This window comes from Capricornis sumatraensis, chromosome 9 (genome assembly GCF_032405125.1).
Source record: "Capricornis sumatraensis isolate serow.1 chromosome 9, serow.2, whole genome shotgun sequence".
Taxonomy (NCBI): domain Eukaryota; kingdom Metazoa; phylum Chordata; class Mammalia; order Artiodactyla; family Bovidae; genus Capricornis; species Capricornis sumatraensis.
Window position 1 is genome coordinate 31,608,964 of NC_091077.1, and position 144,179 is coordinate 31,753,142.

Sequence of the window (144,179 nt, forward strand, 5' to 3'; positions counted from 1 at the left end):
AGTTACTAAATTATTTATCTTATCTGGGTATACTCTTTCAGGGTTATTTCCCCAATTTACATCTTCTTTAACTGGGTGAGGAAAAAATGTATGCAAAATGCTCTAGTCTTTTGGAACTGATAACCTCGTTGGGAGAAGAGGGCAGTGAACTCTTGGAAGGTTTTGCTTGTAGTTATATTAGTTTAGTTCGTATTCTGTGAAAATCATAATGTTTCTCTTTGTAAAATCACAGCTCAGCATACAGGGCAGATGTCAGAGATTATGATCACAGGGTGCTGCTAAGATTTCCCCAGAGAGTGAAAAACCAAGGGACATCTGATTTCCTACCAAGTCGACCAAGATATTCCTGGGAATGGCACAGTTGTCACCAGTAAGTGGATGGGACTCTTGGGTACTTTTGAGTTGCTTTTTCACTTTACAGGTGATTCTTTTTATGTTTTTTAAGAGTTAACTTTTTGCTGTAGTAGGGTATAGCTGATTAACAATGTTGTGACAGTTTCAGGTAAATAGCGAAGGGACTCAGCCATACATATACATATATCTATTCTCCCCCCAAAACCCCTCCTATCCAGGCTGCCACATACTATTGAGCAGAGTTCCATGTGCTATACAATAGGTCCTTGCTGGTCATCCATTTTAAATATAGCAGTGTGTACATGACCATCCCAAACTCCCTAACTATCCCTTCTTCTCCTGGCAACTGTAAGTTCATTTTCTAAATTACAGGTGATTCTTGATATGATAAATTCTTACACAAAGGAAGAAAATTGCTGTTATTTATACTTAGAATTTCTCTATATAATTTGACATAATCAAGGAAATTCATCTTTAGGATAATACATCAGTTACTATATATTGTTATCTTTTAAACTGGAAACTCTTTTAAGCCCAGCTTATTAAAACTGTCGATAAGATTACATCAGTTAGCTTCACTAGAATTTTGTCCCAGTGTACTATAGGTAGGGCTTTCCTGGTGGTCAGTGGTAAAGAATCTACCTCCAATGCAGGAGACTTGGGCTCAATCCCTGAGTTGTTAAGATTCCCTGGAGAAAGAAATGGCAACCCACTCCAGTATTCTTGCTTGGGAAATCCCATGGACAGAGGAGCCTGGTGGGTTGCAGTCCTTGGGGTCGCAAAGAGTTGGACTTGTCTTAGCAACTACACCACCACCACCAATTCTACAGTATGACTTGGTAACTTGCTTAGGTGTTCATTGCCAGGAAATCCTGTTTTATGGTCTTAAAATTTCTACAGTTTGAGCCATTACTTTTTGTTCTCTTCTTATGTGAGAAAATGAACAGTTCAGCACCTTCACTTAAATGAAATGAAAAAAAAAAAGTGAGCAACTACTTTGCTGCTGAAGTAGATTTATGAATAAAAGTTTATACTAGTTAAATAAGAATGGTGGATAAAACATGCTTTTATTTCTCCTTTGCATTTTAGTATGGATTAAATGTGTGAGAATACAATTTTTAAAAATTTCACAGAAACCTCCCAAGAGAAAACTGCTCTTCTCTTTTGGAATGAAACATCAGTAGTAGCAGCCAAAGGAGATATACTAGAGAACATATGACAAGTTTCACTTAAACAAAGATAATTTACTATCTCTATTTAATCTTCTAAGATAAAACAGGGTGAAATAAAAAAGCAGAATACTCAAAATAAGTCTTTTTTCCCACATACCAAAGCTAAAGCCTTACCATTTTGATAAATTTTTGTCCTGGAAAAAAAAATCTAGCATGGATCGAGCTTTAAGAAGCTCAACTTGATCCCAATTTTGATGCAAAAACAAATGTGGGAAGCAGTGTGTGTGGGGGGGTCATCTAGAATCCTCACTGCTGTCTCTGTATGTTACTGACTGCTGTTTCTGTGTCATATGGGACATCAGACATTACCACAGCATGGATGAATTCAGCCACTATGACCTGCTTGATGCCAGCACCCAGAGGAGAGTGGCTGAGGGCCACAAGGCGAGCTTCTGTCTTGAGGACACGTCGTGTGACTACGGCTACCACAGGCGGTTTGCGTGCACTGCCCACACACAGGTAGGACGGCGACCTGGAATCAGGAGCCCATATGCTTCAGAGAGAAAGCAGCCACCTGTTTGCTTTCCTCCTGCCATCTTTGTGAAAAACTGTTTTACTCAGGGGGTCATCTAGTCCAAACGGTCAATTATTGGGAAAAGGAAAGTGACGGCTTGATGATCCAAATTACTTTTAAAAAGTATTCCATCAACACAGAAGGTCACGGTGTATACTTGCTATGTTCCACAATGAAGAGCAATAGTCTATTATCTGAAAAGATCGGAAGAGTTTCCCATTTTTGCACTCATCCTGTATTCTTTAACTCAACTGGTAAGTAACTATAGAAGAGAGATGTTTTGTCACCTGCAAAACTCTCTCTCCATCTGAGCTAAAAATAGAATGGTGGTTGGGGTTAGCAAAAGGACAGAAATAAGTTTCTTAAAAAGCACTTTAAAAAATGTCTCTTTTAATCATGCAGAGAAGAGCAGAACGACAGTTTCTTTCTCCATGCATATATATTTAAACCTACGGTATAATTGATGTCAGATGTCCTTTGGATGGATTTTTAAAAATAGTGCTGTCCTAAGCAGTTTGTATGTCTTATAATGGGAAAATGTGTGTCAGTTAAAAGCCGTGCCAGTATTTCCATAAGAAACCCTAATTTGTAAAAGGACATTATAATTTTACTCCAGCGGAAATCTTGGCAGGGAGTAGTGAATATACGTAACTCAGGGCACAGAGGATCAGCAGCTGGCATCTTGGGAAGCAAATTCCAGGGCTGTGGCAGGAAGCTTTCTGGTGACCTAAATATTATCATTCCTTCTTTCTCTGGGCTTTAAACATCATAGCAATTGGAAGGCGAAAGGTTCAGTTCCTCTCACCCTGGGGCAGCGCTTACTCTAAGAAAAAGATGTAACCTCACATTACACGTATGTTTGTGTAAAGATTCCCTTTTCACCCAGTGATCCCTAAGTCCCACAGCACCTGCCAGTGCAGGGTACCTTGAGATTACTCTCTTCACTTAGAAGAGGCACTCTGAACAGCTCAATGCTCAAATATTTGAATCTAAGACTATAGGCAGCATGTGACTCCCCCAACTCCTTGGCTGGTGACCCTACTTCATTTTATGTGGTAGCTTTCTTATTAATTATCCTCCATTCTATATCCTATTTAACCACTATTCACTAGATCTTACACTGCAAATGACTAATGTATTTGTGTTTTTCACTACACTGGTTGTCTCTTGAACATGGGCTTCCTTTAAAGGGAAAAATTTTCTTCACAAAGCCCCAGTGTTGACTTAGTTATATTATGGCCCTTTAAAATGCATCCAAATATAAAACTAGATATAACTTCTTTATATTTATACTCTCATATAAATTCTTGGACTTCCCTTCCCTCAGCTGGGTAAAGAATCCACATGCAATGTGAGAGATCTGGGTTCGATCTGTAAGTTGAGAAGATCCCCTGCAGAAGGGAAAGGCTACCCATTTCAGTATTCTGGCCTGGAGAATTCCATGGACTGTATAATCCATGGGGTTGCAAAGAATTTGCGTATTAAATCTATATGAAGCTAGAAATTACATTAACCTCATTCATTTATGTAATAGCTCAGTTCAGTTCAGTCGCTCAGCCGTGTCCGACTCTTTGAGACCCCATGAATTGCAGCACACCAGGCCTCCCTGTCCATCACCAATTCCCGGAGTTCACTCAAACTCACAGCCATCGAGTTGGTGATGCCATCCAGCCATCTCATCCTCTGTCGTCCCCTTCTCCTCCTGCCCCCAATCCTTCCCAGCATCAGAGTCTTTTCCAATGAGTCAACTCTTCGCATGAAGTAGCCAAAGTACTGGAGTTTCAGTTTTAGCATCATTCCTTCCAAAGAACACCCAGGACTGATCTCCTTTAGAATGGACTGGTTGGATCTCTTTGCAATAGTTATGTTTGGCTAAAACCAAATAGTTAATTTATATAGTCTTGGCTGTGGTTCTACATTTTTTAAGTTTTTAAAGTTTGAATACAGGAAATGCCTGTTTGCTTACTGCCCTGAAAACCCCCCTTTTTTTGTTTGCCAGTTCAAATAATCAAAACTTATACTTAAATTCTGCCATGTGAGTAAGGTAGAGTGCCAATGTCAGCATTCTTTAAAGTGCTCTTGTTCACTTGAAGGTAAGATAAGCATTATTTAAACCAGTCTTAAATAGGTATCTAATTTGGTGAATCCCTTACAGGGCCATGAAGGTGGTACTAGTAGGAGAAGTAGCAACGATAATAGGTAACACTGAGTATATACTCTGTGCCAGTATAAGAATTATGTGCTGGAAATCAGAAACTGAAAATTCTTCACAATATATTGACTACGCAGCATAAGGTTAATGAATGATTACAGGTTGGCACGGACCCGCGTGGGAAAACAGTTCTCATTGCAGTGGCACAGGTCCTTTCTGAGTCTGGCCTGTCTGTACTGTTGTGTACTGTATGAGAATACAGAGCCCCTCCGTTCTTCCCAAATCGAGGCCCAGGCAAACCAGCACTGGTCCAGCATGCTCCAGACGATTCTGCCCTCTCTGGTGGCCAAGGTGATCTTAAGCACCAAACAATATTGAGTTTAAATGACTGCAGCCTATTCTTTTAAATTTACTTTGACTAGTATTAGAATGAAAATACAACAGTGAAAATTTCTGATAAAAAACCAGTGGAATCAAGAATATACCTATGGATTCCAATTTGAGCAAATTTCTCCAGACTAACTTGCTGGAGGGCAAGAACCATATCTTAGTGGTGTTTTTCTCCTCTCAGCCACTAGAAGGCACTCATTTACTACTGAAGTGAGTATCTGAGCAAGTAGAGTTGACGTGGCATTCATCCCTTTAACACAACAACAAAATATTCATTGATGATGTGAGAAAGATTACAGCGTGGTGGTTACAAACAGGGACCTTGGACCCCAAATGCCTAAACTCAAAGCCAGCTCAGCCACTTACCAGCTATTTATTCTTGGATGAGCTATCTGACCTTATACAGCCTTAGTTTCTTCATTCATAAAATGCGTTAATACTACCTTCTCCCTTGTGTAGTTGTGAAAATTAAATTTATATATATATATATAAAACATGCTTAAAATTGCTCCTGGCACATAATACATACTTCGTAAGTGTTAACTATTCAAAAATGCAATAAGACTCCATCCTTAGGGAGCTTACAATCTCTAGTAGATTCATTCTTAATATAGAGAATAGAAGGATAAACAGCATAAAATGTATACACAAATTGAGTATCATGGGCTTTCAGAGTATAGCAAGGTAATTTCCAAGAACAGAAATTGGAGAGAGTTCCACTGATAGGACGACATTTGAGCTAAATTGATTATTATGTGGCCTTTATTCCTGAACTGGTAATATTCAAGGATTTTGGTGGAGGCCTATTTTGTCACTTAAGATTGTATTTATCACTAGTGATTTATTACACTTTTAAGCAAGATGTACTACTACTTATATTAGTCCTGTATTTTTTTTAGCTGGAGGTGCTATAAGGCTGAGTAATATATACTTCTCAAAGGAGATGCAATATAAGTATAGTTTTATGTCAAACTCTTGTAAGTACTAAATTAAAATTTAATTTGCAAATAATAAGCATATTCTTTAGCACACTCTAACCATATACCATCCTTTTAATTGTTGAATTTTATTTGTTTCAGGGCTTGAGTCCTGGCTGCTATGATACCTATAATGCAGACATAGACTGCCAATGGATTGATATCACTGATGTCAAACCTGGAAACTATATTCTCAAGGTAGAGAACTTTGAATATATACCCATAATGTATTTCAATTGCAACTCAGTGGGCTTATTCTCTGGAGTCAAATGTTAAATATTCATGGTCCTGCAAGCAATTATACTTCTTCTAGAACTACTTCTAAACTAACCTAGATATATTTTAAAAATTCTTATTTGAAAGAACTTTATGGAAAAAGATCCAGCCTCCTTCAAAAACTCCAGACTTGACCACATGCCTAACTTACACCCTCTTCCTTGCCTGATTTAGTTGAATTATGCTGCCTCTATTTTAGCCTCCATCCTGGAAAGAGGAAAAAAATTAACCAGTAAACACTGCTGATGAAATCTGAAACACGGATGATGTTTGTTTTGCCTAGGTCAGTGTGAATCCCAGCTATTTGGTGCCTGAGTCAGACTATTCCAATAATGTCGTCCGCTGTGAAATTCGCTACACAGGACATCACGCATATGCCTCGGGCTGCACAATTTCACCGTGAGTCCCATTTGCCTAGCTAAGTAATTCTCTTGATGATAAGTTTTAATTCATTGACAGGCATTCTACACATACATCTGTTTTCACTACTACTGCAGCTTCCTGGTAAAATAGGTCAAAGGTAGAAAATGATAGAGAGTCTGCACTATCATATAATTGGAGCTGATCCTTTTTTGATAATGCTAGAAAACAGAGTCACAGATTTGATCCCTGGAAGATCCCCTGGAGAAGGGAATGGCAACCCATTCCAGTATTCTTGACTGGGAGATCCAATGGACAGAGGAGCCTGGTGAGCTATATAGGCCACAGGATTACAAAAGAGATGTATACAACTTAGGGACTAAACAAAAACAACAAGAGAATGGAGGAGGAGATATGCTCAGGTTTTTAATCACCATGAAACTTAGCTTTTAAGACAAGACACAGAACACATGTATTTACCCACAAAGCCTGTGTGGCAGCTGAATCTGTAAAATATACAGTGTGGGTGACCTTGTGGGGGCCCAAAGAGTTGGGTTTCTGGCCTCTTCCTCATAGTCCATGAAGGAGCCCTGAAAAAATTCCTAGAATTCTTCAAAATACATTTTGAAAGTCACTGCCTTAGAGTACACAACTGAAGAGGTCAGACCAGCTGCTCTGTAGAAATCAAGATTCCACATATTTGAGTTCTATAAACACAAGTAATAAGGAAATACCTTGCAAAAGAAGGGCTGTGAGGAGATGCCTTCATAATTTTTCTAGTCCTAAAGCCCTTCTTTGGATGACATTTTAGAAGGAATCCCAGCAGTTATCATAGACATGGTGCTTTGATGAGAGTAATGGAAGAAAGTTGGGCAGTTTTGCCTTCTTGTGTCTCTGTCCCACCCTGACCTGTGGCACTGCCTGTCCTAGTGATGCTGGGTTATAGATTCTAACTCATATGCCACCTGGGAGGGATACCTTCCCAACAATAAAATACCATTAGAGTGATAATGAACACAAGCCAGGTTTGCTGTGATGTGAGAGAGGCACTAGTTAGTAGAAAGGTGTCTAACAGAACCACATTGGAAACTTAATAGAAATTTTTCCCCGTTACACAAACCAGGGCAATGATTACTGCACACGAACCTGTAGTTTGTGGGCTTTCCAAACTCCACATGAAGCTATCTGGTTGTGCATATTTTGTCGACTACTCGGGGGCTAATAGCCAGGGGAATGGTGGAGCTTAAAGCAGCCCATGCTGTGCACTGTGGACTGGGCTACATTCACCTTGGAGAGGAGCCTTTTCCTTATTTCCATAAAGGAGCAAAGCCTGTGTTTTTTACGTGTGATCATAGCATTAGAGACATATGTAGTCTATGAGAAACAAAGGTGTAGGACTAAAAGAAGATTATCAAATAAATTCTTATTCTGAACATGCCTGAAATACAGAAAACCTGGCTGGGTTTATGGCCCACACTGTGTGGAACTGATCACAGTATAACTGAAAATCCCCAGAAAAGGAATATAACAATGTAAAATTATTAATTTCTCTTAATTTTTATAATTCCATAATTTATTCACTCATTATTTATTTACTGGCACTTTTTTGATACAATGCTTAAATTCCATGGGAGGAGGGGTGTGCTAAAATAAAATGCATTAGAAACAGGAGGACCTCTGCAATGATAAGCTAAGTGACCCTCAGGTACAACTGCTGACCTCCTATGAGGAAAAAGTCAGAGAGGTGATTCTGTTGCTGTATAGAAAGTGACTTTCTTGTTTATCATCAGCAGAAGCCATTGGGTTGAATACTGATAGACATTTAGAGCAAATAAAAACTGTTACTCTGTTCCAGCAGAGTTTCTTTCCCTTTTTTCATTTTAGCCAGTTGTCATTGACTATGAATTGTAAGAGTGGTTGATGAAAAACTTTAATGACCAATACGGATCAGATGAAAATATGCAAGTTAAAGGACACATAGGTAGTGATTTGTAATTAAATAACAATCTCATACATATCTATGAGTGGAAAATAATGGGAGAAGTACAAAAACCTCGACTTAAACCCCCACCTTTAGGAGAATGATGCTCGCCTCTTATATTTTGACTCTCAGTTCCACCTCCCTTGATAGGGATCAGAGTTCAGAGGAAGGAGAAATTTTCTCTGGCTGTGGCTTTAGGACAGCACTTGAATTGGGCCTTGAGGGCTGAGGAGGACTGCACTGGAGAGAGTTAAGGAGGGCCATGCTAGGAGGAGTCAACATCACCCGCAACTACATGGCAAGAAGAAATTGCAGGGCATGTTTGGAAAAGCAAGTTAGCCTGGCTAAGGCATAAATTTCAAGGGCAAGAAGAATGGAAAGGTTGGGACGAGATCAAAGTGAGCACTGAAGAGCAAGCTGAAAAGTCTCAGCTTCATCCTGGTGACCATGGGGAGTCTCTGAGGTTTCCTGAGCAAGGTGTGTATCTTGCCTAAAGCCACATGGTCGCTCAGTGACTCTGTAAGCAGCAGTGTGTGTGTGATTCCCTTGGTAATGTTATTGTAATTAAAAAAAACACAAAACTCTTAAAGACATATCTTTTAGTTCACTGGTTGTTTTTCATGCTAATCAAATATCTGAGTGTGTTCTGTGTGTTTGTGTTTGTCACTTCAGTCGTGTCCGACTGTTTGTGACCCTCTGGACTATAGCCCGCCAGGCTCCCCTGTCCATGGGATTTCCCAGGCAAAAATACTGGAGTAGGTTGCCATTTCCTTCTCCAGGGGATCTTCCTGAACTAGAAATTGAACCTGGGTCTCCTGCATTGCAGGAAGATTCTTTACCATCTGAGCCACTAGGTATTGGTGTGTAAAAACACCCAGTAAGAAAGTGTGTGCCTTGGGTGTATCCCCTCTCTCTCATTTTCCTTACTGTAAACCCAATGAATGATCCAGGTGACTCTGGCCCAGTTCAGTTCTAAGATACCATCATTAAGTTATTTTTTCACAGAAACTACTTGGGAATAAATTCACAGAAATTATTTGGAAACAGATGGTTTATAATCTGGACTAAGTGATTCTTATTTCATGTACATAGGGATCGGTGATCACAGTATAAATACAGTATTTGATTTACTGGCTTTGACCCAGTCTTGGCCTATTAGTGTTAACATTCTATATTCAGAACTTTGCTGGGAAACAACCAATGCAGGACAGTATGAAGGTCATGAACCTGCTTCTTGGTGGGCCTGCCACACTAGCTGCATAGAGTGAACTCACTTGGCCAGGACTGGTGGTCCTGTAAGCCCTGCTTTATTCTTACATGTTTCAGAGGGTGTTTCTTTTAACTCTAAACATCAAGTTTGTAGGTATCAGGCATAAATTTTCTCCTATTGACACAGTCACCATCTTCAAATCATGTATTAAATAATGTATTAATGGATAATTTCAGAAGGTGACTGTTGCATAGGTGGAGGGAAATTGTCATATATATATATAATTTTTTTTAAAGGTGACTTTAAACTTGTCTACTATACTCATTCAGAGTATTATCAGGTTAATAACTTGTTTTATTTTGTTTCCTTAATCTAGGTATTAGAAAGCAAGCCAAAACTCCCAAAGGATATATCAGTGCCTGGTGTTCTGAAGTGGAAAAAAATAGATTAACTTCAGTAGGATTTATGTATTTTGAAAGAAAGAACAGAAAACAACAAAAGAATTTTTGTTTGGACTGTTTTATAACAAAGCACATAACTGGATTTTGAACATTTCAATCGGCATTATTTGGGAAACTTTTTATTATTATTCACATTACTTTGTGAATTAACACAGTGTTTCAGTTCTGTAATTGCACACTTGGCTCTTTCAGAGAAATCCAAATTTCTTATGCTTCTTCTGAAATTATAGTGCAAAAGGAAAAGAAAATTCAATGAGTGAGTCAAAATTATTTTAAACTGAGACTTTTCTAAAGTTCTAAAACTTTAGTGAACCTTAATAATAACTGGCTTATATATGTCCTAGCATAGATCACTTTAGAAATGAAGCTCCTACTGTTTAAATAGATATGGACACATTTGGTACTGAGGGAGGAACAAATAGGTTACCATTGGTGTCAAGATGTTACTATATAGCAGAGAAATGGCAATATATGTATTCAGATAGTTACATCCCTATATAAAATTTGTTTACATTTTAAAAATTAGTAGATAAACTCCTTTCTTTCTGTCAAGTGTACAAGTTCATTCTGACTTAAGTCAGCTTTTGTTTTGGAACGAATTAAGTAATTGAGCTGCCCAACTTGTGTCTGACATTTGTTGATGCACCCCTCTATTCTTTAATTTTACTATGGGCAGAGACCTTTTCAGTGGTATTCTTAAAATTACTGTTCTGGGGATCTGCTAGACATAGGACAACTGTATCAGTGGGAAGTCATTCTGATGATAGATGCGATACATTCAAAGATAGTATGCATTTTAGTATCTTTAACTATTAGCCAAAAAAATTCCTTGCTGACATAAAAGTCATACGAAAAAGTCCCCCAGGCCACAGCTGTCTCTAAAATACTTAGAAATATAGGTGAGAAACAGGATTTTCAACTTTTCTACACTTTTTTAAATGATCAGCTTTAAAAAGAGTAAGACTAACATTTTTAAAATTATCCAGAATAGATGACATAATGTATATGAATACACAAACATTCTAGGTCATCCAGGAATCAGTCATACGTGTTTTTTGTGTGTGTATCTGAAATATAATACAAACTAGCAAAGCACATAGCATTACATGCTTGAGACATTGGTGAATAAGGGGGACAAAAAAAAGAACAGCTTTCTGCAAAACCAAGGAGTGTGTTGCATAATGAGACAGCTGTGATTTTATTTTAAACTGTGAAACCATGTGCCACATCAGAATTTGGAGAATTTCTTTTTTTCCTAGATTCAAAAGATGTAGAAAGAGATCAAATTACACTTTTAAAGTTAGTGGTGCTGAAGCAGAAGTTTTCCTCTCTTAACCAGTATTAAAATCCCAAGCAAGGTATTTCCAGTGCCAAGACACTTTAGGTAGAATTTTAAAATGAGTGGCATCCCTATATTGTGTCATACAGTTGTAAAGTTAGCACCAACTACCAACCATTCTTCACTCACCGAGTGCTTTGCACTGTAAGAAGGGCTAGAGGTGGGCAGTCGTCAGGGGAGATAGAGCGGGCTGCAGGAGCCTCATCTGCCAGGCACACACTTACCATGAGACAATACAGACAGCTTGATAGAGACCCAGAATTTCCATTGAGCTAGTATCTGAGCTATGGAATAGCTTCTTTGATGTACCTCTTTGCCTTCGATCGCTTTTAGTTTTAAGATTGTAGAACGATCCTTTAAAATTATAATCTTTTCTAATAGAGATATTTTAATATACTTGCTTTTTTGAAAAACAAAAACTACTGTCAGTATAATACTGAGCCAGACTGGCATCTACAGATTTACGACCTATTATTTCATCAAGATTCTTACCCCTATACTAAAAGCTAGCTAATATCATGGCCTTTGGATACATATGAGATGTGTTTACTATCATTCCACTGGCCTACCATCTGCCTGTAAATCCATCATTTTAGGGCCTAAAATATGCTAGGGACTAACATGCTAGGCATTAGGATATGAAAAAGGCTGTCCCTAACCTCATTAAGTATTCAAAATGTCATTATTACTCATTAGGTTCAGCTATCTCATTTTTAACATCATAAGTACATGTCTAAAAAATTTCTATTTAAAGCACTATTGTTTTTCATGACCATATTTTATTAAAAAATAAGTTTAAAATGAATACATATATACATGTATGTGTTACTAATAATTAAAACTATCTTTTCCAATCCCTGAAATCTCTGCCTTTTAAATATAACACGTACTATTTCATTGATTTGGGGAAAAATTCAATTAAAAGGTTAAAGAGTCTCACTTATTCCTTAAATATTCCTCCCCACCCCTAATCACTCCTAAACACTCTCAAATAACTCACAAATATTGATTTAACGCTCAGTATTTTTGAACCTCAAAGAATCTCTTCTCTGAATAACCACCAAAACTCACAGATAATGATTAGTTGGTAAAATGTATCCATTAATAAAAAACATAATCCAGCCTTACCAAACTCTAAATTAAAAAATCTTTTAAATAGGAAATAGAAATGAAACAAAGAATTTTGAATACTGAAAAGAGACTGGTTTTAAAACACAGACTGTGAAAAAATAGGAAGATAACTTATTGAGTCTTCCACATGCCAAATTAGTGGCCTCATAATTATTCAGACCACAGTTTGTATTAAAGATGACTTGCCTTCTAAGGCTAGGATTCAGTCTCACATAACTTTCCTATTTCCAGGAAATCTTTATATTTTTACATAATGACATTCACAATTGCTAATTATTGGATATTATTTTTAATAATAAAGAACAAATGTTTTCTTTTTTCTCCTTGACCTCATAGGAGATCATCACATTCATAATCTTCTCAATATTCAGACTGTAGAGGAAATGCAGTTCATTAAAATCATGGTACTAAGAATTTCTCTTTACCAAATTATGTTAAAATACTGAACTTCTGATCAGAAGACATTTTGTTTAAAAAATAACTTGTTTTGATACTAACAGTATAACTAATAAGTAAAACTACCCTTTTCTATATATCACAATCAATAGCCACACTTCATTCCCAGCTACCGAAAGTCTTGGGCCACTTCTGAATGCTTAAAGCATGTCATTTATCCTTCTAATCAAAATGGTGCTGAATTATTTCAACTTGAATGTAAAATGTGTTGTCTTAGCTCACAGGATATAAACATTTAATATATAACTGCTTGCTATGAACTACGTAACATGTGATTTGGTATTGTAATGTTTTTAATGAAGTTTTAGTTTCTTCCAAATTTTTCAGGAATACTAGTTGTAAAACATTTTTAACTTTTTTTTGAAGAGCTCTTATTTTAAATGCCCAGACACTGGCTTTATAATCTTCTTTAGACTCTCACATTCTTTTATTATATGCCTATACTATGATTGCAAGATTATGTAAAAATGCCTTGAATAAATGATTTCAAGTGTCTAGAGTGGTCATTTGTTGTTACATATAAATAAATGATATGAATTTCACTTAGATTAAGATCTTAAAGCCATGTGTATGGTTGGTGATTTTGCTTAATTGCCTTTTATATTAACAAACTGTTTATCAAGCTCACACGACTTGAAACTTGTCTATAATGGATAAAAATCTAGCTGATATTTTAAAAAGAAACTATCATACCGGAACAGATTCTAACTTTTGTCATCATTACCAACCACTTCCAAGGATGCGGAACAGGCACAGAAAGAATAACTCTGTTTTGATTTGCCTCTGTTTTGATTTGCATTTCTTAAAAATACTCATGAGCATATGTGCACCCAGGGGACACATCTGGCTCAAGATACAAATTATTTATATGAAGAGAAACATTGCTATCACAGTAATCCTTCTTTAAATGTGTACCAGATTAACTTGAAGCTAGTAGCCTAAGAAGACAAACAGGCCCCAAACTGTAAGCAAGTGTTTTGGGAGAACAATACTTAATCCACAAACAATTTACCTTTAAGGAGCTCTTGCAGGTAAACTAGACGTAGGCTTGTGGCTGGCAGTTTTCATTTTTGACAGTAGTAGGACGTAGCGACACTGGAAGCCACCGATTTCCTGCTTTCCTCACCTGCTCAAGGAAAGGTGTTAGTGTAAAAGATGATTACTTTGGTGTCACCCAGTGTTCGCTGTTTCAGGCACTGTTCATTATTATTAGTTCATTAATCAAACATACATTCTAAGTAGTCACAGTCCCTCTAGAGTGGGTACAATTCAATGGCAGAAAAAGTGGGGAATGAAAACCTCAGAAAAAAACACAGCAAAATATTAGTGTTCTGGAAGAACTGCAGCTGTAATGAGAGGGTTGGGTGAGAGTAACAGTAATCAGCTGTACCCCCTCTCTCTTGCAGTATTATCTTAGTGTTTTCACCATTCTTTTTAAATCCATTATATAGAAAAATTTACACGTGGTTGATGCTGGGGTGAGGCAAGAGTGGTGCAACTCATCCCTGACGTTTCTGCACCTGAGTCCAAGAGCATCAGCAACTGGGTTAAATTTGCTTTGCGGATGAGAGATCTGAGGGGACGAAGTAAGAGGAATGGGATGGAAAACACATACATGGTGCAACTTCTTCACTAATTTAGGCAACTAGTTCTCCAGAAAGTGACCTACAATGTCAAGATTTTCTCCAAGGCTCAGGCTGACCAGAGATGACTTTTCGTCCACAGGGAGTTATCCTGTTACTCTTTCAGAGTTTGAGAAGACTTATCAGGAGCTAAGCATACAAAGCCTTATTTTCCACCCCTTGCTCCAATTTTCTAAAAGGAATACTTCTGAGTATTAGAAACTACAGGATTAGAGTCTACAGGATTCCACAATTTAGCAACAGGTGGTCCTCTGTGTTTTTTTTCTCTTTTGATGATCAAGAGGCCAATAAGAGTTTTAACCTCAAACAGTAGTCTCATTTGAATGTGCTTAGAAAAACAACTTAGGGTTAAGAGTTTGCCTTATCAGAATATTCTAGATTTTCATTCAATACTTCCATTATGAAGTTATTTAAAGTTGGTTGTCATCAATAAATAATGTTCCTTTCACTGCAGTAAAATTAAGGTAACAGTTCCTTAATAGCATCAAATACCTAGTTAGCAGTCAAATCTCACCAATTGTCTTAAAATTTTTTTTTAAAGTTGATTTGTTTGATTCAGGATCAAACAAGGACACACTGACTTAGTTATTATGTGTTTTCAGTTCAGTTCAGTCGCTCATTTGTGTCCAACTCTTTGTGACCCCATGAATCGCAACACGCCAGGCCTCCCTGTCCATCACCAACTCCCGGAGTTCACTCAGACTCAGGTCCATCGAGTCAGTGATGCCATTCAGCCATCTCATCCTCTGTCGTCCCCTTTTCCTCCTGCCCCCAATCCCTCCCAGCATCAGAGTCTTTTCCAATGAGTCAACTCTTTGCATGATGTGGCCAAAGTACTGGAGTTTCAGCTTTAGCATCAGTCCTTCCAAAGAACACCCAGGACTGATCTCCTTCAGAATGGACTGGTTGGATTTCCTTGCAGTCCAAGGGACTCTCAAGAGTCTTCTCCAACACCACAGTTCAAAAGCATCAATTCTTCAGCGCTCAGCTTTCTAGTCAACCATAGCCTTGACTAGATGGACCTTTGTTGGCAAAGTAATCTCTGCTTTTCAATATGCTATCTAGGTTGGTCATAACTTTCCTTCCAAGGAGTAAGTGTCTTTTAATTTCACAGCTGCAGTCACCATCTGCAGTGATTTTGGAGCCCCCCAAAATAAAGTCTGACACTGTTTCCACTGTTTCCCCATCTATTTCCCATGAAGTGATGGGACCGGACGCCATGATCTTTGTTTTCTGAATGTCGAGCTTTAAGCCAACTTTTTTACTCTCCTCTTTCACTTTCATCAAGAGGCTTTTTAGTTTCTCTTCACTTTCTGCCATAAGGGTGGTGTCATCTGCGTATCTGAGGTTATTGATATTTCTCCCAGCAATCTTGATTCCAGCTTGTGCTTCTTCCAGCCCAGCATTTCTGATGATGTACTCTGCATATAAGTTAAATTTCTTTAAAATCTATATATTTCCCTTTTATCATTTTTTGTCTTACTATTAAAGTGTGTGAATTTTTTTTTTTTTTATAGAACACCTACTATCTTGTAGAATTTTCCACATTCTAGATTTTGAAGAGTGGATCCTGGTGGTGTCATTTAATATTAATACATTCTTCTGTTCCTTGTATTTCCAATAAAACATCAAATCTGGAGGCTTGACCAGATGTAGGTTAGGTTTGATTTGGGGGAGCAACAAGACATGATAGATGGTGGTGCATCCTTCATAACTCTATCATACAAGGAAGCCCAGGATGTCTCTACCATCTATCTTTTTGTGACGTTAAAATAAAAATGATTAGTGGGCTCAGCATTGTCAGTCTGATACATCCACTACAGAAATCCCCAACAGATTCTTACCTACTCATTTTAGCAGTCACTGATGATCATTCTAGATTCATTATCAAATTTCCATATTAGGTAATTTTCTAAAAAAAAACTGCTGAGTATTCCATAATGTTATACATGCTTTTAAATTTGAACTGAACTGTTTATTTCATTACTGCACTTTACTAAATTAAATAACATTTAATATGAAATTTAATAACTGATCTTTATTTCCCCTCCTTTTAGTAATTTGAGATAGTTCTGGAACCTTATAAAAGACATTCAAGGTGCTGTGCTCTTTCACAAGAAAAGCCAAAACGTTGTTTTTGGAGCTGTTTTTCCCGTGTGTGTGTATTTTTTTCTCCCATTATTGTTAAAGATAATTTTAACCTTAAACAAATGATCTGTTGATTTGAAATATCATGGGAAAACTTTGACCTAGAACATTTTCAAAGAGGTTAGTTACTGGAAATACAAAAAAGCTAAGGATACTTGGCAAAGTGGTTATATTACATGCTTCAAATCTCTACACAAGTACATAGCTTTCTCCATCCTCAGATTTTTCAATTTCCAATTGAGTTTCTCAATTTCCTGTAAATTAAATATTAAGAACCTTAAATGACATTCAAGGCCTTCCTTTAGCCTTAATTCTCCACTTCATCAGTTTCATATCTACCACTTTTCTGCATTCTCTTCTCTAGCCAAACTATACAACTGACTATTCCCCTTACTCCTCCTGTCTCTCCAGGAGTCAAGTACTTCCCTGGGGTACACATGGGGAGTTTACTTCTCTCCTAAGGTGTTTCGTTTCTTTTTAGTAACAAATTCACATATATTCATGCTCTCTTACTAGACTTGTAGAGGACAGCTACTCTTTCTTGGCTAACACCATGTCTTTCTACTATTTAAGAGATATTAGCGCCTTGATTTCCTTTTGGGGGAATACTTTGCCCACATTGCATTGCTAACCATGATGTCCTACACGAAGCAGGACACAGCTCCAGATCCCATGTTCAGTGAATTAAAGGACACCTTCTCCCTAAAATGTTGTCAGCAAAGTGACTAAAAGATTGACAATGTTTATAAATGATTAACTGGAAGTCAGATGAGTTTCTCAAGAACTAATAGTTATTATTTACTGAGAGCCTGTGAAGGAACCCTATATGTATGCAATCCGTGCAGTATTTATTTTGTTGTTTTCAGGGTTTTTCTCACCTTTTCTTTCTCACTTAGCCTCAGTTGGTCATTTCTTTACTCCCAGTTCATACTTAGGAACAAACATTCAAAAAAACCTCACTCCTAAAGTGCCTGATGAGTTCTTCTAGCCATACTTGTAGGGTTGTTTTCTCTGGCCTCAAACAAAACAGGAACTGGGAGAAAGAGAAAAGTAGAATAGGAATTCAAACTGATAAGGAAGATGGTTAGAAAGAGGAAGGACAAGCATTTTCAGAGTTTTGGGAAGCAGCATGAGAGGTTTTCTGATTTTTTACCTATAGGTAACTTGTCATTCAGGCTTCCCCAGTGGCTCAGGTGGTAAAGAATATGCCTGCCAATGCAGGAGACCCAGGTTCAATCATTGTGCTGGGAAAATTCCCTGGAGAGGGGAATGGAAACCTACTCCAGTATTCTTGTCTGGAGAATCCCATGGGCAGAGGGCTACAGTCCATAGGGTTGCAAAGAGCTGGATACACCTGAGTGACTAAGCACACACGCAACCTCTCATTCAACAGTCCTGGACACTTGTGGGTCCTCCTGGAGAAAGGGGTGAGGGAATTTGGATACCTTACATGAAGATGAGGATAAAAAACAAACAAGAGACATCCTTACTGTAACCACAGTAAAATTGGAACAAAATGAATGGGAAATACACTGTAAATGAGGCAGAGGTAGAACCGATGTTAATTTTATTTCTTCCTTTCCATTTCTAACTGCACTAGCTTCAACTTTTAAAACAATGTTAAGTGAAAATGTATTAATAGTATAATGAGAGCCATCCTTGTTATGCTGCTAACTGCCAATATTTCTCCACTAAATGCAACACTGATTATTAGTGTCAGTCAGTCAGTCAGTTCAGTTGCTCAGTTGTGTCCAACTCTTTGCAACCCTATGAATTGCAGCACACCAGGCCTCCCTGTCCATCACCAACTCCTGGAGTTCACTCAGACTCACGTCCATCAAGTCGGTGACACCATCCAGCCATCTCATCCTCTGTTGTCCCCTTCTCCTCCTGCCCCCAATCCCTCCCAGCATCAGAGTCTTTTCCAGTCAACTCTTCACACGAGGTGGCCAAAGTATTGGAGTTTCAGCTTTAGCATCAGTCCTTCCAAAGAACACCCAGGGCTGATCTCCTTCAGAATGGACTGGTTGGATCTCCTTGCAGTCCAAGGGACTCTCAAGTCTTCTCCAACACCACAGTTCAAAAGCATCAATTCTTCAGCACTCAGCTTTCTTCACAGTCCAACTCTCACATCCACACATGACCAATGGAAAATCCATAGCCTTGACTAAATGGACCATTGTTGGCAAAGTAATGTCTCTGCTTTGCAATATTCTATCTAGGTTGGTCATAACTTTCCTTCCAAGGAGTAAGCGTCTTTTCATTTCATGGCTGCAGTCACCATCTGCAGTGATTTTGGAGCCCCCCACAATAAAGTCTGACACTTTGTACTGTTTCCGCATCTATTCCCCATGAAGTGATGGGACCAGACACCATGATCTTTGTTTTCTGAATGTTGAGCTTTAAGCCAGCTTTGAATTTCACTCTCCTCTTTCACTTTCATCAAGAGGCTTTTTAGTTTCTCTTCACTTTCTGCCATAAGGTTGGTGTCATCTGCATATTTGAGGTTATTGATATTTCTCCTGGCATCTTGATTCCAGCTTGTGCTTCTTCCAGTCCAGCGTTTCTCATGATGTACTCTGCATAGAAGTTAAATAAGCAGGGTGACAATATACAGCCTTGACGTACTCCTTTTCCTATTTGGAACCAGTCTGTTGTTCCATGTCCAGTTCTAACTGTTGCTTCCTGACCTGCATACAGGTTTCTCAAGAGGCAGGTCAGGTGGTCTGGTATTCCCATCTCTTGAAGAATCTTCCAGTTTATTGTAATCCACACAGTCAAAGGCTTTGGCATAGTCAATAAAGCAGAAATAGATGTTTTTCTGGAACTCTCTTGCTTTTTCCATGACCCAGCAGATGTTGGCAATTTGATCTCTAGTTCCTCTGCCTTTTCTAAAACCAGCTTGAACATCTGGAAGTTCATAGTTCATGTATTGCTGAAGCCTGGCTTGGAGAATTTTGAACATTACTTTACTAGCGTGTGAGATGAGTGCAATTGTGCGGTAGTTTGAGCAACTTTGGCATTGCCTTTCTTTGAGATTGGAATGAAAACTGATCTTTTCCAGTCCTGTGGCCACTGCTGAGTTTTCCAAATTTGCTGGCATATTGAGTGCAGCACTTTCACAGCATCATCTTTCAGGATTTGAAATAGCTCAACTGGAATTCCATCACCTCCACTAGCTTTGTTTGTAGTGATGCTTTCTAAGGCCCACTTGACTTCACATTCCAGGATGTCTGGCTCTGGGTGAGTCATCACACCATCATGATTATCTTGGTCGTGAAGATCTTTTTTGTATAGTTTTCCTGTGTATTCTTGCCACCTCTTCTTAATATCTTCTGCTTCTGTTAGGTCCAGACCATTTCTGTCCTTTATCGAGCCCATCTTTGCATGAAATGTTCCCTTGGTATCTCTCATTTTCTTGGAGAGAGCTCTAGTTTTTCCCATTCTGTTGTTTTCCTCTATTTCTTTGCATTGATTGCTGAGGAAGGCTTTCTTATCTCTCCTTGCTATTTTTTGGAACTCTGCATTCAGATGCTTATATCTTTCCTTTTTGCCTTTGCTTTTTGCTTCTCTTCTTTTCACACACATTTGTGAGGCCTCCCCAGACAGCCATTTTGCTTTTTTGCATTTCTTTTCCATGGGGATGGTCTTGATCCCTGTCTCCTGTACAGTGTCATGAACCTCCATCCATAGTTCATCAGGCATGCTATCAGATCTAGTCCCTTAAATCTATTTCTCACTTCCACTGTATAATCTAATCATAAGGGATTGGATTTAGGTTATACCTGAATGGCCTAGTGGTTTTCCCTACTTTCTTCAATTTACGTCTGAATTTGGTAATAAGGAGTTCATGATCTGAGCCACAGTCAGCTCCTGGTCTCATTTTGCTGACTGTATATAGCTTCTCCATCTTTGGCTGCAAAGAATATAATCAATCTGATTTTGGTGTTGACCATCTGGTGATGTCCATGTGTAGAGTCTTCTCTTGTGTTGCTGGAAGAGGGTATTTGCTATGACCAGTGCGTTCTCTTGGCAAAACTCTATTAGACTTTGCCCTGCTTCATTCCGTACTCCAAGGCCAAATTTGCCTGTTATTCCAGGTGTTTCTTGACTTCCTACTTTTGCATTCCAGTCCCCTATAATGAAAAGGACATCTCTTTGGGGGTGTTAGTTCTAAAAGGTCTTGTAGGTCTTCATAGAACCGTTCAACTTCAGCTTCTTCAGTGTTCCCAAGTAAGATGTTAGGTGTTGTGAGAGGGCATTAGAGGGCAGACACACTCAAACCATAATCACGGAAAACTAGCCAATCTGATCACACGGACCACAGCCTTGTCTAACTCAATGAAACTAAGCCATGCCATGTGGGGCTACCCAGGATGCGAGGGTCATGCTGGAGAGGTCTGACAGAATGTGGTCCACTGGAGAAGGGAATGGCAAACCACTTCAGTTTTCTTGCCTTGAGAACCCCATGAACAGTATGAAAAGGCAAAATGATAGGATACTGAAAGAGGAACTCCCTGGGTTAGTAGGTGCCCAATATGCTACTGGAGATCAGTGGAGAAATAACTCCAGAAAGAATGAAGGGATAAAGCCAAAGCAAAAACAATACCCAGTTGTGGATGTGACTGGTGATAGAAGCAAGGTCTGATGTTGTAAAGAGCAATACTGCATAGGAACCTGGAATGCCAGGTTCATGAATTAAGGTAAATTGGAAGTGGTCAAACCGGAGATGGCAAGAGTCAATTTCGACATTCTAGGAATCAGTGAACTAAAATGGACTGGAATGGGTGAATTTAACTCAGATGACTATTTTATCTACTACTGTGGGCAGGAATCCCTTAGAAGAAATGGAGTATCCATCATGGTCAACAAGAGAGTCTGAAATGCAGTACATGGATTATTAGTGTAAGACACCCATTTTCATGCTGACAATTAAACTTCTATTTTTTGATTTTTAAGTGCTTTGTTTAGAAAAGGACAGATTAAAGAAAAGAAAGAGAAAAGCAGAGTAGGAATTCAAACCAATAAAGATGATGATTAGAAAGAGCAAGGACAAGAACTTTCAGATTGTATACATAGCACATACAGACCTTAAAAAATTGATAGGGCTTATAAATTTCTCCTTTATCACAGGTGGTATCTACGATTTAAAAACGAATCAGAACTAGTTCACACTTATTTCAGATGAGCTAAATTGGTTATTGCTGGTGTATGTGATTCTGTCCATAAGAGAGCTAAGCTAAACAAATAATATTCATATCATGTTTAGTTTAAAAATAAACATAAATAACACTTCACCATTCACTGATCCTCTAAGTTTTGGCTGTCTTTACTGAAAAACATCCTTTTAATTATATCCTGAAAACAGCATGGAGAATGACTTTCTTTCACAACCAGTTTTCCCTTGAGGGAAAACACATATTCAAAGTACAAACAACATTCCAGTTTCCAACTTAAGGCTATTTAATTTCTGCACAATGATGTCATATTTAAGACTACTCAGCTTGCTCCTGTTCTTATCATTTCTTCTGTAGTTCTACATTTTAGGCCCATCCATGGAAAGAGACCCATCATTTTATATAACTACAGAACAATGAGAACACATTTGAAATACAAATACCTTCCAGGTTACAAAAAATTTCTAAAAGGAATCAAAATTAACATCCCCAAACAATTTTTTGAAATAAAAGCTACAAGCTGATTTTAAAATCTGTTGCTAGAGAAAAGATATAAGTCTTGCTAAGAAAATTCTGAGGAAAAAAAAAAAAACTTATTAAGTAAAAACAGCTACTTGAAGTCACTCAGTCGTGTCCGACTCCTTGGGACCCCATGGACTGTAGCCTACCAGGCTCTTCCATTTATGGCATTTTCCAGGCAAGAGTACTGGAGTGGGTTGCCATTTCTTTCTCCAGAGGATCTTCCCGACCCAGGGATCGAACCCAGGTCTCCCACATTGTAGGCAGACGCTTTACCATCTGAGCCACCAGGAAAGTCAATAAATTACAAAGCTATAATAATTTAAAATGCAGTATTTGGTCAGAGACAGATAAGCAGCAAAGGGAGTGAGTCTATGAACAATGGAGTGAATATTAATATACAGTGACATTTCAAATCAGTATAGGACAGACAACCCAACTATTCAAAAAAGGCATTAGAACAATATGCATTTTGGAAAAACTAGAGTAAGATACCAACCACGCATGTTTTACAATAATTCTTAGCTGCAGTAACAGCTAACACTCTAAATCTCAGTGACATAACCAAATATTTACTTATCTCTTGCTCATGTGAAGTTCAATCGGTGGCTGGATAGGGTTAATAGGGATCTGTTCCATGCAACCAAGCAGGGACCCTGGCTGATATTAATAGAAATTTCACCATCTTGTAAATCTATCTTGTAAGGCTGCCCAAGATGTTTAACATCTAGCTGGAAAACAGAGAAATGTGGAGATTGCCTGTAAAGTTCTGTGGGGCAGGTGAAAATCATGTACCTACATTCTTCTGGCCAGCTTTTGCCAACTTCAAGGAGGCTGGGAAGTGTAATTTACACAGGTATCTAACTAAAAGAAGAAATAGATTAAATGAACACTTCTTAGGCAGTTTCTAACATAGTATGTCCTTCTGGTTACCAGGTGCCCTACCTCATAAAGCACACTCGCTCCTTCCCCAAGAGAGAAAACTCAAAATTCCGTTCAGTTATCGCAGTCAGCTCAAAGGCCAAGATCTCCGAATGATGTGTGGTTCTTTCCACCAGTTCTGGATATGGCCACTTGAGGTTCCAGTGACACTTGCACTAACAACAGTTACAGAAATTCTCTATTGCCACCAGACCCAATTTACCACAATAAAGCATGGACAGGAAGTTTGTGATATAAATTGCCATCTGGTAAAAGGAATATGGGAGACACACAGAAGGCACTGGTTATATCCTTCTGGCAGGCATTTTGAGATCCTTCTTTCCAGTAGTGGGCCACTTTCCTGATAGCAGCTTTTCTATCTAGAAGGAACTACTTATATGGTGTTCTTCATAGCTTTGAATCTACCTTTCTGGATATTGTTTGGTCCATTATTACATTTGAAATAAATGATGGGGATATTGATTTTCCTGGGAGCCTTTAGTTTTTGCAACTCACCTCTTCTCTAAGCAAGTTTGGGATCCCCCAAGCACTCATAACGACAGAAAATTCAAAGGTTACGGAAATCCAGACTTCCAATTTTGTTGGCATTACAAAAAAGCAAACTACTATTTTTGAAGGAGAGGTATCTATTCACTTACATATGCTAATAGTATCCTTCAAAGTTCTTTCCTAAATATAATTCTCAAGCCTGCCTTATTTTTTTCCATTTGCCAACATGGCTTAAATCTATCATGCTTAGGAGGAAATGCCACATCTTTACTTAGGTCTCTGTAGACCCACAAGTCTCAGTGGACATTTGTCCATTATCTCTTATTATTTGGGACTAGAAGTCATGGCTTTTTCATTTTTTTTTTTTTCTGCTTTCGAACTAACAGATTTTTCCTACATCCCATTTTTTTCCCCCCTATCACCCTGTTAAGTCCAGAGTAACAATCAACACTCAATACCAGCATTCCATTCTCCAGCCTCTCTCCTTAGTACTATGAGGTCAATAAACACGTCATCTACCTTTTAAGCAATTGCAAATGACCATTTAAAAAAAAGTTTTATCACTGTATGCACAAATCTCCTGTTTTATAGCCTTGGATATTAGTTTCCATCTTGACTGTATGGTGGACCAATGCTAAGTATATTTTGGATTTTTGTCAGAGGAACATTTTTTTCTAGCAACAATTTCTGTATCAGAGTAACACTTGTACTATAAAAAAAATTCTCACTGGTTTTACACAAAGGTGTTTGACAGAGACTAACTTAAATCAATTTGGCTTAAGTGGAGGGAAAGGTGGTAAGTATGATTTCCACAGTTATTGTGGCTCCCACATTGATGGTTATTTCTTCATCTTAAAAACAGGGTCCTCTACTGTCCCCCCAAGACTTGACACCTGAGGGTCAAAAGAAGGGTAGAAGACAGATGATGATTTCATGGGGCAGACCTAGAAGTAGTTTATATAATTTTCACTCATATTCCACTAATTAATTCTTGTCACATGTCCCCAACCTAACTTCAGGAGAGGCTGAGAAACACAAATTCACTGTAACTGGTTTGATTATTTAGCAGTTTGCCCATCAGGGTAAATTCCAGAAATATTAAGGTTGAAAGGTAAACAAAAACCCATGAAAGTACTAGAGGAAAATGTAGGATAATTATTTAGAGATGTCAAGAACCCTAAAGGGTATGGGAATTCCATGGGCCTACACTGGGCACTCAGGAGAAAGATCGGGGACAGAGCAAAAACTGTTCTTGATGGTGCAGGCCTGAAAGAGGAGAGATTACTGCTGGAGCAAGGACACAAATACCTACAAGGATCCTTCTTCCTTACTGAGAAAAAAAGCCTTAAGCCACAATAAGGTCATCAAACATCGTTAACCAGAACACAGGTACAAAGACTTGCTGTGGCTTGGGGAAGGGTAAAAGGAAAAATACGAAAAACAAGAAACAACTCTATCCCTGGGAAGGGTCAAGGCTTCACCCAGATCTCCTAACTTGGGAAGGAACAAGAAACTCCACCACAGATACAATGACTGTTTAACTGTCACAAGCAAAAGGAGCAGGATCACTGAGAAAGCCACACACCCAAGATCCAGTCATGTTTAACTATAAAAACCACAGAAAAAAAAATTTATAGTATGAAAACTACAGAAAAACACTGAAGCATCGAGCTCAAATAGTTTTTTCCCTGAGTTCTTTTTGAGGAATCTACTAGAAAACGAACTTTATCCAACAAAAGATGACTGAGAAAACTTCAGCAATTTAGCTTTAACATACTTAATTGCAAATCTAAGCCTAAAACAAAGGTGGGGATAAGAGTACAATAATATGTTATATAATAATGTTCTATGTTATGTGTTGTATCTCCTAATGAAGTAAAAATAACAAAACTAAAAACTGGAAGAGAATGCAGATGGAAGGAGGAAAGTAGAATAAACCCATTAGCTGTGGTTTAGGCAACAAGTGAAACTTAAGGGATGTCACTGAAAATGGATAATACAGATTGTGAATTAAAAAAAAAAATACAGGACTAAAGGCATTAAATAAAGGTAGAAGCACAAAGATAACTACCAAAATGGAAATACTGGCTTTTCTAAATATAGCATACATTATGGAGAGGAACAAAATGAATATAATTATTGACTGAGAGGATGAGATGGTTGGACGGCATCAATGACTCAATGGACTTGAAAGTGAGCAAACTCCAGGGACACAGTGAAGGACAGGGAAGTCTAGAGTGCTGCAGTTCACGGGGTTGCAGAGTTGGACACGACTGAACAAAAATAGCATAAGATAATCTGAAAGAGTTGAAAGCAATCATATTCATCTTATTAACAACTGTGAAAGGGTTTAATTTGATTATACGGAAAGATTTTCAAGCTGGCTCATAAAGGCTCAACTCTTTTCAAGAGACATCTCTGAAACAGAATGATTCAGAAAGACTAAAAATCAAAGGATAGTCAAAGGTGTTTCAGACAAATGGAAACACAAAGAAAACATGGACAGCAAAATTGATATCAAAGTAGAAAGAAAGTAGCAGAGTAAGATTTTCTATGCTCCCAAATGTATATATAAAAATTAAAATAGTAAATAAAGAGGGACAAGTACATCTGAATACATCAAATAAGTGATAGACAAATGATGGAAACATGAATGACAAAAATTGAGACAACTGACAATGTATGGGGCTATTTTTTAAAAAACTACATACACATTTACCTTCTAATGTAACACTATTACTTCTAGGAACTTACTCCAAAGACACACCTGCAACAATATGAAAATACACATTGTTGGTTCATATTTTATTTGAAACATCATTTGTAGTTGTAAAATATGAAAAATAACCAAAGGCTCATATATGGTGGTGGTGGTGGTGGTGTAGTTGCTAAGTCGTGTCCAACTCTTGCGACCCCATGGACTGCAGCCTGCCAGACTCCTCTGTCAATGGGATTCTCCAGGCAAGAACACTGGAGTGGGTTGCTATTTCCTTCTCCAAGGCTCATAGATAAGTGAGTGAATAAATAGATCTACTCAATGATGTGTGATGCTATTTCTATTCTGTAATGGCTTAAACAAAAGTAAACATCAAATAGTTCTAAAGTCTGACATGCATCTCAGTGGGCTAAAATCAGACTGCCAGCAGGTCTGTGTTCCTCTTTAGAGGCACTCAGGTAGGATCCTTTCCATGGCTCATTCAGGTTGTTAGCAGAATTCAGTTTTCTGAAGTAGTAGGCCTGAGATTCCCATTTTCTTCCTGGATGTCAACGGAAGGCTTCTAGGAGACACTAGCTTTCCTCAGGCCGTGATTCTTTCTGTCTTCAGAGCAAGCAACAGTGGATACAGCCCCTCTCACACACCTGGCCATGTTCCAGGTGCTGTGTACTACATTCTCGATACTTTTTTGTACCTAGCAGTTTGAACCTCTTAATCCCCTTCACCTATCTTGCCCCTCCCACACCTCTCTCCCCTTGGTAACCACTAGCTTTTTCTCTGTATCTGTGTCCATTTCTATTCTGTGATAGTCATTAGTTTTATTTTAAAGAAGGAAGACCTCTATGGACAGATCTGTAGTGATTTCCAGAATATGTTGGGTTGGCCTTTGGTTTTTAACTAAAAATAAGACACATTTTTCATTTTCACCAAGAACTTGATTGAACAACACATTCACTATGCTGTTCCACTACTGTCTGGCATTTTTCAGGCAACTTTGTCATTCATCATCCCAAAACTTTCTCTCTTTTTGAGCAAACAACTGTTCCAGGTGTCTTTTCAGTCTTCTAGGAAACTGAAGCTTTTTGCATGAAGAGAATTTTGTAAAGACTGAAATAACTGGACATGTGAAGGTGCAATGTCTGGTGAAAATGGTAGATGAATCTGAACTTTCCAGCTGGGCTTTAACAGTTTTTATCTGGTCATCAAAGAAATATGCAGTCTTATGGTAAGCTGATTATGCATTTTCTGTTGACTAATTCCAGACACTATTCACTGAGTGCTTTCAGTTGGTCCAACTGGGAGCAATACTTGTTGGAAATAATCATTTGACTTTCCAGAAGATGCTCATAAGAGGACTCCCTTCCAATCACACCATATACACAACATCACCTTCTTTGTATAAAGTTTGGCCTTTGGTGTGGTTGGTGGTTCATTCTGCTTGCCCCAGGATCCCTTCTGTTCTACAATATTATACAGTATTCACTTTTAATCGCTTATCACAATTTGTTTTAAAAACAAAACATTTTCATTACTTTGAAGTAGGGAATTGCATGCAGAAATATAGTCAAGAAGGTTTTTTCACTTATGTGGAACCCAAACGTCAAAGAGATTAACTTGGCCAAGTTGGTGCAAATTACTTTCAACACTTGAGTTGGATATTCTGGGTATGTTGGCTATCTCCTGTGTGGTAAAATATTGATTATTCTCAATTAATGTCTATTTGATCGCTATCACTTCAACTGGTCTACCTGAAGACCATGGAGGATTGTTCAGTGAAAAATGTCCAGCATGAAACTTTGTCAACCATTTTTGACATGTTTGATCAGTCATAGAACCTTCTTCATACGCTGCATAAATCTTTTTCGCATATTAGTTGTTTTTACCTTTCTTGAAATAATAAAGCATAATATGCCAAAAAATATTGCTTTCCCCGCATCTTCAATATTAAAATGGCTATACAAAAATTCACCAATTTTGATAAGTTTTTAATGCATGCTGATATGACAGCTGTCACAATAGAATCTAACAAAATTGTTCTGAACAATGTTAAAGACAACTAAGCACTAACTAGAGCCATCTTATGGAAAAAAAACCAATGAACTTTTGGACCAACCCAACATTTTTAAATGAAGAAAGCAAGGATTATAAAAGCATTCAGAAAATGTTAATTTTTATGTAAGAAAGGGGAAATAAAAAAAATACATATTTGTTAATCTGCAAATAAAAACACAGGAAGAATACACTAAGGACAAATGAGGCTGATTATCTACATGGGGAGCGAGGGGTTGGGGTGAAAAGGAAATAAACAATTTGAAGAGTGGAGCTGCCACTTCTCTGAGTATATTGTTTTATGGAGCTTTAACATACAGAACAATATTAACATTTCACATACATTAAGAAAAAGGTAAATATAATTACCAAGGATATAGAAAATAATCCTTAAAATAAAATAACAATCAGAAGTATTCAAACTAAAATGCATTTCAGATGAAGTACTATATGGAAGGAAGAAGACTGGGGGAAAAAAATACACTAACCTAGGTAAAATTTTATTATTATTTTAAAAAATGAGATATAATTCACATACAGTAATATGCATCCTTATAAAGCACACAATTCAGTGGATTTTTGTATATTCACAAAGTTGTGGAACCAACACTACAATATCCAATTTCAGAACACATCCAGTCCTTGAAGAAATGTCACATCCATTAACAGGCACTCCCTATTCCTCTCCCCCTCAGCCCTTCTCAGCCACTAATCTACTTTTGATCTCAATAGATTTACCTATTCTAGACATTTCAAATAAACAGAATAGAACTCTAATTCATCCATGTCACAATATGTATCAATACTTCATTCTTTTTTAATGGCTCAATAATATGCCACTGCATGTATATACCATTTATCCAGTCATCAGGGGATGGATATTTGGGTTGTTTCCTCTTTTTCTCTATTATGAATAATGCTCTCATGAACATGTGCATTCAATTTTTTCCCCTTTAAATATGTTTTCAATTTTCTTGGGGGTACACAACTATGATTGGAAATGTGGGGTCATATTAGACTCTTATTATGCCTATATTAACATGCTTGATAGTATCCCCATGGGTCTTCAAGAGTCTATTAACTTTCATTATTTATTTTCCCTCTGTTCCTCTAACTGGATAATCTCAACTGATCAACTGTGAGCTTCAGTCAACCCTTCCTAACTGCTCATATGTACTGTTGAACCCTTCTGTTGACATTTGTTTAAATAATGTAGTTTTCAATTCATAAACTTTTTTCTTTCTTCTTTGTAATTTCTATCTCATTACTGATATTCTACTTGATAAGAATAGTTCTCAAACTTTCTCTTAGACTTTTAGATATTGTTTCCTTTTGTTCTTTGAACATACTTAAAATAGCCTATTTGAAGTTTTCCGCAAATAAATTCAAAGTTTGGGTCTATTTGGGACAGTTTCTATAGATCGTTTTTTCTTCTTGTATATGAGCCATACGTTGTGCATGTGTTACAACATTCTGTTGAAAACTAGACATTTTAAATAATAATATATGTTGCAACTCTAGAAATCAGATATTCTCTTCTCCTTAGGGTTTGTTGTTGCTATTTTTTGTTGCTGTTTGTCTACTGACTTTTCTTAACTATTTTTGTGAAATCTGTATTCTTCGTTGTATATGGCCACTAAAGTCTCTACTTCATTTGCTTACTGGTATGCTAATAACTGGACAAAGATTCCCTTAATGCCTGGAATTGATACTTCACTAACTTTGTTGAGAGCCCGTATGTGTGTTGGGGTACACCTTCAACACTTGGCCAGGAAGTTGACAATTCCACACTAGTCATCACTTCCCGCTTATGTAGAGCTCCCAAAGTCAACCAGAAGTGAGGGTTTAGGGCCTTCTCAACACTTTCCTGAACGTGCACATAATCCTGTCATTCACATGGCTTTCTTAATTCCAGGAAATATGTCAAAACTTATCAAAGTTCCTAAGGACAGTGAATTTTCCAGACTTCCTTTTAAGCTGTTTGATTAACTTCTGTCTTCACCAACTTATTCACTGCCTTGGGAAATTGTGATGTTAAACAATTGCCTCTAACTGATTTCAAAAACTGATCTCAGGAAAAAGGCTTTTCACATTGGGCAAGCTCTTAGCCAAGTCAGATAAAGACAGAATTGCCATGGGGTCTTCCAATGTACTACATTACTGGTCAAATAAAGATAATTCTTAGGGAATGTGTCTTTGAAAAAGTTCCAACCTTTTTCTGGCTCCTCTAGTATCTGTCAGGCTGCAGGTTTTCATCATGATTGTGGGCTGCTGATTTTCAAGACACCATGGACTTGGGGAGTGGGGGATGAGAACAGAGCAAGTTAAAATGTCACAAAGATGCTCTATCAAGTTTCAGCCATTTTTAATAAATAACAACCCTTAGTAAGCTTTTGGTTAATTCTGCAGTTCTGAAAACATCAATTCTGACACTATGGACAGCATTCTCCATTGCTTTTAAAGGAGAAAGGTAATTCTTAGATGTCCTTAGTCAGCCATTTTTGCTAACAATATCCCAGATAACTTGCAAACTTAGTTTCGAAACCATATGCCCTCAGGGTAAAGAAAAAAGAACCTCAAACATAAATTAGTTTCGTTAATAAACTTGTGTTTTGCAGAGGTATCAACCAGCAATTTTGAAATGAACTTCTGTGTACTCTGGGGCTGAGAAAATAAATATATTGTGGAAACTAAGAAACCACCTTCCTCACTACTACAGAAAGGACTTACATGCCAAAAAAAAAACACAGGAAACAACTTGAAGGGGCTTCCACTAACCAAAGTAAGGATACGCCAAGCATCGATATAAAGAACTTCTATTTCCTACCATTACAAAATAACAGGAATTAGATTTCTTTTTCTATATTAAACTAGAAAACTGGACAAAACAGATTTGAAACAAAGGTTTCAGGCAATGGACAAAGAGCAGTACAGGATATTAATACCTGAGAGAAAACACAAATGAGTGCTACAAGTGCACAGCTCACTGATTGAAGAGTTTCCAAATTATACTACAATAGGAAGGGACATCAAAATAGCCCAATAGCTTTACTTAGGAGACAGTTCAAAGTTTAGGTAGGTTTATGTGACTAGAATTTGTGAGGCAAAAAAAAAAAGGAAAGAGATGCACAGAGAGGAGTAAGTGCTCTGGAGGTCTATACAATGATTCCTTGAAATCAATCATATCAGACTGATCTGCATAAAGTATATAAAGAATCTAATAGGGCCAGGGGAAAAAAGTCACTAAATAAGAATTAGTGGAAACATCCTAACACAGGTCCAGGTACAGTCTGCTTTCACCAGACACAACTTAGAAAAATCTCCTAACAGACAAATAATTAGGCAGAATTCTTAGAATAGTAATACCTCAGCAGTGGCACCAAATGAGCCCTAGACCAAGATTTCATAACCTTGGTATTGTTGGAATTCTGGGTGTGATAATTATTTCTTGCATATATAACAGAATATTTAGCAGCATCCCAGGCCTATATCCATTAGATGCAACATCATTTCCAGATGTGACACTCAAAATATCTCCAGACAATGCCAAATATACCTTGTTGGTACAAACTGCCCCAAAAGAATCACTGCAGACAAGATCATTAAAACAGCTATTAATGTTCCAGGAAGGAGAGAAAAACATAAACATGATACAAAGAAAAACAGAAATTTTAGTAAAATCAGTAACAATGCACTACAGGGTTAAATGTAGAAGCAAAATGTATATAAACAATAGTACAAAAGCTTGGGGAGAAATGTGACATTTACTACAGTAAGGTGTTTGGTCCGTAAGTAAAGTGGTATAAATACTACTTGAGATGTATACTATAATAAATCTTATAATCCAATAATCGATAAAATGAATAAAAAATAGCCAATTAATAAAAAAATAATAGAAAAGGAGAAAAGAGAAGTACCCATGAGATAATACTGAAATACATTTAAAAGCTCAATTAACAGGAGAAAATGTAAGATTCTCCCTTATTCTAAAAAGCCATCTAATAAGTGTAGAAAAACAGTGAAATTAAAAAAAAATCATAATTTAAACTACTATAGCATTAATTATTTCAGGTAAGAATTATGAATGAACGTTAAAACTAGTGCATGAAAGTTTCAAGACAGTTTCACACAGTCTCAAGGTATCTCCCCACAAGATAATTATTCATGACAAAGAGAAAATAGTAATCCTGCAGTGGAAAAACCGTATAAATACCACTTAAAACAAACAAGCAGAGTTAACATCACCAGTAAAGGCCCAGCCATATCAACATCATCACCTAACCTCAGATATGATGCAACAGGACAAATGCAACATTCTTTCTGTAACATTCCTGCCAAAAGTGCATAACTTGAATATGAAAATGTGAATATTAGACAAGTCCAAATAAAAGGATACTGCAAAATAACTGATCTGCACTTTTGAAAAAGGTCAATGTCATGAAATCCTAAGACAGACTGAAGTACTGTTTCCAACCAAAGAGAGATAACTGAATGTAAGGTGACAACTGGATGTAACGCTTGATGCTGGATTTTTCCGTTGCTGTAAAAAGACACTGGGACAATTGGCAAAATCCTAATTTTTGATAACTGAAGTGTGGTAATACAAAAGAACAGAGAATGACTTTGTTTTTAGAGAGAGGCTATAAACAGGGTAGAGAGAAAGAAGAAATGATAAAAAGATGAGAGGAAGAGAGCAGATGGAGAGGGAGACAGGGATAAAATGAGGAAAAGAGAGATGAAGCGATAAAGATTATAAAAAAGGAAGGAGAGAGAGGAGAAAAGGAAGGAAAAAAGGAGGAGAGAAGGGAAAATGAGAATCAAAGATAAAGTAGATACAGAAAAATGTTAATATTCGGGGAATTTGGGTGACGGATGCTGTGTAGTAAAGAACCTGGCCTTGCCAAAGAGAGAAACTGCCTTTGCTTTCAGCTTCATGAGGCACTCTATATCATACCTGATAGGAGTGTCGTTGTTTAGAGCAGGGGTTGGCTGCACTAAAAAAGACCTCATTTAGGATGAGTCTTCGGGTCATATGATATTATCAATGCATCTGAAACCATCACATGGGCAATCAACTGACCATGTCTATATATTAAAGATATAATAAAAATTCTGGACACTAAAACTCCAGTGAGCTTTTCAGATTGGCAACACTGCGCATACTGATGCAAGGATGGTAATGCAACTGGAGGACAATAGAAACTTTGCTTTTAGAAGCCTCACAGACTTTGCCCTATGCATCTCTTCCCTTGGCTGGTTATAATCTGTACTCTTTACTTGTAATCAACTATCTGTTGTTGTTCAGTCGCTGAACTGTATAATGAACTGTAACTAGGAATATAACAGGTTTCAGTGAGTTCTGCAAGCAAATTTTTGAATCTGTCAGTATTTGGGGAGCCCTCCCCTGCAATCTCCAAACCTGCAGCTGGTGTCAGGAGTAGTCTTGTGTGGCCTCTTTCTTCTAACTTTGTAGTCAAACCCTAACTCCTTGAAGTTAGGGTGAGAAGTGCTGGGTTGACAAATAGTGCTCTCAACCTCACGGCTTGGCTAAATCTGGGTAGGGATAGAAACATTATTTTTCAACTTTCTTGGAGTAGTTTTTCATAATTAAACTTTCAATTCAAATTAATTTCAATTTGACATAATTTTGTATGTAACTGTAAACAAACTTAAAAAACAAATTTCGCATTTAACACAGCAAAAATAATTTTCTTTCCGTATAACCTCTTGAATTCTACTGCTTTAGTTATCTAAACTCTTATGCTTTTGAAAAAGATAAAAATGACTTTCCAGAGTTCCTGAATTTCTACCACCAGAAAGCTTTTTATCATCATTAATAGGATCAATGCATAGAAAAAATAGAATTTAGTTAGCATTACTCAGTTAACCAAGAACTTTAATTTCTCCCAGTAGCAAGAAGTGAAACATTTGAAGGGATTTTTAAAATTCTGTTTCCCTTTTAAATAACAGTACTATGAAATACTAAGCAGTCCCTTCTTCAGTGAGTTATAACCTCTGCTTAGCTATCAGTGAAAATGCTTCTGTAATCATATCTCCTTCAGAATTTGCTCTTGTAAATTCCAAACCTATGATTCCTCAAAAACTGTTTCTATAAAGAACACAGGTCTAGTATGTTATATATTTATGATTTGACAGAAATTTTATATGCAGTAAAACCAATTTTTGGTTGGTTGCAACATTTGAACATGAATGCTGCCCAAATGACTAAACATAAAATCCAAAAATTTCCCTGGAAACTATTATAAACAGTCAAAAACTAAAAAATTACAAATAATTAAAACTATAATAAAAACTAATATTTACTTATATACCTTATTATCTGTATACCCATAATAAAAGTTATCATCTTAGTTTTGCTAACAGGAGTAACTTCCAGTAAAAATAGTCTGTTTTAAATAGCTACACTTTCCTCATATTTTTGCATTATTATTTCAAATATCACTCAACATTTATTTTCAAAGTAAAGAAACACAGAGCTGACATAGTGAAATATACTTCATGAAAAAACCAAATGAGAAAATCTGAGATTGCTATCATCTCCAAATTCTTTTATAGAGGGACAACAGTCTAGACATATTCAAAATTAAGTATGTACTTATCTACAGAAGCTTAAACGTAACACGAACACACTTAAAAAAATAAAGACAAAACCAATTCATTTCTATAACCCATTCAGAGACTTACTTAAATATATATTTTAATAATGAGCTAGTTTAAAAAATAAGAAGAAAATCAAATTTAGACAGAGAAGTTGACAAAAATATAGTACTGATCAATCATCAAAGGTAATTTTTTTCCCCTGAAACACAGCAATTTTGGATTGCTGTTCTTTTCGCCGCCGGCTTGCTTCCCATGAAGGATGAAGAGGCAGCTGTGATTTCTGTTTTGTATTTTCAAATCCTCTTTGTGCTTTCTTATTAAACTGACTCTTGATCTGAGGTTCAATGTGCTGAAAATCTGCAGGAGAAAACAAAATTAATGAAAACTAAGTCTATACATAAATAGCATATGAGACAAAAACATTCTATCTTCTCAAACCAGTGTTTAAGGAAGAAATTTAGTTTTACTTAGGTAGAATACCCCAAACTGTTAAAAAATCTGAGCCCTACTGGGAACTTTGAAGTTGAAAAACACATATGGCCAGTGAATTTTGGGACACACGCTTTCTGTTGTCAATAGATGTTTGTTGCATGCCTCCTAGTATATGCTGTTCTGTCTTTTACACTGACATTAAAAAAGGAAACACAGTCCAGACAACACATAAGGAAACAAAATTTTAAAAGGAGAGTAATTTGTATTTTTAAAGGAATATGATTCATTGGCATATGATATCTGTGTGTGGAGCAATGCAGCCAGAAAACTCACATGTTTTAACTAAAATATTGAATTCAACAGTGTTGATGGGTGAGCTATTTAAAGGGCTATTAATTGATTCCACTCCCTTCTGTTACAAAAAATGTGTGACTGCAATATCTACTCAAATTTAAGACATTGTTCTTTCTGACCATAAAGTTATCCACCAAATACGAGGGCGGCAATTTGTAATCTAGCTCACCTCTTTCATTATGAGAAACTTCTATTATCTTATTTTCAACAAAGTACTGGGAGACATAAAGGCCTGGAAGGACTGAATCAATGCACATTTATAGGATCAGAAAGACAAGGCAAAAAATTTAATACCAATTTATTAATAGTCCTAGGGGTGCATAATTTCTCCACTGCTAGTTAGCCATCATTGTCAAGAAGCCTTTTAAAGATCTTAAAAAGCAAATGTCATAATGTTATTGAAACAAGTGTACAATTGGGATAACATTTCCAAAGATCACTGCACACAGATTCAAAACATCCCATATCTTGTACAAATCACACGTGCTCTAGAAATCTGTTATAATACTCCAAGAGTGCCTCTAGTGATAGAGTAAAGAATTAAAATGTTAAATGAAACCATTTCATGTAACCTAAAATTTGAATAAGATAGTATTTCTAAACTGATATGTATTTTAATAACTATGTAAAGCATACTTGCATGTGAAAATAAATGGATAAATTAAATATCATAAATTTATAAGCTAAGTAAAAACCACACGTTCTACTTGGGTCTTCTTATTAGGAAGATGTGGGAATTTTTAAATTTGCAGCTATTCTGTATTTGTGAATATAAGGCCACGTATTTACCAATGACTTTATACAGTCATTAAAATAACATAAAAATGTGGCATGGATTTTACAGTTCTGTAGTAGGTGGTAAGGAAACGATATCTAAGCCTACAAGTGAGTATCCTATGTATTACAAGTGAGTATCCTATGTGTTAGGAAAAGGTAAAACTGTTGCTAGTTAAAACTTGGGAAACAAGCTACATGCTTACGGAATTGCAGCACAAGGGAAGTGTCTGGAAAGAATAAAAAGATTAGTGTACTGATGGCTCTTTGGCAAAGTACTAAAAAGAAAAAGAGAAGAGTTCAGGAAAAAACTGGCCAATTCACAGGCAGATACAAAAGGAAAAAGAGGGTACAGATTATTGGGCATTTAAGGTTTAGAAAAGCCTTTGGACTCTGAACTGTGAGAGATAAGATTGAGAAAGATTTTAAATAGTAAAGACCTACAGAGATGTAGCCCTGGAGCAGAGATAAGAGTAAAGGTATGGCTCTCTCATAAATGCAAGGAAGAGAAGCAGAGGGCAAAGGAGAAAAGGAAAGATATACCCATTTGAATGCAGAGTTCCGAAGAATAGCACGGAGAGATATGAAAACCTTCCTTAGTGACCCATGCAAAGAAATAGAGGAAAATAACAGAATGGAAAAGGCTAGAGATCTCTTCAAGAAAATTAGAGATACCAAGGGAACATTTCATGCAAACATGAACACAACAAAATAGAGAAACAGTATGGACCTAACAGAAGCAGAAGATATTAAGAAGAGGTGGAAAGAATACACAGAATAACTGTACAAAAAGGATCTTCATGACCCAGATAACCACAATGGTGTGATCATTCACCAAGAGCCAGACATCCTGGAATGCAAAGTCAAGTGGGCCTTAGGAAACATCACTACGAACAAAGCTAGTGGAGGTGGTGGAATTCCAACTGAGCTATTTCAAATCCTAAAAGATGATGCTGTGAAAGTGCTGCACTCAATATGCCAGCAAATTTAGAAAACTCAGCAGTGGCCACAGGACTGGAAAAGGTCAGTTTTCATTCTGATCCCAAAGAAAGGCAATGCCAAAGAATGCTCAAATTACTGCACAACTGCACTTATCTCACACGCTAGCAAAATAATGCTCAAAATTCTCCAAGCCAGATTTCAACAATATGTGAACCATGAACTTCCAGATGTTCAAGCTGGTTTTAGAAAAGGCAGAGGAACCAGAGATCAAACTGCCAACATCCATCAGATCATGAAAAAACCAATGAATTCCAGAAAAACATCTGCTTTATTGACTACACTAAAGCCTGACTGTGTGGATCACAACAAACTGTGGAAAATTCTTCAAGAGATGGGAATACCAGATCACCTTGCCTGCCTCCTGAGAAATCTGTATGCAGGTCAAGAAGTAACAGTTAGAATTGGACATGGAACAACAGACTGATTACAAATCGCGAAAAGAGTACGTCAAGGCTGTATATTGTCACCCTGCTATTTCAACTCATATGCAGAGTACATCATGTGAAATGCTAGGCTGGATGAAGCACAAGCTGGAATCAAGATTGCTGGGAGAAATATCAATAACCTCAGATATGCAGATGACACCACCCTTTTGGCAGAAAGTGAAGAACTAAAGAGCCTCTTGATGAAAGTGAAAAAGGAGAGTGAAAAAGTCAGCTTAAAGCTCAACATTCAGAAAACTAAGATCATGGCATCTGGTCCCATCACTTCATGGCAAATAGATGGGGAAACAATGGATACAGTGAGAGACTTTATTTTGGGGGGTTCCAAAATCACTGCAGATGGTGACTGCAGCCATGAAATTAAAAGACACTTGCAAAAGCGTCTGCCTACAATGTGGGAGACCTGGGTTCGATCCCTGTGTCAGAAAGATCCCCTGGAGAAGGAAATGGCAACCCACTCCAGTACTCTTGCCTGGAGAATCCCATGGGTGGAGGAACCTGGTGGGCTACAGTCCATGTGGTCGCAAAGAGTCAGACACGACTGAGTGACTTCACTTCACTTCACTTCCTCCTTGGAAGAAAAGCTATGACCAACCCAGAGAGCATATTAAAAAGCAGACATTACCCTGCCAATAAAGGTCCATCTATTCAAAGCGATGGTTCTTCCAGTTGTCACGGATGCTTGTGAGAGTTGGACTATAAAGAAAGCTGAGTGCTGAAGAATTAACGCTTTTGAACTGTGGTGTTGGCAAAGACTCTTGAGAGTCCCTTGGACTGCAAGGAGATTCAGTCCATCCTAAAGGAAATCAGTCTTGAATATTCATTGGAAGGACTGTTGCCGAAGGTGAAACTCCAATACTTTGGCCACCTGATGCAAAGAACTGACTCATTAGAAAAGACCCTGATGCTGGGAAAGACTGAAGGTGGGAGAAGGGGATGACAGAGGATGAGATGGTTGGATGGCATCACCAACTCAATGGACATGAGTTTGAGTAAACTCCGGGAAACTGCTGATGGACAGGGAGGCCTGGGGTGCTGCAGTCCATGGGGCCGCAAAGAGTCAGACTTGACTGAGTGAGTGAACTGAACTGAAATCAGACTCAATATTACTGATACATTGTGTCTGTATCTTTCCTACTGGCAGAATAGAGAGAGTTAAAAAACCACATAAAATTAAAAAACAAAAAACTATACTGATAATTACAAGACGCTCTATTTTCATTTCTGTGGGCACAGAACTTATTCAGACTACCAAGCAACCAGGCTTCTCTGGTGGCTCAGTGGTTAAGAATCAGGAGACACAGGTTCAATCCCTGGCTCGGGAAGATCCCTTGGAGAAGGAAACGGCAACCCACTCCAGTATTCTTGCCTGGGAAATCCTATGGACAGAGGAGCCTGGCAGGCTACAGTCCACGGGGTCACAAAAGACTCAGACACAAAGGTCTCAGATACGACTTCATGACTAAATAACAAGTCAGCAACCAGAGTTTTTCTTCTTTCCTCTTCGGAAAGGAACTGCTCAAACTGTATGTGAAAGTCAGGTAGTTATTAGTACATACCCAGAGTTTTGCTTCTTGGAACCTGTTCTCTGTGATTTCTAAAAGAAGAAAAACACCATTAGGATATTTAATATTGAAATAAATCCTCTGACTTTAAGAAGACAACATAAGAATGTTGATAAAACTCACTTTAAAAACTATCATGCTCCTTTACCTCCCCCACTAGAAACAATTAAAAAATTATGAAAACCCCATGTTCTAGCTACATCAAAGGTCTGTTAGATCCCAATATCACTATGGGCTTCCTAGGTGGCACTAGTAAAGGTGGTGAAGAATCCACCTGCCAATGCAGGAGACGCAAGAGAAATGGGTGTGATCCTTGGGTGGGGAAGATCCTCTGGAGTAGGGATTAGCAGTCCCTTTTAGTATTCTTGCCTGGAGAATCCCATGGACAGGGGACGCTGTTGGGCTACAGTCTGTGGGGTTGCAGAGTCAGACACGACTGAGCGACTGAGCAGAGTATCACTATAGAAGTATGTAGGAATCTTCCTCTCAACATCCTTATCATGACTTCTGGCTATAAAATATCCTGTCTTGGTTACCTTGGATGCTTGAGAACTATCTAGACAAAGAAGTTCAAAAATCTTCTTATTGGAGCAATGAATCACATGTAACAAAAATTAAGTTAACAATTTTGGGGAAAAGAAAGGGAGAGTGGTATGTAATTTTCAAGTGAGGAAAAAAAATAAATCTTTTGAAGGCAGAGTTGGGAGCTACAAGGACTAATTTAATAATTTTCACGGCTTCAAAGATGGCTTATCTATCTTTTCCATACTCTTACTTTCTGGGAAAATTTCAACATCACTTTGTTCTGTTTTATTAAAAATTATGCCTAACCTATTTATTATAGAAAAAGTTGTTTACTGAAGAAGATAGCTAACCACGATTTTTATTCTAAAATGTAAAGATATCACCTAACATTAGAATTACAAATGAAATTAAACCTATTGATTTACAACAAAACAGCTGGAAAAAGCAGTGATTACAGAAAGGATAAGGATGACCACCAAGTATAAGCACCACCAAATAGAAAGCAGTCTGGAGACATTTGGTGTTAGGGCAAACAAGCAGCCTTATATACTGAAACAGGAAAATGTATAAAACAATTGTTTTACAATAATGCTCTAGGTCAACAAGAGAAAAAACAAAACAAAACAAAATTCACCACAGTCTTCTCAGAAAGTTCTGTTCACAAAGTGAAATACATGAGACATTTTCAAAAGTTTTCACCAAAAGTTAACTCAAAAGTTTCAAAACTTTGATAGTGAAGGAATACACTTAAATTAGCTAGACATTATATTAGATAATTTATTTATCTATATTATCTCATTTTCTGATGAGGCTGGAAGAATTTGGCATTATCATAACGTATATTTGTAAATATTACTCCAATATAAAGTTGGAGAGGGCCAAGTCTAAAGACAAATTGTGTTCAAACTAGAATTATGTATGAGAGACAGCCATCTCAATGTCAGGATGTGTAGATATTTCATACCTTTCACAAATTAAGAATTAATAATTATTTCAGAATGAAAAAATATTCTTACCTTTCAAGGCTCTTAGATCCAGATAAAGACTGGAAAAACACTGATTCAAACCTCCTTGCCTCTGTACGTGGCTTGTTTTTATCATTTTGTAAATTTTGATGGGTTTCAAGTTTTTCTTCTTCAAGCAACAATTTTTGGGGGGGGTTTTGTTCCTTATCTGAAAAACGACAACTACTTTCCTTCTTTCGTGCCCGTTTGACTTTCCCAATGAAGAAGTCATCACCACTATCACTATCCTCAGACATGGAAGACTGTTTGTAAAACCTTTCTTCTGTGCTATCATCAAAATATTCCTTCTGTTCTTCATATAATTCTTCTCCATCACTGTCAACATCAAGTGAGCTACTAGACTCTTTCATTTTTTTGGTTTTACTTAATGCTTTCATTTCGGGGTCAGAAGGTATCTTCTGGGATGCTGAGGGAGTTGCAGAATCTTTTTCGGAAGGCTTTGATAGAGAATTTGGGACGTCCATTGCTTTGGGTCCATGATCCATCTTGGCTATTTTTTCTTTTGAATTATTTATTGGTTTCTTTGCCAATATTTTGGCTTCCTTCTCTTTTTGTTCATGGATAATAGTTCCTTCATGCTGTAACTTACTGGCATCATCATTTGAACACAAAGTGTCCTTGGAATGATTTTCTTCTGAAGCACTGTTTGATGACTTAACTTCAACATTTTGTCTCGCATCTTTAAAGGATTTGACAGCAGCTGCAAGAGAAACAGCACATGACTTGTTTCAGCACTGAAACAAATAATAAAAAAAATCACTGTTTTAGTACCGTATTTCTTAAATTATTTGGAAATACTTAACAGAATGATTGGAATTTAAATTACATATATACATTAGGTGCAAATTCACAAAGAATTCTATTAACTTTTAGAAAACCAGAACATTTATGAAATGCTCAGAGGTATCCATTTTAAATCTCTAAAATTAAATTTATTCTTTCATGTATGATATTAAGAACAGTAAAAACTTCACTGAATATAAATGAATAAAATGGCAATTTTAATTTCTATAGCAATAATGTATTAATACATTGCAGGACATTATAAATTGTGCTTTCAGGCATAAAAATAATTATCTTCTAATCTGTGTCAGAAGAATTTAGTTCTTTCATTATATTTTATAATATACAAACATAAATAAAATTATGTGACTAAATGGCAAGGTAAGTAATAATATGAATTACATCAATATATAGAAAGGGCTTCCGTGGTGGCTCAGATGGTAAAAAAAATTTGCTTGCAATGTGGAAGACATGGGTTTGATCCCTGGGTTGGGAAGATCCTCTGGAGGAGGGCATGGCAACCTACTTCAGGATTCCTGCCTTGAGAATCTCCATGGATAGAGGAACCTGGCAGGCTACAGTCCATGGGGTCGGAGAGTTGGACACAACTGAGTGACTAAACATAGCAAAATATTTAGAAAGTCAGTTGTATTTAATATTACCATGAGTATTATCTATTTTAAGAATTTATAAAATTTAGGAATTTAGAAAAAATGCAGAATGTTTTAGATATAAAAAATTTTCAGGTAGTTTCCTACATTGGGAAGCATTTGAAAGGACATTTATAATGTAAAAGATCTTCAAAAGTTAAACAAATTCATAAAAGTAAATAAATGAATGGCCATTTATTCAAATTATTTACTGAAAATGGCTTAAGTCATTTAATTCATACCTTTTAGCACATCAATTTTTTTCTTCAGAAGAGGGTGCACTGCTAGTCTAGCAACTGCTCTTTCAGCAGCAGTCGAATCAGGCTGCAAATTGAGATAATAAACACATGGGAATAAAAACTAACACTACCAAGAAGTGAATAAAATGCAACTCATTATAATTTTTGAAAGTTAAGAGTTAGGGAACAGAAATTTGTTAATATTCTAACTAGGTAACTTACCTGTATAATGCATTCTAAAGATAACATGTTGAAAAAAATACTACTGTTCTTGACAGTTAAAATTATGTAATCAATTAACAAATATTCTTTGAGTAATTAATATTGTTCCAGAATTGTGGTAGGCATCACATGTGATATATTAAAAACCGTAATACAGATCCTGCAGTCAAAGAGTTTGAAAATCTAGTATAGAATACTAAACTAACGTGAAAGAATCAAGTACCATATTAGTACTCAGCTGGGTGATACAATCCATGACTAATATAACGCCTGAAGTTCCATTTACCAGAGACCTAAAGTTATCAAATACTATATATTTTTATGTTGAATGACTAATACCACTATTTCATTCTCAGAACCTTTCACCAGCGCCTGGCTTATAGACAACACTTTGTAGATGTTTGATGATGACCGAATGGGATTATATACATATAATGATATATATGTGTGTGTGTGTGTGTGTGTGTATACACACACACACAAACATACAGACACACACATACATAGTATTTATTCACTGAGAAAATTCATAGTTCAGACTACTTTAAATAAATATCATCTGTGGTTGAAACTTCCAAATTTCTACCTCAAGCTCTAACTTGATCTCTGGACTCATATATCCAACTACCTACTTGACATGTTAAAAGAAAATTCTGTGATTTTCTCCTGAAACTTTAAACCTTTTTCCATCTTATTAGATATAAGTTTAATTTTTCTGGTGGTTAAGGGCTAGAACTCATGACTTTTCCATTATGTTTCTCCTTTCTTCACAGCTCACGATAAATCCTTCAGCAAATGCTGTGATTTCGTCTGCAAAATCTATCCAGAACCAGTCACTAATCACCATTTCTGCTTACTTCCTTTGACCAAATCACTAACACCTCTCAGCTGGACCAACGCAATAAGCCCATAACTGGTCATTCTCCATTGGCTTTTGTTCTTCCACAGACTATTTTCCATATAGCAGTCACAGTGAAGTTTAAATGTAACCAGATCATGCTACTCCCTTATGGGTTCTTTTGAAAGCTTAACTGCCTTCTGATGCTTAAGCTATCCCTTTGCAAGTTCTTCTCTACTTGGCTGATCATTTCATTGTATTTAGGTCTCTGCTCAAATGTTATCCGAATTAACACAACACTTTTCATCACCATCTACTTCACATCACAAGAGGCAGGGACTTTGTCTTCCACATTCCTGTGGACCTAATGCCTAAAACAATAACTGATAATAGCTGGTATTCAATAAACACTCCCTGAAGCATGTAAAAATTCCACTAGTGTGTGAAAGCATAGCTATAAATTTTAAAGATCTTTATATTTACCCTCATTGTTAATAGCCCAATAAGGCTATTTTCCTCCCAGTAATAAACACAGATGAGTACCTAAGGAAAAGCAAGATAATAGCTTGAAACCTATTCTGTTTGGAGAATTTATCTAGGTAAAAATTACTCAGAAAACAACTTTAGACCTGGTGCAAATCCTGTGCTAGGGATCACTTGTTGCCTAATTACCTTTTTTATCTTGGGTCAAATGATATTACCCTCAAATTTTATACCTAACAAGAAACTGAAAATGTGATCCTAGTTGGAAATAGGAACAAGGGCATTGCAGATATAATTAAGAGGACAGCATACTGGTTTAGGATGGGCCTTAAATCTATTATGACCGGTGTCCTTATAAAAACACTTGGATACAGAGACACAGGAGACAGAAAGGGAATAACACTGAAGTAAAGGTGGGATGTAGCCTCCCACAAGCCAAACTGGAAGAAGCTACTGGCTCCACTAAATGAGGAAGGAAACAAAAAGAGCGAGGAAGGCATGGGTATGAGAAATAGGAAATCCAAATGCCCAGGATGGTGACAGGAAATTTAGATTTATATTCAGAATACCTAGTGTTATTAAATATCTTGAGACGATTTCAAAAACCAATGAGGAATTTGGTTTTACATAGAGTACACAATCAACAAAATAAACATAAAAATTACAAACTATAAGTAGAAATATTATACAGAAAACCAAAAGTAATAAACATTCACTAAATGACTCATAGCCAAAATAACAATCACTAAATAAATGTTCACCTCATCTAAATCTGACCCAAGCATATTAGGAAGACAGAAGAGATAAAGAGGGTACATATATGACCCAGAGGCTGAAGGAGGAAAGAGATCTAAATCCTTGTAAACCAGAGCAGGAAGTCAATAGCTAGTGCTTAAAATGTATTAATATAAACATATTGATGTGGGGGTATAAGAATCAACTGTAACTGAAGGTGGGGGATGACCAACAGAGAACTGCCATTTCTCTCTCTCTCTCTCTCTCACATACACACACACACACACACACACACACACACACACACATCTGTAGAAGTATTTGATTTTCAAAATCAGTGGCAGGCAAACTAACTCATGTGTCAGTTTCTCACCTGCTATCTGCTTTTAAAAATAAAGTTTTACTGGAACATAAAACCAAATTCATTCATCTATGGCTGCATTATGTCACCACTGTATTGTTCAATAGCTGTGACAAAGATTGTAAGTCATAGAAAGCCTAAAATATTTACAATATGGTCCTTTATGGAACGAGTTAATGTTGCTCTATATTACATGCAAGAAGAATCTTCAGTGGGGATCAACCAAAAACTGATGAAAACAGAAAAAAAAAATTTTTTTTTTAAAGCAAGCTCATGATGTCTAAAACTTGAATTTAAAACAGAAACACTGCCCTGACAGTTCTGCTGCCAAATTGAGGCAATGGGTTATAGCCCTAAATGCAGTAAATGTGCTTCCTGAACTGTGATATAGCAAGATATTCTGGCTTAGTAGAAACAATTTGGTGCACAATGCAGAGGCACTATTCTTAATCCTCAGGACTAATTCTATGTAAAAATACTTATATGTGAAAACAATGACAATGACAACAAACAAACAACTAGTCCTGACAAAGGTTATACACACCACAAGGATCTTTCTTTACGTTACAAGGGAAAAGAATACATTCCAACGGCATCTGTTTTTTCTTTAACTGTTTCTTTCAGTATATTTTCCCTGCTGCTGCTGCTAAGTCGCTTCAGTCGTGTCCGATCTGTGAGACCCAACAGACGGCAGCCCACCAGGCTCCCTTGTCCCTGGGATTCTCCAGGCAAGAACACTGGAGTGGGTTGCCATTTCCTGAAAAGTGAAAGTGAAGTCGCTCAGTCGTGTCGGACTCTTCACATCCATGGTATTTTCCAGGCAGGAGTACTGGAATGGGGTGCAAATTGCATTTTCCCTGGGTAGCTACTAAAAATTCAATTCACTTCAAAGAAAATTCCTGATGATATATGAACAACTGTATCTGTAAAGCAGAAAAACTAGAAAGTAACTATTTTTATCATGTAAATTAATTTCACATGTTTTAGATAAGAAGTTCTGGGAATCCAAAATAGATTTTGACTAATGTATTCATGTATAATTGTTCAAAGCTATATTTATTACTGTTACCAAATCTCTGTTTTGACAACTTGCAAAGAGTTTTAATGACCTGAGTGTTTTTCTTTCCAGAGCTAGCTGCATCTTTCCAGTTAGTCAGAAAAAGTTGAAAAGAACAGTGGTAATACGTGCATATCAAGTGTAGATACTAAGTAACACTACCTTGACAAGAATCACTTTATCTTTGAATTTACTTAGCAATGCTACTTCTGTGCTCTGGAAGATCTCTCAGAGTAATCTAACTTAGTGATCCAATTTCAGTAAATTTTATTAAAAAAAAAAAAGGGGGCCCTAGAATATGATTTAAAATTGTACAATTACATATGACTTCTAATAAATGAAGAGTTATTCTTATTAGTTACACATCATTCTGTTTAACTGTATTTCTATGCTGCAACCTTTGCAGTGGACTTATTTGGGACGAATACCAGGTTAATAAGAAGTGAGATTGAGTAAAAAGAGTCATTGTATTCCATAATCCTAGGGTTGGCATTCATACTAGTTGTTACAATTGGAGTTGTACAGTATCTTGCTTATGCACCCAAATGTAAGCAGTGAATTCAAACAAAAACATTAAGGCTTGAGCTGACAAGCTATAAAACTAATAAGTAGTTACTATAAAACTATAAAACTAATAAGTCTATAAAACTAATAAGGTCTATAAAACTAATAAGTAGTTACTAATCAGGTATGATTATGTAACAATAAGTAGAATTATGTATATCACAGCTTTAGGTTTTGTGATTATATGCAATTTGTGTTTTTAAAGAAAACAGTTAATGATATCAGCAAATAAAATTTTTATTATTCTTCTGAAGTACACTGTTGATGAGTAATTACTTAAAAATAAAGATATATAATGAATTCTCATTCTTTGTGCTTCCTAGTTTGACAGCTAGTGTGTGATGACAAGCCCTGGTGGCTCAGATGGTAAAGAATGCAATGTGGGAGACCCAGGTTCGATCCCTGGGTCAGGAAGATCCCCTGAAGAAGGGAATGGCAACCCACTCCAGTGTTCTTGCCTGCAGAATTTCATGGACAGAGGAAGCTGGCTTGTTGAGGCAGTGTCCATACTATAGCAGTGTCCAGTACTATGAAGCAGTGTCCATGTCCTTAACAGTAGCTAGGATAAACACTACTCCATTGGTAGGAATACAATTCTGCTTAAAAAAACATAAGGAGATGAATGGGTTTCTCTAATGGTTTCTCTAATGCCAATCCTTTTCAAACTCTTTCAGAAAAAAATAAATGAAGGGAGAACATTATTAAAGTACCAAAATTCAGCAACGACCACCCTGATCAGTCAGCAGTCATTAATTTCAAGGTAAGACCCTCCACCAGCAAAAAGAATAAACTTGCTGCAGACTCAGATGATGGCTAGTACTTTTCAGCAATGAAGTATTTTTAAATAAAGGTATGCACATTTTTTTAGACATAATGCTATTATACACTTCATAGTCTACAGTAGTGCAAACATGACTTTTACATGCACTGGGAAACCAAAAATTTGTGTATTGTTTTATTGTGGTTATTTGCTTTACTGAGGTGGTCTGAAATTGAACACCCAGTATCCCCAATGTATGCCAGCAGTTCTTAAAATGTTTGATTTGGATAAAGTCTTAGTTAAAAATATCAAATTTTATATATTACAGCAAACATTTAAATAAATTTATAAAATTCTCTAAGTAAAAAATTGTCAAATTTAACACTTTAAACCTTTCTTTAACTTTATTCTTAAGAAAGCAATTAGAAATCATTCATTTAATTTTTCAAGTTCAAATTTTAACAAGAGATTAAAGAAGTAAACAGAATAGAGATCACAGATTTTATCAACAATTAAATTAACAGTATTGACTTGATTTCAAGACCACTTGGCCAGTTAGGAACAAGTGAGAACTCAGTCAGGTTTCTAAATTCAAACTGGTATTCTCAACAAGCTTTCTTCTCAACTATTTCACATAACTTTCCTTCATTTTGTGACTCAATTCCAAGCCACCCTCAAATCTTTTTGTAAAGAAATTAAATATAAACATAAAAACAAAAAGAGGCTTATTAATCAAGTGGGCTAAGTTCATACCTTTGGCAGTGTTTGGGGTATGTGCTGCAATAAGAGATATCTACATTTTCCTTAAGGCACTGAGGTTAAGTGTAGGAACTCACAAGAATACGTACAACAGTCCCTGAAATAAGGGACTTCCAATTCTTTATCTAACTTCCTTACTTCTTTCCCATCCCTTTTCCTTCCTCACTTAAGCTTCTCCCTCTTTAAATTTACAGAATATATATAAATATATACAGCTAACAAAACACATACACTAGAGCAAAGTAATGCTCAAAATTCTCCAAGCCAGGCTTCAACTGTATGTGAACCGTGAACTCCAGATGTTCAAGCTAGATGTAGAAAAGGCAGAGGAACCAGAGATCAAATTGCCAACATCTACTGGATCATTGAAAAAGCAAAAGAATTCCAGAAAAACATCTACTTCTGCTTTGTTGACTATGATAAAGCCTTTGGCTGTATCAGTTCAATTCAGTTCAGTTCAGTCACTCAGTCGTGTCTGACTCTTTGCGACCCCATGAATTGCAGTACGCCAGGCCTCCCTGTCCATCACCAACTCCCGGAGTTCACTCAGACTCACGTCCATCGAGTCAGTGATGCCATCCAGCCATCTCATCCTCGGTCGTCCCCTTCTCCTGCCCCCAATCCCTCCCAGCATCAGAGTCTTTTCCAGTGAGTCAACTCTTCGCATGAGGTGGCCAAAGTATTGGAGTTTCAGCTTTAGCATCATTCCTTCCAAAGAAATCCCAGGGCTGATCTCCTTTAGAATGGACTGGTTGGATCTCCTTACAGTCTAAGGACTCTCGAGAGTCTTCTTCAACACCATAGTTCAAAAGCATCAAGTCTTCAGCGCTCAGCTTTCTTTACAGTCCAACTCTCACATCCATACAGACCACTGGAAAAACCATAGCCTTGACTAGATGGACCTTTGTTGGCAAAGTAATGTCTCTGCTTTTCAATATGCTATCTAGGTTGGTCATAACTTTTCTTCCAAGGAGTAAGTGTCTTTTAATTATAGACCACAACAAACTGTGGAAAATTCTTCAAGAGATGGGAATACCAGACTACCTTACCCCTGCCTCCTGAGAAATCTGTATGCAGGTTAAGAAGCAACAGTTAGAACTGGAGATGGAACAACAGACTGGTTCCAAACTGGGAAAGGAGTATGACAAAGCTGAAAATTGTCACCCTGCTTATTTAACTTACATGATGAGTACATCATGCAAAATGCCAGGCTGGATAAAGGACAAGCTGGAATCAAGACTGCTTGGAGAAATATCAATAACCTCTGATATACAGATGATACCACCCTTATAGCAGAAAGTGAAGAGGAACTAAAGAGCCTCTTGATGAAAGTGAAAGAGGAGAGTGAAAAAGCTGGCTTAAAACTCAATATTCAAAAAAGTAAAATCAGGGCATCCGGTCCCATCACTTCATAGCAAGTAGATGGGTAAACAATGAAAATTGTGACAGACTTTATTTTCTTGGGCTCCACAATCACTGCAGATGGTGACTGCAGCCATGAAATTAAAAGATGCTTGCTCCTTGAAAGAAAAGCTATGACCAACCTAGACAGCACATTAAAAAGCAGAGACATTAGTTTGCTAACAAAGGTCCATCTAATCAAAGCTATGGTTTTTCCAGTCATCATGTATGGATGTGAGAGTTGGACTATAAAGAAAACTAAGCACCAAAGAATTGATGCTTTTGAACTATGGTGTTGGCAAAGATTCGAGAGTCCCATGGACTGCAAAAGAGAACCAACCAGTCCATCCTAAAGGAAATCAGTCCTGAATATTCATCGGAAGGTCTGATGTTGAAGCTGAAACTCCAATAGGGAGGCCACCTGATGCTGGGAAAGACTGAAGGCGGGAGGAGAAGGGGACGACAGAGGATGAGATGTTTGGATGGCATCACCGACTTGAGGGACAAGAGTTTGAGCAAGCTCTGGGTGCTGCTGATGGACAGGGAGGCCTAGTGTGCTGCAGTCCATGGGGTCTCAAAGAGTCAGATGTGACTCAACTGAATGACTGATATATAAGTATGCTTTATTATGTGAAGGTGAAATCTTACACATAAGGATACAAATATCATCTCTTGAGGCTCAGAATCCATCACTAATTTAAAAGTTTACAACAAATGCACAAACAACTAATCCAAAGCAGAACGTGATAAACTTCAGAAGAGAGACTGAAAATGTTGTGGAGGTTTATACAAGAATTAAAATATAGTCAAACATCTTAAATTTAAATAAAAATATTTTGAAGCTTAAAAGCTTCACTCTCTATTAACAAATAGAGATTTGTTAATCTCTCTTCCACACCTGCAAGAAACAGTCATCACAATATTGGGAGATATGCAGGAAACCACAACTTTCCTTATTTGAAGTTGACATAGTGTTTGCCTTGGAGCATTCTCAGGAAACTGTGGTTTTCACACAACTCCAGTTTCTTCCATTTCAAATAAATTAAATAAAAAAGGGAAAACACCTCATCTTTGAATGGAAAAATTTTATTTTGGCATATGGGTATTTCTGTGAACACAAAACATTTGGTGCTCAATTTTGAAAAGAATTTTGAGAATGTACATGTAAATATAAACGAGAGTCTAAAAGTGGAACAGCTCTCTTACATGCAATGTTCATTCCTTTGAAATGTTGTTGCCTTAGAGAAGAACTAACACCTATCTCTGCTCAAACTGTTCTAAAAAATTGCAGAGGGAGGAAAACTCCCAAACTCAGTCTACGAGGCATCACCATCCTGATAAACCAGACAATGATATCACAGAAAAGGAAAATTACAGGCTGATATCACTGATGAACATAGATGCAAAAATCCTCAACAAAGTTCTAACGGACAGAATCCAACAACACATTGAAAGGAACAAACACCATTATCAAGTGGGGTTTACCCAAGGGATGCAAGGATTCTTCAATATATGCAAATAAATCAAAGTGATACACCATATTAACAAACTGAAAAATAAAAACCATATAATCATCTCAATAGATGCAGGGAAAGCTTCTGACAAAATTCAGCACCCATTTATAATAATAATAATAAAAAAAACCTCTCCAGAAAATTTGCAGGAGGAATTTTTACCTCAACATAATAAAGGCCATACACAAGAAACCCACAGCAAACATTATTCTCAACAGTGAAAAACTAAAAGCTTTTCCTCTAAGATCAGGAACACTTACCACTATTATTCAGTATAGCTTTGGAAGTCCTGCTGCTGCTGTTAAGTCGCTTCAGTCGTGTCTGACTGTGTGAGACCCCACAGACGGCAGCCCACCAAGCTCCCCTGTCCCTGGTATTCTCCAGACAAGAACACTGGAGTGGGTTGCCATTTCCTTCTCCAATGAAAGTGAAAAGTGAAAGTGAAGACACTCAGTCATATCTGACTCTTAGAGACCCCATGGACTGCAGCCTACCAGCCTCCTCTGTCCATGGGATTTTCCAGGCAAGAGTACTGGAGTGGGTTGCCATTAGCCACAGCAATTAAAGAAGAAAAAGGAATCCAGACTGGAAAACAAGTAAAACTCTCACTGTTTGCAGATGACATGATGCTACACATAGAAAACCCTAAAAATACTGCAAAATAACTACTAGAGCTAATCAATGAATTTAGTAAAGTCATAGCATATAAAATCAATACACAGAAATCCCTCGCATTTCTATACACTAACAATGAAAAATCAGAAAGAGAAATTAAGGAAACAATCTCATTCACCTTTCCAACAAAAAGAATAAAATATCTAGGAATAAAATTACCTAAGGAAACAAAAGACCTACATGCAGAAAATTATAAGACACTGATAAAGGAAACCAATAACTACACAAACAGATGGAGAAATCTGCCATATTCTTGGATTGGAAGAATCAATATTGTCAAAATGACTGTACTACCCAAAGCAATCTACAAATCAATGCAATTCCTACCAAATTATCAATGGCATTTTTCACAGAACTACAACTAAACATTTCACAATTTATATGGAAACACAAAAGACGACAAATAGCCAAAGCAATCATGAGAAAGAAAAACCAAGCTGAGGTATCAACTTCCCTGACTTCAGACTATACTACAAAGTTACAGTCCTCCAAGACAGTATGGTACTGGCACAAAAACAGAAATATACACCAATGAAATAAGACAGAAATCCCAGGGATAAACTCATGTATACATGAGCACCTTATTTTTGACAAAGGAGGCAAAAATATACAATGGAAAAAAGAAAACCTCTTCAAAAAGTGGTGCTGGGAAAACTGGTCAGATACATGTAAAAGAATAAAATTAGAACACTTCCTAACAACACACACAAAAATAAACTCAAAATGGATTAAATACTTAAATGTTAAGACTAGAAACTATAACGCTCTTAGAGGAAAACACAGGCAGTACTCTCTGACATAAATCACAGCAATATTTTCTCTGACCCACCTCCTTGATTAATGGAAATAAAACAAAAATAAACAAATGGGACCTAATAAAACTTCAAAGCTTTTGCACAGCAAAGAAAGCCATAAACAAGATGAGAAGACAACTCTCAGAATGGGAGAAAATAACTGCAAATGAAGCAATGTCAAAGGATTAGTCTCCAAAATATATAAGCAGCTCATACAGCTCAATATCAGAAAAACTAACAACCCAATCAAAAATGGGCAGAAGACCTAAACAGACATGTCTCCACAAACAAAATATAGAGGTGGCTAATAAACACATGAAAAGATGCTCTACATCACTTATTATTAGTGAAATGCAAATCAAAACTACAATGAGGCATCACCTCACACCAGTCAGATTGGTCATCACCAAAAAATCTACAATCAATGCTGGAGATGGTGTGGAGAAAAGGGAATCCTTCTGCATTATGGGAAACAGTATGGACATTCCTTAAAAGAACTATAAATAAATCTACCATATGTCCCAGCAATACCACTACTGGGCATATACCCTGAGAAAAACACAATTCTAAAAGACACATGTACCCCAATGTTCACTGCAACAATATTTATAATAGCTAGGACATGGAGAAGGAAATGGCAACCCACTCCAGTGTTCTTGCCTGGAGAATCCCAGGGACGGGGGAGCCTGGTGGGCTGCCGTCTATGGGGTTGCAGAGAGTCAGACACGACTGAAGCGACTTAGCAGCAGCAGCAGCAGGACACGGAAGCAAACCAGACATCCATCGACAGATGAATGGATAAAGAAGATGTGGTACCATAAATACAATGAAACATTCCTCAGCCATAAAGGGAACAAATTTGAGTCAGTTGTAGTGAGGAGGTGGATGAACTTAGAGCCTCTTATACGGAGTAAAGTAAGCCAGAAAGAGAAAAACAGGAATCATATATTAACACTCACACATGGAATCTAGAAAAATGGTACTGAAAAACCTAGTACAGAATAGACTTGTGTCCACACTTGTTGTCTTGTATATGTATTGATACTATCATGTGTATCATCTATCGTGTGTAAAACAGTTAATGGGAAATTGTTATAAATACAGGGAGCTCAGCCTGGTGGTCTGTGATGACCTAGAGGGATGGGTTGGAGTGAGTGGAGGGAGGCTCAAGGGGGAGGGTATATATATACACAATGATGTGTTGGTTTCTGCCAGAAGCAGCATGAATAGATTGTAATGTACTGCTTATGGCAGAAACCGAAACATCATAGTAAAACAGTCTTCCATCAGTTAAAAATAGAAATCAAATTGACTAAAGGAACTCATACAGGTAGAAAGCTAGTAGCAGTACTTTTAACATTAACTCGACTTCAATTCTAGGTTTTACCTAAAGATAGAAGTCATAGAGGATCCTGCTGTGATGTATGTCAGAGTGTTTTGCCTATGTTCTCCTCTAGGAGTTTTATAGTTTCTGGTCTTACATTTAGATCTTTAATCCATTCTGAGTTTATTTTTGTGTATGGTGTTAGAAAGTGATCTAGTTTCATTCTTTTACAAGTGGTTGACCAGTGTTCCCAGCACCACTTATTAAAGAGATTGTCTTTAATCCATTGTATATTCTTGCCTCCTCTGTGAAAGATAAGGGGTCCATATGTGTGTGAATTTATCTCTGGGCTTTCTATTTTGTTCCAATGATCTATATTTCTGTTTTTGTGCCAGTACCTTACTGTCTTGATGACTGTGGCTTTGTAGTAGAGCCTGAGGTCAGGCAGGTTGATTCCTCCAGTTCCATTCTTCCTTCTCAAGATTGCTTTGGCTATTCAAGGTTTTTTGTATTTCCATACAAATTGTGAAATTATTTGTTCTAGCTCTGTGAAAAATACCATTGGTAGCTTGATAGACATTGCATTGAATCTGTAGACTGCTTTGGGTAGTATAATCATTTTCACTATATTGATTCTTCTGATCCATGAACATGGTATATTTCTCCATCTATTAGTGTCCTCTTTGATTTCTTTCATCAGTGTTTTATAGTTTTCTATATATAGGTCTTTAGTTTCTTTAGGTAGATATATTCCTTAGTATTTTATTCTTTTTGTTGCAATGGTGAATGGAATTGTTTTCTTAATTTCTCTATTTTCTCATTATTAGTGTATAGGAATGCAAGGGATTTCCATGTGTTGATTTTATATCCTGCAATTTTACTATATTCATTGATTAGCTCTAGTAATTTTCTGGTGGAGTCTTTAGGGTTTTCTATGTAGAAGATCATGTCATATGCAAACAGTGAGAGTTTTACTTCTTCTTTTCCAATTTGGATTCTTTTTATTTCTTTTTCTGCTCTGATTGCTGTGGCCCAAACTTCCAAAACTATGTTGAACAGTAATGGTGAAAGTGGGCAACTCTGTCTTGTTCCTGACTTTAGGGGAAATGCTTTCCATTTTTCACCATTGAGGATAATGTTTGCTGTGGGTTTGTCATATATAGCTTTTATTATGTTGAGGTATGTTCTTTCTATTCCTGCTTTCTGGAGTTTTTATCATAAATGGATGTTGAATTTTGTCAAAGGCTTTCTCTGCATCTATTGAGATAATCATATGGCTTTTATTCTTCAGTTTGTTAATGTAGTGTATTACACTGATTGATTTGTGGGTATTGAAGAATCCTTGCATCCCTGGGATAAAGCCCACTTGGTCATGGTGTATGATCTTTTCAATGTGTTGTTGGATTCTGATTGCCAGAATTTTGTTAAGGATTTTTGCATCTATGTTCATCAGTGATATTGGCCTGTAGGTTTTTTTTTTTTTTTGGTGGCATCTTTGTCTGGTTTTGGTATTAGGGTGATGGTGGCTTCATAGAATGAGTTTGGAAGTTTACCTTTCTCTGCAATTTTCTGGAAGAGTTTGAGTAGGATAGGTGTTAGCTCTTCTTGAAATTTTTGGTAGAATTCAGCTGTGAAGCCATCTGGATCTGGGCTTTTGTTTGCTGGAAGATTTCTGATTACAGTTTCAATTTCTGTGCTTGTGATGGGTCTGTTAAGATTTTCTATTTCTTCCTGGTTCAGTTTTGGAAAGTTGTACTTTTCTAAGAATTTGTCCACTTCTTCCACATTGTCCATTTTATTGTCATATAATTGCTGATAGTAGTCTCTTATGATCCTTTATATTTCTGTGTTATCTGTTGTGATCTCTCCATTTTCATTTCTAATTTTATTGATTTGATGGGACCTAATTAAACTTAAAAGCTTCTGCACAACCAAGGAAACTATAAGCAAGGTGAAAAGACAGCCTTCAGAATGGAAGAAAATAATAGCAAATGAAGCAACTGACAAACAACTAATCTCAAAAATATATAAGCAACTCCTGCAGCTCAATTCCAGAAAAATAAACAACCCAATCAAAAAATAGGCTAAGGAACTAAATAAACATTTCTCCAAAGAAGACATACAGGTGGCTAACAAAACATGAAAAGATGCTCAACATCACTCATTATCAGAGAAATGCAAATCAAAACCACAATGAGGTACCATTTCACGCCAGTCAGAATGGCTGCGATCCAAAAGTCTGCAAGCAGTAAATGCTGGAGAGGGTGTGGAGAAAAGGGAACCCTCTTACACTGTTGGTGGGAATGCAAACTAGTACAGCCACTATGGAGAAGAGTGTGGAGATTCCTTAAGTAACTGGAAATAGAACAATCGCACTACTGGGCATACACACCGAGGAAACCAGAATTGAAAGAGACACGTGTACCCCAATGTTCATCACAGCACTGTTTATAATAGCCAGGACATGGAAACAACCTAGATGTCCATCAGCAGATGAATGGATAAAAAAGCTGTGGTATATATACACAATGGAGTATTACGCAGCCAGTAAAAAAGAATACATTTGAATCAGTTCTAATCAGGTGGATGAAACTGGAGCCGATTATACAGAGTGAAGTAAGCCAGAAAGAAAAAACACCAATACAGTATACTAATGCATATATATGGAATTTAAAAAGATGGTAACGATAACCCTGTATGCGAGACAGCAAAACAGACACAGATGTATAGAACAGTCTTTGGGACTCTGTGGGAGAGGAAAAGGGTGGGATGATTTGGGAGAATGGCATTGAAACATGTATAATATCATATATGAAACGAATCACCAGTCCAGGTTCGATGCATGATATTGGATGCTTGGGGCTGGTGCACTGAGACGACCCAGAGGGATGGTACGGGGAGGGAGGAGGGTGGGGGGTTCAGGATGGGGAACACATGTATACCTGTTGCAGATTCATGTTGATGTATGGCAAAACCAATACAATATTGTAAAGTAATTAACCTCCAATTAAAATAAATAAATTTATATTAAAAAAACAACATTCAAAAAACTAAAAAAAAAGAAAGATAGAAGTCAACACATTCATATTTGTATTTATTAAAAACATTTAGAAATATAAAAAGAAACAGTCCTTTTAGTTGAATCAGAAGAATTGTGACAAGTAAAGGGCTTAGAGTCCACATTTAGAAGAACAGGAGATTTTTCTGTATTCATTAAACTCTTAAAATCCCATGATTCCAAAATGCTTTTATATAGAGAGACTTATTATATCCTTTTGTCCTAAAATTTCATTTTTCAGGCAGAGACTTTGGTTAGATCTAAACCTTGGATCTAACATTTCCTACTGATTGACCACAGGTATATTTTGACCCTTCTGGGCCCACTGTCTCATCTGTTAAATGAGATTATTATCATCTTAATGAGAAAGCTAATGTATATAAAGTATCTAACAAGTCAGCTACTAGTAGATGTTAGCAAGTATTAATTTGCTTCCTCTTATCCTTTAAAATAACTATGTTCTATTCCTTTCCTTTTTTCCATAGTGCCTGGCCAACTGTTCTGCCTATAACAGACATTTGGATTTGAGAAGTCCTTGAAATTCTGGCAATAACTGTCTGGAAATGTCACAGTTCTAGTGCCCAAACTCTATAGTTTTAAAACTCTCATACAAATATTAACTGGCTACTTAATCTTTCTAACCATTTCTGAATTTGGAAAATGAAGATACTACTAGTATTACTACACACACGTACACACATGCATGTATACACATGAATGTTTACACTTGAAATTAATGCTGTAAGATCAACTGAGATACTAGTGTATATGGAAGAACTAAGCAAGCTCTAAGGAGTTACACAAATCAGCTTGTTCTGCTCTATTCTGATGGTCAGACAGCTTCAAATGTATAAGCTCTATGTAATAGCCTTATACTACCTCTTTGGTCATCTTTAATTAACTTCCCTTCCTGTGGCAAACAAATCAGTCTTCTCTCCATGACACTCAGCTAACTTATTAACATATTTGATACAGAAGAACATTAATTCAATGGGAAGAATATCATAAATGAAATAAAACAGTAACAAAATAGCTGAAATCAAATAGCTCAGGAGGAATCTGAAACCATTCTTAAGCAAGGCAATTATCCCTTGGCTCTAAATCCTCAAGTGTTCCATCAAGACCTATAAAACAGAACCGTCTTCCTTTGTTCTTCTCTACCTCCCTTTCCTTCCTTTCATTTGGAGGAAGGTACTGAAAGGGCAGAAATGTAATGAAATTTTTTTTTTTTGCTTGACAACATTCCAGTTTGATCCAAACTTTCTATGTGTTTATGATACATCTCGTAACTATAAATCTAGTGATATGCAAATGAATTTACTATTCAGAAAATATAAATGATAAGCGAATACAGACCCATTTTTTTAGGATGACATTTCACACACTGGAAGGTTAAACAAAAGGTTGTAAATGAAATAAGATGCACTAAAGAAACCTGATTTTACAAACACTACACATACATTAACTAACAGTAACCTTCCAAGTGAAAATAATCAGATTGAAAAGTTCAAAGAAAAAAAGACAAAGATATATTATTTTGGATATTTTCAAGTTCCAATAAAAAAATACTGTCAAGCTTCAGAGCTGGAATTTAAATGGAAACATAATATTAGGCAACAAAAATAAATTGGTTTTTATTCCCATCATAGATTAAATATTACTGAGATACTCTTAGGGTGCAGCAACAAGAAAATGAGAAATATTCTGGTAAAAACCTTAAATTATTATTTTTTTAAACTCTTAAGAGAAAACAAATACATTCTACCATATTTTTATACAATTACCACTATTCTATTTAACATGTCATTATTTTTGTCAGAAACATATACACCAAATAAAAAAGTATTATAGAACTAAATTTTTTTCCTCTCTATAAATGAATGCTATGAAGTAAGAATATTTACTGTAGAATCAGGTAGAATCAAAATAAAGAAGCTGTAAAATCATGCTCCTGACATTTTGGTGTTGCTTTCCTGACAAGGACCCATAACAACAAAAACAAATGTTCCCTTTCCTCAAACATACAACAAGCTTTCATTTTCTGGCCTTCTTACGATAAAATGTTTTAAAATTCTAATCTCTAATATCAATTAATTGCAGAGAAATGAGTACTAGTGTACATAAATGTAGAGTTAAGAGTATTTTTTTTTCTTAAAGCTGTAATAGGAAAACTGTCATTTATAGTTGTAGATTCCAACACATCTCTCCTAGTAATCAATAAAACAAGCAGGCAGAAAGTCAGTAAAGCTGTAAATCATCTGTACAACACCATCAATCAGCTTGACTTAAATGACATTTACAGGACACTGATCTCAATATAATAATATTGTTTTCAAGTGCACATGAAATATCCACCAAGATAAGCCATACTCTGAACAAATAACATAAATACTAAAGTTAAAAGAATAACAATCATGAAAAGTATGCTCATGGATCATAAAGAAAACAAAAAAAGGTACTTCAAACCCTCTAACTGTTCAGAAATTAAACAATATCCATCTAATTAAACCATAGGTTAAAGGTGAAGTTTTAAGGGAAATTTAAAACATTTTAAAATCAAAGAAAATAAAATACAATATATCACATTTATAAGATGTAGCTAAAGCAGTGCTTAGAGGGAATTTTATTGCATTAAATGTTTATATTCGAAGAAAAAAAAAGAAATGTCTACATTTAAGCTTCTAAATTAAGAAACCAGAGGAAAGAGCAAGAACACACAAATACAAGTGGAAGAAATAATACAGATTATAGCAAACGTGAATAAAAGTGAAAACAGAAAATCAATCATTACAAAAGTCAGTTAATTCAAAACTGTTCCCTGGTGGAACTGTTACGTAGGCTTCAGCAGAATGGGCAGAAATGAAAAAGAGGGAAAAGCAAGAAGCAAGTGTAGCAAACGCAAGGGGTAGAAGATCTGTGTAAAAGTCCATGTAAGTAACTGTGAACCTAACAGTGGTGTACTCTTACTTAGCTCACTTCTTACTTCCTGAGCTTTGATTTCCTTACTTATAAAAAGGGGGTAGAAATAATTTCCATAGGACAAATGTAGACATTAACTCTTTATAAAAACTAGTATTTGGAAAAAATAAAAAATAAAAAATCTTTGTTCTAAATAATAAGATTAACAGACTAATTGCAATCTAGCACACAAATGCCACATTACCTTCAACATACTTTTTAAGGTCTCTGGAGGTGTGATATAAGAATAAAGTAAAATTCATTAGTTATCATAAAAATTTTTTGGTAGCAACAGTAGAGCTCAAATAGGGAAAATCATCATACACTAATATTAACTGGTTTATTCAAGGAAAAAAAGTTAAAAGAAAAAATGAGGTCAAGAATATAAATATGGAACTATTCCCCAAAGAAATTTAACTTACTGCAAAATTACCTTTTTGCAGATTTTTTCAAAGTTGATATCTTCACCAAGAGCAGATTTAGTTACTACATCAGGTTTCAACTCCTGTAAAAGAGTAAACTAATTTTAGTTATGAGCCTAACTTTAAACTGTCATTATATTATGAGCTGAATTTCTTCCTGTGTTTTGCTTTCAAGGACTGTTATTTAAAGAAATGATTACTTATTTTAATGATATTTCAGGACACTGGAAATTCTATCAATTTATAAAGAAAAGCCCATATTTACAGAGAAATACTTAATTTTAATCCTTGATATAAAAAATCTAAACCACAAATATTTTTCTACTCTGGAAAGGATTAATCTTTCATTTTAGAAAACTAAGAAACACAGAAAAACAAAGAAAAGTAAATAAAATTACTGGCAGTGTTTACATAATTATAATTTTATTATATATCCTTCTACAAGCTTCTTTCAGAGTTTAAGTTTGACATGCATTGCACTAAGGAATCGTCAGTACCAAAATCAGACTGATTCTATTCTGTCCAATCGAAGATGGAGAAGCTCTATACTGTCAGGAAAAACAAGACCTGGAGCTAACTGTGGCTAACATCATCAGCTCCTTATTGTAAAATTCAGGCTCAAATTGAAGAAAGCAGGGAAAACCACAAGCTTATTCAGGTATGACTTAAATTGCTTACGCTTATACAGTGGAGGTAATGTATAGATTCAAGGGACTAGATCTGGTAGACAGAGTGTATGAAGAACTACGGACGGAGGTTCATAACATTGAACAGGAGGTGATGGCCAAAATCATCCCCAAGAAAAAAGAAATTCAAGAAGTCAAAGTGGTTGCCTGAGATAACCACTGAGAGATAAGAGAACTGAAAGGCAAAGGAGAAAAGATATACCCAACTGAATGCAGAGTTCCAGAGAACAGCAAGGAGATGTAAGAAAGCCTTCTTAAGTGACCAATGCATGACAACGCTGACTCAATGCACATTTTCAGCAAACGCCTGGAGATAGTGAAGAACAAGGAAGCCTGGTGTTCTGCAGTTCATGGGTCGCAAAGAGTTGGACACGACTTAGTCAATGAACATCAACAATAGCATAATTCAGTGTTTTGGGTCAATTCATTTTTAACTTAATTTTAAATATAACCATATCTCCTATGACATCATACAAAATTTTTAAATGGTGCTTAAGTAACACTGTATAAATAGAAATGCTATGCCATAACTAGAATTTTGGTTCAGAACTATCCTAATTAGACACTGAGGAATTTAATAAATCAAGCAGTTAATCTGGTAATAAAATATAAATTATGAAGTTATTCTTTCTTCCCTATAGTTTTATTCAGAAAAGATCAGGAACTGCCTTTCAGAAAAGACTCCTTGATATGTTATTCCAAATGGAGAGCAGCACCTCAAATGTTAGTATTCCTTTAGAAGATAAGATGAAACCTAACTGACAGCCTTTTTCAATTCTTCTAAGTCAGCTATGCAGTCTACTTGTGAAATTCATGGTAAACTGCCAAGACTTTTGAATTGTTGCTCCAAATTCTAAATCTGTATCCATTCTGACTCAGTATATCTAATATACTTTTAAAGGAAGAAGTCTTAAGAAACCATTTTCATTATTCTTGGTTTGGATTTAGCAGTTGTAATGATAGATTATAATCTAGCCACAAAACTCAATTTACTCATATTGTAAGAATAAATTATCCTTCAAATTGATTATGAAAGCCTGTTGCTATAGCAAAATTCACTAGGGCCTAACAGATCAGTAATATAAGCTACAGGGAATAGTATAATCTTTTTTTTTTTTTTTATACAAGATCTGAAGTAATCCATAGTTTTCAAAGAAAGCCTTGGATGATGGGAATTTTTTACTGCAGTAAATGGGATGGGAAGTTGTGGCTGTAGTACCTCACCTGACAATTCAGCTACTTTCTTCATTATAAATGCATGGCTTCCCATAAGAGTTTGAAAAGCATGTAAGATTGCAAGCTTTGTACATAAAACTCCAAAAAGCCCTCATTTAGGTAAAAAGTAGAGAACTCTAAAAGACAAGTGGTATTTAGAGGCTTGGTCATGAAAGAGTTTCAACAATTTCAGCTTTCAGGCTAGCTATTCAGAAATTGACGTATAATCTAACCAGCATCTTGGGAACACTTCCACTTCAAGTACATGGGAAGAAGCTAGCTTGAACATGGTTAGGCAGTAAGCCATCTGGTCAAAAGGTCCGAGGAACAACATAAAAAATTTGGGGAATAATTTATGCTTATGTTAATCTTGTCTTTCATTTCATTTTCTTGATGGGAAAATGGAATGAAGAGCCTAGAGTATAAGTTTTTCAAGGGTGAGAATGGTTTCTTACTCATCTTTGAGTATCTGATCCTAGTACAATGACACATTTATTCAACAGAAGTGGACCAGGGCGAAGAAATTTAAAATGCTTATTCCTCAGTGAGAGGTCAGTAAAGTCTCTTATCAACAGAAAAGTCAAATTCAGAATTTCCAAAGAATTTTTTGATGCCAATGTGGGCTTTTTCTTTAGAAAAGCAAAGAAAAGACAAATACTAGAAAAAACTACAAGGACCCACTAGAGTATTTGTTTCAAAGTAGAACATTACTGCTCAAAAGTATTCTATACTACCTTAATTCTTAGGTATAGCAGGAAAAGGCTAAATACTACTTAAGAACTCACTGAAACATATAGATACATTGTGAATGGCCAGAAAACCACACTAGCTAATAAGCCAGGTAGGTGCCATAAAAGAAAAGACTTCATACCAACTCAAAAATTAAGATTCATTTCTAGACCCAGGAAAAGACACTTTTACACAACAGCTCTGTTCCTATTCCAAAAACATTATACATACTCAGTGTAGAAAGGCTGTATGATCCCCTCATGCACTGGACTTAAACATAGTGTTAGTCACTCAATCGTGTCCAACTCTTTGCAACCCATGAACTGTAGTCCACCAGGCTCCTCTGTCCATAGAATTCTCCAGGCAAGAAGACTGTGCCATTCCCTTTTCCAGGAGATCTTTCTGACATAGGGATCAAACTCGGGTCTCATGCATTGCAGGCGGATTCGTCAATGTCTGAGCCACCAGGGAAGCCCTCAACATGGTTAAGAAAATACTAGTAAAAATGTGAGAGAAAAGACATCATTTCAGTGCTTATATGATAATTTTGCACTATGCCATTTATAGTATTTGGGGTTAATGATAAGTAAAATGACTAAGATAGGAACACTTAGCTTTCTTTTATATAAAACTATTTCTAGTATCTTTTTTCAGATAAAAGTATTTTTCTTAAATTTTAGAGCTTTCTCTATTTTAAGTTGAATTTAACCATTTCAAAAAATTCTGCAACTTTAAATGCAGAACAAGATGCATTATTACAGATGGTAATTTGCAAATTTTATACTGAAGTCATACATTATGGACTCTGGGGGAAAAAAAAATGCCTAGGTATATTTCAACTTATGAAAAGAAAATGTTGAACACTTTTAAATCAAATAAATTTTAAATATGACCTAAGCACATTAAAAGGGAAAATGAATGACAATATTAAAATGCAAAACTATTCTCAATTAGAAAACCATGGAGAAAACAATGGGAAAATGAAGATATCAGAACTATGTAAAAGGTGTTAAATACTGAATACTTCACTAAACAAGTTTAAAATGAGTGAGAGACTAACATTATACTAGACAAGTAAAACTTGAGCATTTTACACAACTGTACAAAAATGCTGCAAAAATTTTTCACTAAAAAAAGATGTCTAAATTTATCGTTAAGTGCTTGAGAAATTAAAAATATCAATAATTTGCTAATCAAATGCTAAATGAACTTAAGCTTCTGAAACTGGGCCTAAGTAATTTTTCCTCCATACATTCCCTTAATGTTCACTTCCTTAATTTCCATCTTCTGACTTGTAAGCTTATTCATTAGTGAGTAGGGTTTGTTTTGACTTGTATAAGACACACATTTTTTTGCTTTTCAACATTCAATTCAGCTTTGTTTTCTAGCATCAGCATAACTTGTTTCTTTTATTTCAAGTTTCAAATAGCTATGATTATCTAAGCCTTCTTAAAGATGAAATAAAGCATTAACTACTTTACAACATATGAGTTACTACTGTTTATAAAACATCAGAATTATAAGGGACTTCAGCTATCACATAATTCTCCACCTGTGCAGGAAAGGGTTAAGTCAGCAGGCCTGGGCTGCTCCCACTGCACATTCCTGAGAAGGCCTAACTTCTTCAGGACTGGCCTTTGGCCAGTTCCTAGGAATTAAGTTCTGAGCCCTTGGGCCACAGGCTTACCAAGTTGATCAGGTAGTTTACCCTAGTAATGTGATTTATGATGACTATGTCTTCACTCTGGGGAGTTGGAGTCTGCATAGTAGGGAGGAGTCATGCAGGTGATTCATGTCTATGTGACTGGCTCCCAATAAAACTCCTGACACCAAGGCTCAAGTGAGCTTCCCTGGTAGGCAACACTTTGCAAGTGTTGTCATACATTTCTGCTAGGAGTGTGTCCATGCAACCACACTATACTGGCTGAGGGCATCTACAGGGTTATGCCTGATTTTTTCTAGACTTCCCTCATGGGCCTCTTCCTTTTGCTGATTTTAATCTGTATCCTTGAGTATAAATAAACTGTTATTCTGAGTATAAAAGTTGTTTTGTTTGTTTTTCCTGAGTCCTGTGAATCCTTCCAGTGAATCATTCAACCTTGGGGACCCTCAACCATTCAATTTTAAAAAGAGAAAATGAGAAGCCAATAAAGTTTAAGAAACTCATTAATTTAAACTAACATTGCTCAAGTTTCCCACATTAAAGACAGCCATTCACTAATAACCAGACCCAGCAGAATATTTCAGTTCCTTATTCCACAGTGCCAGATGCTACGGCTTTGCTTATACTCAAAAGAGCAAACTCAGTGGGAATTAGCTAATCTCAAATTTTGATTATTTGGCTATCTCCTTGTCTTTTTTTCTCTCCAAAGGCTTTCGTTTGAACAAATGAATATACCAACTCATAACTAAACATAAAACTAGTGTAACGTTGTCTCTGGCTGAGTGGGGAAAGTATGTTTGCAACCAAACTATTCTGTATCAGGTTGTGGAGACGGACACTAAGACAAAAAATAACTTGAAGGCATTAATCAAGCTGATGCTTTTAATTCCAAGAGACTCTCATTAAGGTTGGGCTTCTAATGTAATAAAATATAAAACATGTTTGTACTTTCCAAAATATGATTAAAACTGGAACATGATATCTTAGATTATGAGAGGTTAATCTCTAATACCAGGGACGTACAAGGTGCCAAGAAAAGTCTGGATTCTTGGACATATTTTTTGTCTATTTGGAAATGAAGCAATAAATGCATTTCTCTGAAATAAAGAATCTGAAATAACTCGTGAGAGAGCTATTGACATCCAAATTCATGCTTTTCCACAGATGGGAATGTCATTATGGTTACCCTTCAGTGACAACAAAAACCCTATTTCCTAAATACTGTTCTACTGTCTCCTAAATACAGCACCAGATGGAACTTCAATAAGGTTATACTCTGTCATCATATCGCCAAGGGATTTTTCCAAATAAAACACCTCTGTCTTTGTCCTTTACCTATTCTTGTGTTATCTATGGCATTTAATGGCATCTCCAGCCTCTGCTACTCAGGTTAGACAGCTCAGAGTCATCTGATACTGCGGGTCTCCTCGTCATGCCTCTGCTATGCTCCCCATCCCCCTTTCCACTACTCTGCTGTGGTGTCTGTTGAATTTAGTTCCCTCCTTTGGATTACCATTATTTTACCCACAGAATCAGAACTTCATTATGGATTGTGTGGGTTATAATAACGTAACTGAGTTTCCTGCCTCCACAACCAGTAATTCCAAGGACCATTATGTCACTGTCTTGAATACAGAAAGAAGCCCGAAACCTTTATTCTGGTGTTGAAATCCTTTCATTATCTGGTCTCGGTGCCTCTTTCTAACACTATAATACTCTTTTTCCATAAGTCTTATATGCATTCATTCAGCTTTACACAGAATTCCCTGAATAAGTTTCCTATTCTCCCACCCCAGTATCTTTGCTGTGTGCTTTAAAATTTTTTATTGCAAAATGCCTTTCTCTAACCAGTCACCTAGCTTTCTCACTCTCTCTCTCCCCAATCAAGATCTATTTATGTTTCAACTCTTTGTTTCTGAGTGTCACTGAAATGAAGCAAGGCTTCTTAGAGACATGGCTGATTAGAATCTAAGGCAGAAAAAAGTATAATCCATGCAACATTTTGTTACGCCAGGAAAGAAAATTGGGTTCTCTCAAAAACTCATAAAGGCAGCTTAGAAAGGATACTACTGGTCAAATTTGGGTGTCAGAAGAATAATGACAGCAAAGAATTATAACCACACTGACCATATAATTAGTTGTTTAAACCAGTACCCATTTGAGAGTGAAATGAGGCTCTATTAAAAATAATGCTGGGACAAGTGATGATTACCACAACACCAGGGAAATCTAGTCATATAGCCACCCTAATCATAATACTTGCCAATTTTTGCTATCTCCAAATGCTCTTTTTCTCCTAAAGCCACTTCAAGCAGACTTTTAACACAAATATCCCCATCAATCTCTTTTGTTTTCACTAATCTCCACACTGCTAAATCTAATGAGCAGACCTCAGCACTCCTCTTACTTGAGGAGCATCAGGTATATTTTAAGTGCCTAGAAAAGGGCATGTCATTTGGTAAGTGTTCAGAAATACTTGTTAACAGAATAGATACTAAAGTTATTTTTACCTATTAGGCATTATAAATTGTTAAACTAAGTATCTGTTATCTCAGTATTGGGTATAATATATACCAGATCTGCTAGTAAACACTGCTCTTGCTCAGGAGCTGAATGAACTACAAGAGAGTATACTTATAACTATGTCTTTCATTCACATTTGTTATTTTTTAATTTTCTAAGTTAAAAACAAAAAACCCCATGAATCTTTATCCATGACTACACTGAGATGTGAATCTACATCATTATCACAGATAACATAACTTCATTTAGGCAAACTAGTAAAATACTCTAAAAACTTTGTAACTCTTGATCCTACAAGTACTTCCTTTATAAATTCAAATAATAAAGCACAATAATGCCATATAAATTCAAGTCTCCATTCTCTAACCTGTGAAGTTACAGTCAGTCACTTTTTAAGAGTCAGTTTCATATTACAGGCAGTTTTTCTTGAGTCCTCAAAGCAGTACTAAGTGGTGCTCCTCCAATACATCTACCAGTAGATGTACTGTATTCTAGTGTATTGTATTCAATACACTGTACTGAAACTGTTTACATGTCCATGTCTCTCATCAGACTACAAGCTTCTCAAGGGCAAATGCCTTACTGATTTCTATACACCTGTAAATTAGCACACTATTTGGCATACAAAGTACAGACCTAGTACATTTTTGTTGAGCTGAAGTAAAGTACTTTGGCCATCTGGATGGTTCTGAAGTCATTATAAAAATGTGCAAACTCTTCAGGCAAAGTACAGTTCTAACCATACTAGGTAAAACTTTCATTTTTTGATCCTACAGTACAAAGTCAAAGAATAAGAATGATTTCTGCACTAGTCTAAAGTTATAAGGCAACATGGACAATGATGATGGACTGTGTGGTATGCTACGTCTCCAAAAGACCTCTGGTTCAGGAACTCTCTGTCACTGAATAGTTTTGGCCTACCTTTAAAAAAACGGTATTGAAGACAATGGCTATCTCAAATAATATTTTATCCATGCAAATTATATGGAGTAAAAGACTACAGACATTCAAAATCTTGAAAAATTAAATGTTCCTAGTATAGTACTAGGAACATTGATGTGGCATATTTTATTTAATCCCTACAGTAAATAGTTCAGACAGGAATTATTTCAAATTTTAAGGTGAAGAAACAGACTCAAGGACACAAATTAGTTAATGGTACAAAAACAGTATCAATCCAACCTGTTAAAAATTTCAAGAAATAATGCAAATGGCTTTATTCTTCTTCACTGTTAGAATTACACCTTTCCGCATTTTAAAAGTTACCAACTTACTGTTGATTTTAGTTCAACTTTTGAAATTAAAATTCTTAAATCCAAAATTCTTCAATAATAAAATCTCAAACATTAGCATTAGACGGAAAATAAGAAAAAGAAACAAAACGTTACCAAACAACTTTGATAGCGATCTATCTTCATTTTGATTAGAAAAATTTAATGGTGCTTTGCTATATCTCTTCAAATATCTGTTTATAATAGATGTGCACATTAATATCTGAAACATGTTACTATTGTGCAGAGTATCAGGCGCTGTTTAAAAATACAAATAACCAGAAAGAGTAGTTTTTAAAATAACATGCAAATGACCTGACATAACACAAGGGAAGATGTACTATAATATAGACTGTTAAAAACTATCACTTAAGAACTATACATATGAAGATGAAGTAGCAGGGCAATTTCTCCTCAGTGTTGTAGCTCTCAATGGTGGGAAAATAAAAAGATACTCAAATTACTGGGGACCTTTCTCAAATTGGCCAAACCTCCCATCCATTATGATATGCATCCCAGGCATGAATCTTTGTGCATTTATCCCCTACCTCCCCCAGTAAAACCACTGTTATAGAAGATGGTGAAGGCTGTGAAAATGATTCACTCTAGTTTTGTAAAGAGCAGGTAACAGGTGGTGAATTCTGCCTTGTTATCAAATAAAGCCCATGAAACTTAAAAACAGGACAATGTACAAAGTATGTGGAGGAGATACAATGCTGACTGTAATATGCAGACAAAAATGATCAGGAAGAGAGAGACCACCTGATAAAAACCTTTTAATACCCACAAGGAATTAGATCTGATCTGGTAGACAACAGGAAAAGCTAACTTAGGTTGCTTATTATGAGAATGATATAACAAAACAAAGTAGGTTTACTATTAGAAAATTTTACCAATTTCAGGTTTTTGCTGGCAGCCAGTTCAAAGCATTACTAAAGATCAACAAATAGTACAGTACTCGCCCCTTATCTGTGGCTTTGGTTTCTGCGGTTTCAGTTACCCACAGTAAATGGCAGTTCAAAAATAAAAAATTCCAGAAATAAACAATTCATAAATTTTAAATCATGAGCCATCACTCTGAGTAGGGTGATGAAATCTTGTGCCATTTTGATCTGTCCTGCCTGGTACATCAATCATCCGTTTGTCCAGGTTTCATGCTCATTAGTCATTCAGAAGCCATTTCCTATCAGACTGACTGCTGAGGTATCACAGAGCCTTGGAGCAGTGGCACTGGCAATTTGGATATGCCAAAGAGAAGCAGTAAAGTGCTTTCTTTAAGTGAAAACGTGCAAGTTCTTGATAATAATAATAATAAATCCTGTATTGAGGTTGGTAAGATCCACAGTAAGAACAAATTTTCCATCCATGAAATTATGATGGAAAAAAAAAAGAAATTCAAGCTAGTTTTGCTGCTGAGCCTCAAACTGCAAAAATCATGGATAAGTACCTAGTTAAAATGGAAAAGGCACTAAATTTGTGGATGGACAACAGGAACACAAAACACATTTCTAGTGATGGCTGTGGGCTGCACCAGAAAGCACTGAGCCTACAGGAAGACTTACTGCAACAGGTGACACTCGCTTTACTCCAAGTAAGGGACGATTACACAGATTCAGTAACAGGTTTGGATTGAAATATGTAAAAATTACTGGAAAGCTGCATTTGCCAATCAAGAAGCCTCTGCCACATTTTTGGCAGAGTTGATAAAGGAGAGAGATCAACATTCACATAACTTTTATTACAGTCTACTTTAAAATTGTGCCATTTTATTATTAGTTACTATTAATCTCTTACTGTGCCTAATCTGTAAACTAAACTTTACTGCAGGTATTTACATTTAGGAAAACACACAATATTTATAGGATTGGTTTGAAACTGTAAGTCACTCAGTCATGTCCAACTCTTTGCAACACCATGGACTGCAGCCCGCCAGGCTCCTCTGTCCACAAAATTTTCCAAGCAAGATTACTGGAGTGGATAGCTGTTCCCATCTCCAGGGGATCTCCCCAACACAGGGATCAAATCTGGGTCTCCTGCATTGCAGGCAGATTCTTTACCATACTAGCCAACAGGGAAGTCCATAGGATTGGATACCATCTGCCATTTTAGGCATCTACTGAGGGTCTTGGGATGTGAGCAGATAAAGGACTATTATACTGCCAACTTGACTTTCATTCATGTTTAAAGTTGAAGTTTTGTATTTTAAAAACAGAATTCATCTTTCAACTATAAATTATTTTCATCAAGATATGAAAATAATTAGACATGAAAATAATTATATATGAAAAATAATTACAATTTCAGTGTGCTAAAAACAACTTGTACAATTTGACAGTCCAAACATTTGCACTTCACTTAAAAATAGTAACTAAGCATAAACATCATCAAATAATTTAGTCAAATGAAACTCTAAAACCACCTTATCTCTCACAATAGAAACACGTTTTAGAAAACAGAATAGGACACTTTTATCCTCCTTTCCCCTGATCTAAACTGTTCTTGGCATATAAAATGACTCACTTCTGTCACATTCAAAGAGGCAGGCAGAGAAAATGAGATCAGTAATTATATCCTTAAAAAATTGCAAATAGAGCTACCTTATGACCCAGCAATCCCACTGCTGGGCATACACACCGAGGAAACCAGAATTGAAAGAGACACATGTACCCCAATGTTCATTGCAGCACTGTTTATAATAGCCAGGACATGGAAACAACCTAGATGTCCATCAGCAGATGAATGGATAAGAAAGCTGTGGTACATATACACAATGGAGTATTACTCAGCCGTTAAAAAGAATTCATTTGAATCAGTTCTGATGAGATGGATGAAACTGGAGCCGATTATACAGAGTGAAGTAAGCCAGAAAGAAAAACACCAATACAGTATACTAACACATATATATGGAATTTAGAAAGATGGCAATGACGACCCTGTATGCAAGACAGGAAAAAAGACACAGATGTGTATAACGGACTTTCGGACTCAGAGGGAGAGGGAGAGGGTGGGATGATTTGGGAGAATGGCATTCTAACATGTATACTACCATGTAAGAACTGAATCGCCAGTCTATGTCTGACGCAGGATACAGCATGCTTGGGGCTGGTGCATGGGGATGACCCACAGAGATGTTATGGGGAGGGAGGTGGGAGGGGGGTTCATGTTTGGGAATGCATGTAAGAATTAAAGATTTTAAAATTTAAAATAAATAAATAAATAAATAAAATTAAAAAAAAAAAAAAAGAGTAATTATATCAACCCAGAGACTCTACACAGACCAATTCTGCATTCTAAAATAAGTCAGAGTGAACAGATTTTTTCATTCTAGAGATTATTTTCTAACAAAATGGCTGGCTTTGGGGATAAAAGTTGACCATTTCTGAGTGGAATCCAAACATTTGTTTAAATGGGCATTATTTCGTGGCAAATTTATAGGGAGTAAACAAAATACTTAAACACCGTATTTAGAATAACATGTTGAGAATAAGAACAATTAGATAAGGTGAGATAATATATAGGTATTATTTTTTATTATTTAGTATGTATGTCAAAAAGAGGACAAAATTATACATTGGTATGAATATATTAAATGTACTTTACTCCTGAATTTTTTAAATCTACATACCTTTGCAACTTTAGATTTCTTAACCCAACAACAAAGAGTTAGGGAAACAAAGAAACAAACAAAACCTCAAATTTAATGAACAATTATATAAGCTCATAGCAAATATTCCCCACGGTGTAGCACCTAGAAAATGCATCAAAACGTGGGAAATTGTTACGGAAATTGTAGGTGCCTGAGGCAGTCTTTCCCTGTAATTTTAGAATTATGACTAAGATATAGGGATGTTCTAAAAGGGTTATAGGCATGTGTTAAGAAAGAGAGCAATCTTTAACTGAAAGCATAAGGAACAATCTTTCAAAGTCTCTAGAAAGTCACATTATTTGTTATTATAAGTTTGAATTCCTTCAAAGTATTTTCTCTAGAACCTTCAAATTTGAAGTAAACTTTTCCAAGGGCATATACGATAACAAAATACATACTCATTTCTTAATTATATTTCCAAGTGTTAATAGCTTAAGGAACCTGTATCAATAGGATGTTACATTCAAGTATGTTTTTAAAGTGACAGTGAAAGTTGCTCAGTCATGTCTGACTCTTTGCAACCCCATGGACTATGGACTACTACTACAGTCCATGGAATTCTCCAGGCCAGAATACTGGAGTGGGTAGCCTTTCCCTTCTCCAGGGTATCTTTGCAACCCAGGGATTGAACCCAGGTCTTCCGCATTGCAAGCCGATTCTTCACCAGATGAGTCACAAGGGAAATATAGTGCCAAACCGAGTAAGGAATAAAACTTTTTTGAAATATAATCACTGTTATCAGTACATAATCCCAAGGGAATTGATTATTTTGGTATTTAGCATCCAGGCATTATTTCTAAATATTAAATTTACACACAAAAGCCTTTATGGATAACAAGATATTCTGTATCTTTAGGAAGTCCCAACTATTCTAATTGTACCAAATTAAAAATGAATACTATTTTTCAACTCAAAGGAGCAATGATGATACAGTATTTCACCAGTATTTTTACTTTTCTATTAAAAACACAATGCAAATGCACATTTATCATACCTTTATCAATCTTGATAAAAAAAACTGTGTACTTAATTCTTAAGTTAAGAGAGGTTAGGTTAGTAGAGTGTTAAGAACACAGGTTACTGATATAGATAGATATAGACTGAAAAACCCTGGGCAAAGCAATTAACACTTAAATTCCCAGTTTTTATCTCATTAAAATGGGGTTAAACAGGAACCTTTATGAGTTTATAAGAAGATTACAAATAATACACGTAGATTGTAGCAAAAAATGTGACATAGAGCAAGTGCTAAATAATTAATAACTAAAATTATTAAGCTATTTATGAGCAGTATCCTTATATCTGAAATTGAGCTTTGCAGTGCTATAAATAATATGTAAATCTTGGATGTGAAGTTGTTACATGAAACACTATCCTTGCTGTCTAATTGGGATTCAATTAACTACTATCAAGGAAATCACATCAATTTGAAAAATCAGTAATTTTTAAATTAAATTTTCCCAAGAAACATTCCTCAACTAATTACTAGCTAAAAGCAATCTTTTGCTCTTCCATAATTTTCAAAGACCCTGTCATAACCTGGAGGTACGTGCAGATCTGTATGCTTTGTTCTTATGCTCTATTTACCTAGTCTACCTTTTTGAAAACAGAATCATATTTATTCTTCAGGTTCCAACTCAGTGCCACCCATTCTGTAAGATCTTCCCTAAGTCCTAAAAGTAATGAAATAAATTGATCCTTTCTCTAGGTTCTTACAACTCTTTGACTGTAACAGGGTATGGCATATGTTATAGAGATTAACATGCTTTTTCCCCAGAGAACAATGTGCTCCCTGACAGCAGAAATCTATTAATCTACATATATAATAGGCTCTAATTTAAAATACATTTAACCAACCTGAGTATATAATATGGAATTTATAACAGCTGTACTGTAAATTCCTAATTGTTTTTTTTCTTTATACTTTCTTCTTTTCTGGTTGCAAATTTCATGGGTCTTAAAGATATATGATCATTAATAAACTAGGATGCTATCTCAGATTGTGATTAACAGAAGAAAACTATAATTATTGATTCACTACAACCAAAATTCATAAGTTCTACTATATTTTAATATACCGAGTTTCAACGAAAATCAAGAATTTTAAAAAGTTGAGAATTTCTCTCTCAACCTCACTCATATATAAAATTAAAATGCCTTGTAAAGAGTTTAGTTTTTATAGAAGGGGAAAATAAAAGAACTATACATTTTCAATGCAAATTGCTAAAAAAACACACATTTTTAATTGAATTAGTCACTACTCAGGATTCTTTTTATTTCTGGGAAGACTACATAGTTTACTTAGTGGCAGGTAGAGAAAAAAATAAAATTCTTCACAGGCAAGAAAAACAAAGTTTCTCTTGTCACAAAATACTAATTGAACAGCAAACCATTAACACGAGGTATTCTAACATGGAAAAAAAATACAGAGAGAGCTTCCATTACAATAGAAATCTAGCAACATAAAATATATGTTTAAAGTAAAGAATTTAAATGTTTAAAAATAATCTGTCTCCATTTAACCCAAAATTCAGGTGATATCCCAGATGAATAGAAAGAAAACCTCATTAAAAGAAAAGTTATTTACTATCCTTATTGCTACTTTTCTCTGGGGCCCTTTGTCTCCCACTGGGTATTTCCAACAAAATATGCTGCACTATTTGCTCCTTTTCTCAATCACTGCATTATTCCATACTGGAATTAGGACAGTAGTATTGGTTGTCCAAATTTTTAAAAATTAATAGTTGAAAGGGGCTTTGGGTACTTTCACAGTTAGTTGGAACGTCATGCCAAGGTTGTAAGTTCAAATTTCCAAAATTACAAAACTTAAAAAATCAAATCAAAACAAAACAGAAAAAACAACAATATACATTCTGGGGAAAAAAACCTCATATGATACTCCTTCCTTCCTACCCCTAAATCCTGTTTACACACTAAGAAGCCTTTGAACTAGGCTTAACTGGACTGAAGCAATTCCAAAGTCAGTCTTTCATTTTAAAACTAAGTGTATATAATGACTCAGAAAGTGGTAATAGTACTTCATCAATTTTACCAACAAGGACCTGTACCTTTTCGTTTTCAAATAAAAGCAAGGAGTTTAAAAAGCAGCGAATGGATACCATTTTTATTTGCTATAACTGCTCTTATTTAAAACACAAAAATACTTTAAAGCCATCATAGACTTGACATAACATCTTTAATATCAAAGCAGCTTATAATGAAAACCATGACTCCTACATATTAAAAAATGCAACACTGCTAAGGATTTCAGGAATATGAACTATTCAAAATACTGGCTTAAAGCTGCAGGATCCACATGCCAAGAAAGCAAACTGGAATTCCAATGTGATGATCTGTTACTAAATGATGTTGTATGAGTGTGAGGAGAGCAGTATATACTGGTCCCTTGCCCTTTTAAAATACCACTATGACTTCCTGTTTATCATTTCGAATGTCACAAGCTGAGTGCAGAAGGATATTAAATCAGGGCATCCTGCTCTGCCTTCAGAAGCAATAAAAGTTCTCCCTTAAAAAAAACAAAACTGAATTAGAAGTTAAACGGTCTTAAGAGCGCTAGTTAAGCTGGCTATAAAATGAAAAGCCTATTCAGTCTTTGGTTTCTGATAATTAACATTAAAACTAACAAACAAAAACATACTAAGTTGACAATTTTTATTGAGGATCTTTAAAGTTACCTAAAGGTTTAAAAAATTATTTATTACTTGATGTCTACAATGCATTAGAGAAAAGTAATCTAAATAAAAAGTACAGATTTATAAGAGACTTACAGGTCATAGTGCTGAACCTGTAACTATAGAAGACCATAACGTGGGTTATGCTTGAGTATGGAAACCAAACAAGAAACAGGAACATTATGGACCAGTGTTTCATACTGGGACCAGTGTTTGCAGCTTCTAGGATTCAGACATAAAGGAAGAAAATATGAATGTGGAAACATTTCAAACTTTTGAGATTTTAATATCATTTTACGAAAAGAAATAAGACAGGGAAGGGGAAGAATAGAAGGCATGCTTAGGATGACATGAGCAAGAACAAAACCCCTTCTGGTTCTATCAGCACAATTCTGCAAGGTATTCTAGACTCTAGAATTGAGACAACTTGAAAAATTCATTAATGATTATGATCTAATAGGTGAGTTTACACTTTACAAATAATATTGCCAATTTTGAAAACAAGAACAAAAGTTATCAATATAAACACTTAGTTCATCACTCCATTCTCTTGGAACAGTTTCTTCACTTGGTTTCCTAGATTCCATACTCTCTTGGCTCTCTTTCTCCTTCACTATCTACACTTTCTCAGTCTATTTATTCTCTCTCTCTAAAATCTAAACTTATCATGTAAGAATCGAATCGCCAGTCTATGTCCGACGCAGGATACAACATGCTTGGGGCTGGTGCACGGTGATGACCCAGAGAGATGTTATGGGGAGGGAGGTGGGAGGGGGCTTCATGTTTGGGAACGCATGTACACCCGTGGTGGATTCATGTCAATGTATGGCAAAACCAATACAGTATTGTAAAGTAAAATAAAGTAAAAAAAAAAAAAAAATCTAAACTTACAGGGTTGTGGGGTGCTCAGTCTTCTTTAGCAATTTACAATTACTTTGAACTTTGGCTACTTTCATTTCTGGGAATGACAGACCAAGGTACTAGCAGATAACATGATTAACCTTTCCTTCAAAACACAAAATAAGGCAAAAATGAAAACTGGGCACACTACAAAAGCCTTCTCTGAAGGTAAAGCAGGGTAAATGAAAGAAGGCAGATCCTGATGCAGTGTCAAAGAGCACTAGGAATACACATGGAAAGCTGTACAAATAAGTCACCGTCTCTTCAGAATGTAACCTAAAACTAACTGCATTTTTCATGGTTCAGGAGCAGTGGCCAAGGACCACATGGAACAGTGAAGCCTGGGTACATTACCCGCTGAGAGAGTAGGGGAAACCCAGAAGTGACAGAACCATACAAGGGGTTCTGAAACTTGAACAACTCAACAAAGAAACAGAATCAGTTCATCTCACCAAAAGGCAAAAGATCTGAACTGAAGCTAAAGGTGCTATCCAAGAAACACTGTTTGAAATTCAAGTGAAAGTGAAAGTCGCTCAGTCATGTCCACTCTGTGACCCCATCGGTTATACAGTTCATGGAATTCTCCAGGCCAGAATACTGGCAAGGGTAGTCTTTCCCTTCTCCAGGGGATCTTTGCAACCCAGGGATCGAACCCAGGTCTCTTGCATGGCAGGCAGAATCTTTACCAGCTGAGCCACGGTTTGAAATAAAAGCCTACTCCAAAAGTTAACTGAAAAAGCCACCATTCACTGGAGAAGAATAAGCAAACCCTGAATCCCTATTGTTTAATCTTCGTAAAGTTCAGAGTACAATTCAAAATTAGCCAGCATATGGTACTTCCCTGGCAGTCCAGTGGTTAGGACTCCATGCTTCCACTGCAGGGGGCATGGGTTCAACCCCTGATAAGGAAATAAAGGTACTGCAGCAGGCTGCACAGCGCAGCCAAGAACAAAACAAACCAAAAAACCCCTCAAACTACTCAGCAGATGAAGAACAACAAAAACAACCATCTTTTCCTCTCCAAAAGCAAAAATGGCTATTATCCCTATCCTATGATGCTAAAAGGAGAGGCAATGGCACCCCACTCCAGTGCTCTTGCCTGGAAAATCCCATGGACGGAGGAGTCTGGTTGGCTGCATTCCATGGGGTCGCTAAGAATCGGACACGACTGAGCGTCTTCACTTTCATGCATTGGAGAAGGAAATGGCAACCCACTCCAGTGTTCTTGCCTGGAGAATCCCAGAGATGGGGGAGCCTCGTGGGCTGCTGTCTATGGGGTCGCACAGAGTCAGACACGACTGAAGCGACTTAGCAGCAGCAACAGCAGCAGCATGATGCCCCCCGCCTACAAAAAAAGAAAATCCTTTCAATGGATTAAAATCTTATGAGAGAGAAAAAAAAAAAAAATCCCAGCACAGAAACAATAAAAACTGTTAACTGATTCAGTCACAGAACATCAGTCACTGGGTGAAAAGACCACAGGATATTCACATAGTCTCAAAATTACCATCTTACAGATGAGTTAACAAATGCTAAAATAGAAAAAGGAGCCTTTAAAAGGGAGGAATCTGTCAGACAACATCTAAACCAAGTGTTTGGAACTCACCATTGCCAGTAAGGGATAAACATATATGTGATACAATGTATTATTATTATTACACTGTAACATTACAATTTTCCTTTAGTTTTGAAATATTTTCCAAAAAGTTAGAGGGAAATACAAACAAAAGGAAAAAAATTGCAAAAAAGGTGTATTTTTACAAATCAGAGAGGAAGAATTAAAACAGCTGCCTTGCCATCTGTTCACTTTTCTTCCCAGGAAGAAACTCAGGGAAAGGTAGATGATGGAGTTTAATGTGTAGTTGGAAATCTGGGTATGTTGTATATAACTTAGAAACAGGCCATGATGGAGCACAAGACAAAGGAATTCTAACAGCTGATAAAGCGCAAAGGATGCTTTTAATAAGAGATTGAAACATGCAAAAATAGAAAAAGAATGGAACAAAAGGTGAAAGAGTTTTAACACAGAGAAGTGTAGCAGACAGAGCAAGATCTCACATGTAATTACCACTGTATATGAATATTTAGCATAAAGAAAATTAATGACCTCAGAGAAGTGAGGAGAAAAAAGTTAACTGGGTATATTTAGCTGTGAGGAAATAAAGAATCTGAAAACTTATCACACATCTTTGGACCTTTTTTTCCTTAGAGAGAAAGCTTCATGTTTATTACATTACCTCTTTACTGGTGGCTCAGATGGCATGGTAAAGAATCTGCCTACCCATGCAGGAGACTCAGGTTCGATCCCTGGGTCAGGAAGATCCCCTAGAGGAGGAAATGGCAACTCACTCCAGTATTCTCCCCTGGGAAATCCCATGACACAAGAGCCTGGTGGGCTATAGTTTATGGGGTTGCAACGAGTCGGACACGACTGAGCGACTAACTCATCCAATCTTTAGGAGATAGAGTCTACATATATTTCAGAAGTTCTCATTTTAATGAAGGTATTAGTGAAATGGCTAACACTATCAACTTTATAGTTAGTTACAACTAGATCATTACCTAACAGCTATTTGACCAAGAACAAGCTGCTGAACTTCTCTAAGCCTGTTTCCTACTCTGTAAGATGGAAATAATGATATCTACCTCATGAGGTCATGAATATAAAACACACAATACAGTGCCCGGTACATAGTAAAGAATAAAAGCTAGTTAATTAACCCTTATTATTGAGAAAAAAGACTTCTTGTACATTTTTATTAATTTCATTTTATGGTTTAATTTTACTATCTCCTTCTCTAGCTAAACAACCTAGAGATCTAAGTCAAAAAGCTACCTTAATATCCAAAGAGAAAAGAACTGTTTCAGAAGCCAGTGTATATACACCAGAATCAAAGTGAAAAGTGTGAATACTATTAGAAAAGGCAGCAAGATTTCTTTCACATTCATACATTATAGGCTATAAAACTGGAATCTATCATTTTATAGTATCATAAAGACCAGGCAATTTTTTTCCTTGACCAGAAAAAACAAACTCTTATTTCTAAAAATACCTCAGGTTTTCTTCTTAAGGAAGTCCTCTTGCAACAAAATACCCTATTATCATAGAAAGCAAGTATAGGACAAGACCATAAAAATGTAGTGGTATATGAGCCGAGGAAAAAATTCATCTGGAAAAATGAGTAAGAAAAGGCTTTTTCTTCCAATTTAATTGAGACTGTGAGCTTTCTGTTTCGTGACTATTTCTTTGATACTCCCATGTACATGATAAAACATTCCCTTAAGAAATTACAAATGATCTTTCAATTTAAAAATGCTTTATGTATTTGCTTCTTTTAGAAAGAAAAGTAGACCAATTTTGTAAAAGAACCATAACTGAAGAATGAAATTTGACATGTAAGGAAAGCAAACATATAGACTTACTCTTTTTCTAGTTTTTATATTTAGATTTAATCCAGTTTTTAAACAGCACTGTGAAAGTTGAAGGTAGAGTATCCAAGTTAAACTACCCTAACCACTGACACTGACTCAAGAAATATATATACTATTAATTTTATGACTCAAGGACTATATCAGGCAATGAATTTTAGCTTTCTATGAGGCAACAATTCCACAGTGGTCTTTCATAAACACAAGGAAAAACAGAAACAAATAAAAACTATAACCATGACAGTAATCTTGTAAATCTATGAACTTTATCAGTGAGTCTGATTTTCTACTGCTGGTGAGGTTTAAGAATTACAGAGAACAAGTTTCACATATAGATCAAATAGGACAACTTTGTTTCTAATTAAATTAAATTCATTATTGAGTTATGGAAGGGATGTATTTTAAAGATTAATGAATATCTTTTGTTTCTAAACTCCTGATACAATGCACAGAGGCTTACTGTCTATAATCCATCCTTTCCACATAGTAGCTCAAAGCCTCTGAATAATTTAGGACTACAAAAATGACTATTCAGAAGAAATTACAGGGAAAATTTAGGTAAGGAATGTAATTTAGTAAGGAGCTTGGTTAAGAGAAAGTGAAAGACAACAGCACAAATCCTAACTTCTTACCTTAGAGTTATCCTCAAAAATCTCTAAAGATTTCATCTCTCATAGGAATTTTATGGAAAAAAAAAGTCTAAATAACGTATAAAACAAAGTGATACAAATAATAATTAAGAGTCAAATATAGAGTATTTTGAATGAATGGCTGGACAGTAAGAATATTAAAACTTAAGACATATCAAATGGATTCCATGAGTTTTATGGTCCTGTGAAAAATAATACAAATTAACAGAAAAAAGCCACAAAAACCATACCTCACACCAAAGAATCACGTCCTACATCTGTTTCTATTCAGATTAACTATGGTAACTTTGTCTTACAGGATACTTTATCATCCTTTCAAAAGGAAAAAACAGTGAGAAATTTTGATAATCTAACTCAATTAAAATATTGTTAGAGATTTCTCTTGCTCTTTTATCTATCTCAAAACTTAGAAGTTCTACCAAAATGTAATAGTCAAACATACATGCAAAATGACCCTGCAATTAAGGTAATTGCTGGTACCAAATGTTGTTTTTCAGTTCTTCAATAAAACAGTCTTCCAGACATTTAATAGTATGTCATTTGGTAAATGAAAGTTTCCACAAAGAACAGTGAGAAGACCTAAAAATTATGCTAGCGAAGAGTCTGGCTGAAGGAAACGAAAATACGGATCATTTTGGTCCAATACTAATTTTATTTCAAGTTACTACAGAGCTGAATAAAATGGTGATGCCACCACACAAAAATTTATTGAGCTGGCAATAGGCAAAGCATGATGTCAGCCACCAATATCGCCATCCACATTACCAAACAACAGGAACTTAACTTAGACTTCATGCCTAAACTTTTAGCAAAAATAAAAACCTTAGGCATGAAGCATTATTAAATATAGATGAGTTTAATCTGGCAGTTTTGACTCAAGTTAATCTAGTACTTTAACAACTTCAGTAAACAACATAAAATAATGTAAACAAATCTAATTTTCTAAATGTAGTGCTACATTCTTCACCAAACAGATCCACACAAACAAGCCTTAGCCAACTCACAGTTATATTCAATAAATAACACCGAACACACATACACAAAATGCAGCTGACAGGAGACATGGAAAGACACACATGCACAACTCCATGTAAGTTCTTACCTTCATGGCATGAATTTCTTCGAGCAATCGTTGTGCTCGTCTTTGGTTTTTTAACAGTGCATCTTCGGTACCCCTGCAAAAGACACATTATAATAAGTAGCCAGAAAAAGCATTTATTTTAGACTAGCATCATAATAAAAAGTCTCTCCATTTCTTTTGGAAAAGCTTAATAATCTCTAAATAACAAGCATTCTGTCATCCTGCACTGCCCTTTCCCCCATCCAACGCATACTCCAACTCCATCAACAAACCCAAGATTTTGGCATTATATTAATGACTATTATCACTGATAGCTTGTCTTCTAATTCCTTAATAGGAAAGCCGAATAACACTTTCCAGTCAATTAACAGGATATTGCATTTCATGTAAGCGATAAGCTAGGATATAATTAAATGAAAATTTGTTTTCTGGAATTAAATAAATACCTAAAGAAATTAAATATATAATTTTATCAGAGGAGAGCTACCTTATGAAGCATACACACAAAAACCAAGAAATTAACCAGAAACAAAATATGTTTGAAGACTTTGTAAGTATTCATGCTTTAAAGCATAAGAAGTATAAATAACATACTTTTGTTCTCATACTAGTGAGAACAAAAATATAAAACATTATTTTTTCAAAAAACTTAAATGGAACACAATGTTTTGACAAATACTTCCAAAAGGTACTAAAGATTTCAAATCAATCAGCAATTCAAGGAATATGGTGATATAAAATCTTCGTAATTGATTCAGAGTATCACTTGATTTGCTAGCCTATACGAAAAACATCTTAAAAGAATAACTTCTAATAACATAAAATATATAAATAACTTCAAAGACTTTTCAGTTTGACAAAGCCAAAAGAAGAGTTTTGAAAACAGAATTTCTCATACATCTTAAGTGAATGTGGTCTGCACTATGTGAGCACATGCTGACACAGCACAGTTTACCTCACTCAAGATCTGTCTACACATAAAACAAAGTGCCCTAAGAGTAAGAAGTTTAATTACTCCTCCAGGCCCCACCCTCAAATTTTGTAAATACTGAACAAAAACAACTTTTGACATTTTATTAGTCACAGGACCATAACGTTGAATGACTAACTTTTTTGACTTCAGTCTGCCAACACTCCTGACAAGTTTTCGGATAACCAAAACTCGGATTCTCTTCACTTCTTTTCTCATCTTCACAACCTTCAAGGAATAAAGCCAAAATTAGAGAGAGTCTTAATTCAAGAGGGAATATACCTTATAGTGAATAGTAATAATACAGAATATGCCTGCCACTCTGGCCGAGTTTCGTTTAACTCTATTTACAGCTTGATGAAATCTAACTTCTTCCATAACAGTGAAGGAATAAGAAATAAATCAACATTCTAAACAAGTGTATGAGGACTTATGAGAAACATCTAATGATTTAAAACACAGAACAAAACACAGCATTCCCAGTGGCTAGTGTTTTAAATTACACTTATATCTTGTTGGGTTTGGCACATAATAAACTGTGAACTCACTGAGATCAGAGATCATCATATTTATCTCTAAATCCTTGTGGTTTAAAACAAAGTTTCACCTATAAACTGTAGGAATTTAATTTACTGAATGAGCATTTGTATTAACAAAAGCACATGCATGAAAGTGATTTTACTTATTTTGAGCACATCCCTTTCATTTATATTTAACAAATCATTTTAAACATAACTTGAAAAACACAAGGGCAGGCACCATGCAGGCACACACAGACACTTTAAATTACCCCATTAGAGAACAATGCTGAGCTCTAAGAATTAAAAAAACCAAAAAAACAAATAACTGTTGGCCAAGAGAGAGAAATGTTCTACTGATAAACAACTGCATGCTATTAGTGCAACGGGATGCTGCCATTTTGAGTTCATGTTTTCTCCATCACTGTTAAGAGGCATACATATATAATTCCTCCTGTAATGTCCTTCATCCCATTCTCCACTTTAAGAACTACATGAAATTCAGTTTGGATATAATCATTCCTGTGAAATCTTCAAAGACTTCTTCAGTAGGATAGTCATTCTATCCCTGGAGTTCCCACTATACCTGTAGGCAGCACCTACCACTGTACTGTCACTAATTGCTCATAAAGCGGTCTTTTTCTATAATCTCTTGAAGGGCAGGGCCCTTGCAATAGTTACATAATGTTTTCTGTGCCTTGCAAGCAAGAGTGTCTAGCATGTATAATTCTCAAATTCTTCTTGCCAAAATAACAGTAGCAACATCATTCTGTTTTTACAAGGCTCTTGTATTTAGCTGTTACTTTTTTACCCTTCATTAATATCATTCATCCCCTTATTCATTGACAATATGGGCGACCAACTCACAGTTTCTCTCCACCATAAGTTTTACCATTATTCTGGGTGATGCAGATGTCCACTTGAATAATCTACCCAATATTATAGCCTCCTTCCTTGATTTCCTCCTTTCTAATGACTTAATTTGTTCCATCACAGCCACCCACTTTCATGGTCTCACTGTAGTCCCTATCATTGTCCATGACTATTCCATTTCTGAACCCATCAATTCAAATTCTATACACTGAGATCAAAACTTCTTTCAGCTTGCATGTTCAACCCTAGCCACCACAAAGGTGTTACGATTTCACTGGAACCACCAGTTCACTGACCCCTTTAAAGTGAAGTCACTCAGTCGTGTCCGACTCTTTGCGACCCCATGAACTGTAGCCTACCAGGCTCCCCCGTCCTTGGGATTTTCCAGGCAAGAGTACTGTAGTGGGTTGCCATTTCCTTCTCCCGGGGAACTTTCCGACCCAGGGATCGAACCCAGGTCGCCCGCATTGCAGGCAGACGCTTTAACCTCTGCACCACCAAGGAAGCCCTATACTTTTCCTCAAATGATTAGTCCTTTTCAATTTTCCTTCTCTTATCTAGTTCAGGTACATAACCAACACTTGTCAATATATTATACCCATCCCTCTGGTTAGTGTACCTGGATAAAAACAATATTCTGAGTTCTTTACCACAGTACCTCAAGAGCCATGAACATTTGAGATATTCTATCTACTAGATATCCATCATAATTAATCTCGAGTGAGTCCTTACACTTCTTATCAAACATAAATACATACTTTGGTCCATTCACTTTGCAATCATTACTCTAAATGTGTGCCTGCTTTCCTAAAACATCTAACCTTTCTCTTCCTCTCCCTCTCAATTTCATGAAGAAAATAAACATCAGATGGGAGCCATCATCTTTCTACTATCATGAATGTAAATTTCCTTGCATCACCCATCCCCTCTATTAATAAAGTTATGTGCATGCTCAATGATATCCAACTCTTGTGACCCAAAGGCCATAAGCCCGCCAGGCTCCTCTGTTCATGGGATTTTCCAGACAATAATACTGGAGTGGGTTGTCATTTCCTCCTCCAATTTCCAACCCAGGGATTAAGCTCATGTCTCCTGTGGCTTCTGCACTGGCAGGCAGATTCTTTACCACTGAGCCACCTGGGAAGCACTTAATAAAGTCACAATATAGGAAATATTACTAAACTTTTCTGAGGCTAATCTTCTAACTGTATTTTGGATCCCATCCTTTTCTGCCTTCCTAGAATGCTCACTGCAAACTATGCATTTACTCTAGCATTGTCAATCTCTTAAATGGATGTTTCTCATGCATTTTTAAAAAATTGGGGTACAGTTGCTTTACAGTGCTGTCAGTAGTGTACAACAAAGTGAGTCAGTTACATGTGTGTATACATATATATTTCCCTTTCCTTCTGGAGCTCCCTCCCCCCATTCCACCCATCTGCTTCATCACAGAGCACTGAGCTGAGCTCCCTGTGCTACGCAGCAGGTCTCCACAAGCTATCTATTTTACACATGGTAGTTTATGTCAATTCCAATTTTCCAATTCACCCCCCACATCCGTCCCCACCCCTCGTCCACATCGACTTTTGATCATGCTTGAGTCATTTTCATCAAAAACAGAAACAAAACAACCTCACTACAAAGTTTACAGGAAGCATCCTCTCTCTTCAACTGCCCCAGAGTCAGGTTTTTTAGAGATGTTCAAACAGATCACTCCATTTATGCATGCCATATAATTCCAGTTTAATTTCCATTTCCACTAGTCTACTAAATGCTGTCACAAAGACACCAATGACTTCTAAAAGTCCCTGAAGCCAACAGGAATTTTTCAGACTTATTTTGCTTGAAATCTCAGCAGCATTTGATACTGATGAATAAGTTCTCCTTCTTAAAATACTCCCCTTTTCTTGTATACCAGAATACTTATTTTGGTTTTCCTTCTTTCTCTCTAGCCACTTCGTCTTCGTCTTCTTTGAAGACACATCCACATCTAATCAGTCTTGAACTGATTAGGCCAGCTCTTCCTTTCAAGATATATTTTTTAGCCCTAAGTGATCATATGTGTATATACAGTTTTAATTTGCCACCTAATTTCTACAATCAGCTGAGATCTCCACTTTAGCTCCAGACCTAAATGTGTAACTGCCTACTTAACATTTCAAGTATGCTTAAAAACATCTCCAACTCACACTGAACCCATGCTATTCACTCCCAACTGGAATTCTTTTTTGGTCTTTCATATTTAAGAGAATAGAACAACCTTTTCAATTATAAACTTAACTTTCTTTCCTAAATCCGTCACAATGAATCTATTACTAAGTCCTAATACTTTTATTTCCTATTTATCTCCCAAATTGTACCATTTTTCCTTCTATCTTGACTTTCTTGGCTCTCTTGGCTGAGTTACTACTGCCAACTAGTTTATCAATATCCATCTTTGTCCTTCTCCAATCAGTTATCCACAACTCATTCAGAATACATTTTTTAACACTTAGATCTGATGTTAACACCTTTACTTAACTTTCTCCAGTTCAGTGGTTTCAACTGTTCTTAGGATGGCCACAAGCGCCATCTTTCAGTCCATTCTCACCGTGCTTACAACTACCACCAATCTTTACATCTGCTGTCTTCTCTGTTAGGAGTACTCTTTCTCCTCTTGTTAGCTTGTCAACATCTTATCTGATTTGGCCTAATTGTCATTTATCAGTAAAGTGTCTCCTGGCCTCCCTCAGAGGGTCAAAAAGTGCTTATAGAATTATCATGACCCTATTTTAATATTTTACCTTTAATCTGATAACGCTTAATGTGCCTTTCTCCCACTAGGCTATAAATTCCATGAAAGTAAAATATCTGGTTTTATTCAACATTGTATCTTAACAGTTAGCATAGCAGATGACATATAACACGTGTTCAATAAATATTTGTTAAGTAAATGAACAGAAAAGGAGCAATACTCCCATGATCATTCACTGTTTCTAAACAGTAGTATATTAATGGAATATAATCAGATTTCCACTATCTACGTTAACTTCTTTAGAATTTGTTTCAAAGTTAGATCTATTTAGGAAGGAAAAAAAATACCTGCATAAACAAAAAGCCACTGAGATCAGGTTTAAGTACAAAAATGAACTGCTACATTTCAAAAGCAGCCTAATAGTGGATTATGATCCATTTCTGAAAGTCAAGTCATTCATAAAATGAATAGCAAGTGATAAATTATGCATTAAAATATATTAACAAATGTTTCCAATTGTTTTACCCTGCAGTTTATAAGTTAACTAATAAACTGCAGGAAGCAGAACCGGTCCTCAGTTACATTCCAATCATGGGAAAGCTAGACTCCAATTTTAAAACTCCAATTTAAGAAGCACTATGTTTGTCATTACTGCATAAGGGAATTCTGAAAAGCAAAGGGAATGCTTCATGTACTTAGTTTCATGCTGATGCCAAAAAATGCTTTTTTAGCCTACTAACTTTTTCAGTTATTTGGTAAGTTTAGTATATTAAAAAAATACATATATTCACTTCATATAAAAATGGAATTATTCCTTTTATTTTCCTCACACTCTTTGTCTCAAACACTTAGCTTTCTCCAAGCATTTAAATTTCTTTTTGCACAGCTGACAAACAGCTACCAGTAGCCCTTTACTTAGAATTTAAAAGGCTGCCAATTCATTTGTCACCCAGGAATTATGAAGCTGGTTGACAGATATCCCAGACATCAACAAACAGTCCTTAAACACCCAGGACTGTCAGAAGGCCAATGTACTGCTTAAGGGCAACACACTTTGGTGAATTCTTTAACCAAAAGCAAACATAACTGTGATTGCTGCAAATGTGAAAAGAGTATAATACTGTCTGGGAGGAAAAGAAGGAAAGAGAAATAAAGTGAGAAAGGACAAAACAGGAATAATAATGAAATGTGCTGACAGGAAAGAGACACAATGAAACAGAAGTAAAAGAGTGTGAAGTCAAAAACCGAAGGACAAAACTCTAGTCCATCATTACCGAGACTGGTAAGCCCACACTGAGTGCTTCTAAGCTGCAAAAGAATGCATTCAGTAACTGCAAGAGCACAGGAAGAGCTAAGACACACAAACATCCTCATCCACACAAAACACATGCACTGAAAGTGAGGTATCACCTGAAACCTGGGCTCAGAGATGCCCTCAGTTAACCTGGTGAAATCTGAACACAGTAATGGAAACCTGGATCAACCCTTATGTAGACAGTAGAAAAATGATGATGATCAAATGAAAAGCTAATATACTTGCTCGGAAAAAGACCATGTGAACATATGGGCAAGACTCAATATAAACACAGGAAAGGGAACCACAAAGAGCAAAAGCTGGCAGTTTCTGAATCAAGAAGATTCCAGAGAAAGGTTCCCTAGCTCAGAGCCTTGGGAACTCCAATTTGGACGGGAATAACTCAATTATGGGGACAGATCTTATCACAGCCCAACACTGAATCATGCAACTAAAACCCTTGCTGTGGTAAATGTAAACGTTACTTTGAAATTATGCCTAGTTGGCTATCTGCTAGTCTGTCAATTAGCCAACCTCTTTCGGTTATGTAGTAACTTTGCTACATATATGAATTAGTGAAGTCACTCAGTCGTGTCTGACTCTTTGCAACCCCATGTGCTGTCTCCCCCATGGGCTGTAGCCTACCAGGCTCTTCTGTCCATGGGATTTTCCAGGCAAGAGTACTGGAGTGGGTTGCCATTTCCTTCTCAAGGGGATCTTCCTGACCCAGGGATCAAACCCAGGTCCCCCTCATTGCAGGCAGACGCTTAACTGTCTGAGCCACCAGGGAAGTCCACATATCATACTGTATAAATGCAGTATCATAATATGTATCATTCTAAAAGTTACCTTTTCACCTAACAGTATTTTCAGAGTTTATCCATAATACATATAAGATGTCTTACATTGATCTAAAATAGTACACTGCTTATGCTTTGTTTACATATGAATTAATTTATAACACAAACACATGGTTATTAGAAAACAATTATTCAAAGATCCAGCTGCTCTGGAGAAGTTTGCAGTGCCAAGAAAAATCTGAGTACTCCTCTGTTTTGTAAGACACATGAAAACTTCTGTTTACTCATTACTTAAGTGAAGTCGCTCAGTCGTGTCCAACTCTTTGTGACCCCATGGACTGTAGCCCACCAGGCTCCTCTGTTCATGGGATTCTCCAGGCAAGAATACTGGAGTGGGTTTCCATTTCCTTCTCCAGGAGATCTTCCCAACCCAGGGATTGAACCCGGGTCTCCCGCATGGTAGGCAGATGCTTTACCATCTGAGCCACTAGGGAAGTCCACTCATTACTCAGGGCTAGCTCAGTTGGTAAAAAATCCACCTGCAATGCAGGAGACCCTGGTTCAATTCCTGGGTCAGGAAGATCTACTGGAGAAGGGGTAGGCTGCCTACTCCAGTGTTCTTGGGCTTCCCTTATGGCTCAGCTGGTAAAGAATTCACCAGCAATGCAGGAGACCTGGGTTTGATCCCTGAGTTGGGAAGATCCCCTGGAGAAAGGAAAGGCTACCCATTCCAGTATTCTGACATGGAAAATTCCATGGATTATATAGTCCACGGCATAGCAAAGAGTCAGACATGACTCAGCAACTTTCACTTTCATTTTTCACCTGGCAGACTAGCAAATACAAAAGAATGTAACACATTCTGCTTGTGAGACTTTGAGCAGGAACTCATGCATTGCTGGTCGGAATGCAAATTGGTATACTCCTTCTGGGGAAAACTGGCAATATCTAACAAAATCCCACTTCCAGGAATCTGTCCAGAAGACATACCTCCAGCTATAGAAGAGGGCTACACACAAGACTACTCAATGTGGCATTCTTACAAAATGTTGCATAAGAGAGAAAATGCTGGATATAAACAAAGCATAAGCAATGTACTATTTCAGATCAACACAGGGATCTATATGTATTATGGATAAACTCTGAAAACACTGTTAGGTGAAAAAGTAACTTTTAGAATAATACATAGTATGATACTGCATTTATACAGTATGACATCACACATGTAAAGTGTAATACCATACACTGGTTATGAATATGGGCATATGTTACAAAAATTATAAAATACATATGAGAAAACACACAGAATGAGTAATGTTTACTTCTACTGTGGAAAGGAAGGTAGGTGGACTCAAGCACTATGATATGGCAACATATTGATATTTGCTAAATATAGGAAGTAGATTACAAGGATATTTTTTGTATCATTTTTCCATAAATTTGAACTATTTCATAGTTAATAACATTAACTACAGCATTATACAGAGGACTTCTAATTTGACCTATTGGATGATATCTTATAACTGAATTATATCTTTTATTTCTGAGAACAACAATTTAAAAATTCTAGAGTGCTTGGTGATTGTTTACAACTTAATCATGATTGAGTATATGCTGCCACCTAGCATAATTTCCTAAAACTGTTAAAGAACCGAACAGAAAATGATTCTCTTATACCGAACCTAGTTTAGTATTTCAGTAAAGAATTATTTAAAAAGTTATCACATATTTAATTATAAAACTGGAGTTTTGCAACTTCAAAAACATATACAAAATCAGTTTTTGACAATAAGCCTTTGCAAATCAGCTTGTTCTCTGGCATTTTAGTTTCTACTATCTTAAAGGACATGGAAAGCAATTTTTTAATAGACTCCTTGATAATCTGCTATTAAGAATAAAATAATGTCAGTTTCATATAGAAGCCCTTGGTTCTCCTGTGGAATTGAAGTACTTTACCATATCAGAATGTTTCACCTTCTAATTCTCATTTTTATATACCATTGCAGCCTACATGACTGGAGAAAATCCAGCTCTAGATTCGCAAATTCTTTATCCATTAAAAGCCTTGGCACTATTGTTTTCAATTATACATCCCTTTTCTGGTTCTAATGGAAAGGGAGAAAAAAGTTTACATTTAGCAGATTTCTCGCCCTCATTTAAACATTAAGTGATTCAAGTTGAACTATTCATACTTTTATCTGCCGAGTAAGTATATAGTACTTATTATTACCCATACACAAGGAACAATGTTAAAGATTAGGGAAGCTACTATAATAAATCAGTTAAATATTCTCTTTTCAAAGTCCACATGAGTACTTTTGAAGATAAAATATGCAATAAATAATCATAAGATTAAGTAAAAAGTGATTTTATTTTTTAAAAAAGTAAAGGTAGGAGCTTATATTCTTTCAGAAGACTACATGTATTTTATGAACCTAGAGTCAGGAAGTGTTCTGTAACTGTCAGCTGTCAGCCTTGGAAAACAACTGGGAAAAAAAAAAAAGAATTAGGGATGAACATATTTAAAGTTCACATAATATAATAGTTGTGTCTGCAGTCAGGCTTTTATTTTCACAAGACATTCTGAAATTAAATATACTGTAAATTAGCTGGCCATACAAGTTTTTAAAAGAAAAGACTGTAACTAAAAATTATGGAAAAGGGATTCCAATCAATTAAACACAGATATGAGTATCAATATTTCAAAGATAATACCAGAAATTTACAAATTTTTGCAAATACGACAAAACCTTTGCCCCCCAGAGACAGGCATAAGCACAACAAATTGCACATAATTTCAGGCAGTTATATGATCCTTGAAATCTTCCTGAATCTCAGTTACAGAAGAGCTAATTATTCAGTTATCAAGGATCAAAAAAACAACGTCTCAAGTTACTCAGTAAACACACAGGCACTGAAGATATGATGGTGAGCAAAAATTTAGTTAGGTTGAGGGCATAAGAAATCTCTCATGTTCACATGTCCCTCATATTAAGCAATTCTTACAAATGCTAAAAAGAAGTAAATAGTGCTACAAAAGCTCACAAAAGGAGTAAATGGAAGTCAAGAACCATTTCCCTGATAAAGCAACAAAAGACGCATAGAACGTACTGAGAGGAAAAGGAGCTAAGGATAAAAGGAATACCATCTATGCACATGGTAGGGCTATGACTGACAGGGAGGAAAGCCAGTGTGGCTTAAGTACAGTGCCTGAGGCAGGTGAGGGGTGTGGTATAATAGTGGAGAGACTGGCCTTCTTTAGTCTTGACCAACGGAGAAGGCAATGGCACCCCACTCCAGTACTCTGCCTGGAAAATCCCATGGACAGAGGAGCCTGGTAGGCTGCAGTCCATAGGGTCGCTAAGAGTCAGACATGACTGAGTGACTTTACTTTCATTTTTCACTTTCATGCATTGGAGAAGGAAATGGCAACCCACTCCAGTGTTCTTGCCTGGAGAATCCCAGGGACTGGGGAGCCTGGTGGGCTGCCGTCTGTGGGGTCGCATAGAGTCGGACATGACTGAAGCGACTTAGCAGCAGCAGCAGCAGTCTTGACCAAAAGCAACAGGAAACCACCGTATCAGTTTTAAGCAAGAAAACACATGATTATGCATGTTTTTAAGATCACACTCCATCTGTACTACAGAGATGAGATTGAAGATGGGTCAAGTAGCTGGGAGGCAATGACAGCATTTCTGCTGGGCGATATAACTTGGATTAGGATAGTGGGGATGAAGGAAAACCTAGAGGGGTGGGATGGGGGTGGGAGGGAGGCTCAAGAAGGAGGGGGCTGATTCAAGTTGTTGTATGGCAACAAGAAACCAATACAACACTGAAAAGCAATTCTCCTGCAATTCAAAATAAATAATTTTTTTTTAAAAGGGGGAAAAAGTAATGGAAAGACATTAAATAAAACAGTGAATTTGAACTCTTTTTCATATATATATTTCCCCCTTAAAGAAGTTAATTCATTTCTTTTAACCAATTTCCTATGAGATTATTTCTCTTCGTTTCCATTAAGCTATTTTATAGTAATGACATTAGCCATTTATCTGTCATATCTACTGTATTTTTCTTCTAACTGGTTGTCTTATTTATTCCCCCTGGGTTTTTGAATTTTTATGTAAGCAATATGTTTTTCCCTTTGTAGTCATTCTATTAATTTTAAATTATAACACTTTTCTTCCACCATCACCACTTTGTCTTTTTTGCCCTACTTTCATATTATAACATATAAGATTTACTTCAGTAGGGGATGTATGCTGCTGCTGCTGCTAAGTTGCTTCAGTTGTGTCCGACTCTGTGCGACCCCACAGACGGCAGCCCACCAGGCTCCGCCGTCCCTGGGATTCTCCAGGCAAGAACACTGGAGTGGGTTGCCATTTCCTTCTCCAATGAATGAAAGAGAAGTTGCTCAGTCGTGTCTGACTCTTAGCGACCCCATGGACTGCAGCCCACCAGGCTCTTCTGTCCATGGGATTTTCCAGGCAAGAGTACTGGAGTGGGGTGACACTGCCTTCTACAATGGGATGTATAAACTTCCTAATTTGATTAGTTCATTCAATCATCCAGCAAACATTCATAAGATCAAACATGGTGCAGGCGATAGACCCACACACAAAAAGAGAGAAACAGGTAAACAAATGCTTTCAGCATAGACGCATCCTGGTTGCATAAAGAATGGACACCTAGCTCATACCGAGATGAAATTGGTGACGACATCCTAAAGGTCAAATTTTAACTGTTCTGAAGAGGGCTGGAAACTAGCTAAAAGGAAAAAGAAAGAACCTTAAGTGAAGAGTAGAGTAAACGACTGTCACCACTCTTCAGAGTAATTTCAAAATCGAACAGGAAACTCACTAGTATTTGCAGTGAAATTTCCAAGGACATCACTCCGATTATGGGCTTTTATACCTCACCTGTAATCTAATAGGAAAAAAGACCACCAAATGCTTTCTGTAACTAGCACGAGCTTAACATATGGCTATTAATATAAACCAAATACCTTCAAGAGTTCTCTTCAATATACCCTGTTGTCTACTGTCAAGTGAAATCCAGACTTATTAACCTGGCAATAAGACAGTAACGTGGGCCTTAGGAAGCCTCACTACGAACAAAGCTAGTGGAGGTGACAGAATTCCAGTTGAGCTATTTCAAATCCTAAAAGATGAAGCTGTGAAAGTGCTGCATGAAATAGGCCAGCAAATTTAGAAAACTCAGCAGTGGCCACAGGACTGGAAAAGGTCAGTTTTCATTCCAATCCCAAAGAAAGGCAATGCTTAAACTACTGCACAATTGCACTCATCCCACATGCTAGCAAAGTAATGCTTAAAATTCTCCAAGCCGGGCTTCAACAGTACATGAACCATGAACTTGATGGTTCATGAATCCAGATGTTCAAGCTGGATTTAGGTGAGGAACCAGAGATCAAATTGCCAACATCTGCTGGATCATAGAAAAAGCAAGAGAGTTCCAGAAAAACATCTACTTCTGCTTTACTGACTACACCAAAGCCTTTGACTGTGTGGATCACAACGAACTGTGGAAAATTCTTAAAGAGGGGAATATTGGACCACCTGATCTGCCTCCTGAGAAATCTGGAGGTCAGCAAGCAACAGTTAGAACCGGACATGGAACAACAAACTGGTTCCAAATAGGGAAAGGGGTATGTCAAGGCTGCATATTGTCACCCTGCTTATTTAACTTCTATGCAGAGCACATTATGAGAAATGCTGGGCTGGGTGAAGCACAACCTGGAATCAAGATTGCCGGGAGAAATATCAACAACCTCGGATATGCAGATGACACCACCCTTATGGCAGAAAGCGAAGAACTAAAGAGCCTTTTGATGAAAGTGAAAGAGCAGAGTGAAACAGTTGGCTTAAAGCTCAACATTCAGAAAACTAAGATCATGGCATCTGGCCTCATCACTTCATGACAAATAGATGGGGAAACAATGGCAACAGTGGCTGACTTTATTTTGGGGGGCTCCAAAATCACTGCAGATGGTGACTGCAGCCATGAAATTAAGACGCTTACTCTTTGGAAGAAAAGTTATGACCAAGCTAGACAGCATATTAAAAAGCAGAGACATTACATTGCCAACAAAGGTCCACCTAGTCAAAGCTATGGTTTTTCCAGTAGTCATGTATGGATGTGAGAGTTGGACTATAAAGACAGCTGATCACGGAAGAATTGATGCTTTTGAACTGTGGTGCTGGAGAAGACTCTGAGCCCCTTGGACTTCAAGGTCCAACCAGTCCATCCTAAAGGAAATCAGTCCTGAATATTCATTGGAAGGACTGATGCTATGCTGAATCTCCAAATGCTTAGGCCACCTAATGTGAAGAACTGATTCATCTGAAAAGACCCTGATGCTGGCAAAGACGGAAAGTGGTAGAAGGTGAGGACAGAGGACGAGATGGTTGGATGGCATCACCGACACAATGGACATGAATTTGAGTCAACTCCAGGAGTTGGTGATGGACAGGGAAGCGTGGCATGCTTCAGTCCATGGGGTTGCAGAGTCTGACACGACTGAACGACTGAACTGAAGACAGTAATACACTAGCTTTATTTCCTACTTCATCTCACAAGTTCTCATCAGTAAGGTGTTTTTTAATCCTGTATAACTCAAGATGTTTCCCACTTCCACTCCCTGCCCCATACTTTTAGAGAATTTAGTGTTTTATATAAAAACATACTTCCCAACCATTGCCATATTTATATTACTTTTTTTTTTTTCTTTTTACACCAAAAACATTATTTCTTCGCCTATGTGTCCCTCTGGCTAGAATGCCTTCTTTCCCCTTCACTGAATCACTAAATGCAATCTTGTGTAAGATCCTTGAAGATCAAGACCAAATATCACTCATTTCATTTTGCTTTCTTTGTAAACTTTTCTGCACTAAGTATCTTTTTTTTTTCTGTGAGTATTCTGTATCATTGATGGATGCTGATTACCCTTTCCTACCTGAATACAGGTTGCTTAAAAACAGAAAGTATGTCTAAAGAGCAGACACATAACCACTGAATATATACGAAGAACTTCCTTTGCTGGAGCTGTAAAGTTCTCAACTGACCCCCGCTTTCCAGCCTACTTCAATGCTTCGATGACTTTTGAATTTCTTGAATAGAACCAGAAACCGAAAAGGAGATAATGACAAAAAACGGTAAGCTAGTGAAATTAACCCGTAAGGGTGGAAGTGATGAGGACAAATGTCTGAAAAGACTGGATTTAAGAGAGGTGAGATGAAAACTTGGGGGCAGCAAGTATTAAAATTTTGCTGCAGATGGTAGCAGAGAAATGGAACAAAAGCTGAAAGAAGAAATGAGGTACTGAGGAAGCATTCATCCTTATAAATGATACGGTCTCATTCAAGATGAACAATTTCCTAGGGAAAGCCACCGCTCTCAACCTCTCAAGGAAAGGACTACCACGAGCTTCGTTTTACAAACGGTTACTGAATAGAGAAATTAAATGATCTTCCCAAGGTCCATGGAAAAAAAATTCAAGACAACCGACGGCCAAAGACGTTTCAGCCACCTAGAAACCAGGAGGTGGAAGAGTAGGGTTGGGGAGTTACGGCTGTCAGTCCTCAGAGTTCCAGAAAATTCGCCTGAGCTGTTAGGCGCACTTCCCGCCTCGTCCCAGACCCTTCCAAAACACGCAGAAAAGCCGTCCTGAGGCCCCTAAAGGTCAGCCCCACACGTTTCCAGACCTCCGTGCTCACCTCATTATTGAGGTTCAAAGTCCCCGGCTCGGCCATAGCAGCTCTTAGCAGAAGATCCGCCGCTGCCGCACGTGAACTGTAGCTGCCGGAAAGCGGAAGCGTCGTCACGCCCCCAACGGCGGCCTCAGTGGCCCAAAATGCATCCGCCGTCTGCTCAAGCAGACGCGTAAGTAAAAGGTACACTGACTTTGAGGAGAGGAGCGGAAATGACGAAGAACAACTTCCTGCGTAGAGTGCGCCGTACCGGATTTGCGTGTTCCTATGGAAACCAGGCAGGCCGGTGGCTGAGAGGGTGTTCTGCAAGTTATTGCCTTCTTCAGAAGTTTTTCAGGATGCTGATTTTCTTATATTCCTTTGCAAAATGGGTTCAGCTTTGTAAGGACCTTGTTTTTCTTGTCTCAATGGGAATGAAAGCCTTTATGAAAGGATCACTTGAGCGACCAGTTTTGCCCCGAATTTTTACCTAGCTTTTGTGAAGATTTCTGCGCTTTTGACAAGCACTTTTGTTAGATTCACCTTTTTTCCTATCCTCGCTGTATAACTCAAGCATGGCCATATTTTTCTGCACACTGAAATGTTTAAATTTATATAGAGAACATATAAGCAAAACCATGATGTACCGTTGCTGCTGCCTGTGAAAATGGCTGTTTTGAAGTATAATGTGCACGCAGAGAACCAAGGAGTGAGTCTGAATTAAATAACATTATTAATAGTTAACACCTGGTAGTATTGAGCTTTATAAGGGGTCCAGTGCTGGGACAAACACTTTACGTGAATTACCTCTAAAATAGTCAAATCTAAAGAGATAGGAACTATTATTCTTATTTTACAGATTTGGAAACTAACTTTTGAGGAGCCAAGTGTCTTACGAAGAGTTGCCCAGTTGGAGCCCACCACTGCTACAGGACCCCAGGGCTGGTGACATAATTTGACGGGCCCAGGGCAAAATAAAAATGCAGGGCACCACTCCCCAACCCCGTTCCCCGCCCCCCTGCCCCTGCCCCAATTCAAAAAGTGGGGGAAAGTTTCTTCTTTTCTTCTGTGGTGTCTTTTGACCTGTCATGTGCTTTTTATTTGGTGTTTAATGAGGTGCTCCTTCACGCAGCCGGGATGCCTTGGGGCTAGTGCCCACCTTCACAGGTGCCTGGGACTCATGTTTGAGGCCCCAGGGAGGGGTGCCTGTACTGGACCGAGATGGCAGCAATTGCTAGGCAGAGTCTGGGAAGTAGGAAGCCAGAGAATCCGAATGGGAGTATGTGATAGGAAAGACCACACTGATCTGAGACTAAGCTCTTGACATATGTTCCATTGTCCCACTGGATTTCACTTAACAAAACTCAAATTCGCCAACTTATTAAGAATTTCAATACTGTAATGAAAGAAAATTTAAACCAGGCCCACTTCTGAGCTTCTGCCCCAAAAGAGGGTGCTGTGTAGAGTCTATGCTCTTGATTCCTGAGTCTGTATTCAGTTTACAACTTAGTCTCATCTTTGGATTGGTATTCTTTAATGTGTGATTTGGGCACAGGTGGATTAACCCCGACTTCCTGTTAGACTAGTGTTGCATAAAGGTAGTTTTTGTATTCATAAATCATATGCTGAAATTGTAATTATCTTGTTATTCAGCTAGTTCTTCTTATCAAAACTGATCTGGAGTGAAGGGGCTTTTCACCCCAGTTGGGAGTAGGCACGTTAGTCATAAAATATATAGGAAAGGATGTTTTAAAGGTAAATATAGAGCTTATGGAAAATCTGTCTTCTAATTCAGGAAAAGGGTGTTTTTAATATGATTCCATAATTCTTTAAAATTATTCTTTAGTTTTCTACTTTTATTTTGAAATTTTTTATGTACTGTTTTTTCTTTTATGTGATCAGTTCAGTTTAGTTCAGTCACTCAGTCGTGTCCGACTTTTTGTGACCCCATGGAATGCAGTACAGCAGGCTTCCCTGTCTATCACCAATACCTGGGGTTTACTCAAACTCATGTCCATTGAGTCAGTGATGCCATCCAACCATCTCATGCTCTGTCGTCCCCTTCTCCTGCCCTCAATCTTTCCCAGCATCAGGGTCTTTTCAAATGAGTCAGTTCTTTGCAGCAGGTGGCCAAAGTATTGGAGTTTCAGCTTCAGCATCAGTCCTTCCAGTCAACATACAGGACTGATCTCCTTTAGAATGGACTGGTTGGATCTCCTTGCAGTCCAAGGGACTCTCAAGAGTCTTCTCCAACACCACAGTTCAAAAGCATCAATTCTTTGACGTTCAGCTTTCTTTATAGTCCAACACTCACATCCATACACGACTACTGGAAAAACCATAGCCTTGACTAGATGGACCTTTGTTGGCAAAGTAATGTCTCTGCTTTTTAATATGCTCTCTAGGTTGATCATAACTTTTCTTTCAAGGAGTAAGCACCTTTTAATTTCGTGGCTAAGTACCACATGGCTAATTTTATGTGATAACCTCTCGGTAAACTTAGATATCATTTTTAAAGTGACTAGTAGTTTTTCATTGTCCCTGATGTATCACTTCCCTATCTATCATCTCTGTCGTTTGATGCTGCAATCTCAAAGATTTTGATTCTTTACAAAGGTGATTCTAGTAATGAATATGTCCTCTAATAATAATAATGTATTAATATTTGTGTTAATCAGGCTACATGTTTCTCTAGAAAGCAGTGCCTGCTTGTTTTATTCTTGAAGAACTGAGCTGGATCAGGTAAATGCTGTCAGGGATATGAAACAGCAATAGTATTACCATTAAAAGCAACTGGTGTGAGACCTCTTTTGTCTTTATTACAGTGTTCCATTTAGTGGAAGTAAGGATTCCCAAACATATACAATGGGGACTCGTTTTCCAACTTGAAGTTTCTTAAGACTTTCTCAGATTCCACTGAATTTGTCTACTCAGGCTACAACAAAATACCACAGACTGGGTGACTTAACAGAAATTTCTTTTCTTACATTGGCTAGAGCTTCTAATATATTCTAGATCATTCCTGATTTTAATGTGAATAGCTTTAATATTTTACCATTTGAAGTGACATTTTGTGTTTGTTGTAGTGAATAATAAAACTCAGGTAGTTTTCTTGTATTTGTCTAGCTTTTTTTTTTGATATGTAGAAATGGTTGATGAAATTCATCATGTGCTTTTTCAGTTTCTTTTGCTTTGCTCATATAGTGTTTTTTTTCCCTTTAAAGCATTTCCCCCACATATGTTCTAATTTTATTGTGGCCTTTGGAAAGGTATAGGTGTGGACCTTAGCATCAGGCCTACCTGTATGTGGACCCTAGCAGTGGGCCTCCTCATCTGTGTCCCATGCACAGCCCTCACCAGCCATCCTTCCTGTGGACCCTGCCAGTAGTCCCATCCAGGATCTCTGGGCAGTTTGCCTGCTGAATGACTTTCCTGTGAAGCCAGATTGAAAAGTCTATTAGAGGACAATGCGAGGTTACTATGATAATGGAAATCAAGGAAACATGATACCGCCAAAGAAGCAAAATAAAGATCAAGTAACTGACCCTAAGAGAATGGTGACTAGCAATTGTCCTGACAGAGAATTCAAAATAATGATCTTATATTAACCTCAGTGAACTAAAAGAGAGCAGACACATAAAATGAAATAGTATCAAGAAAACAATATATTAATAAAATGAGAAATTCAACATCCTTTCATGATAAAAACTCTCAACAAATTAGGTATAGCAGAAATGTACCTCAGCATAATAAAATCCATGTGTAACAAGCCCACAGCTAACAGCTAAAAGGTTGAAAACTTTTCCTCTGATGTCAAGAATGAGACAAGGATGCCCACTCCCACTACTCCTATGCAACATAATACTGGAAATCCTAGCCAGAGCAATTTGGCAAGAAAAGGAAATAAAGGGCATCAAAATTTAAAAAGAAGAAGTAGAATGATTTCTGTTTGCAGATGACATGATCTTATGTGTAGAAACCTTGAAAATTCCACACACACAAAACGTGAACTAATAATATACACATTCTATAAAGTTTCAGGATAAAAATCAACAAATAAAAATTGTGTTTCTGTACACTTAACAATGTTCTATCCCAAAAGCAAATTAAGAAAACAATCCCATTTAAAATAGCAGAAGAAAGAATAAGATATTTAAACTAAATGTAATAAGGAGCTGTGAAACTTGTACACTAAAAACTATAAAACACTGATGAAAGAAATTAAACCAGGGCAAATAAATGAAAAGATGATCCTGTGTCTATGGACTGGAAAAATAAATACTGCTAAAATGCCCATACTACCCAAAGCAAATTCAATGCTTTTAAATAGAAAAAATAATCCTAAAATGCATATGGACTTATTAAAGACCGTAAATAACCAAAACAGTTTTGAGCAGGAATAATAAACCTGGAGGCATCACCCATCCTTTTCAAAATATACTACAAAGCTACAGTAATCACAACAGTATGGAAACAGTATGGTAAAAGCAGGTGCGCGCGCGTGCGCGCGCACACACACACACACACACACAAATGGAACAGAATAAATGTTCCAGTAATAAGCCCACACATATAAAGTCAATTGATTTTTTTTTTTTTACAAAAATGCCAAGAATATACACTGGGGAAAAGATTTAAAAAAGAAAAACTCTCTTTTAAAACTTTCACAATAAATGGTGTGAAAACTGTATGTTTACCTGCAAAAAAGACCTTAAACCACAAAACTCCTTAAACCAACAAAACATAAGGAAAAAGCTTCTTGACACTGGCCTTGGTAATGATATTGGATATGACACCTAAAAGTTCAGGTAAGTGTAGATAAGTAGTATTACAGCAAACTGAAAAGCTACAAAACAAAGGAAATCATCAAAATTAATAGGTAACTCACAAAATGGGAAAATTTCAGACCATACATCTGGTAAAGGGTTAATATTTGAAAGTTATACGACTCAATACCAAAAGGAAAACAGCTCAAGTTAAAAAAAAAAATGGGCGAAGGACCTGTACAGACATGTCTCCAAAAAAGACATACAGATAACCAGGATGTATGTGAAAATATGTTCAACATCAATAGTCATCCAGGAAACACAAATCCAAATCACAGTGAGATATCACCTTGCATCTGTTAGGATTTCTATAAACAAAAAACAGAAGATAACAAATATTGGTATTGATGTGTAAAAAAAGGAACCCTTGCACATTGTGGGAGTGTAAATTGATGCAGCCAATGTTTACTGCAGCATTATTCACAGTAGCCAAGAGAAGGAAGCAACTTAAATGTTCATCAGTGGGTTACTGGAAAACGAAAGTGTGATTCACACAAGCACAAAGATATTACTCAAGTTTTAAAAAGAAGGAAATTCTGCCATTTACAATAACATGGTTGAACCTGGAAGACATCATACTAAGTGAAATAAGCCAGACACAGAAAGACAAATACTACATCATTTCAGTTCAGTCACTCAGTCATGTCCGACTCTTTGTGACCCAATGGACTGCAGCACACCAGGCTTCCCTGTCCATCACCAAGTCTGGGAGCTTGTTCAAACTCATGTCCGTTGAGTCGGTGATGCCATCCAACCAACTCATCCTCTGTTGTCCCCTTCTCCTCCTGCCTTCAATCTTTCCCAGAATCAGGGTCATTTCTAAGGAGTCAGTTCTTTACAGCAGGTGGCCAAAGTATTGGAGTTTTACCTTCAACATTAGTCCTCCCAATGAATATTCAGGACTGATTTCCTTTAGGATGGACTGGTTGGATCTCCTTGCAATCCAAGGGACTCTCAAGAGTCTTCTCCAACACCACAGTTCAAAAGCATCAATTCTTTGGTGCTCAGCTCTCTTTATAGTCCAACTCTCACATCCATACATGGTGATGGGAAAAACCATAGCTTTGACCAGATAGACCTTTGTCAGCAAAGTAATGTCTCTGCTTTTTAATATGCTGTCTAGCTTGGTCATAACTTTTTTTCCAAGGAGTAAGCATAGCATGTTCAAAAGCAGAGACATTACTTTGCTGACTAAGGTCCGTCTAGTCAAGGCTATGGTTTTTCCAGTAGTCATGTATGGATGTGAGAGTTGGGCTGTGAAGAAGGCTGAGCGCCGAAGAATTGATGCTTTTGAACTGTGGTGTTGGAGAAGACTCTTGAGAGTCCCTTGGACTGCAAGGAGATCCAACCAGTCCATTCTGAAGGAGATCAACCCTGGGATTTCTTTGGAAGGAATGATGCTAAAGCTGAAACTCCAGTACTTTGGCCACCTCATGTGAAGAGTTGACTCACTGGAAAAGACTTTGATGCTGGGAGGGATTGGGGGCAGGAGAAGAAGGGGACGACAGAGCATGAGATGGTTGGATGGCATCACTGACTCGATGAACGCGAGTCTGAGTGAACTCCAGGAGTTGGTGATGGACAGGGAGGCTTGGCGTGCAGTGATTCATGGGGTCGCAAAGAGTCAGACACGACTGAGCGACTGAACTGAACTGGACTGAAGTGTCTTTTTAATTTCATGGCTGCAATCACCATCTGCAGTGATTTTGGAGCCCCCCAAAATAAAGTCTGACACTGTTTCCACTGTTTGCCCATCTATTTGCCATGAACTGATGGGACCAGATGCCATGACCTTGGATTTTTGAATATTGAATTTTAAGCAAACTTTTCATTCTCCTTTTTCATTTTCATCAAGAGGCTTTTTAGTTGTTCTTCACTTTCTGCCATAAGGGTGATGTCATTTGTGTATCTGAGGCTATTGATATTTCTCCCAGCAATCTTGATTTCAGCTTGTGCTTCATCCAGCCCAGCATTTCTCATGATGTACTCTGCATATAAGTTAAATAAGCAGGGTGACAATATACAGCCTTGATGTACTCCTTTCCCAATTTGGAACCAGTCTGTTGTTTCATGTCTAGTTCTAATTGTTGCTTCTTGACCTGCATACAGATTTCTCAGGAGGCAGGCAAGGTGATTTGATATTTCCATCTCTTGAAGAATTTCCCACCATTTGTTGTGATCCACATTGTCAAAGGCTTTGGCCTAATAAATAAAGTAGAAGTAGATATTTTGTTGGAACTCTCTTGCTTTTTCTATGATCCAACAGATGTTGGCAATTTAATCTCTGGTTCCTCTGTCTTTTCTAAACACAGCTTGAACATCTGGAAGTTCACACTACATAATACTATTTATATCAGGAATCTAAAACTGTCAGACTCATAGAAGCAGAGTAGAATCATGATTGCCAGAGGCTGGAGGGAGGGAAAAGTGGGAAAGTATTAGTCAAAAGGCACAAAGATTTAGTTATACAAAATAAATAGGTACTGTGTATTTACTATGTAGCATATTTCTTACTTACAGTTAATAATACATTATTATACATATAAAATTTGCCAAGAGGATGAATCTTGAAAACATTTCAGTGTTTTTATCATCAGAAAAATAATAAAAAGGGCAGGAGGAAACTATTGGAGGTGATGGATATGCTAATGGCATAGATTGTGTTGATGGTTTCACCGTATATGTCTCTCCAAAGTCATCAAGTTGTATATATTAATTATTTACAGCTTTTGTATGTCAATTATGCCTCTTTTTTTTTTTTTTAGAAAAGACAACTATGGGGTATAAAAAAATAAAGGGAAATGCTACACCTTTCTCTCACTTGAATAAGTGGATAAAGAGAACTTACTATTGACGAAACTGTCATTTTTTGAAAGCATGTTGTTTACAATCTTTAGTACTTGAACTATTATTATTAATTCACCTCACAACACATTCCAACACAACCGAGTATTTCAGTCCCAGGTAAGAACCACTACATTAAGTTTCTCAGTTATTCTGGCTCTGCACTTTCAACCCTCTATCCCCTGGATGGCAGTGTTGTTCTCCAAATTTCACATTACAATAGATACTTGACATCTTAAAGAAAGCCATCTGAATGAATGGCTTATGATGATAGCATTTTTGACTTGAAAGGAAAAGAGATGGATCCCTCAGATTTTATAATTTTAATGCCTAAGATTAACCCCTCTGGTATCAATTTTTAACTTGAAGTGAATTACCAAGGAATAATAAATTCTCAAACTGAGCCACTAATGAATGTATTTGACTCAATGTTTTATATACATAACATACCGAAGAGACAAGTAGTTGGCAAGTCACTAGACTAAAATATTTACTAAGTCAGTCCTCCAGTCTAACAGATTTTTTTTTTTTTTTGCCTAAATTGCATGTCAAGGTTTATGGGGTGTTTTGGTTAGATTTGTTACTTTATGTCTCGGGAAATTTAAAGAAAAGTGTCTGTTGTAAGAATTTTAGATCTTAGAAAATTTTGAAATAGCTACTTAATATTATGTAGTCAAGTTTTACAAAATCTGAAGGGATGCAGTTGACATTTAGCAGTTTAGCACTTTGTCTAAGAGCTTTGGCTGTAGAATCAGACTGATATCAAATTCTAATTCTGTCTCTTGGTAGCTATATGCCCTTGGGAAAATTATATCAGCTATCATGACAAGATTTCTTTATTTATAAAAATGGGAATGATAATCATCCTCATAAGATTGTTGTGATGTTTAAATGAAAACACCATCTAGAGTTGAATATTTACCTCTCAATAATTTAATCTGCTATTATTTTCCATTATCCAAATTGATCCTGACAGTGACTTTGGAAGATAGGCTTGGTGCATATGAAGGGTGCATGTCTTATGAATAAGAAATATGCCTGAGGTCAAAGAGGTAATATGAGGGCAATCCAAGTATCTTGACGTAAAATCAATGGTGGCAGTTTTACAACAACCGTATATGAATGTATAAGTTACATTAATAATTTATGACTGCTATTCTTTCCCATTCACCTAATTGTTTATTGATTTTTCAGCAACTAATGAATGAGCTAAGGTATTTTATAAACTATAAATCAACATATATATGATTTATTTATTTTAATTATTACCAATTAGCCCAAGATAGGCTCAAAGATTATGCAACAAAAACTATAATAATTTAAGCTAAGTTTAAAAAGTATTAAAGTTTCCAAAAACATTATTGGGCAGACATAGAAATTAAAACTTTTTAAATTTTTAAAATATGTTATGTTGGTGCAAAAATAATTATGATTTTTGTGTTGTTGAAATTTGCCGTTTTATGTTGAAATACATTCTAAATAAATGTGGTTATGTTATACATCACTTTAATGTGCATGTCTTACTTTATGTTTTTTTACTAATGACTTATTACTTGCTGTTTGTTTTAGGATATAGAAATGATGTTAGGCAAAAAGTAAATTTGAACAATTTTCTTGCTTAAGTTCAAAGGGGATCATAAAGCAGCAGGGACAACTCATACATCAACAAAGCATTTAGCCCAGGAAATACTAATGAATGTACAGTCTGGTGATGGTGAAGTTCTGCAAAGGAAACAAGAGCTTTGAAGATGAGGAGCATAGAGGCTGGGCCTTGGAAGGTGACAATCACTGAGAGCCATTATCAAAGCTGATTCCCTTAAACTACACGAGATGTTGCTGAAGAACTCAATGTCAACATTTAAGGTCATTTGGCATTTGAAGTAAATTGGAAAGGTAGAAAAGCTTGGTAAGTGGGTGCCTCATGACCTGACCACAAATCAGAAAAATTGTTGTTTTGAAGTGTCATCTTTTATTCTACGTAACAACAATGAACCATTTCTCAATTGGATTGTGACATGAGATGAAAAGTGGATTGTATACAACAACCAGTGATGACCAGCTCAGCTCAGTGGTTGGAATGAGAAGTTCCAAAGCACTTCCCAAAGCCAAACTTGCCACCAAAGAAGGTCATGGTAACTGTTTGGTGGTCTGCTGCTGGTCTGATCCACTACAGCTTTCTGAATGCTGGCAAAACCATTATATCTGAGAAGTATGCTCAGCAGATGGATGAGATGCACTGAAAATTTCAACACATTGGTAAACAGAAAGGGCACAGTTCTTCCTGTCAACACCCAACTGCACGTTGCACAATCAGCTCTTCAAAAGTTTAATGAATTGGGTTTCAAAGTTTTGCCTTATCCACCAGATTCTCAGGACTGTCCTCTCGCCAACTGACTACCACTTCTTCAAGCATCTCAACAACTTTTTGCAGGGGAAATGCTTCCATAACCAGTAAGTGGCAGAAAATGCTTTTTGGGAGTTTGTCAAATCATGTATTTTGTTGTTGTTCAGTCACTAAGTTGTGTCCAGCTCTTTGCAATCCCATGGCCTGCAGCACACCAGGCTTCTTTGTCCTTCTCTATCTCCTGGAGTTTGCTCAAACTCATGTCAGTTGAGTTAGTGATGCCATCCAACCATCTTATCCTCTGTCACATCCTTTTCCTCCTGCCTCAATCTTTCCCAGGGTCAGGGTCTTTTCCAGTGAGTCAGCTGTTTGCATAAGGTGGATGAAGTATGGGAGCTTCAGCCTCAGCATCAGTCCTTCCAGTGAATATTCCAGTCCTTTGGGATTGACTGGTTTGATCACCTTGCTTTCCAAGAGATTCCCAAGAGGCTTCTGTAGCACCGCAATAAAAAAAAAAAAATCAATTCTTCAGCATTCAGCCCCCTTTATGGTCCAACTCTCACATCTGTACATGACTACTGGAAAAACCATAACTTTAAGTATACCAACCTTCGTTGGCAAAATGACTCTCTGCTTGTTTTGTTTCTTTTTAAAACATTTTATTTATTTTTAATTGGAGGATAATTGCTTTACAAGATTCTGTTGGGTTTTGCCATAAATCAACATGAATCAGCCATAGGTATACATATATCCCCTTCCTTTTGAACCTCCCTCCCACCTCTCACCCTTTCCCACCCCTTTAGGTTGTCACAGAGCACCAAGTTTGAGCTCCTCACATCATACAGCAAATTCCCATTGGCTATCTATTTTATGTGTAATGTGTATGTTTCTACTTTTGAATATGCTGTCTAGGTTTGTCATAGCTTTCTTTCCAAGGAACAAGCATCTTTTAATTTCATGGCTGCAGTCACTGTCCACAGTGATTTTGGAGCCTAAGAAAATAAAAATTTGTCACTGCTTCCACTTTTTCCCGATCTGTAGTATTTGCCACAAAGTGATGGGACTGCATTGCATGGTTTTAGTTTTCTTAATGTTGAGTTTCAAGCCAGCTTTTTCACTCTCCTCTTTCTGCACTACTTAACTCTAATGCAGTTTTCCCCTCAGAGATTGGGGTAATCTCAGATTTGGGTTAGTCATATTCCTCAGTTTGTATACATTTTCATCATTGGTTAGGACAAAATTTCTTTCTTATTTGAGTTATATATTTCCTTTTAGTTCAGTCGCTCAGTCGTGTCCGACTCTTTGCAACCCCATGAGTCGCAGCACGCCAGGCCTCCCTGTCCATCACCAACTCCCAGAGTCTACCCAAACTCATGTCCATCGAGTCAGTGCCATCCAACCATCTCATCCTCTGTCATCCCCTGCTCCTCCCGCCCTCAATCTTTCCCATCGTCAAGGTCTTTTCAAATGAGTCAGCTCTTCGCATCAGGTGGCCAAAGTATTGGAGTTTCAGCTTCCACACCTATTTCCACCCTCCACCCCGGTAGATAAGTACTCTATTGTATTTAATATGTATCTTTTTAGAAGGACTAGGTGTGTTTCCATACAAATTATGTATTACCTTATAAATTGAAACATTTTAATTCTCTTTTAAAATCTTCACTGTCCATCATACAGGTCAAACAGAAGATAAAAAACATAAATAATAGTATGATGTAATTAAAAAAATAGAAAAGGTTGAGTTTTGAGTATCTGTTACCTTTGTTGATAATATAGTTTATTTCATAATAAATTTACATAAATTTTAATAATGGTTATGTTTTGAAACAGATTATATTCTTTTTTTTCCTTTTTTGGTGTATGTTTACTCTTTGAGGAATATCATCTGCCCCCAATGTTTCACCTTTCTTTTGAAACGTTTCCCAAGTAATGTTCTACACAATATTTCACAGCATTAGATCTAGCTAGAAAAATGGTCCATATTCAAATACATTTAGAATTTTCTATACGATTTATAATGTAAAGTAACATTCATAATGTAAACTAAATCCTATAGTTCTGAAGTAATGAACCTCTCAACCATGTTTAAACTAATCTTTTCCAGTCTCATTGGAGTGTAGATCACTGTGCATTTACCAAATCTACTAGAACTGTATATATGAGTTTCAGAAATATTAGCATAAAAGTTGATAACTTTCCAATATATGTATCCAGTCTTTCCTTTTATCTGAAATCCAAGACTGAATTTTCAACTGTCTCTTACATACCCAGAAGTTTATATAGTCTGATATTAGCAATGATATGAAGCCAAAGACTACCAATATACACTTACAGTTAAATGAGTTAAACTTATTACTGGTTACAGTGAGGGAAAATGCAAAACATAGTGAAAGAGGATGTCTCACAAAAAGTATGTTAGAACTTGTAAGATTTTAATATAGTTTGAGTAATTTTGAAGAGGACCTAAGGAAGTAGAGGCTAGCTCTAGACTGGGTGCTGCCAGAAACAAAGAGCAAATCTATGACTGAGTATCTCAATAAATTTTTTGTGTCAGAGGGCTGGATAGAGCAAGAATAAAGCTATAATTGGTAAAAGAGTAATAGTCACTTATTTTAGCTGAGGGAGGGAAATATTTGGTATTTTGCGGATTTCCCAAGAATCGTCTTTTTGTCTTATTTAGTCATGGTTACTGGAGAAGGCAATGGCACCCCACTCCAGTACTCTTGCCTGGAAAATCCCATGGATGGAGGAGCCTGGTAGGCTGCAATCCATGGGGTCGCTAGGAGTCAGACACGACTGAGCGACTTCACTTTTCACTTTCTTCACTTTTCACTTTCATGCATTGGAGAAGGAAATGGCAACCCACTCTAGTGTTCTTGCTTGGAGAATCCCAGGGACGGGGGAGCCTGGTGGGCTGCTGTCTATGGGGTCGCACAGAGTCGGACACGACTGAAGTGACTTAGCAGTAGCAGTAGTCATGGTTACAGAGTTATTTGTGTTTGATTTTCATCTTTGGTGAGGTTGTTTATGTCCAAGAGCAGAATATCATGGTTTAACTGTTCGCATCATAAGGACTTGCAGTAGCACTGAGGCCTACCTGTGTGTTTCAGAACAGGTCTCCAATATCGAACTGTTTTGTCTTTCCTTAAATCCTTTACAATACTTGTTCTTTGTTTTGTATTATTTACTAGCATAACCTTAGTCATCCAAACAAGAAACATATGGTTAATGTTCATCTCTCATATTCCTGACACTTTGGAAGTGAAAGTGAAAGTGTTAGTCACTCAGTCATGTCTGATTCTTTGTGACCCCATGGACTGTGTAGCCCACCAGGCTCCTCTGTCCATGGAATTCTGCAGGCAAGTATACTGGAGTGGGTTGCTAATCTCCTGACATTTTAGAGAATTATTAATCACCAATTTCAATCATAAGTACCCATGAAATATTTTTCAAAATCATTCCTGTACCTCTTATTTCAATATCTAGATTCAGGCCCTCATTATTTCTTACCTGAAGAGTTGCAGTTGCCAATAAACAGATCTTTCTGATTCTGTTTTATAGCCAATCATGTTATCCTTTCACTATTGTCAAAGATGTCTTCCCAAAACATAAGTAAAATCATGTCCTTCCTCCATTTTACAACCTTAATGGCTCACTTTATCTACACATTTTGTTATACATTGTATAAGTACCTACCCTGCTATTTATTTAAGGTCCTCGACAGTTTGATATATCTTAACTTTACAGTCTCACTTCACACACAGTCCTGTTACCATATACGGTTTGTGCCCTAAAATTCATTCAATAAATATTTGTTGAAATTATTTATGATGTGTTTTATTTAGGCCATGTTATTCATCTAAATAAGTTTTAAAATTATATGGCAATTAGTGTGCTTGTTTAATATCTGTCTCCATACTAAACTTCAGTTCAGAGTCAGCAGGTACCATATTTAGTTTTTTTCACTATTTCATTCTCCACCATCAAGCAGAATATTCAGGCTTCTAACAAAGACTCTGATGCTGGGAGGGATTGGGGGCAGGAGGAGAAGGGGACAACAGAGGATGAGATGGCTGGATGGCATCACCGACTCGACGGACATGAATTTGGGTGAACTCTGGGAGTTGGTGATGGGCAGGGAGGCCTGGCATGCTGCGATTCATGGGGTTGCAAAGAGTCGGACATGACTGAGCGACTGAACTGAACTGAACTGAACTGAAGATAGACTACTTAGTTATATAACAGGTGCAGAATTAAACTGAATACCTGGTTAAATTAAAAATATTTTGAATTGGAAATATTCAAGGTCAGACTTTCTTAATATCAAACTATGATAAATAGTTGAAGATGAATAAAAAGATTGAGCAATAAATTAAATGAATCCTTATAAAAGTATACAATGTAGCTAATATAGAATGACAATAGTTAGACCACCTTCTGAATCAATGTTAACATAGATCTGAAAATAAGAATTCTAAATTGTTGTGCTGAGACTTTTTCAAGGTTGAAAAGCTAAAATTTGATGACTTATTACAACCTGCCAAGAGAATATTTAAGTAGATTTAAGGTCTATGAAATAGGAGTCAGAATGATTCTATATGTCTAGTACTAATACTAAAACTTGGTAGCTCTGTGCCTGAGAACTCTGCGTTCACTTTCCCCCGAATCCTCACCTGTAAAACTAAGTTAATGCTCTAGTAATGCTCCACATAGATTATCTTAATTCCGTAAGATAAAAGATACAGCAAATTCTCCCCCACCTCAAATGCCTTAGAAGTCCATCTCAGACTTTTTGCAAGAAGCACTGGCAGTTTTTTACTTACCATCATTATGTTCTCCTTAATCTAAAAGATAAATTGATCAATGATAATGTAGTGTGCCTGACTTTATATTTCTGCTTCTCCTGTTTAAAAGACCAAACCTGGTCCCATGAAACATCATGGTAGATCCTTGAGGTGTTCACCATACATTGAGTTACTTCTTAAGCCATCAACCTCTTTTTACTCAATATTGCCTTTCTCTATACCTGTCTCTCATTGGTCTCGCCTTTTTAATCCTTTAAAGTTTTGATTGTTGAACTTTCCAGTTTGTCTACGTCTTTCAGTGTACAGTATCCTATATTGATAATTCCATAACAACCGATGGAGACTGAGAGTTTATTCTGTTACTTCTTCTCCTCATCTGATATTGTAAAAGAATTACTGATGTTTCAAGCTTAGAAAACTAAAAATATATTCAGTCACCTGAGTATAGATTCTGTTAAGGTTCCTTTACAGATAGGCTAGCCACCTTATCAATTTGTGACCAAAGGGTCATGAATGAAAGGTGGTTTGTACGGCTTATGTTGAAGTGAATGTGCCTATTTCTCTGTCTCCTTTACTGGAATGTTGACATAATTGCAGGAACTCCAGCAATATTTAAAAACATATAAATGAAGGCTACATAAAATAATGATGAAGTCAAAATTTAGAGGAGTTTGGGTCTTTGATTGCTTCATTGAACTGACATAGCCCAAGATAGGGCTATTCCTTGAGTGAAAAGAATTATAAAACAAAATTTGTGTGTTTGAGCCACTTAAATTTGGATTTTTTTTTTCTGTAACATGAGGGTGAACTTAATTTTCTCTGATATAATAATGGTAACCACATTTTTAAGAAATTTCATTTGATTTAGCTACCCATTTGTCACTTTTCTTCCCATACATTACTTATCAATATCTATCCAAAAGAACTCGATGCAGTGTGGTGGGATATTATAAAACATCAAAATTACATAGTATTAATATGAGTATCTACCTCCTTTTTCAATCTCCTGTGATACTTTCATCTGAACCCTGAAAACTTCTTCTCTTCCTAGTCAAAAGGACAAGAACTACTCAGAGAAGAGCATAAAGGGTAGAGAAAGTATTAAAATAACAAACAAATGAAAATAATTTTTATTAAAAAAAATAACAGCCACCGGCCAAAGCAGAGTTCAGAAATCTTAGGACATACACATCTAATGTTAGTTTTCTTACTCACATAAGCTGAAAAAAGTGCATGGGCAGAGGAGAGAAAGAGTTGAAAAAACCATGGGGTAAAAGAGAATGTGCTGGAGAAACTAAGAGCCTCTGCCAGAGTTACAAAAAAATATTTCTTGATTACCAAAAGCCAGCTTTAGCTTATGGAATATTAGGTTTCAATTAAAATTTGATTGTGCCAGTCTCACCTCTCTATCCAATACATCGTTTAAAGGCAACCCTTTCTCTGATGGCTCAGGATGATTGAAAGCCTCTGCAAATGTATATGAGAGACCCGGACCCTGAGGTTTGAAATGTAACATGGAAGTAAACCTTGCCTCTGTTCAAGGTAAGACAAATGAAAACAGTTTGAAATCACACACCAAGTGGAACTGTTTTGAAGTTTACAAATACACAATTTGTTGTAGGATAAATTTATAAAGTCAATAAGGCAAATGGAAAAGAAATGGAAGAAAATAAGATGGAAGCAGAACATTGGTTATATTCTAAATGGATGCCACATTTTTTAAGGGGTGAGCCATGAGTTAAAATCTAAGATTATAGTGCTAATATACAGGGAGAAATACAGTAATTTTGATGTTTTAAAAGTTCATAACATAAAATATGTCTTGTTGCTTAGAAATATCTGTTGTTCAGTCATTTAAATCACGTCCAGCTCTTTGTGACACTGTGGACTGTGGTACTCCAGGTTCCTCTGTCTTCCACTATCTCCCAGAGTTTGTTCAAACTCAAGTCCATTGAGTCAGTGATGTCATCCAACTATACAAACTAATACTAATACAAAGATAACAGAGAACAAACCTTAGCTTGATCCTCCTCCCTGAAGCCATCATGTCAATGAAGATAGTCTCAAAATTTTTATAGTGAACATTATCATTTTTCCTGTTGTTCACTGTATTCTACAACTGAAGGGCATTGAAAGTTTCAATTCATCAAAGTATTTTTTCAAAATATTAAAGATTAAGTTAAAAAAGTGGGGAGAGCAATGTTCATCTTCCAGCCTTGAGAGACTAACAGGATCTGATATTACTTTCAGGTGTAAAAAACTAGAAAACTGTGTGAAATATATTAAATTATATATATAATTCATATATAATTTTGGCACATTGAACAATAGAAGCACAGGACTGTAATCACTGAAAGAAAGTAAACAAATGAATAGATACCTAATTTAAGATGTTCTTTTATGCTCTCAGAGTCAGTATTAATTATACCTCTTCTGAACAACAAGATCAAGACATATTTTATGTTGTGAATATTTTGAGTTTTAAAATTAATTTATTGTGTTTTTTTATAGTAGTAAAATCACATCTAAATATCATAGTATCATTTAATCTGTCCTCTAACGCTTATATTTCTTATAATTCGGAACTTAGATCTGGAAGATAAATAAAATTTTTACTTTTCTTAAAATAAAGATACTTCATTTGTAATAATGTGTACCTCCATAAGAAGGCAAGGATATTTGACTCCTGTGACATAAAGTAGCTGTTACCATCATTATTAGTTCAGTTAATTTCCTAATGGCTCCAAAATGGTGGTATTTTAATTTCATGGTTAGTTTACTTAGGAGTTTTCTTACTTCTATAAAAAGAAACTTCCTTTTGAATTATTTGATCATCTTAGGGCACAGTCATATAGGATAGACGAGGTAAAAACTTGCTACATTTTTTCAATTTTAAAAATGAATTGATTTCCCAGCATGCTCAAAAAATTGACTAAAGAATTTTCTGGGGTTTTGTTTGTTTAGTTTTTTTAAGTGCTTGTTTTAGAAAATAAGTACCAATTTTGGGGAAAAATATTTATCTCAAATGGGTCATTTTCTTTAAAATATTATTTATTTATTTGATTTTGACTGAACTGGGTTTTCCTTGCTACATGCAGGCTTTACCTAGGGGGTGAGCCGGGCTACTCTTTGTTGTAGTATGTGGGCTTTTCATTGTTGTGGCTTCTCTTGTTGTGAGCACAGGCTCTAGGGTGGGTGGGCATCAGTAGTTTCAGAGTGTGGGCTTGGTTGTTGTGGGGCATGGGCTTTGTTGCCCGGTGGCATGTGGGATCTTCCTGGATCTGGAGTCCCCTGCATTGCAAGGAGGATTCTTAACCACTGGACCACCAGGGAAGCCTTCACTGGGGTCTTAATCATAAGACCGATTGGTGACCAGATGGTCAGGATATAAGTTGAGGTAGATCCCATTATTTGCTATTGCTATCAGAAGTTATGTAAAGGCTACTCAATTACTTTCTTCCTCTCTTTTCATAGACTCACTTCAGGCAAATCGAAATGTTACTGCTCCTTAATAGTTTTCTTTTTTCCTAGGAGAAAAACAAAGTGACAGGAATAAGAATCCTAGGAGGAAAAATAGGATAGGTAGGCAGAGGGATATGGATTATCTTAAGCTGGGGATTCACAAACCAGTCAGGTTGCTGGGGGAGTCTGTAGTTACATGGCTCTTTGATCAAGCTGTTGATTTCCCAGAGTGGACCAGTGTAGAAAGACCTAGAGAGGGAGAAAATATTGTGTTTTAGACCACAGAAAAGGTACAAGAGAGGAAACTAAGCTCTGTTATGAAGTTTTAGAAGTGATGACTGGGCAAAATACAGGCTGTAAAGAAAAGAATATTAGAGGCCACATAGGCCCTAGGATAAAGAGAAGGGCAAGATCAAAGGCAAAGTCAAAGAATCCAAGATAATTGCTTTTAAAAAGTTGGAGAATCCAGGGGGTTACTTTCACTGAGTCAGTTGCACAAGCCTTACAAAGGTGTGGGAGGAAAAAAATCCTTAATATGCTGAAGTGCTCAGCCCTCAATTTACTCTGGGGTGGCCTAATTTATTTCTGATTTTGAGGAGATGGTTGATTATGTTTGATTATATGCTGATTGAAATGCTGTGTATATATTTATCAGAATAGAGCTCAGTTTTAAATGGACTTGCTCCAATTTTTACTATTTGGATGATAAAAAGACTTAATTCTAATAGTACTTAAATTAAACAATCATGCATAATAACCTCTTGTCAGAAATCCTAGATGAAAGGATAACAATTGCTTGACAACATCATCAGCCTGCCATGTTACAAATCCTTCTTTATTTTCAGTTAAGTTTCAATAGCACTAATGCAGTGCTAAAAATGAAAGAAGCCACTAGAATTCTTAAAGTTGCCTTTGTGTTGTTATATCTTTTGTAACCAAAAGAGGATTGTGTCTTATTTAGCATATGTCCTTAACTCACAAGAAATACTAATGCTTAAATTCCCCTGACCCCAGTTGCAAATTCAATAGAGGCAAAAAGAGCAATAGTATAAACCATGTTCTTCCAGTGGAGACAGATCAAGTTTGAACAGGCAGAACAAAGCTAGAGGATTAAAAGTCAGGGAAAGGTTTGAAAAGAAATGTATTTTATGTGGGAATGCTAAATTTGTCTACTGCTAATAGTATATCAAATCCAAATACTGACAGAAGTGGTTTAAAAAAATGTCAGCTTTGATTAGAATTTTGACAGTTTTCTAGCATTAAATGATTTTATGTCCATCCAGCACAGAATGCTGTATCTAAACAAAAATGGGAAAAATGGACTCATGAACTTGGCAGAATTATGCCTTATTCATCTATAGTAATATTGTTGTACCAAAAAAGAAGCCCAAAGCTATAGTTTTATTTACTTTACCTTGTAATTAGGAATTTTTGCAAGACAGCTTCCATAGCAAATTAAAGAAATGCATTTCCCTTTGGAGTAAATGTGACTTTATTTTTCAGTTTTCAAGAAGTGAAAGAACTTTAAATTTTAGCTTTTATTATTTAACATAAGAAAATCTCATAATATTAGTATTTTAAAATGTAGGAATCAATTTCAGTGTTGTATGATTGTATATTCTTAATGAAAAATGATTTCTACATGGATTCACTGATCAGAGAAATTTTATATACTAAATGTATTAGAATATGATACCAAAAATAAAAATGCATTTATGAAATGGTTCTTAATTTTTTATTTAAGCAATAGTTTCCTATGGTCAGGCATATTTGGTACATTCTTCATTGGCTTAGCATTGAGGTTTTCAGGAGAGTACACCTCTGATGCCAGAGCCAAAAAATTAGGTCATCACTGCTTGTAAAATAAGGGAGCCATGTGAATTCCTAAGGTAATGCAAAGGTATTGAAATAACATTAAGTTTTGTTAGTTTAACTCTGCAGCTATTCTAAGAAAGCGAAGACTATGCTTCCAGTTTTGTTGACTCCATAAGTATATCAAGGTACATATTGGTAATAGGCTCATGGTTATAGTTATGGTTCTTAAAAGTATTACTAAATCAGAAATATTGAGATAATACATCAGAACTACCCTTTTCTAGCTATTTGCAGCTTTAACTATTTTGAATATTACATTTTATTTTTCAAATGAGAACATCTTACAATGTATTAATCTTGTAAACCTCTCTTGATTTCCATGCTTCCGTCCTAGTAATTTGCATTCTTTGACTGTAATGTTTGGGTTAGCAGTAGACAGGCAGGGAATGATCAAATTTTAGTTCAATATATAAAAGGTACTTAGTAATCTATATTCATTCCCTGATTCTAAAACCCAAATTATCATTATACAAGTTCACATTTGTATTCAACCTCATGTTACAAAAGCAATCTAATATTCCCCTTATTCCAAGCCCTCTCGACTTCCATTATGTCCTCAACTTTCATTACTTCCTGTCCTGAATAGTTATTGGCTCCATGAGCATCCCAGAAACCTGAGACTGTCATGAATTTTTTGATTTATCTTACTTTTTGCCTCAGTTGCTACAGACTGTTGGTCCTTTTTCCTAAACATGTCTCATTTCTTTCCATTCTTCTCCATTCCTACTGCCAATTTCTAGCTTAGGTATTAATCGTGTGTCACCTGTCCTTGAAACAGTTTCTTAACTGGTCTTTCTGTTTCTAGAGTGATGCCGTCCAACCCAAGTTCTATCCTGAATCCAGAGTAATCTTTGTAACTGGGATATGTTATCACGTCAATGTCACTTCCTTCTGTACAATTTTTCAATAATTCCCCACTATTTACAGGATACATTTGAAACCCTTTCCACAGAGCAGGTATTACCTTGCCTTTCTCAGCAGCTTTAACTTTTAGAACTCCTGCCTTTGTGCTTGTGATATACTACATATGTTCAACTGTTTGAAATCCCTGAAGCATCAAACTTACAAATGTCTGAATCTTGCTCAACTGTCCCCACTGCTTAGAAATCCCTTCCTAATCTGTCTGCCTACTAAATATCTACTCTTTCTGCATGTTTTTAGAAAGATACCTACAACTCTTTTCCTTCATTTGGAACTTTTTCAACTCAGTCTTGAGACCACCAAGACCATTCCCACCACTCCTTTGATTTTTGTATATTCTAGTCCCCAAAGGAAGCCCTGGACTCTATCCCATATGGCTTATGGTTAACCTTATCTGATTCTACTTTTTAACTGTATTCCCAGTTTCATTTCCTAGATTCTTATAGATCACCCTATGGAACTTGTGATTTGTCCTGATGAAAACATCCTACATCTTCAACCTCTTAATTAAGCACTTTCTTTACCTTCGTGCTCTAACCAAGATTTGGTTGTAGCCTTATTACATTTTTTAAAAAAAATTTATGTCTCTCAGGTACTGGTACTTTTTTCTTCTCTTATGGCCCTTGTGATTCTGAGTCTGAAATAGAAATAAATGGCCATTTTTATTCTCTCTGTTGTATTCAGAATATTGCTTTTCCTTCTTTCCAGAAGGCCTTCAACACTGAAGCTCCTGCATTCAGAATGTGTCACTCATTATTCTTTCTGTTAGCTACACACAGACAAGTCTCTCCCATTTCTTGAAGACTTAAGTACTGGTTCACTGTCACACCCCAGTACAACAAATACAAAAAGCATTTTATCATTTCAGTATCCATATAGATTCAAGTAGCTGGACCTTCCATTTCCTTGTCCTGGTTTCTCAATTCTTTGACTTTCCTTCATTAACCATATTTTTCATCTTAAAACAGGCAGCTTTCATGTTCTTACTCTAAACCACCTGTAACCAATAACTGCACTTCCTCCATGCTTTCATGTTTAAGCATACTGCTTTCTTTTCCTTTCCAGAAGTGTATTATAAAAAGTTTTCAAACATACAGAAAAATTAAAAGAATTTTTACAGTACATATCTGTATATCCACATTTAGATTCTATCATTAATATTTGATTGTATTTGCTTTACAGTATAGCTATCTATCTATCCACCCATCCCTTTCTGCATCATTAATTCATCTTATTTTAATGCATTTCAAAATAAATTGCAGGCATGAGTAAAACTCCTTTAATACCTCAGAATAAATATCACTAACTGTAATTTAATATTTATTTATGATAATAGTAATTCACACACATACACATAATATGATCATTTGCATTCTGCTTCTGCTTTAAAACAGAACTGTGATCTCCTTGAGGGTATGCACTTATATTTGTGTTCTTAAGGTCTAACACAAGAGAATTTCAGTCAGTTCAGTTCAGTCACTCAGTCATATTTGACTCTTTGTGACCCCATGGACTGCAGCATGCCAGGCTTCCCTGTCCATCACCAACTCCTGGAGCTTACTCAAACTCATATCCATTGAGTTGGTGATGCCATCCAACCATCTCATCCTCTGTCATCCCCTTCTCCTCCCACCTTCAATCTTTCCCAGCATTGGGGTCTTTTCAAATGAGTCAATTCTTCACATCAAGTGGCCAAAGTATTGGACTTTCAGCTTCAGCATCAGTCCTTTCAATGAATATTCAGGACTGATTTCCTTTAGGATGGACTGGTTGGATCTCCTTGCAGTCTAAAGGACTCTTAAGAGTCTTCTCCAATAAGAAGCTCAATTCAAAAGCTCAATTCTTCAGCGCTCAACTTTCTTTATAGTCCAACTCTCACATCTATACATGACTACTGAAAAAACCGCAGCTTTGACTAGACAGACCTTTGTTGGTAAAGTAATGTCTCTGCTCTTTAATATGCTGTCTAGGTTGGTCATAACTTTTCTTCCCAGGAGCAAGCGTCTTTTAATTTCATGGCTGCAGTCACCATCTACAGTGATTTTGGAGCCCCCCAAAAGTAAAGTCTCTCACTGTTTCCATTGTTTCCCCATCTATTTGCCATGAAATGATGGGACCGGATGCCATGATCTTAGTTTTCTGAATGTTGAGTTTTAAGCCAGCTTTTCACTCTCCTCTTCCACTTTCATCAAGAGGCTCTTTAGTTCTTCACCTTCTGCCATAAGAATGGTGTCATCTGCATATCTGAAGTTACTGATATTTCTCCTGTCAATCTTGACTCCAGCTTGTGCTTCATCCAGCCAAGCGTTTCTCATGATGGACTCTGCATATGAGTTAAACAAGCAGGGTGACAATATACAGCCTTGACAGACTCCTTTCCCAATTTGGAACCAGTCTGTTGTTCCATGTCCAGTTCTAACTGTGGCTTCCTGACCTGCATACAGATTTCTTAAGAGGCAGGTCAGGTGGTTTGGTATTCCCATCTCTTTCAGAATTTTCCACAGTTTATTGTGATCCACACAGTCAAAGGCTTTGGCAAGAGAATTTAGGTGGTAAATAAATGCTAGTTGAATGAATGAAGGTCTCACCTCACAGTAATACCAATATCAATACCAAGTTAAGATAATAGGATAAATCCTATCTGATCACTCAAATCCAGAATTAGATTATCTTGACAAATCAGGCAGAGAACATTGCGAATGTATCAGGACGCTTAAGGATGAGTTCATAGACAAATCAGGCTTTTTCTTGAACTACTTTTCTTACATTTCATTACATCCTGAAGAAGTGACAAAATTGAAATTTATTACATGTCAAAAGACATAATCCTTAATTGCTTTCTTCAAAAAGCCATGCTTGTTATTGTAGTCACATTTATTTTCTATTACAGCTAAGTAGAGGCTAATATTTGTATTATTAGTTTGGTATGCCCACAATAATTATTATAGCCTCTTGATGTAGAATTACTTCCAGACTGCATTTTCCCTTTGGGTTTGGTTAAGCAAAACTATATCATATATAACAGAAAGATACCATTAACGAATAAAATGTTCACATCAAATCTTGTTAAGTTACATGGATCAGGTATTTAATAAATGGAATGCAATCTAACTTGGCGTTTATACATCTTGTTGATTTTCCATGGTTGCCTATAGTATAAGTTATATTGATGTTATCCTGTTAATGAGAAAATTTAGACTGTGTAATGTACCATACTCTCAACAATGTAATTGTATAATTTATTCCTCCTGCTAAGAGAATCAGTAAGCTTACTTACTGAACAGATGCAAAGGAAGAGAAATGTGTGAGATGTTCTGACAGGATGACACTATCCACAATACTAAATGAGAAGCATGTGTCATAAATGCAAACCTTATATAATAGAATAACACCTTTCAAAACACAAGTGTGATTGTAAAACCATCTGCTTCATAATCAGCTTCTCAAGTACATCTGGTATTGCTATATTGCTCATTAAATTGTTCCTAAATGCATTTTCAAAACATAAAGTGAATGCAAATAGTCAATGGGATAAGAAACTAAATGTCCAAATGTCTTCCTTTAGTACCTTTCTAATTTCATCACTGTATTTCTTAATTAAACTCTCTCAGTAAGCATATAACTGTTACTATTAAAAACACATATTATTTAAATGAGTGTTTAAAGGACTCAGGTAAGTAGTGGTTTCAATTTAGCTGTTTAAGCTAAGTATAATTTTATTTCTATGTAATTATTTCTTTTTATTAAAAATAAAGAAAATACATCACAAGTCCTTATTTTAATCATAACATCATATACAGTATGACTGTATTGTTAGAAGTAGCAAGACAAAATGGTAAATTAATGTAGAGCAGAAAATGGGTTCTGACTTTAAACATTTTTAAAACAACAGTTTAAAACTTAGTCTAAACTCACAAGCACCCTTAGATTTTATTATTGACATCAGATATTTTGTTATTGTATCTTTTTAAGAGTAACATTTGTGTTGGAACTGTTTCCTGGTTGATCAATGTTTCATAGGCAAATTCAGTTCAGTTCAGTCACTCAGTCATGTCCAACTCTTCGCAAGCCCATGAACCACAGAATGCCAGGCCTCCCAGTCCATCACCAACTGCCAGAGGCTACCCAAACCCATGTCCATTGAGTCAGTGATGCCATACAAGCATCTCATCCTCTGTCGTCCCCTTCTCCTCCTGCCCTTAATCTTTCCCAGCATCAGGGTCTTTTCAAATGAGTTAGCTCTTCGTATCAGGTGGCCAAAGTATTTGATTTCAACTTCAAACCCGTCCTTTCAATGAACACCCAGGACTGATCTCCTTTAGGATGAACTGGTTAGAACTGGACATGGAACAACAGACTGGTTCCAAGATGGCTGTATATTGTCACCCTGCTTATTTGACTTATATGCAGAGTACATCATGAGAAACACTGGGCTGGAGGAAGCACAAGCTGGAATCAAGATTGCTGGGGAAAATATCAATAACCTCAGATATGCAGATGACACCACTCTTATGGCAGAAAGTGAAGAACTAAAGAGCCTCTTGATGAAAGTGAAAGAGGAAAGTGAAAAAGTTGGCTTAAAGCTCAATATTCAGAAAACGAAGATCATGGCATCTGGTCCCATCACTTCATGGCAAGTAGATGGGGAAAACAGTGGAAACAGTGGCTGACTTTATTTTTGGGGGCTTCAAAATCACTTTCAATGGTGACTGCAGCCATGAAATTAAAAGATGCTTACTCCTTGGGAGGACCAGCCTAGACAGCATATTAAAAAGCAGAGACATTACTTTGTTAACGAAGGTACATCTAGTCAAGACTATGGTTTTTCCAGTGGTCATGTATGGATGTGAGAGTTAGACTATGAAGAAAGCTGAGCACTGGAGAATTGATGTTTTTGAACTGTGGTGTTGGAGAAGACTCTTGAGAGTCCCTTGGACTTCAAGGAGATCCGACCAGTACATTCTAAAGGAGATCAGTCCTGGGTGTTCATTGGAAGGACTGACTTGAAGCTGAAATCCAATACTTGGCCACCTGATGCGAAGAGCTGACTCATTTGAAAGACCCTGATGCTAGGAAAGATTGAGGGCAGGAAGAGAAGGGGACGGCAGAGGATGAGATGGTTGGATGGCATCACCGACTCAATGGACATGGGTTCAGGTAGACTCTGGCAGTTGGTGATGGACAGGGAGGCCTGGCATGCTGTGATTCATGTGGTCGCGAAGAGTTGGACACAACTGAGCAACTTAACTGAACTGGACTGAGGTCCCTGTTTTGCTTATTTCATAGAAACAAACACAGAAAGTCAAGCAAAATAAAGAAACATAGGAGTACATTCAAAGAAAAAGAAAAAACCCTGATGATATGAAGCTAAATAATTTATCTGATTGAGAGTTCAAAGTAATGATCATAAAGAAGCTCATCAAGTTGAGGAGAAGAATGAAGGAATACAGTGAGAATATCAACAAAGAGAAAATATGAGAAAGAGCTAATCAGAGATGAAGACTGTAATGGAAATGAAAAATACATGAGAGGGAATAAGTATTAGATTATATGATACCAAAAACAGATATGTGATCTAGAAAACAGAATAATGGAAATCACCCAATCCTAATAGCAAAAAAGAAAAAAGAATTTAAAAAAATGAAGATGTTTACTAGAATTCTGGGACAACATGATGCACATCAACATTCGCATTATAGAAGAAGAGAGAGAAAAAGAGGGCAAAAAAAAATATTTGAACAAATAATGGCTGAAAACTTACCTAACCTGGAGAAAGAAACAGATATCCAGGTACAGGAATAATATAAAGTCTGAAATAAGATGAATCCAGAGAGATTCACACCAAGATATATCATAATTAAAACACAAATATTAGAGTATTAGAGTGGAAAGATGAGTGCTAGGTGCCAAGAAATTCAGAAAGCCTCTAGAAGTTGGGAAGATGGAATGTTCTGGAAGAGATTAAGATGGCAGAGTAGGAGGATGTGAAAGTCACCTCTCTCCATGAACACTTGGAAAATAAATCTTTATGTGGAACGATTCTCACTAAAAAGTAACTGGAGACTGACAGAAAGACTCCTATACAACAAAGGCTGTGAAAAAAGATCCATGTGGATTTGAGCAAGAAGGGAAGAGAAGCAATCAAGTTGGAATCTTTGCTCCTGGGAGAGGACTCAGAAGGAAAGGGAGATTTACATGGGTGGAGATCTTTCCTGGAGAGTGATTGGTTGGAGCCACATATTGCGTGCCCAAGCTCTGCGGCCCAACACAGGGAATATAAGCTCCCTTTGTTGTTTGGAAGCTGGTGAGACTAACGAGGGCTGTGGGAAGCCTGAACTTGTTCATAAGAAGCACATACATGTTTTCTTGTTTCCAAAGCAGGGAAGAGAAGTTGTATTGAAAATTGCACCAGTGGTTGGATCTGTGATTGCCCTGGTGAATGCTGCATCCTGAACCAAGCGAACAGTCCAGCCTGATGCTTCACGAAACAACTCCATACTGGGGCAAGGGTTTGGCTGTGCGACACAGACCCCAAACTGCATCTGAATAGAGTGGAAAAGTGAAAAGGGAGTTGAAAGTGAAAGTGTTAGCTGCTCAGTCATATATCTGCTTCTTTCAACCCATGGACTATAGTCTACCAGCCTCCTCTGTCCATGGAATTCTCCAGGCAAGAATACTGGAATGAGTAGCTATTCCCTTCTCCAGGGGTTCTTCCTGTCCCAGGAATTGAAACTGGGTCTCCTGCATTGCAGGCAGATTCTTTGCCGTCTGGGCCCAGCCATTAGTGAAAGTGAAAGTGAAGTCACTCAGTCGTGTCCGACTCTTTGCGACCCCGTGGACTGTAGCCCTCTAGGCTCCTCCATCCATGGGATTCTCCAGGCAAGAATACTGGAGTGGGTTGCCATTTCCTTCACCAGGGGATCTTCGCGACCCAGGGATCGAACCCAGGTCTCCCACATTGCAGACAGACGCTTTAACCTCTGAGCCACCAGGGAAGCCCCGGGCCCAGCCATTACTGGCACTTACAGAAGCAATGCATCAAAAGCAGTCCAGATCTTTGACCCAGGTCAGATTTCTGCAGCTTGTTCCTGGACATGCACCAAGTATCCACACCAGACCCTCTTGCTCCAGTTCCCCTTCTGGGTGAGGATACAGGTGCTAGGAGAGGGTAAAACATGCAACTGTTTGGCCATGACCCTCTGGGCTTCTCTCATGCCACTTGGGACCTACCCCTGCTCCTGATAAGTTGATGATAGCCACTGAGGAGAGGGTTTAGCCCCAGCTCACAACTGGCTCCAGCGCCAGTCCTTCCATTTCTAGCCCCACTTCTCACCAAGGTATGCTGGCTGCATACCCAGAGGAAAGATGTAACTTGTGTTCACAATTCCAGCTCTCCCATCAAAGTAATCAGCATATGCAGACTATATAGGGATGCTCTCACATAAGGAAACCCATTTAAAACCACCAGAAATAACTATTTCACATAATTTCATAGGCTGAAAGTTTAAGCAAAATGATAAGACAAAGGAATTTATTTTAGTAGAAAGAACAAGAAAAAAACCCTGAAAAAACAACTAATGAAATAGAAATAGACATTTTACCAGATAATCAAAAACCTTAGTAATAAGAATGCTACCTGAATTAGGAAAAAATAGATGAAAATAGTGAAAAAATTTGACAAGAAACTAGAAAATTAAAAGATAATAGCAGTCAAATCAGAAGAATACAATTATTGGAACTAAAACATGCACACACACACACACTCACACACACACTAGGAGGAATTAATAGCAGACTAGGAAGAACATCTAAGTGATCTGGAATATAGGGAAATGGAAACCAACGAATCAAAACAGCAAAAAAAAAAAAAAAAGAAAAGAATTAATAAAAAGTTTAAGGGATCTCTGAGATGGTATCATGCACACCAACATTCTCATTATAAATGCCCCAGAAGAAGAGAAAGAGGAGAGGATTAAAAATATATTTGATAAAATTATGACCAAAATCTTCCCAAACCTGAAGAAGGAAACAGATAATCTGGTACAAAAGGAGAGGGTCCTAGACAAGATGAACACAAATGGACCTATACCAAGATATAATTAAAATAATAAAAGTTAAAGGTAAATGTAATTCTAAAGTCAGCAAGAAGAAACAATCATATACAAGGGATTCCCTATAAGGCTATTAGCTAATTTCTTTACAGAAATTTTGCAGGTTAGGAGTGGCATAAATATATTCAAACTACCGAAAGGGAAAACCCTGCAACATAGGTTACTCTCCCCAGGAGTATATTTGGAATTTTAGGAGAAAAATGGAACTTCTTAGACAAGTAAAATCTAAAAGAACTCATCAATACTAAATCTAAAAGAAGTAATGGGTCTTGAAGTTGAAAAAAGAAGGCAATAAAAAGAAGAAACTAGAGGAAATGAAAATCCCACTAGTAAAGGTAAACATATGATAAATACTGAGGATCAACCTCTTGAATAAACTAGTATGAAGATTAAAAGACAAAAAATTATAAAAGCAACAATTAGTATAATAAGCAGTTAAGGAATAAACATGAAGATTTAAAATATGACATGAAAGCCCCAAAATGTGGAGGAGAGGAATGAAAACGTACAACTTTTAGAATGAGTTTGATCACTTCTCAGCCTTTTGGCTAAGAACAAGTGTAGGAGGAGTTTGAACTTAAAGGAAAACCTATTTAAATAAGTAAATATAATTATAAGTCAACATTTATGAACCGCATGTTAACCACAAATCACAAACCTCCAATAGTTGGGCAAAAATCAGAGGGAAAGGACCATAAGCACAGCATGAAAGAAACTGGTCAATTCACAAGGGAAGAAACAAAAATAAGATGAAGAGAATAGAGAAGAACTTTAAAGACAACAGGAAAATAAGTACTAAAATGGCAATAAGTATATACCTATCAATAATTACTTTGAATGTCAATAGACTAAATCCTCTAATCAGAAAACATACGGTGGCTAATTGGATTTAAAAAAAAAACACAAAACTCATCTATATGTACTTCAGAAAGGATAGAGACTGAAAGCCAAGGGATGGAGAAAGATAGTAATGTGAATGGAAAAAACAAGAAAAGGGGATAGCAATACTGTCAACAAATTAGACTTTATTAAAAAGTCTATTAGTTGCTCAGTTGTGTCCAACCCTTTGCAGTCCCATGGACTATAGCCCATCAGGCTCCTCTGTCCATGGAATTTCCAGGCAAGAATACTGGAGTGTGTTGCCATTCCCTTCTCCAGTGAATCTTCCCAACCCAGGGATCAAACCCGGGTCTCCTGAATTACAGGCAGATTCTTTACCATCTGAGCCACCTGGGAAGCCCTGTAAAAAAGACATAAGGGCTTTAAATAATGATAAAGGGATCAATACAAGAAGACTCATTGACATATATGCCCTCAATAAAGGAGCTTCTAAATCTATAAAGAAATTATGATCAGACATAAAGGGAGAAATTGACAGTGATATAATAATAGCAGGGGACTTTAATACCTCTCTTGCATCAGTAGAGAGATCATCCAGACAGAAAAATTAAAAAATTAACAGTGGTTTAAAATAAAACAATAGATCAGCTGAACTTAATAGATACCTACAGTATGTTTCATCCAAAAAAATAAATAAATAAAAAGAAAGTACAAACTTTTTCCAAGTGTACGTGGAACATTGTCCACAATAGCTAATATGTTAGGGCACAAATCAAGTCTCAGTAAATTTAAGATGGAGATCATATCAAGCATGTTTTCCAACCATAGCAATATGAAACTAGAAATCTATTACAAGTATAAGACTGGAAAGATCACAAATATATGGAGACTGAACAACATGCTACTAAATAACCAATGAGTCAGTGAAGACTTCAAAAAGAAAATAAAAATACCTGAGACAAATATAAATATAAACACAGTTTCCCAAAACGTATGGGATGTAACAAAAGCAGTTGCTCAGTCGTGTCTGACTCTTTGCGACCCCATGGATTGTAGCCTACCAGGGTCCTCGGTCCATGGGATTTTCCAGGCATGAATACTGGAGTGGGCTGCCGTTTCCTTCTCCACATAGCAATACCAGCCTACTCCAAAAAACAAAGTAAAAGTGAAAGTGAAGTTGCTTAGTCGTGTCCAACTCTTTGCGACCCGTGGACTGTAGCCCACTTGTGTCCAACTCTTTGTGACCCATGGAGTGTAGCCCACCAAGCTCCTCCGTCCATGGGATTCTCCAGGCAAGAATACTGGAGTGGGTTGCCATTTCCTTCTCCAGGGGATCTTCCCAACCCAGGGATTGAACTGAGGTCTCCCACATTGCAGGCAGATGCTTTAACCTCTGCACCATCAGGGAAGCCCTTAAATACAAGAATCCAAGTACTAAGAGCAAAGATTTCAAGGGAGGAAAGGAAGCCAGGAGGGAGGAAGAAGGGGGGGGGGAGGCGGGAGAAGGGGGTGAAAGGGGTGGCCTTACAGACGTCTTCTGCCACCTACAGATACCCAGGCATTATGGGACTTTTCCTGGGCCTCCAGAGAAGGGAGGACTGGAACTCGGCCCTACCAGAAATCAGACCAGACCAGAACCAGAATTCAAGTTCTCTGCCAAGAGGAGGTGATTAGTCTCCAATCCTCAGCTCAGGCTGAGGGCCCTTTGACCAGATTCCTGCATCCAGGACCAGGGGACTAGAAAAACAGGGAAGGATAGGAAAGGTTAAGGAGAGGGAAGAGAGAGGGAAGGGGAGAGAGGTCAATAAAGTCTCTTTTTCCTTACTGGTCGGGGCACTCTGTCCAGTTGTCTGTGTCAGGAGGAGACCAGGGACAAAAAGGTCCCAGTTGCGGTCCCTGGGTCTGGTCCATTGGCAGGCAAGCTGGCCCCTGAGTACCCTGAGTGGTCAGGATGTCAGTCTCAGCAAAGAAGAGTCCCCGCCAGAGTCGCCATTTGTTGTAGGAAGGGGGACCCCTTCCAGGGCCTGAAACTGGGCTCTTGTCTAACACTCGGAAATGAATTCTCCGAGGAGACACATGTGTTGACAAAGCAAGAGATTTTATTGGGAAAGGGCACCCAGGTGGAGAGCAGTAGGGTAAGGGAACAAGAAAATCTCAAATAAGCAATCTAACTTTACATCTAAAGAAACTAAAAAAGGTCAAACCAAGCTCAAAGTTAGTAAAAGGAGGGACATAATAGAGTGATATTTTGTAAGATAGAAAATAAAAAAAGAAATCAATGAACCTAAGAGATAGTTCTTTGAAAAGATAAAGAAAATTTACAAATCTTTAGCCAAACTCATTAAGAAAAAAAGAAAGTGTTCACATAAAGAAAATCAGAAATGAAAGAGGAGATGTTATCACTGATATCACAGAAATTTAAAAATTAAGAGATTACTATAACAATTATACACCAACAAATTGGAGTAAAATTGGGAGAAAAGGATAAATATGTAGAAACATACAATCTTCCAAGACTGAATCAGGAAGAAATAGAAAACCTAAGCAGACCAATAACCAGTAATGAAATTGAAAGAAAGAAAGAAAAAGTTAAGTTGCTCAGTCGTGTCCAGCTCTTCGTGACCCCATGGACTGTGGCCTGTCAGGCTTCTCAGTCCATGGAATTTTCCAGGCAAGGATACTGGAGTGGGTTGCCATTTCCTTCTCCAGGGGATCTTCCCAACCCAGGGATCGAACCTGGGTCTCCCACACTGCAAGCAGACTCTACCATTTGTGCCACCAGGGAAGCCCAATGAAACTGAATCAGTAATCAAAAAAGTTCAACCAGGATCAAGGAGCTTCACAGGTCAATTTTGCCAAAATTCAACATCCATTTATGATCATCACACAGCTAACATCATACTCAATGATAAAAAGCTGAATTTATTTCCTCCAAGATTAGGAACAAGATAAGGATACCCATTCTCACCACTTCTATTCAAAATATTTTTGGAAGTCTTAACCACAGCATCAAGAGAAGAAAGAGAAATAAAAGGAATCTAAATTGGGAAGAAAGAAGTAAATTGCAGGTGACATAATATTAAACATAGAATAGAAAATTCTAAAGATGCCAGCAAAAAACTACTGAAGCTCATCAAGGAATTTGGTAAAGTTGCAGGATAAAATATTAATACACAGAAATATGTTGCTTTCTATACACTTATAATGAACTATCCAGATGAGAAATTAAAAGAACACACCCATTTACAATTATATCCAAAAAATGAAATATATAGTAATAAATTAGCTAAGAAGGTAGAAGATTTGTAGTCAGAAAACTATAAAACACTAATGAAAAAAATAGAAGATGACACAAACAGATGGAATGATATACCAAGTTCATGGAATGAAAAAGTTAATGATACAATGACTGTACTACAAAAGGCAATCTACAGATTCAATACAATCCCTATCAAAATACCAATGACATTTTTCATAGAATTAGAACAAATAATTCTGAAATTTGTATGGAAGCAAAAGGATGTCAAATAGTCAAAACAACTTTGAGAGAGAAGAGAGCTGGAGATATCATGCTCTCTAACTTCAGACTCTACTACAAAACTACAGTAATCACAACAACATGGAACTGGCACGAGAGCAGATTCATAGCTCAATGGAACAGAATAGAGAGCCTAGAAATAAATCCATACACTTATTGTCAGTTGATCTATGGCAAAGGAGACAAGAATATACAATGGAGAAAAGACAGTCTTTTCAATAAGTAGAGCTGGAAAAACTGGACAGCCTCATGTAAAAGGATGAGTTTAGAACATTGTTTCATACCTTATACAAAAATAAACTCAAAATTGATAAAAGACCTAAATGTAAGACCTGAAACCTTAAAATTCATAGAAGAGAATGTAGGTAGAACATTCCCTGACATAAATCGTATCAACATATTTTTTTGGTTCTTCCTCCTAGGGCAAAAGAAGCAAACACAAAACTAAGCCAATGGGACCTAATTAAGCTTAAAAACTTTTGCCCAGCAAAAGAAACCATTGTCAAAAATGAAAAGACTACTTACGTACCTAATGGGTAAAACTCTTTGCAAATGATAATGATGAATATAGGGTTAATATTTAAAATATATAAACATCCCATACAACTCAATATAAAAAACAACACAATTTAAAAAAGTCAGAAGACCTGAACAGATATTTTTCCAAAGAAGACATATAGATGGTCAACAGGTATGTGAAAAGATGCTGAACTTTGCTAATTATCAGAGAAATGCAAATCAAAACTAGGATGATTTATTACCTCATATCTGTTAGAAAAACTATCATCAAAAAGTTTCCAAATAATAGAAGTTGTGAAGGATGTGAAGAAAATTAACCCTGTACACTATTGGTTCGAAATGTAAATCTGTGCAATCACTGTGGAAAACAGTGTGGAGTTTCCTCAAAAAACTAAAAATAGAACTGTTGTATGATCCAGAAATTCCACTCCTGTGTGTACATCCAAAGAAAACAAAAACACTATTTTGAAAAAATACAAGCACCCCAATATTCATGACAGCATTATTTAAAATAGTTGAGATATGGAAGTAACCTGTGTCCACCAAAAGATGAATGGATAAAGAAGATGTGGCGTGTATATGTATATATAGACACCACACATTTATATAAATATATGTAAAATGAAACGTGTATGTGCGAAGTTGCTTCAGTAGTGTCCAACTCTTTGCAACACTATGGACTGTGGCCCACCAGGCTCCTCTGTCCATGGGATTCTCCAGGCAAGCACACTGGAGTGGGTTGCTATGCCCTTTGCCAGGGGATCTTCCTGACCCAGGGATCCAATGCGCATCTCCTGCATTGACAGGTGAGTTCTTTATCACTAGCATCACATATTACTTGACCATAAAAAAAAAAGAAATGATATCATTTGCAAAATCATGGATGGACCTAGGAGGTATTATGCTTAGTGAAATAAATTAGAGAAAACAGATACTGAATGTTATTCCTTATATGTGGAATATATAGTAGAAAACACATGAATGAATATAACAAAACAGACATATACAAAGAAAACAAACTAGTGGTTACCAGTGAGGTGAGAGAAGAGGGAGGGGCTGGGGTAGGAGAGTAAGAGGCACAAACTATATGCCAGAATATAACGTTAAATGAAGTGTTATCTGTAAAAAATATTGAATCACTGTGTTGTACACCAGAAAATAATATATTATAACCAACTACTTTGATTAAATAAATAAATTGGAGCCAACAGAACTTTTGCACTTAGTTTTTCACACTGGCCACTCCTCTGGGAATAGTGAGCAAGAGATCAAGATGATGGGGTTTTGCTGACAACTGTTGTGCATACATGTTGTATTTCTCTAACAATTAGCCTTAGTGGCTTGGCCAATCCCTTTGCTGTATTGAAGCTGTATACATCTGAGTCTTACTGAACATATATTTGATTAATCTTACAAGCCAACTAGAGTGCCTGAGGCTCAGCTCTCTAATTTGCCCCTCAGCTACTGTCTGTCACAATTTTTGTGACAGAGAGTTTTAAAGTATTATTTGTCATTTTTGGCTTACTTGCATGAAATTTATTCCAGTCAGTGCTCACCATTACCAGTAGTTAGCTAATTCTGTAATTCTCCTTTCAGTTTTACTACGTATCTTTCTATCATTTTTCTCATTGAGTTTAAATTATTGAAGTTTCACCGCATATATTAAAGTATACATATTTTAGGTGTTGAAGCACGTATGTGTTATTCGCTTCTGAATTACGATTCTCTTGGGGCTTCCTTGGTGGCTCCAAAAGAATCCATCTGAAATTCAGGAGACTAGGGTCAATCCCTGTGTTGGGAATATCCCCTGGAGAAGGGAATGGCTACCCACTCAAGTATTGTTGCCTGGAAAATCCCATGGACAGAAGAGCCTGGTGGACTATAGTCTGTGGGGTCACAAAGCATTGGACATGACTGAACAACTGAAGCACAGCGCTACAATCCTCTTGGCTTTTGGCGCCGAGGCACTTGCATCTGGAATAATTTAATAGTCTATATTTGCTTTATATTCATAGTATTTATAACTTTGAATTTTTCCCTGAAAAGGATGTCTCAAAGTGGAAGCTTATGTCTGAAATAAAAACAATCCATGAGAAAAAATTCATGTTTTAGGAATTTTATTTTTTAAAATTAATGTAATTAATTTTCCTCTACTAAATTAAAAAAACTCACAAATTCACAGAATTTGAAGGAGCTGAGGGTGGGCAAAATAAGAACTTCACCTAATCTGACTTACAGAAATTAATTCTCCACTTTTACATTTGTACCTATTAAATGGAACCTGCCTTTTGTCATATTCTTATTATAGTGTAGCATCAGAAATGGAATCTACTCTCAGTTTTACTTTCTTTTATATGGTTCCTAATATTTCTGCCTCAAATAAATTTCTAGAAAGCCTTTTAAGAAGCGTTTATAAGTTTTTTCAGGGTCTTGGTATTTTTCTCTTTACAGAGTAAAATATAGAGTTAAGTGGGAGAAAAATCTGTAAATATTATACATGATTTAAAAAGTTACATATTTTATTTTTTGCTTGATTTGCAAAAGATAATGTTTATAATGACACATTGAATAAAACTTTAACTTTGAGATATGCCTGAAGATATTCTATCCTCTATTCCGGAACCAAATTATTCATGTTTTTAAACTTTAATAACAACCATGAAGTGAAGGCAATGGCACCCCAGTCCAGTACTCTTGCCTGGAAAATCCCATGAACGAAGGAGCCTGGTAGGCTGCTGTCCATGGGGTCGCGAAGAGTCGGACACAACTGAGCAACTTCACTTTCAGGTTTCACTTTCATGCATTGGAGAAGGAAATGGCAACCCACTCCAGTGTTCTTGCCTGGAGAATCCCAGGGACGGGGGAGCCTGGTGGGCTGCTGTCTATGGGGTCGCACAGAGTCGGACACGATTGAAGCGACTTAGCAGCAGTAGCAGCATGAATTGGTTATGGTAAAATAGGTTGACCGAATCTTGATGCTTCTTTTGAACATAGTCAACTTTCAATTATTTTAAAATTGCTGTTTTTCAAACTTAGATAATTCTTATAGAGTTATAAGTTTTGACCTGTCCATTTACCACCCTCCTATTATTTACTTAATATTTTTTGAACTAACTTTTAAATAGAAAATAAAACCTAAGTAATGTTTCAGCCTTTTCCTTATAATCGGAGAAGGCGATGGCACCCCACTCCAGTACTCTTGCCTGGGAAATCCCATGGACGGAGGAGCCTGGAAAGCTGCAGTTCATGGGGTTTCTGAGGGTTGGGCACAACTGAGTGACTGAACTGAACTGAAGAACCACAGAAAAAAACAGATCTTGCATGTAGTCCTCTTTTAGAAAGAAAGGATGTGGCTGGATTTCTTTCCTTCACTTGAATGGATGAATGGATGGATGGATGGATGGAAGGATGCTTGAATGAGCCATCAGGAAGCCCAGAATAAAATCACAGATTGCTCTGTTACTGGTGGTGTTTTAATGATAAAATGGCACATTTGGTAAATATCGTTGTACAGATATAAAATCCTCTTGAATACAATTGTAATGATACCAAGTGTTATTCCAGAGGTTTTTATATCTGTATAATAATATCTACCATATATGCTGTTCAATCATTAAAAAGCCACCAGTATTAGAACAATGTTTTTTTTTCATCCATCTATCTATTCATTCATTAATTCATATATTGAGCTCCTAATATGTGAAAGCACCTCCACCCCTTTACCCTTTGGCAACCATAAATTTGTTTTCTATGTCTGTGAGTCTATTTCTGGTTTGTAAATAAGTCCATTTGTATCAATTTTTTAGATCCCACATATAAGCAATTTCATCTGATATTTATCTTTCTCTTTCTGGTTTACTTCACTCAGTATGATAATCTCTAGGTCCATCCATGTTGCTGCAAATGACTTTATTTCCTTCTTTTTTTTTTTAATGGCTGAGTAATATTTAATTGTATACGTGTACCACACCTTCTTTATCCATACCTCTGTCAGGGGATACTTGGGTTGCTTCCAAGTCTTAACTAATGTAAATAGTGCTACAATATACATTGGGGTGCATGTGTCTTTTCCAATTACAGTTTTTTTTTTCAGAGATAGGCCCAGGAATGGGATCACTGGATCATATAGTGACTCTATTTTTAATTTTTTAAGGAAGCTTCATACTACTATGCTTAGGGGCTGTACTGATTTACATTCCAACCAAAAGTTTATGAGGGTTCTCTTTTCTCTTCACCCTCTCCAGCATTTATTTTTGTAGATTTTTTGATGATGGCCATCCTGACCAGTGTAAGGTGATAAATCATTGTAGTTTTGATTTGTTTTCTCTAATAATTAGTGATACCAACATCCATTTTTAAGTGGAACATATAAAAGACCAAGTCTCCAATCTGTGGAGCATCTCATCGAAGGGCCCATTTGGATCAGGATAGTGAGAAACAGATGGATTACAGATAAGTGTAAGGCTAGCTGGTTCTTAAACCTAGGTCACAGAAGTTTTGGTTCAGCAAAAAGGAATGAGACCATCTTAATAAAGATGTTGATAATGGCAGTACTTCTGACAGAAATAAGCGCTACTAATTAATTTAATAAGTCAGTGCTTTCAGACCTCAACAAACCTAGCTATTGTTAGAAAATTGGAAGAACTGGTGCTACTCCATGACACTCATGATAGCTTTAAGGAGAATTTTGTGAGAGTAATTCAGATAGTTTGGGCAGAATATTAGGCATAAACTAGAGTAAGATCGGAGAAGGCGATGGCAACCCACTCCAGCACTCTTGCCTGGAAAATCCCATGGACGGAGGAGCCTGGTAGGCTGCAGTCCATGGGGTCATGAAGAGTCGGACACGACTGAAGCAACTTAGCAGCAGCAGCAGCAGCAGAGTAAGATACAAGTAGTGTCTACAAAATCAAGTCACATTAATTTATATCATGAAGATTCTAGAGTATTGTATCTAATTTTGATATGCATTAATTTATTAAAAAGTTATTGGATAACAGCTATGTAGCAGTCACTTTTAGAGTTCTGGAAATATGAAAATAGAAACTGTTTTCTGACTTAAAAGAGCTTACTGTCTAGTGAAGGATGTTCATGATAGCAATAATTACCTTTTTAAAGAACATTCTTTAGTAACTGGAAAACTCATTTGTGTCTTTCTACAATCAACTCAATGAATTTTAAAAGCTCTTTGTTTGTTGACATATTCATATACCTGTGAACTTTTGTCAGTTCAGAATGTATTTATTGACTACCTAGTATGTATGCCAAGCATTTTGTGAGAGGCTAGAGAGATCATGACAAAGATTTTGGTCTTACTTTCAAGAAACACTTAGTCATATGTGATATAGAACTGACTACATGTCAGTTTTAAAATATATTACTAAGTGAATCCAAACTCAGTCAAAGAAAAGAACAAAATATTATGCACAGTCTTTGTTTTCTTCTCTTATATTCCTTTTATCAACTCTTTAGTGCTTTTTGGTCTTATGATGTTTGCATAAGTTTGTCTTTGTTTTGTTTGGGTTAGCAAATCAAGTAGGATTCCTGGTGGTGACCAATAGAAACTGACTTTGATTAACCTGAGCAACAAACAAAAGGAATTTAAAGGACACATAATGCATTACTCATAATGGAAAATGAATGGTTCAAAAACATAGGCTTTGGGAAAGAACAGAAACCCACTGTTTCTCCAGTGATCTTGGCAGTGAGGACCCATAATCATTTTCCTTGGAAATAACTCAGTTCTGTCTTCTAACTTTTATATGTCGCTATCCAATATTCACATTCCTAAGAGAGAGAATTTTGATTGCTCCAATGTGAGTTATGTGCCCATACCTAGGATAAGGGGAAAATAGCAGCATGATTTATAGTTCTCCTAGAACCACATGGAGTAGAGGAATGGTTTTTCAAGGGAAGAGTGAAAAGAGTAATTTTTAGTCAATTACAGGACAACGGATGCTGGGTATATAAGAACAGTGTTTCTCAAAATTGAGACATGCATGTCCTCTTAAATGAAAAAAAGATGATCACAGCTCTCCTCAGTGTAGTTTAAAATTATTTTACTTCAACATGATTTTCAATATTTTAAAATGTTCAAACATTTTATGCTTATAAGAAATATACTACTTATTTTTATAAGTTTGTTGAATGAGGAAGGATAGAAACGTGATCACTATTTTTTGTTTCTTGGTTTAAAACAACATGGAAAATTACATGTAATAGTACAGTAATACTGTGTTTCTGTTTTCCTTCCCAGTGGAGCTGTCAACTGGTAGCTAAGGGTGGAGAGTAGTTTCCCATAATTTCCATACTACCCTCCTGCATAATCTTCAAAGTTATCTTACCAATCAAATGCAAACAAAACTAAAAGAGAACATAATATTTTTATTTTAAAACATTGCTTGCCTGTGACAGATGACATTGTTTACTGAAACTTAATCATTGCTCAAAACATAAATATGAAACCAGCTGCTGCAAGGCAATTTCCTTTAAGTTTGGGATGTCTATATCACCATATGCTCAGGGCTACCTCAAAATCTCCTTCATGTTTCTTCACTGAGATAGCTTCATAACCATTGTTTTCAGAAACTTTAGTGATAACCATCTAACCTTCCTTTGGCATGAAAATCTTTGTATATTAAGTCCACATCTGCGCTTTTGTCATTAGCTTCAACAAATGAAGCTAACTGTTTAGTTTCACTGTGATAGTATAGACAAACGCAAAGTTGTTGAAATGATAAAGCTGGTCTTAAGGATAAGGCAGCTATCCAGAATATTCTTGTGTATAAAATTTTAGATTATTATCAAAATAAGCACATTAAATTAAAAGAATTGTCTTGAATAGAACTCACATATCCTAACTGGGCACTGCTTTGGGCAGTCTGATTGTAGAGGCAGGTGAAGGATAGAAGGATAGGAAGGATAATCACTATGGGCAGGACACTCCCTACATCTCTGCATAGCTCCCCTTTCTTTCTTTTTTTTATTTTTTTATTTTATTTTATTTTTTTTTAATTTTAAAATCTTTAATTCTTACATGCATTCCCAAGCATGAACCCCCCTCCCACCTCTCTCCCCATAACATCTCTCTGTCCCCTTTCTTTCTTATTTGAACTTGGTTTAGTACTCTTTAGTGAATGCACACAGCACTGATCAAGTTTTCTTTTTCTTTTACAAAGAATTTTATTAGATAGAAAAGAATGAGAGAAACTATGCATTTTATAAGATGATTTACTATATATTATTTGTTGATGCAAATCAGGAAAACTGCTTCTCAAGAAATAGTAGACTTTCATTTATTTATAAGAAAAGACAGTTATCATGAAATATATATGTGCGATAGATCCTGGTTCAAACTCGGATGGTTCTCCTGCTTTGCAGGCAGATTTGTTACCATCTGAGCCACCAGGGAAGCCCTTTGGATGGTTCTGAAACAACTGTTGTTAACAAAAATTATTTGAAATTTGAACTTTGTATAAGCAGTTTGTTTCAAAGTGTAATAGAGCAGCCAATTCTTTATTAGTAAATATACAACTCCCTTTACAAGGTTGTTGGTTGGAGAAGAATGAAGAATGATTGCCTCTGAAGGAAATTAAATCAGTATTTTGAAGAAATATCGACACACACATGTTGCATTATGTGTTGCACACGTTGCAGCATTATTCACAATAGTCAATATACAGATACAACCTAAATGTCCTTGACAGATGAATAGTTAAAAGAAAATGTGATATTACATACATATGTATATATATGTGTGTATAATAGAATATTAGTAAGCCATTATAAGGAAGAAAATTCTGCCCTTATCTGTGATAACATGGATAAACTTGGAGGACATTATGCTAAGTGAAATAAGCCAGACAGAGACAGACAGGATCATATAGTATCCCTTATAGGTATAATCTTTTTTAAAAAGCTACCTTCATAGAAACAGAGAGAGCTGCCAGGAGCTGGGAAGAGAGTGAAATGGGGAGATGTAGTCAGCAATGGCACCCCACTCCAGTACTCTTGCCTGGAAAATCTCATGGATGGAGGAGCCTGGTAGGCTGCAGTCCACAGTCGCTAAGAGTCAGACACGAATAGGCGACTTCACCTTCACTTTTCACTTTCATGCATTGGAGAAGGAAATGGCAACCCACTCCAGTGTTCTTGCCTGGAGAATCCCAGGGACGGGAGAGCCTGGTGGCCTACTGTCTCTGGGGTCGCACAGAGTCGGACACAACTGAAGCGACTTAGCAGCAGTAGCAGCAGCAGTCGAAGGGTAAAAACTTCCAGATATGCAGATGATACCACTCTAATGGCAGAAAGCAAAGAGGAACTAAAGAGCCTCTTGATGAGGGTGAAGGAGGAGAGTGAAAATACCGGCTTAAAACTCAGTATTAAAAAACTAAGATCATGGCATATGGTCCCATCACTTCATGGCAAATAGAAGGGGAGAAGGTGGAAGCAGTGACAGATTCCCTATTCTTGAGCTCTAAAATCACTGTGGATGGTGACTGCAGCCATGAAGTTAGAAGACAATTGCTTCTTGGCAGGAAAGCTTCTCTGTCATCAAACCCAGACAGCGTGTTTAAAGGCAAAGAAATCACTTTCCTGAGAAAGGTATGTATAATCAAGGCTATGGTTTTTCCAGTAGTCATGTCCAGATGTGAGGACAGGACAATAAAGAAGGCAGAGCACTTAAGTATTGATGCTTTCAAATTGTGGTGCTGGAAAGTACCTTGGACAGCAAGGAGATCAAACCAGTAAATCCTAAAGAAAATCAACACTAAATGTTCTTTGGAAGGACTGGTGCTGAAGCTGTACCTCCAATATTTTGGCCACCTGATGCGAACAGCTGATTCATTGGAAAAGACCCGGTGCTTGGAAAAACTGAAGGCAGAAGGAGAAGAGGGAGACAGAGAATGATACAGTTGGATGGCATCACTGATTCAGTGGACATGAACTTGGGCAAATCTGGGAGATGGTCAAGGACAGGGAAGACTTGCATACTGCAGTCCATGGGGTTGAGAAGAGGCAGACATGACTTAGCAACTGAACAACAACAACACAAACTTCCAGTTATAAGAATAAGTTATGAGGACCTAATATACACCATGGTGATGGTAGCTAATATGGCATAGTACACTTGATAGTAGATCTTAAGCATTCTCACCAAATACACACGCATGCACACACACACACACACACACACACACACACAAGTTAACTATGTGAAGAGCTGCTGCTGCTAAGTCGCTTCAGTCGTGTCCGACTCTGTGCGACCCCAGAGACGGCAGCCCACCAGGCTCCCCCGTCCCTGGGATTCTCCAGGCAAGAACACTGGAGTGGGTTGCCATTTCCTTCTCCAATGAATGAAAGTGAAAAGTCAAAGTGAAGTCGCTCAGTCGTGTCCGACTCTTCGCGACCCCATGGATTGCAGCCTACCAGGTCCCCCGTCCATGGGATTTCCCAGCCAAGAGTACTGGAGTAGGGTGCCATCGCCTTCTCCGATGTGAAGAGATATGTGTTAATTATCTCAATATTGGTAGTCATTCCACAATGTACATCAAATAACTGTGCTGTTCACTTTAAATATGTACAATTATATCTGTGAATTATTCCTGAATGAAGTTAGGGAAAAATGATTGTCTAATTTTTGTTTCTAAAGCGATATGAAAATTTGTCTCTAAGTATGGTAATACTAGGTCTTTCTTGACCCATCTGGCAGCACCATCAGTTGGTGGTGCAAGAATATGTTCCATGCAATCTACATTAGCTTCCATTCAAGCCAATCCAAATGGACATAGGCTTTAAATAAAATAGTACACTTATTATGAAATTGTACCTTTAAGACTAGTCCCATAGTTACACTGAACCATGATGCTGTATTTCCAGTAGAAATTGGTGAGCTTCTGTGGAAATTCTGGAGCTGCTGGCACATTGCCAAGCCTTAAGAAAAGCTGGCTGGGGTGATTTGACATGAGAAGACCCACATGTTGCTGAAAAAAATTTGACCTTTTAGCAAACTGACATATTTCTCTGTGAAGAAGCCTAGTACATTTACATGCCAAAAAAGAGTTTAATAGACTTTGAATGAAAAGAATTTGAACTACACAAATGTGAAATAAACTCTATTTGGAGGGTAAACACAATAAAAATAAAAATGAATTTACTTAGAAATGGTTAGCTTAGGGTTTAAGACCTTCCCTTTAATGAAATGGCAAAAAACGTAAACTTCATTTATTCTCACTTAGACAAGAATTTTTACTGATTATCTGAAGTCAGAGCTAATAATCCCAGTTTGTCAAAGGTAAACTCTTACATATGGGTTTTACAGTGTGTAAAAACACTAATTTATGATTTTTCCACTCCGGTAGATTGAACAAAGATTGAATGCTAGCTGCACAGATTTGTGCAAGGTGCTGTCAATGAGACAAAGGTAAACAGAGCAAGAAAGCTGCAGACAAGATGCATATACACCTTATCATGGCATATTACTGCAGGGCCAAGAGAAGTGAGACGGTGGCTCTAGTAGTACAGAACCCACCTGACAATGCAGGAGCCTTTAAGAGAAGTGGGTTTGATTCCTGGGTCGGGAATACCCCTGGAGGAGGGCATGGAAACCCACTCCAGTATTCCTGCCTGGAGAATCCCATGGACAGAGGAGCCTGGTGAGTTACAGTCCATTGGGTTGCAAAGAACAGGACACAACTGAAGTGACTTAGCACAGTTGCGCATTAGTATAGGAACAGAAACTTTGCATATAGGAAGTAAGAAGGGGGAATGATTGCATCCCCAGGTGCTGTTAATATAGAGAAAAAATGGATACCAGTCTTTGCCTTCATGGAGCTTTCTGTCTTGTAGCAGGAACAGAATTAGAGCAGTAATTATGCAAATATTTAATCATACATGCTTATGAACACCACAAAGGAGAAACACACTGTCAGGAGAATATGAAGTAGAAGACCTAATCTACTCTGAATTTTTAACAAAGTGTTTCCTGAGGAGATGGAATCTGAGCAGAGGTCTAAAGGAGCTAAGTTACTAGGTTGAATTGGCAAGGGTTTATGGCATTACTGGGGACGCTGACCTCAGGTAAAAATCTTGGCAGTGAATACAGTGGACTCAGCAAAAGAAGGAGAGTTTACAGGGCAGATCCAAGAGAGCCATCTAATTGTCAGGATCATGGCATGATTTGAGGGGAACCAGTGGGAAAAAGTATGGGAGAAGCTGGGGTCAGAACAGAGTGTGGATTTGAATGCCTTTAATGAATACTTACCAAGGTACTTGGACTTCATTTTGACGTTCAGTAATTGTTGAAGTCATTTGAGCAGAGGGTATACTGGAAGCAGGACAAGAAAAAGCTACTCTCTTATCAATGTACACAATGCATTTGTGAGGACTCAGTCAGAGAAGTTGCAGTGGAGGTGTTACTGAAACTTCAAAAAGTCTGAATGAGAGTAACCCCAGTGGAAATGGAAGGAAGGTTGGAGTTAGATGTAAGGGTAAGTGGAGTGGCAAAAGTGACTTCCAGGCTTTGGTTGTTTGATGCCAGTGTCAGAATTTCTGGACACAGGGAATTTGGTGACTGTCCAGTGGTAAGGACTCTGTGCTTCCACGCAGAGAGCATGGGTTTGGCTCCTGATGAGGAAACTGAGATCCCTCAATCCACAAGGGGATGGCCACAAAAAAAAAAAAAAAAAAAGAATTACAAGACTCACGCACAAAAGGATAAACTTTTGCTGAGATGTGAATGGGGTTTGTGAACCTCAGCTAAGTAAATGCTTTAAAAAAAAAAAAGAAGCAGTAATATCTAATAGGTAGATAGGACAAATAAATTCATGTGACAGATTTCATTTAATAGAAAAGTAGAGGGAAAAAAACTAGTTTTTTTCTGCAAATCTGCTTATATGAATGGAATATAAATTATATTTTTAGGTATCACATTAATTTTTAAACATTTTTTTCTTTTGTTTTTTCTTGTTTCCCAAAATTATTAACAGTCTAGGGTTGTTAAAGAGGCAGGGAAGAAGTATGTAGGAAAGATTATTTATAGTGTACCTCCTGCCACTTAGCCAGCAGTTTAATGGCTATCCTCCAAGGGAGAGGCTGGCAGCTCTCTGGTTCAATGATATGAGTCAAAAGGTAGGGTAGAACCAGGTAGCTTGGCTGTCCCTTTAATGAAGCATCTTTATATGATATATAGTGACTTGTTTACTCTTCTTCCAGAAGCTTAATTTGTGACCCCGGACAATTAAGAAGTGTTTACTTAATTCATTTAAAAAGAAGCAACAACTAATCCCACTCTGCCTATAATAACCAGCCAGTTGAACCAATTACAGGAGGTCTCTTAAAACTTTTTTATTTTGCACTTATATAATTTAAGAAGAATGTCTTGCTAGTCCACAATTATGTTTTATTCATTCATTCTTAAAAGTCTTATTCCACTAACCCTGTAATATGGATAGAGTTAATATGTTCATTCAACCTGCATTCATATTTTGTCAACTGTGGAAGTTTAGTGAATTGACTCTCAGTTATTGGATAGGAGAATGCTTTGCTGGGCAGTTCTAGGAATAGTCCTAATGCTGTTCCAGGAAATAACCCCCCTCCCCGCAACATTTACAAGATACTTATATGTCTGTCCCCTAGCAGATTAGAGGGTTTTAGTTTTAGCTTGGAGAGGCTTTTGGAGCCCACTTGGAGTGGACAAGGGGGGCCAAATAAACAGAGATGCTCTCTCAGTATTTAGGAGTGCATCTTCTGAATCTTTTAAAGAAAAAATTCAACTGCTATAATTAATTGAAGTTTTGGAGTCAGTTTTATATTCACAATTAACCTGCTTTTGAATTGAGATTTCCATACAATCATTTGGT

General features: G+C 36.8%; 2 protein-coding genes across 2 annotated transcripts in view; one reads left to right on the forward strand and one right to left on the reverse strand.

Moving 5' to 3' along the window:
* The window catches only part of LOX (lysyl oxidase), an 8,480-nt gene extending 2,182 nt beyond the window's left edge, over positions 1-6,298 (forward strand). Inside the window, exons 3-6 of the mRNA XM_068979788.1 lie at positions 233-370; positions 1,889-2,045; positions 5,722-5,817; positions 6,179-6,298. Of these exons, the coding sequence (XP_068835889.1) occupies positions 233-370; positions 1,889-2,045; positions 5,722-5,817; positions 6,179-6,298 (511 nt within the window). The remainder of the gene's footprint in view (positions 1-232; positions 371-1,888; positions 2,046-5,721; positions 5,818-6,178) is intronic.
* Positions 6,299-35,296: 28,998 nt separating this feature from the next.
* SRFBP1 (serum response factor binding protein 1) lies at positions 35,297-97,304 on the reverse strand. The gene is made up of 8 exons (XM_068981276.1): positions 97,262-97,304; positions 83,449-83,537; positions 82,361-82,433; positions 60,866-60,937; positions 42,933-43,014; positions 41,249-41,957; positions 39,702-39,739; positions 35,297-35,494 (listed from the first exon to the last, which is right to left on the reverse strand). The coding sequence occupies exons 1-8, from the start codon at positions 97,295-97,297 to the stop codon at positions 35,310-35,312; spliced, it is 1,284 nt and encodes a 427-aa protein (XP_068837377.1). The 5' UTR covers positions 97,298-97,304; the 3' UTR covers positions 35,297-35,309.
* Positions 97,305-144,179: the final 46,875 nt, after the last annotated feature.

Coding starts and splice junctions, on each gene's coding strand:
- SRFBP1 (XM_068981276.1), bottom strand. CDS start 97,297: ATGGCCGAGCCGGGGACTTTGAACCTCAATAATGAG. Junction 83,538..97,261: donor CTTTGAACCTCAATAATGAG/GTGAGCACGGAG, acceptor TATTCCTTGAAG/GTTGTGAAGATGAGAAAAGA. Junction 60,938..82,360: donor AAGAAATTCATGCCATGAAG/GTAAGAACTTAC, acceptor ACTCTTTTACAG/GAGTTGAAACCTGATGTAGT.